This window comes from Barbatula barbatula (assembly GCF_947034865.1).
Source record: "Barbatula barbatula genome assembly, chromosome: 1".
Lineage (NCBI taxonomy): Eukaryota > Metazoa > Chordata > Actinopteri > Cypriniformes > Nemacheilidae > Barbatula > Barbatula barbatula.
The window spans coordinates 25,591,971-25,736,149 of NC_136766.1; the positions used below are offsets into that span (position 1 = coordinate 25,591,971).

The 144,179-nt window shown below is 38.8% G+C and overlaps 9 protein-coding genes across 15 annotated transcripts; 4 read left to right on the forward strand and 5 right to left on the reverse strand.

The window, feature by feature from the left end:
• Nucleotides 1-20,787: 20,787 nt before the first annotated feature.
• nlgn2a (neuroligin 2a) lies at nt 20,788-66,116 on the forward strand (the record flags this gene model as incomplete). The annotated part of the gene is made up of 9 exons (XM_079469419.1): nt 20,788-20,853; nt 21,331-21,426; nt 21,562-21,658; nt 29,747-29,896; nt 60,535-60,724; nt 61,611-61,902; nt 62,170-62,329; nt 63,243-63,609; nt 65,199-66,116. 9 exons carry the CDS (start codon nt 20,788-20,790, stop codon nt 66,028-66,030), a joined length of 2,250 nt encoding a protein of 749 aa, XP_079325545.1. The 3' UTR covers nt 66,031-66,116.
• Nucleotides 66,117-69,081: 2,965 nt separating this feature from the next.
• On the reverse strand, nt 69,082-84,931 carry LOC306895482 (interferon-induced very large GTPase 1). The gene is given in 6 exon segments (XM_079458746.1): nt 69,082-72,343; nt 72,346-74,270; nt 74,344-74,604; nt 74,688-74,945; nt 78,880-78,973; nt 84,657-84,931. Coding segments are annotated over 6 exon segments (5,304 nt in total). The 5' UTR covers nt 84,666-84,931; the 3' UTR covers nt 69,082-69,586.
• A 4,371-nt stretch (nt 84,932-89,302) lies between these two features.
• On the forward strand, nt 89,303-90,915 carry LOC306894391 (endonuclease domain-containing 1 protein). The gene is made up of 2 exons (XM_079456904.1): nt 89,303-89,688; nt 89,915-90,915. Exons 1-2 carry the CDS (start codon nt 89,380-89,382, stop codon nt 90,494-90,496), a joined length of 891 nt encoding a protein of 296 aa, XP_079313030.1. The 5' UTR covers nt 89,303-89,379; the 3' UTR covers nt 90,497-90,915.
• Nucleotides 90,916-90,928: 13 nt separating this feature from the next.
• On the reverse strand, nt 90,929-91,912 carry ufsp1 (UFM1-specific peptidase 1). Its single transcript, XM_079456918.1, has one exon. The coding sequence runs from the start codon at nt 91,788-91,790 to the stop codon at nt 91,038-91,040; it is 753 nt and encodes a 250-aa protein (XP_079313044.1). The 5' UTR covers nt 91,791-91,912; the 3' UTR covers nt 90,929-91,037.
• An 87-nt stretch (nt 91,913-91,999) lies between these two features.
• On the forward strand, nt 92,000-107,301 carry epoa (erythropoietin a). 4 transcript variants are annotated; one of them, XM_079456928.1, is made up of 6 exons: nt 92,000-92,248; nt 92,684-92,896; nt 104,373-104,503; nt 104,603-104,689; nt 105,001-105,165; nt 105,407-107,301. In XM_079456928.1, the coding sequence occupies exons 3-6, from the start codon at nt 104,393-104,395 to the stop codon at nt 105,557-105,559; spliced, it is 516 nt and encodes a 171-aa protein (XP_079313054.1). In that variant the 5' UTR covers nt 92,000-92,248; nt 92,684-92,896; nt 104,373-104,392; the 3' UTR covers nt 105,560-107,301. The 4 variants fall into 4 exon arrangements, with proteins under 4 accessions (XP_079313054.1, XP_079313056.1, XP_079313055.1 ...); XM_079456930.1 differs by having other exon boundaries at nt 92,036-92,248; nt 92,779-92,896; XM_079456929.1 differs by having other exon boundaries at nt 92,188-92,248; nt 92,708-92,896.
• On the reverse strand, nt 107,185-108,552 carry pop7 (POP7 homolog, ribonuclease P/MRP subunit). 3 transcript variants are annotated; one of them, XM_079456967.1, is made up of 3 exons: nt 108,408-108,525; nt 108,197-108,305; nt 107,185-108,067 (listed from the first exon to the last, which is right to left on the reverse strand). In XM_079456967.1, the coding sequence occupies exon 3, from the start codon at nt 108,055-108,057 to the stop codon at nt 107,611-107,613; it is 447 nt and encodes a 148-aa protein (XP_079313093.1). In that variant the 5' UTR covers nt 108,058-108,067; nt 108,197-108,305; nt 108,408-108,525; the 3' UTR covers nt 107,185-107,610. The 3 variants fall into 3 exon arrangements, with proteins under 3 accessions (XP_079313093.1, XP_079313091.1, XP_079313092.1); XM_079456965.1 differs by lacking the exon at nt 108,197-108,305 and having other exon boundaries at nt 108,408-108,552; XM_079456966.1 differs by lacking the exon at nt 108,197-108,305 and having other exon boundaries at nt 107,185-108,064; nt 108,408-108,528.
• A 53-nt stretch (nt 108,553-108,605) lies between these two features.
• Nucleotides 108,606-113,430, forward strand: mettl3 (methyltransferase like 3). Of its 2 annotated transcripts, none has more exons than XM_079456992.1 (11): nt 108,606-108,973; nt 109,306-109,496; nt 109,628-110,074; nt 110,165-110,340; nt 110,418-110,631; nt 110,771-110,958; nt 111,345-111,383; nt 111,464-111,572; nt 112,642-112,707; nt 112,780-112,892; nt 112,982-113,430. In XM_079456992.1, the coding sequence occupies exons 1-11, from the start codon at nt 108,871-108,873 to the stop codon at nt 113,091-113,093; spliced, it is 1,758 nt and encodes a 585-aa protein (XP_079313118.1). In that variant the 5' UTR covers nt 108,606-108,870; the 3' UTR covers nt 113,094-113,430. The 2 variants fall into 2 exon arrangements, with proteins under 2 accessions (XP_079313118.1, XP_079313119.1); XM_079456993.1 differs by having other exon boundaries at nt 108,751-108,973; nt 109,309-109,496; nt 112,982-113,363.
• On the reverse strand, nt 113,247-117,712 carry LOC306894452 (uncharacterized protein). The gene is made up of 3 exons (XM_079457017.1): nt 117,546-117,712; nt 114,887-114,982; nt 113,247-114,550 (listed from the first exon to the last, which is right to left on the reverse strand). The coding sequence occupies exons 2-3, from the start codon at nt 114,966-114,968 to the stop codon at nt 114,393-114,395; spliced, it is 240 nt and encodes a 79-aa protein (XP_079313143.1). The 5' UTR covers nt 114,969-114,982; nt 117,546-117,712; the 3' UTR covers nt 113,247-114,392.
• Nucleotides 117,713-123,087: 5,375 nt separating this feature from the next.
• On the reverse strand, nt 123,088-125,584 carry tm4sf5 (transmembrane 4 L six family member 5). The gene is made up of 5 exons (XM_079457029.1): nt 125,215-125,584; nt 124,497-124,577; nt 124,049-124,194; nt 123,587-123,776; nt 123,088-123,430 (listed from the first exon to the last, which is right to left on the reverse strand). Exons 1-5 carry the CDS (start codon nt 125,386-125,388, stop codon nt 123,413-123,415), a joined length of 609 nt encoding a protein of 202 aa, XP_079313155.1. The 5' UTR covers nt 125,389-125,584; the 3' UTR covers nt 123,088-123,412.
• Between the last annotated feature and the right edge of the window lie 18,595 nt (nt 125,585-144,179).

Consider the following 144,179-nt stretch of genomic DNA (forward strand, 5'->3'; position numbering starts at 1 on the left):
CGTCCGGCTCGTAAACTCGAAGTGCTTAGTGATGGATGGAATGCCTATACTTTGTCCAGTGGAGGAAGTAGGGAGGCTGGAGTAGTTTGTTACTCACCTGAAGAGGGTAGAAGGCGTTTTGCAAGCGTAAGCCCATCCGACCAACGATCTTACCTCAAGCCACGGTCCGATACCGATTCTACACGGAGGTTGTAAACCGTGCAAAAGTACTGGGCGTAGCAGATGTCTGCCAGAGATGCGCCCTGTGCCAGTGCCAAAGAGGGGCGCAACTGGCAGAACTTGATGTTCCTGCACAGTACCTGTGCGAGGAGGCTCACTGAGGGGAAGGCGTACTTCCGCTTATCCCGCGGCCAACTGTGCATATCCATGCTGAGGGGGACCTCGGTCAGGGAGTACCAAAGCGGGCAATGGGATATGTCCAGGGAGGCGAACAGGTCAACCTGTGCCTCTCGAACTGCTCCCAAATGAGCTGGACAGCGCAGGAAGGGAGTCTGCATTCTCCCAGATCGTGACCTGACGAGAGAGTGTGTTGGCTGTCTGATCGAGGTAGCCCGGGATATGAATGCTTACCCGAACTGCTCCCAAATGAGCTGGACGTGCGGGATGGAGTTGCTATTCTCCGTGGATCGTGTCCTGACGAGAGAGTGCGTTGGCTGTCTGATCGAGGTAGCCCGAGATATGAATGGCCCGCAGGGATGCCACACACTGCTGACTCCAGAGGAGAAGGCGAGTTGCAACATCTGCCTTATGTACGCCACCCTGACGGTTGACGTACGCCACGGCAGCTTACTGTCTGATCGTAGCAGCACATGCTTGCCCTGAATGAGGAAGGAACTGCTTCATCGCAAGCCAACCATCCAGCGCCCCGACACTGCCTGCACACTGCACCCCAGCCAGATAGGGATGCATCTGTCGCCACTATGACGAGCCTCACCACCTGCCTTAACGGGACTCTAGCCCAGAGAAAGGAGATGTCTGTCCAGGGGGTCCCCACCTTCAGCTCGTTTTATTCCTCCGTGTATGAGATTATCTTCTCATCTTTTCATGTCTTTTTGAAGGCACTTCTTGAAAACATTTGCAGGATAGAAAGGGTAGGTGAATGCCTTAGCTAATGCCTGGGAAACTGGAGTCAAGAGTCAGATAACCTGGAGTTTAATCAATGAACTGAAATTGGAAATGTTGGTCAGAGCTGCCCTACTACACTATAAAGCAACACAAAGAAGCATTGCCTGATATGAATTGTGCCTCGGACAAAAGCGAAGTCCAGCTGTCTGCAGAAAAACAAATTGATTATAAATGGAGGATACTGCCGTGGAGCAGTGTTGCTCCTCTCAATAGGAGAGGGTGTCCTGCTTAGATAATTAAAACTAAGTTCTTGGCCACCATTGACTAACACCATAGTCAAGTGCCCCAGAACTACATGCTTTCCTACATTCTTCAAAAATATTTTTGTGCCCTACAGAACAAAGAAATATACTTGGTTGTCAATGGTGGCCAAGAACTGTTTGGTTACAAGCATTCTTTTAAATATCTTTCTCTGTGTTCATCAGAACAAAGTATTTTAAACAGATTTAACAACTTAAGGTTGAGTAAATGAAGTATTTACATTTTTGGGAGAACTGTTACTTTACAAAAAAAGACACACAAACATCAAAACCTCAGTTCAGTACATTATGGTGAAGCAGCTGTCATGATCTTGGGGGTTTTGTTGCCTTAGTGCCTGCACAACTTCCTATCGTCAACAGAAAAAAAATCCAGGTTTATAGGGGCATTTTTTAGTATGATATAAGACCATCTTTCCACCAATTGAAGCTTTACAGAGGTCGGGTGATGCAGTTGGACAGCACTTATTAATTAAATCAAGAAACACATCAACAGAAGGAAGTATGCCTTCTGGATTGACTCCAGCTGAATCTGACTTAGATACTTTGACATGACCTCAGGAGAACCATTCACATAAGACATTGTAAAAATATCGCTGCACAGAAAGAGTTTTATAAAGAGGAATGGTGCAAAATTCCTCCTGGGTGTTGTGATGGTCTGAGCCGCAATTAAAGGAACCATTGGGTGAAGGTTGATCCTGCTAAAGTCCAAATGTTGAGAGACACTTCTTCCATTCAGCACTGTGAATGTGTACAAGAGACAGGTTGATTAATACATGAATGAGTGAACAAGGCCTGTCTCGAGGTTAATAAATACAATATCTGATGGTAATATATTGTAATAATATATTTTTAATATAGTAATAAGACATTTATAAGCCATAAAGATATTAAACAAAAATGGATGAAAAGAAAGTGACAAAAAGAATAAGGAAGAAAAAAAAATTAAAACACAAAACACAATGAGACAGGCAAAAAGTGATAGAGATGAGAGCAGATATGTATGGATAGAGAACGCTGACACAGAATGGGGGTTTGGCAGGGGAAGGGGTCGCCTTGGCAACTCTGCAGCTCTCCCTGCGTGTTGCTGTCAGGCAGCGCGTCAGAGCCGTGCAAGCGCGTGTGTGTTCTTGCGCGTTACCACTAGACTTTCAATGAAGGAATTAGCAAGAGCTCTGCCACACATCTATTTATAGCCACAGAAGAGAGTACCACTTGTGAGAAAGTTATTAGGTGTGTGTGTGAGTGTAAAGTCTTGAAGTATGGTGTCTTTGCACAGATGGTGCATTGTGCTCGGTCTTGGTTCTTTCTTCCCCCCGGTCTCTCTCCCTTTCACCCCTCTCTCTCCTCTTAGTTCCACACAGAAACTCCTCACTTCTGCTAACAAGCTAATTGATTTGACATCAGTTGTCGGCGGATGTGTTTGTACGGTTGCATCAATCGACGGAATGAGCCCACAGCTCACTAAAGTTCCCGCTGACTTCTGGGACTGCTAAAGGAAGTAGCGGTAGGAAATAAATGGACCCCATTAATAAACCTTTATAGATTGGGTATCTATAGATGCTGTTTTTTAGGACAGTGAAATGGCTAATGATCCAAAATCTTGGATGCTGCCTGTGCTAAAGGCTTAGGGGTGAAATCGCTGACGGTCCCTTTTGTGAGCCACTCGTGCATGCTGTGTCTACCAATCCAGCAGTACTAACAATATTGTTTAGCTAGCTATTTAATAAACTGAGCCGTGTTAAAATAAATATATATTTTTCATACCAAAATGTCCTTTTCATGTAAATTGGTTTTGTTAAAGAATGCCCCTTATCTCCAAAACTCATCACTGTTTGCTTCGATCATAGTAGAGTTCACAACCGCGAACATACAATCGAATGCAAGAAGGGAAACGAGCAGTTGCATTTGTGGTGTTCAAAAAATTATTTTACTGAATGAGTTTTAAAATAAGCCTATCGACCAAACCGATTACATTACCTTGTGTATCTTCACTAATGGTTTCACTAAAGGACATAGAAAGAGTTTCTTTGTCTGGTTTGGTAACAGAATGCAAAAATGCTTCCCTGTGTCTTTCCACCAACTCACAGAGCCACAAGGAAACATGTGCACCCACACGCAGAGCCATTGCCCTCTCATTCCACCCAAGATTTCACTTCATCCCCCTCTCTCTCTCTCTCTCTCTCTCTCTCTCTCTCTCTCCTGCTGCTGCTTTCTTTTCCACTTGTTTCTTCTTTCGCTTTCTCTCTCTCTCCGTGTAGCTCAAAGGGTCGTCTCTTCAGTGCCTGCTGCAGCTTAGGTGGCAAGTGGCTCTGAATGCAAATTAGATTCAAAAACAGACATACATGCTGGGCTTGTACCTCTTCTGGTGCTTTAGAAATGGATGAATGTGGAAGTAGAAAACGTGCGAGTCAGTAAAAGAGAAGAAAATGGTGAGAAAGATGGAATTAAATAGGATATGTTTTTTTATAGTGAATGAACAGTGAACTCTCCAGATAGCTTTTTTACACTGTACAGCGCATGATTTCTGTTGGTGTTCCTTGTGGTCAGGATGATTCAACCAATAATATTTGGGATTTTGTTGAATCTAGTTAGTTCCAATGTTACCACATGAACCACATATTCAGGTTAGCTGAAAAAAATTAAATCAAGCATCTTTATGACAAAACAGAGACCATATACTGACAGTAAACCCTCCTTATACCTTTCAAACGATGTATAGTTTGTGAATCTTGATAATATTTTTAAACTGTCATCTCATAGTCATTGTAAACCACGTTAAAGATCCTGACATCAATACTGCCCAAAAACTAGTGTGTCTCAAGAGTTTAAGGTACATTTATGACCAGCTAAACCAGCTGATAATGGAAATATGTCTTGCTGATAATCAAACCAACAGGGATCTAAATACTATGTAAACAGACAGATCAAGAGACATCAAAAGACAACACTGGAATGGTAGAACACGTGTGAGTGACACATTATAATTGGATCCAGGTCATTAGTAGCTGTGTTTTGTATGTTTTAACAGGATTACGTCAATGTCAGTGTGAAAATTATGGAAACAATTGTCTCTTAAATTGAGCTAGATTACCCTAAACCAGCAAGATTAGCCTGCATCTGTCATATGTGCGCTCACACACCAAATCTCTCGTATTTACAAACAGCCACACACATAGAAATTCAGTGAAAGAGAAGACAAGTTATTAATAGGCTTCATAATCAGATTTAATCCTAGCTGTCATGAAATATTTCTTGCACAGTTATGATGTTTCTCCTTGCCAAGATGCAATATGAATACATGACTGACATCAGAGCAGTGTTTTACTTCATCTGAAATTACTTTCTTTCTTTATTCCTAATTATTTTAAGGATAGATTGTATGATAAAAATGTATTGAGTGACTACATGGAATACTATACTACTAACTATTGATTTGTCACTTCGCAAGACAGTTCAATCTTAAAAGGGACTTGAAAATGTGCATACAAATTTAATTTGACCATGGTGACTGGTTTCAGTGCCTAAAATATACAGATTCAAAATTTTATTTTTCACATTATCTTCAAAAAGGGTCGATAATTGACATGAAAATCATACATGTTGGTAAATTGGCTTAATGGGGTACCCTTAAGTTCTTTGCATTTTATATATATTGAAAATATATATATATGCATATTTTTATTCCTTTGACAATAAATTAATTTTTTGTTGGCATCCTTTGGATATGTTGTAAATTCCACAGACACAAAACAGAAGACATTTCTTAAAATATTACCACAAAAGGTTTATTGTCATTCAAATAATGATGTTAGGATAAACAATCAGTTTCATGTCATGTAATGATTCGCATTTTGGCATATTGAGTTGTATAGAACTGTGTTACTCTTCCTTGAGTTTTAAGGCATTATGTTAAAATACGTAAGCATTACAAGCGTGCACAGGCTTGAAAACGCCTAATGTCAAGCTTATGACATCTCTCTACAGTCTTTATGACTGAACAGGCATGTTTCTCTAGAGACCCAGCTTTAATGCCGAGCGCTGGGGTTACCGGGGAAACAGCTTTAACCTTCATGATGTCTGTGTTTCTCCACCACACCTAAATGTCATCCATCCGACTCTGCTCTGTTCAAATACTTCTGTTTCACACATTCACTCAATCATCAGATACCTTTTCCTCTGTTTGTCCCATCATATCTTCCTTTCTACACCAAACCCTTCACTTACGTTCACTCTCTTTTTCTTTTGCGTTCTTTATCATTATGGCCTAACAAAATGATGAGATGGTATTGGATAAACAATGGTGCCAAATTAATACTAGATTTCTGGAAATTCCACATAAATAATACTATTTTATTTAAAAAAATACTTTTACCCTGTAGCAGACTTTATGTAAGGAATAATTGACGACAGGCCGCTCAATTATTGAAAGTTTGAAAGGTGTGAATTAACTTTAAATAATTGAACGGACCAGAGTCAATTATTCAGTTTATAGCACGGTTACCACATTACAAGTAATTTTTCAGATGTTTTATCTCAAGACATTTGTTATGTTTGCAGCACTTATAAGGCTTCTGTGAATGGGGGGACTATTTTCTTATCCGAAGCTGACTGTAATTCCAAGACGTCATTTTAAAGGCTTGAGAGAGAGAGAGCGCATGCACATATGATTGCAGTAATGGCAAAATACTGTGAACAAGTAGGCTTCTCAAAATGTATATATTACTTTGTTGGTTTTTTATAGTTATAAGCATGATGTAAAAAACGGAACAAGTATTCAATCTATGTTTATTTACTCATTTAGAATGTTTTCTTTACATGAGGTGATAAAAAGCAGAACAATGTTTAGTTAGGCTACAAATAAACTCATTTGGTATTTAATTATTCTGTTCATTCTGTTTTCTATTCGCAGGTGGTTGTTTAAAGCATTTGCCCCCTCTCTTTCTACCTTTTCAAAAGATGTATTTTTTTGTTTTAAGCCAAACGTTGAACACATTTACTGCCCAAGCTGTTGTCTTTTTGGTGTTTTCTTCGTGTTTTTCACCTTCAATCTTCAGTCTAGTTGTTCTTCAGTGACCGTTTTATGACGTTTGCTAATGCTGACTTCCCTTGATGTTTTCTTTCGCCCAATGTCGAAATTTTCATACTTTCCATAAATATTAAAAGTTATTTCTGAAAAATGTAAATCGACTTCCATGTTGGTTGTGGTGGACTAAGCTACAGTATAAATCCATTATAACGGTTAAACTTCGGTGGACAGATCTGGAACTACTTCATAGGTGTGCGTTTAACTGAAAAATAATGCACACCTGTGGAACCTTCGTCAGCCAATCAGAATCAAGCATTCCACAGCCCGTGGTTTAAACTGTATAAAGAAGACGCGTGTCTGCGCTGCTTGTGTTGTATAAAGAACACGCGCATAAGTTTATAACAGAAATGCTCGCACTGTGAAAATGACACACGCTTGACTTGATAACTGCCCAGCTCGCGCTGTATAAAGAATACATATCTCTGCGCAGCTCGCACTTAGACGTGCCTCACTTCATTGCGTTGCAGCTTGTTTAAAGAAGACAATGATGTCATCGTCCAGCGCAATGTTTCACTGTAGACATCGTCCGATGCCAACTTGGCAGACTTTGCCCAAACCTATTCACAACACCTGCAGGACTTCCGATTATTCGGCTTTGCACGTCCGGCTGGCCTAGAACATGGACGGGTATATGCACCGTTGGAGGCTTACATCCCGACTATAAAGTCACAGTTGGTGTTATGTTGGGATTGGCCTCTTTTTCAGTTTTCAGACCTCTTATTATTCATCTTTGCCTAGGTAAAGACATTTTATGGCACATTAATGTACAGCAATTCATTTTAGGAAACTATTGGGACACACTGGCAAGTAAACACCATGAACGTTTAGCGTCCAGCCATGGATGTCGTTTTCCTGTAACTCACCTGATGCCATAAGATCTTAAATTCGATCTCTTTTTTTCATTTTTATGGTAATATTTACCCTTAAAAGCTCTGTGGTATAACCATCTGATACATCACTGCCCCGCAGTGACCCCCGTACACGAAATCAACCTCAGAATACAAACTCAGAATGCATTAAAGATCCATGCTCGATTGTGGCATTACTCTGAATAATTCTGTTTAAGAGAAATGCCTCTAATTCTAATTTGCATCTCCCCATGTCGTATAATAGAAAGTCACTTCACACCAGGTTGGGCAGGCATCTTTAATGCTGTTAAATAGAGCTCATTTATATCCAGTCTATCAAAGTCACCTGGGTGTTCTCTTTCAATCTCTGCACTAATTTCTACCCACTTCCACTCAGGAGAAGCTGAAAGGCATGAAAACATCAGGTGGAAGCCATCTGGCTATCTTCGCTCCTCTTTCAAGCTGATTTTCTGAATCATATTTCTGTGAAGAAGGTGAGCCACAGGTAGCAGATTGGACTCATATCCCCCCATTTGGTTTATCAGAGGAGAGGAGATTCCTGCTAGAACATTCCGGTGCACAGACACCTGTGGTGTGCCTGATTATGAGCCCTGACATCTAACACTGAGGGAGTGTGTAATTCGACGGGCATCTGCTGATGAGGCCCGCTTGTGTTTGTTTGTGCGTGTGTGTATGAAGAGCTTATCCGTGTAAAACAGTGACCTTCTATAGCTCCCATCTACATCAGTCACGCGTACGCACAGTTTACGCATACATGCATTCACAAACGTTTGCAAAAGCTATTGCAGTCCTGTTTAAAACCCACTTTATGACATGATTTATACTGTAAACGTACCATAGACATCTAAAATTATCTTCTGCATCTCAGGACACAACATCTAGACAAGAACAGATAAATTGTCAACCACATTCACACGCAAAGATGTTAACTTCTTGCAGTAATAGCTGGTTGTTAATGTCAAGCCTTTTAAAAAGGAGTTTGAGACTCACATGCACTCTGCACTCTGCTGGTGTTAGTTGTCCTTTTGAAACCTGTAGGGCAGTACAAGGTCTATAACAGATTGCATAAGTACTTCACCTGTAAGTAAGAGGTTGTAGAAAAAGACGTTATAGCAAGAGGATTGATGAGGAGAGAATTGAACGACACACGTGAAGAAGAGGAGAGAGAATATATAAGATTGCTGGAAAAGACAGGAGGAGGATCAATTTGGGTGCAATATCTCCATCTAGGTAAAATACTGGCTAAGCAGAGAGAAATACGGAGAAACGACTGCTCTTGGTTTAGATGGAATCGATTTTCCAAGGTTGCACGGCCAACCTGAGAACAATAATTCATTTATAGAGTCATTATAATAATTTATAGTTGTAAAATAGGAGGGAAATGAAGTCTGAGAGAAGTACAGGACTATTACTGTTAACCTAAAACTTGCTTGTGTCTATTTTCTCTATAAATGGGAAGAATCTGGAAAAAAATAATTAAATAAATGTAATATTTTCAATATACACTCTTAAACATAAAGGTGCTTTGCGATGCCAAAGAAAAAATCAATTTTGCCCTATACTCTTAAAAATAAAGATGCTTAACAGGCTCTTCACAGCGATGCCATAGAAGAACCATTTTTGGTTCCACAAAGAACCATCTCTTACCTTTTTCTGCTAAAAAGCAGTTGTTCAGATGTTAAATGTTCTTTATGGGACCAAAATGTTCTTCTAAGGCATCGAAGCAATTTTTGAAATGGTTCCATCAAGAACCTTTAACATTCTAAGAACCTTTCTGTTTCACAGAAGGTTCTTTGTGGCAAAAAAGGTTCTTCAGATTATTAAAAGGTAGGCAAGAGAAGTTTTTTACAGAACCTTTAACTGAGTGGTTGTGGAACCAAAAAAGGGTTCCTCTATGTCATCGCTGTGAAGAACGTTTTAAGCACCTTTATTTTTAATAGTGTACTATATGATAAGTGGCAATCATTATGCAATATACTGTAATATAAACAATGTATTAGTCTATGTATTTTCAATTATATATGAAATGATTTAATGTTTTGACAGCTTATATTTAGGAAAATATTCTAATAAAGGTTATGCATATTTTCAGAAATATATCTCTACTTTTTGTCTTCTGCAATGTCCCTGTAGGATCCTATGATAGTAATTTAAACAGGCCTTGACTGAATTCAATTGAATCTTGCTGCGACATCCTGTCATCAGTTTACCTTCTGTTCCCTGATGCCAAGGGGCACTCACCTGTCATTGAAGGACATGTGATCGAGTATTGGGCTCAAGAATATGTTTTTAAACACACTGGCAGATGGCACCTCCTGTCTGGCCACTTCTCGCTTGTATGTGATTGACAGGATATTTTTCGCAGTCACCAAATACATAAATTGTTCCTTGATTTCACTGTAAGCCTCAGTTTTCTCCATCTCAAACCCAGTCTGAAATATCTCTCAGATTTCCATGAAATGGAAAGGACAGTTATGTCCAGACAGCGAGAGACCCCTTCATTCTTCTTCTAAATGTGTCTCTTTCTTTTAGTGTCTCTCCCGTTCTGACTGGCAATTTTCAGGTCAGTTCACAAAGAAAGAGGATATACAGTAAATGAAAAAAAATTCTTAAAAATATCTTCATGAAGTGTTCTCAATTTGAAACAATTTGTTTCAGGCGGTAACATTCAGTTCCACGCTCCCATTCTATTTCTTTCTTAAACTCTTTTTTTTAAGTTTCAGGACACTTCAAAGTTTAAAGTGTTTATATATTTATGAATAAACTCACAGACTTAAGTATCAACTGTGTGTGTGAGCAAAACACTCTCTGTTCATGTTTTCCTAGAGGATGTTTGCTGTGTGCGTGTTAGAGAGAGAAGAGACAGAACACGTGCCTGGTGCGTTCTGTCCTTCTTTCCTCAGGTCCTCTCTTTCTAACTCACATTTTCAAAGTGAGGCGTATGACAGCTTGACCAAAACACCAGGCAGAACGCTGGAGAAAATGGGTCGGGAATTCTTGTTTTTCATACCAAAGAGGTTCATTCCTGATTTTTACTCTATCCCCATATGCCAAACAAACAATGCATCGGTAAAGTATAAAGCTTGAGTTAAAAACGGGGCTACGAGCAGAGCAGAACAATGCGGAACGAGAACACAGTATTCACAGATCTAACAGCAAACCTCTTTGATCTTGTAGACAATCTGTGTCTTTCTTCTGATTCTGTGTTTATGATGGTTTTTTGTTGTTTGCATTTGCTTTTCTTTTCTTTTTTTGTCACCTTTTGAAAGAAATGAAAACAGTAACCTCTTGCTGATTTCTTGGTTTTTGCTCTTTCTTGTTTTCCTTTTTGATTTTTCTCTTACCACAGTAATCTTTTTTTGAATTTTCTCTTTTCTCTTTTTCCCTCCTTTTTGTCTGAACCCTAGGTCCACTCACAAAAAAACATGATGAATCAACACTGAACCGGCCTCGAGATGAAGGTATTTTTGTTGCATGTTTTTCCCTTTTTCTTGTCTTTTTTTAAACAGAGTTCTTTTTTTGGACAATAGAGAAACATTCTTTCTTTGGTAGATGAAGAGTATATGATCCACAAGTCTATATATATATATATGTGTGTATATGTCTGTGTGGAATGAGGTTAAAAAACTTTCTTGTTTGACTTTGAAGATCTTAGAGTCTCTTAAGTGCTAAATGTTTATAGCAACCTGTAAGAAATAAAACTACTGTATCTTCATTAACTGAGTGAAGAACAGTGCTTCTGAAATGTAATACCCACCATGTGCTGTCTGAAGAACAATTGTACAGCTTCTCGAAGAGCTTTTGAGGTGTTTTTCAAGACTTATCTCTGTATGTCTCACAAAGACAAAGAGGTGTTTCCACTATGTCTATAAATAGTCATCTGGATTAGCCTATAAATCTTCAGAATAAAACGTTACAGTTGACACAGAGAAATAGCTGCAAAACGCAGGCAGACACGTGGATTACACACATGTTGTGATCATCTATCTTGGACGTTCTTGATCCTTTGAAAAGTTTTGCTCCGATGTGTACCTTTTTCTTCTTCTCAGTTCTGCTGTTTTTCTTTGTATTTTGTAATGAGACTATGATGGCCTTCAGAAAGCCTTTCGAACTTATACGATACCTATAACGTTGGGCTTTTATGGCATTTATAATTTGCTGGTGGGATCCTCTCTAGGTAATTCACCTTGTGATATTTCATTATTCTATATGGGGAATATTCATATTATAAATATTACAAGTATTAGATGATCTGGAATAAATGTCAGAAAATTGGGTTTATGTATATGATTATTTGTAATAATGCTATATGTTTACACACCACATGTGTTTAGTTTTTATATTACACACTAACGGTCAAACATATTTAAAATGTACAGCTCTAGACTTACTTTCCTCTCCGCCCAGGCCCGGCTCCACAGGGGGGCCAGGGTGGGCTCACCTTTTCTGAAGCATTGCCCACCCTGACTCCACCCAGAGCCGTTGAGAGAGAGGAACTGCCGTTGCTGTGAAAAAACTGTTCCATTGTAGTGAACGGACCTGCCGCGACTTTCTCTCTCAGCGACTCTGCGTCAGATTCCTGCACGGGTCCTGTTTAATAACCCGCAGTAATTAAAAGAACACCTGAACCAACATCCGACAGCAGCACTAATTTAATTGCGTACCTGACCCTACCTGTTTGACAAAAATGCCGCGCCCCGAACCGCACCTGCATTACAGCTACATGATGTAGACAAAACCATTTCTTTTCTCACGCAACAAGTAACAAAATATTAGGAAGATGCTGGTTAATGCATGAGTTTCTGGAGAGACAACCGAGAGTGAATCCAATAAAATATTGTAAGCTAATATATGATATATTTTGTATTTGATCAATGATTTATGAAATGTGTTTTGATTTATGCGAAATTTGTTAAAATAGCCTATATTGTTCATGTGATATTAACGATAGTTTCTATATAAAGCCGCTAAAGCATAAGCTGCCATCAAGGCTAAATAAAGCTCAATGCAGAAAAGGGACTAGGAGCATGATGAGCTAAATGTTTATTTAAATTGTGATAATGTATTGAGTCCTGACTATAGCTGGCTGCTGTCCATCCACAGTTGCACACGATTGGCTAAAATGATCAACACTGCAAAGTGAGCTTCAATTAGAAACAAGCTCTACAGGAAGAGTTTGGACACAACTTAGCATTAGCTGAGGTGAGTCAAAAAAGTCTTGGCTACTGGATACGCGTTCTGCCCGCGCATATTATTTCCCGACCCGTACACCACATGACACATGATAATTATCACACCCATTACATCAAATATTAGCGGTTCTGAGAATGTCAAAATAAAATATACAATATTAATACGAGATCGTTATTTTGTAAATAGTTTGTTTATAGTAAATAGTTTGGGGCAAAACATATATATTTAGTTACCCCCCTCTGCCCACCGGGAAAATCACTTGGCCCACCTTTCATCCCATGTCTGGAGCCGAGCCTACCCCCGGCCCTCTGTCTAGTTCTAAACCTAATTCTATTTCTAGAAAGTCACTGCTTCAAGATCTGCCTGATGTATTGTCAGACTGATGTGTTGTCCACAGTGATTACTCAAATTATTTTGTGCAATTTTTTAGATTGACAACCTTCACACTATTCAACTACTTCCATAGAAAAAATCGATATCTTTAATATCTTAGTTGCTTCTAATAAATAGCAATCTGATTAAATGTCGTGCACATGGGGACTCGTGCTCATAATGTTGCTTTATACTGTATGTTTAATGCGTCTCCTCCAGTTTCATAAGACATCATAACAGTGTTTTAAATAGTGGTCAAATTGTCAAGATAAGTCTTTGATATAGACATTCTTTATTTCAGCATGACCCCTAACATTTCCCATCACATTTTTCAAAACCAAACTATCTGACCTATGCAATCCTCATAAATATTATAACTCTATCCTTACAGTATGTCTGTGTAAAATAAAGGCTTTATGAATTACAATAATTGTATTTATTACTGTTACAAGAAGTTTTTAATTTTAGAATTTGCTGTGTCTCATTTCAAATTTTTTGCTATAATTTATACAGTTTAATAGAGCCAAATGTTCTCAGCAAAAATCTTTTTTTTATCTTTATCGGATCATTAATGGTTATGGTTAACCTAACAGTTTACAGCAAATTTTTTACAAAAACGTGGTATTTGGTTGAAGCTGCTTGTGTTCTTCATTACCTACTTAACAAGTCTTTCATGGTTGGTTACCCTGATTTACAAAACAGATTAGCACAAGTGAACGACTGCAGCAAAAAACAATCAGCAGCTGATTGGTTGAGGGAATTTACATACTTCAATCAGACACCAGAGGCACTACTTTGTGTACCTCAGCCTAACAAAGACAGATTGTTGTGTCAGAACGCAACACAGCCTGCAGAAAATAACTCATTTTATTTTATTCTTAAACTGAAATAAGGCAGAAACTGCTGTGAATTAGCAGATTGAGAAAATGTAAGTAGAAAATTCCTCATATCATCCGAAGGACAACAATACTTAAAGGGATAGTTCACCCAAAATTAAAAATTCTGGCATCATTTACTTACCCTCTTGTCATTTCAAACCCCTATGACTTTCATTCTCCTGTAGAACACCAAAGGAGATATTTTGAAGAATGTTCTAAACTGGCCCCCATTCATTTGCATTGGTTTTGAGTCCACAAAAGAGATTAATGGGGGCCTGGCAGACAAGCACACAGACCAGACAAATTTTATTGAAACCATTTTTTTCTCCCCACACAGAATTATATACTTATTATCACTTCACGCGTGCACCAGTTCTGGATTTTCCCTCTCTTAGTAAGATAAACTGCACTGTATTTGAGGTAACATTGATATTCAGGTTTTGGGATGAAGCTGTCTCACTTCAGGCAAATTGACAATACACCTTTTTCTCTGCCTCCCACTGTGACGGAGGCGCCATGCTCTCTCACCACACCTCCACCACACCTCCAGAGTCCTGATCACCTGCACCTGCTGCTCACAACTCCGTTGATCAGCACCAGTATAAAGACACTCGCTCTTCACTCAGTCATTGTCTGGTCTCATTTGAATACAGACTCTAAAACCTGCCTTACTCACCTGATTACTTACATGGATTATCTTCTGTGTCAAGTATTCAGTCTGATCGTTTTCATCCATCTTCGTCTGAGTGTTTGTCAGTTTTGTCATCTGAAGTATATACCTGGTCCAGCCATCATCATTTACAGTCACCCTCTTTACTCCCGTATTCATCAGCCCTGCATTCACAATCTCATGCAACCATCAAGGACAGTATTAATATCAGTATTCTCATCTCATTATTACTCAGTATTACTTAACTTCTTTCTGATTGTGTGTCAAGTGTTGCAAAGTAACTTACCATCTGCCTTCGGAGTGTTCTATTACAGAAGACCAGGCCACTTCAAGGATGAGTGTGCCGGATCCCTTTCATGAGATCGTGGTCACACTCAAAAGGGCTTTTTCACAACCAACTTCTCCATTACAGAAACAGCACAATGTCAACAAAATATCTTCCCCAGCGATCGGCACCGGTCCCATGGTCTCACTAGTGCTGTCTCTGGTCTGGCAGAGGAGTGTAATGGTTTTGTCCTCCAGTGCAATCTCATCTCAATCTACAAAACCACTGCTATCTATTCCCCACTGAATCCACTTAAATTGCATACATTATATCTCTCCTCTCAGGAAAGGCTCTGCGATGATTGGAATCCCTGTGGTCTCAATCCGGTCCTTCAGTTCAGTTAGAGGATAGTTGCATGAAACACTTCCGTGAAGTCTTTAGTCAGTGCACTTGTGGTTCAACTCTATAAATTACAACATGGACATCTGTCAGTTAATAATTATGCTGTGAAGTTGAACAAAATCTTATTACAACCTACCGTTATGGCTTAAGTCAGAAACTTCAACTTCACACCGGCAGCAGTTGTGATTCTATTCTAAGTTCATCCAGCTCTCTGTTCAGCTGTCCAAACAAGGACATAGCCATCAACCTCGTCTGTCTCAAACCTGAAGCACTGGAAGAGGCCATGGAGTTGGACTGCACCCACTTTCCTCCCACTGAGCGACAGAGGAGAGTAACCCTGGGTCTGCACTCTATGGTGGGGCATCAGGGCATGTGTTATTGACGTACCCCATCCGTCCTCCTCGCCCCTTGGTCAGTAACATTCAGATTAGCTCTGTTACACAAACCCCTCTTCATGTTAATGTTTTGCTTTCTTCATCTGATGTCTCTCTCATCGTTAAAGCCCTCATCGACTCAGGGTTGGCTGGAAACTTAATCTCTGGCACCCTCTGCTGCCAGCTCAATCTCCCGAAAGAGAACCTTCCCATCCAATACGAAGTCCAGTCAATCCAAGGGCGCCCTCTAACTAGACCAAAAGTAAGCTAGAGAATAGGGGCGCTCTCCTTACAAGTGGGTGCCTTCCATCACAAAAACCTGGGGCAGGCTACCACTGAAATCATCCTGGGTCGCCCGTGGCTCATCCAACACCAACCAGAAATCTAGTGGATCTCTGGAAAATCCTCAAGTGGGGTCGTCACTGTAAAACTGTTTCCCATCTCTCATCAAGATACATACAATCTGGTGCATATTAGGAAGGGTGACGAGTGGCTTTTGTGACTCCTACCGCTCACTGAGTACCTTGCAATGCAGTATGGACTGGTTAATGCCCCTTCTGTATTCCAAGACTTTTTATACTCTACAATCTATTCCTCGAATCCCCACGTTCATCAGCGCCATGTTGTGGAGATCCTACAATGCCTACGAGAGAACCACCTCTACCTCAAGGCTGAGAAAATGGGAAAGTTTGGGACCACGCTCCCTATCACCTTCAGAGAGCCATTCGACATCAAAAGATCCAGGCTGATGCTAGACGGAAGGAGACCCTGCAGTTCCGACCTGGGCAGATGGTGTGGCATTCTACCAAGCACATCCGGCTCAAACTTCCATGCCGCAAGTTAAGTCCCAAATTCATTTGACCCTTCCCCATAACCTGGCAGATTAATCCGGTCACCTACCTCCTCAGGCTCCTTTATTTTCCCATTTCACGTGTCACTCCTAAAACCCTACCACTCGTAATTCTGATCTCTCCACAGAGCCTGGGCAGTCTGAAGAGCACCCCCCCACCACCCCTACAGCTGCACTTGGAGGATAGCAACATATTCCAAGTATCTGGCCGACTGGTAAAGCTGTGGACCAGAGGAATGCTCCTGGGTCCCGAGAGATGACATACTGGATATGGCTCTTCTCCCCAACTTCCACCACGCTCATCCCAGTCGACCCACACCGTGAGGCAGAGGCAGGACAACGTGACGGCGGGTCTTCGGCCCTCAGGAGCGGGGCGTGAAGGAGGGGTACTGTGATGGAGGCACCACGCTCACACTCTCCATAGTTCTGATCACCTGCCGTACATCAGCACCAGTATAAAGACACTCACTCTTCACTCCGTGGGAGATGCGAGACCGGGGCAACGCAAAGCTGACACTCATTATCAATTGCATCACCGGCCTTGGCTGTTCCCTCACAGGGCGGGGGGGTACCCACAAGACTGTGATCTACTCCCCCCCCCGAGGGTCAGTCTTGGGGGCCACGGCACCTGGGGGTATGAACAGATGAGACAAAAGAAAAGGAGCCGGAAGCACAAGGAGTGACAGAGACGAGAGTGGAAAAAGAAATTCTGGTCCTGTTCCCCGACACACTGTCGCTCAGTCCTCAGCCAGCCAAGAAGCTCTTCCTCACGGTGCTATGCGATGGTACTGGACGCTCGGTGGATGGCTCGATCGTCCTCCGCCACCTGCGGCCGGCGATTACTCCTCCGTTTGAGGGCAGCTGGCAGCTCCTCCCCTTTTACCTGCTCTTCCCTTCATGGCGGACGACAGCCGGCTCCGGCCCACGGCGAACGATGGTGACTCCTCCACTCCCTCTTGAACGGCAGCCATCCCACCTCGACCCAGGAGCACGGTAGCGAGGTCTCGGTCCCATCCAAATTCTTTATCCAGGGCCTCGGGAAGCCACTCACGGACCTCCTTCCCACACGGTCGGCTGCCGGCCATACAAACACACTTCAACACAACATAAAGTCTAGGTCTGATCCTCTCTCGTCGTACCCTCCTGTCGCTCTTCCTTTAATGCTCCCGAAGCTCCTCCAAGAGAGATGCGAGAACGGTGCAATGCGCAGCTGACACTCATTATCACTCACATCAACGGCCTTGGCCGTTCCCTCATGGTTCTCTTCCCGCCTTGCTCGTTACAGTCATCTAAAGAATCTACCTGATCCAGTCATCTTCACCCTCTTCACTCCCGGATTCACCAGCCCTGTGTTCACAATCTCCTGCAACCGTCAAGGACAGTATTAATATCAGTATTCTCATCTCTTTATACATTCAGTATTACTTACCTGCTTCCTGATTATGTGTGTCAATAAAGTGTTGCAAAGTTACTTACCATCTGCCTTCTGAGTGTTCTGTTACACCCACATCATCTGGTCTAGAGTACTACAAAAAAATGTAATGCCCAAATGCTGTAGTACTAAATATGAGCATTACTGGAACATCACTTTGTCAGTCAGATTAGTGAATATTCTGTATAATAAAATATTTAGGAATTAGTATTCATGTTAATGTAGCTTTCAATACAAATAAATGCAGTCCATGTTATCGCTATTTATGTTTCATTGAATATCATGAATGTTACATGACTCTTCAAGAGGAGACCAAATGTATCTTCTACAGTTTTTTTGACTTGCACATTCATCAGAACTGCCACACACATGTCTTTAAGCAATAGATTTGCTGTCGCCCTTAAAACACACACGCACTTCCTATTAGGTTTTGTGTGTTCGTACACTCAAGGTGTTTCTGATGGAGGTGCTGAGCCTGAATCGCAGAGAGAGTGATCCGTCATGTTCTCTTGCAGTTTGCCGATCACTCAGTCTGTCTCTCTCTCTTTTGGTCTCTTTGCTTCCTGTGGGTATGGTGTTTTGCCCTGTGGCCATTGATGTATGCTGATGCCTGACTATTCGTGTGCGCTCCTTCATTTGCATTAGTGCCTTACCTCCATGATCCTTCATCCACAGACGCTTAGTTCTACCTCTGAGCCTTACGGAGCCCCCTAGGGGCAAACAACTCACACATTACCCATACATCACACTGTAAAACAAGACCTACTGGTCTCCACTTTTGAAAGTAGATATTAAAACAGACAATATAAAACACTGCAACAGTGAAATTAGGAAGAGGTGGTCCAACAGGAATAGTAATGTATAAGAAAATAAGATAAGATGTTTACTTATTTGTGCAAATGTAAAAGTAGGAAAAGGTAGAGAATAAAAAAAGGTTTGTCCTACTTATGTCAGATCACTGTCTTATGGAGCAGGTTAGATGAGCTGGCAGGGAAAGATAGATAGAGAGAGCGGGGGAGAGATTATGAAGCAAATGTTGAACAAATCACAGTGACAGTAATAGAATAATGCAAGCTTGAATTCCACTGGTGAGTTTTTGAACAAACATTTTTAGAAACTCAAAGAGCACACATGTCACACAAGTTTAATTATGTCTTAAAAATGGCGGTCGCTAACAAGTTGACGTCATAACGCATACAAATTTCACAAAAATTTAACCTGGACACAAATCTCGGTCTCACTTTACAATATGGCCCAATTGTCTCTATTAACTAACTATTAACTATGACTTTTGCCTCAGTAATGTAGTTAGGTTTGGGAAGGATTATGCAGTGGTTCTCAAACTGTGGTAGGCCTACTTGAAAAAACCATGGTGAAATGGGATACAACAGAAAACTATATATTAATTTCAGGTCCGTAGCCAGCCAGTTGAAAGGGGAGGTTCTTTTTTTCAAAAAGTGGACCTTTTTGCAGTTTTTCTCCTCCTCTTGTATTAATTATGAGGTTCAAATACTTAATTTTGGGGACCTTTTATGCACTCATTTGTGCTGGATTAGCTTGTCTGCTGGTGTCTTAACCAGCACGCTTTTTGATGCACCTAAAATATTTATTGCATTGTTGTCAAATTGCTTCCTCATGTAACACTTTTGTCAGTCCATACACAGTTCATAAGTTTAAAGCCACACTAACAACAGAATAGATTTAATGAACTTTAATTGAAATATTAATAATATTTCTTCTAATCATAATTTCTTGACTCTCTGTCAATGCCTCTTTGCTATGTTTTATTATTATAATTACGCTACGTTTATATGGCTATTATATTGTAGACCAGGGATCCCCAAACTTTTTTCTGCAAGGGCCACATAATTCTCCCTGTCTTTAATGGGGGGCTGGGTCGGTTTGTAACAGAAAACTACACAGGCCGGAGGTACTACTTGAATTATTGTGGAGATTTAATTATGATTTGAAATGTATTTTTGATGCCTCCTAATGGTATACTAGTTTATTAATAGTTAATAGTTTAGTGCTACTCAAATTCAAAACATTTTCTTATGTATATTAATTAACCTTTCTCTTTCCAAACCACTTGGCCATTTTGTCGTCACATTGAAATTTTCCGATGGTTCGCTCGCAATGGTACGTTATGAATTTAACAAATTTTTAGGCTATGTGAGTAACTTAGAGAAATGTGGGTCTGAAAGCCAATATTCGGACGCTCGCTCACGGCCCTACTAGAGCAAGCTCCTGATTTGTTAACGCTGCGCGAATTTTCGCCAAAGTTCAAATTTTTCAACACATTCGCGCGAATCGCGCCGCAAGTAGGTCATCGCATCTTTGCATATTCATTGACTGATCATCTCTACTCCCCTCCTGCCTGGTCTCTGTTTTAGCTAATCTAATCATTGTCATTACTCATACCTGTTCCCCATTATCGGTTTCCTTATTTATGCCGTACAGTTCTCTCACTAGTTGTGGCGTTGTATTCTTTGCGCCTCACCCAGTCCGATTACGATCTGTTATTTGTTCCATATTCTCTACCAGGTTCACTGAAGCCAGTTTGTTGCTCTGGGAAGCCGGTTTGGATGTTTCTCTCCCATTTGGCTATTCCCTCCACCAGATGGACTCGGCGCATACTCGCCCCCTCTGGATTATATTGCTGTTTAGTTTTTTGTGTTTTCGGGGTCATGAGTACCCTGTGTTCTGGGTATCTTGTATACACCAGTATTTAAATAAACCTTTTTGTTGCCTTCATCTCCAGCATTTGAGTGCTTTCGCATTCCTGACAGTACAACGCCACCAAGAATGTACTCAGCGGGAGATCATGACATTCGTCTTACAGTCACCAAGCAGGGAGTGTTACTGGGTTGTCAGCAGCTGGAGGTAGCGGAGATTCAGAAGGGCGTCACTGCCATGTCCAAGCAACTTGCCGCCATTTCAAACCAAGGCTGACCAGCACCTTGATCAAACCAAGGCTGACCAGGCAGCTGCCTCAACCCGTGCAGCACCGAATGAGACGGAAAGACCACTCCTCTGCCGACCGAAGCCTCGCCTCATTCCTCCGGCTCCTTACGCTGGTGAGAATACTTCATGTCGCCCCATCTTGTCACAATGTTCCCTGACCTTCTCGTTGCAGCTTTCCTGTTTTTCCCCTGAGCAATCCAAGATGGCTTTTGTGATAATGCATTCGACTGGTGCCGCCAGGGAGTGGGGAACAGCTGAAGGGGACAGCAAAAACGTGTGTTGCAACTCATTCAAGGAATTCTCCAGGAAGCTTTGTGAGGTGTTTGATCGGTCTGCACTGGGCAAAGAGGCCACTCAGTCTTTGTCCCTAATGTGGCAAGGTAGCGGATCGGTTTCGGACTACTCCATTAGATTCCGCACCCTGGCCTCATCCTGTGGATGGAACGGTAAGGCGCTTTGAGATCGATTCCTCCATGGTTTAGCGGATCGCATCTTGGACGAGATCTACTCTCTTGAACTTCCCCCAACGCTGGACTTATGGGCCTTGCCATCCGGGTCGAATTCCGCTTGGGTCTCTCTGTACTTGACAGCGCTGGGGAGACAATCGGATGGAGGAATCTGGGGGCGTTCCTGTGGACAGATACATCTCACCTCCTCGACTATCTCTTTCTGAGGAGCCCATACAGGTCAGCTGAACTCTCCAGACAGGAACGCAATCGTTGCGTCAGCAACTGGTTGTCCCTGTACTGCGGCGAGCCTGGACATTCGGTGACCTTCTGTCCACTCAGCAGGCATCTCCCCAATGGCACGACTTCCTGTAGGGTAATGATTACCTCTTCCAGCATTTCCTCCCGGCTGTTATTCAGTGGAAGGGAGTGAGTCACTCAGTGCGGGCTCTCATCGACTCTGGAGCGGAGGGTGATTTCATTGACATTGAGAAGGTGGAAGATTATTTTCAACCCACTTACTCACTCCATCTCAGCCCAAACGCTCCGTGGAACCCCGCTCACCAACATCAAGTCTATCACTGGTCCTTTGGCCCTCACCACATCTGGAAATCATACAGAGGCAATACAGTTTTTCCTCATCCAGTCACCTTCTGCTCCAATCGTTCTGGGTCACACTTGGCTCTTTAAACACAACCCACACATTGACTGGAAGAGTAGTTTGGTTTCTGAATGGAGTGATTTTTGTTCTTCGAAACTGTTTATCTGCTGCCCAGTCTCCCTTAATATCTGTTCCTTTGTTAAGGGGTGAACCAGTTGGGCTCACTGGGGTACCCCCGGTTTATCACGATCTGAGAGCGGTTTTCAGCAAGTCTGTCTTAACAGGTGTTAACAGGTCTTAAGCTTTCAGCGAACGACCTATTACCCTGCACGTCTCCACGGAAGGGTCGTCTTTATTCTCTTTCTGGGCCCGAGAGGGAGGCTATGGAGAAGTACGTAGCAGGTTCCTTGTTATCTGGCATTATTCATCCTTCTTCCTCTCCGGCCGGGGCGGGGGTTTTCTTCATGGGGAAGAAGGATGGTTCCGTCCGTTCCTGCATTGATTATCGGGGTTGAACAACATCACGCTCAAGAATAGCCATGCTTTGCCCTTGATGTCGTCGGCCTTCGAACTCTTGCAGGACACAAACATGTTTACGAAGCTAGACCTGCGCAATGCTTACCACCTAGTCAGGATCAGAGAGGGGAACAAATGGAAAACATCGATTTTGTTTCCTCTGGCAATTCCGTGGTCCTCGCTGTGGTGGACAGGTTCTCGAAGGCGGTCCATTTTATTCACCTTCAAAACTCCGATCAGCTGAAGAGACAGTGGCTTTCATCTTTGATAACGTTTTTCGCATCCATGGCCTTCCCACGGAAGTGGTTTCTGACAGGGGCCCCCAGTTCGCCTTCAAATTTTGTGCTGAGTTCTGCCGACTCCTGGGGGCTACTGCCAGTTTGTCAACTGGTTACCATCCTCAAACCAACGGGCAGTCCGAAATAGCTAACCAAGACTGCGTCTGCGGAACCGCTGTTTTGTAGTTCCAGACTAGCCGTGGTCGAGTACCCTCACAATTCCCTTCCGCTTTTTCCCTTCCAGTACTGAGTAGGTTATCAGCACCAATTATTCCCCTCTCAAGAGCTTGATGCCTCAAATATAATTTGAGTGTATATTCATTTGATTTTCTATGGTGGTCATTAGGTAGTACTTGGAACAAATGCTTTTTCTTAAAGAGGTACTTGATCTGAAAAGTTTGACCACCACTAGATTAGGGATGTAGAATAAGGCAATGCAGAAAATGGCATTAATATGTGCTTTAAGCATACTAAAATACAACCATATTATGCATTTTAATAAGCAAGTAGTTACTGATACATTTTAGTAACTTAATATAGAGTGTAACCCATCTCTTTACAACCAAACATTAATTCTTGGAGTAATTACTTACCAGGGAACATGTTTTTAATAAAGTTTGAAAAACTGTCGGAGACTTGGTGGTGGTAACGTTGATATCGAGCGACTCTAGTGTAGTCTGTTTATAGCATCAAGCTTTTTACTTCTGCCGATTGTATTTTGGCCTCAAAAATAGCAAATATTGTATTAATATGTAAAGATTATCTTGATAGAAGATCACTGATCTTTAAAATGTCTATGTTTTGGTCTAGTGAAACAATAAAACAATTTTATTAAAGTGTTATAGCTACTCTTTGCCATAACTGCTCTTTTCCTAATGCGAGTATGGTTCAAACATTCCTGTCTTGCCATGGATGAGAAGCATTGTCATAATATGTTGCTTCTCGACGAGAACTGCTTCTTGCCTTTTATAGCGTGCATGATTCTCTTTATTCTGTCGCAGAATTTGTCGCAGCATTTGCTTAAGGAAACATCATAAAAGCAGAAGTATTGTCGCAATAGCTCCACACACATATCCTTTAGCGCATTATTCCACATAGCAGCACAAATATAATGGTTCCCTTTTTCATTTTCTTATGTTTGAAAGAGCATCTGTGGTTCTATTAGCTGAACCCGTTGTCAACGACAAAGACTGTCGGGACTCGACAACATGAAGCGTCACAGATGCGGTTGTCGTATACTACCTCTATAACAAACTATATGGGACGAAACAATAGATTCTTGTGTCCCGATGCCCTACATCGTTTGCAAATCACGTTACAACACACAAATTGTGTGAAAATTGGGCTGAATTTATGTAATCTAAGTCTCTCAATCAACTGCATGAGTTGCCACTTGATATGGTTTTCAAACAGAAGTTTTGAAGTTTTCCAATTCTGATATTTTCTTTTACTTGTCCAAAGCTTCCTATAATGTGTCGTGCACATTTTAATGGACCTTAAATTAAAGCCGAAACTCGTAATTTTACATCATAACAGTGATCAACATCTGTCCGTGTCTCCTGCGAGAATGGCAGTGTTATGTGAAAATCTCCTTGAATTGCCAATCTATAAACAAAATTAAGCTAATTTAACCAACGTCACATGCCGATACGTTTTTCTCTGAAACGATTTGCTTTATTGAGTTCATTTCTCAAAACATGTAGGTTCCAATCACAGCCCTGCTACACAATTCTGTTGTTTCTGCTTCACCAGTCAGCTATGCTTCAGTCTTGTCAACAGGCCAAACATCAGCGCTCTTCACAGCGTTTCTCTGTAATTTAAATGAGAAGAGGATAGAGATACCGTCGGTTTAATGAACCTCGCCCAGTGAAGCACCCCGCCATTTAGATTCCCCCAGAATTCACTGCCAATTAAATGGGCCTTGCTGAGGTGAAGGGAAGATTATGCAGAAGGGAAGACAGGACTTAACAAGGTTAAATTAGGACACAATATACACACACACACATATAAATTCTCACGACTGCCAGAAGAGTCCAGTCTATTATTGTTTGTCTTGCCTTTATCCTGAAATAAACAGGAGAATGTGTAGGAGGGAAAATCGGAAATCGGGGTTTGTGTGCTGAGATGGAATGAGAGAGAAATATAATGAGCAAGAAAGGGATTGACGAATAAAGCCTTCATAATTTTTTTTTTGGAACTCTTGTGGGGCTGATTTTAGGTGTCTGTTAATGTGCATGTTAATAAAAAAATAAAGACTTTAAAAATAAGAGAACAACAAATAAGATCGGCTCAAATGAGGAATTCTCTTTTGGAACCTTTAAGAAGAAGTCTTGGAGGGGAGGAGCAGGGTGGTGGATGCAGAATAGGAAAAGTAGTGGAGTCAGGAGCAAAATCCACTGAATTGAAAATGAGTTAAAATGGTTGGAAAAAATAATGAAAAAGTATACAGACAGAAGTAATGAAGTCCCATGAATGAGATGTTAGAGTTGGGGGCTTGGTTCTGAGAAGGCCAACAAGAATAGTTTTCTTGTTTCGGGGCGCTGTGATGACGCTATCAGAATAGTTAGATAAGGTTGTCTTTGTTTCACAGAAGACTTTCTTCACTCTCTCTTCTCAGTATTTGACCCCTCTCTTTTCAGTACAAGGAATGTGATGGGGATTTTTCTCTCTTGAATTAAAAAAAATTCACGGTCCACAGTAACACTCGCACAGACCATTAAATTGGCTGTCATGCTTAAATGAGCTTGAATGAATAGTTCTTCCAAAAGTTAAACTTCTTTCAGCCTTATGTCATTTTCTTCTACGGTTGGACACCAAAGGGGGTGCTTAGATGTATGTCCACAGTTTTCTTTTCCATAGATATAAAATAAACATTAATCACTAGCTCCAAAAGTTAGTTGTTTCAGATCACCTGAATACAATAGTATTGTATGAGCAACAGATGGCAATTGAAGTTATTGACTTAAAATCTTCAGGTCTTATCACTTTTGCTTATTCATGCTCTTTACATTGACCTTAAACATATGAACTAGTAAATAGACAGGGTGTGTGGTTTTAATTCATCCTTTTAAAAAATATGTTCTCAAATATGTCATTAATGCACCAAATGAGAACAGAAGGAAAGAATGGTTTCATTTATTTGAATAGCTCTGTCATTATTTACACATCACATACAGTATGTTGTTCTGTAGGTATCACGTTGGTATGTATTGGAGTCTGAAGTAATAACAGGCATGTACTCCAAAAATTATTCATTTACATTTAGTCATTTGGCAGACGCTTTTATCCAAAGGGATTTTTTTTACAGTGGCACATTACTGCAGAGCAATCAGGGGTAAGGTGCCTTGCTCAAGGGCACTTCAGTCATGACCTGCTGGCACTGAGATTAGAACCGGCAACCTTCTGATCACAAGCCCAACGCTCTAACCATTCTCCCTTATAATCCTTCATGCGTGAATTTTATTGCATTCTTTTTCAAAATTTCTATATGATCTTCCAAAAACCGTCCCTAGAACAGGAATTAAAATACATGGGGCTAAAGTGGTGTTCACATTATCACAATCAGTAACTAAGGTAGCAAACAAGAACAACTTACAAGAAAGTTGTAAAAGTGATTACTTAGTCTTTTAACAGAAAACATAAGTAGCGCCGATACATACACAAAAAACAAAAAACAAATACAGTAACACACTCTTGACAGTAGCACGTATGTCACATTTGTCAAGCTCTACAATGGACAAAAGAAAAATCTTTTTGTTTGTCACAAAAACATGGCTATGGAGTAAATACTGACAAAATGATCATTTGGGGTGAACTCTACCTTGCGACCTAATGGCGCTTTCCACTGCTACCGTCAGGTTAAGTACGACTCGGCTAGGTAGAGCTCATTTCACTTCGCCTCAGTTTACTTTCCACTGCAGTTTAGTACCGCTTCAAAGTGGGTGGGATTATAAACTTATAGTCATAGTTGCACCGCCTCTACTGCCGTAACATCATTGTAAACATGTCAAAAACAAACGCACAACACAGGAGTAATTGAGCATATTAATGGCGGAAATACGAGTTTGGGAAATCTTACAGCAAAGAGCAGACAACGATCATTTGGTTTACTCGACGGTGCACAAGGGTTTAGCATTGCGTTAAGGGTCTCAGTCTCTATTTTACAGTCACATAGCATATAACAAAATGCCAATATAAAGTATTAAAATGCGTATTCTTGTGTTGCAAATCCAATGACGCTGGTAATGGTTCTCTATGCCCAATTAGTGATCTGTGGGCAAACACGTCACATTTTGGTATCGGTGATTTACACTTGGAACCTCAACCAAAAGTGAGCTGTACCGCGCCGTACTGTGCAGTACTATGCAATGGAAAAGAGCCATCATTTACATGGTACCTTTATGGTTATTTTATGGTATTTCACAGCTTGCAGCCTCTTGACACAATCTGCTTTACAAAAAGAGAAAAGGATCTGATGGATAACAAAACTTTCTTGTTAGCTGCAGTATATCCCTTTAAAGGCATACGCATATGTGAGAGAGCAACTGTGCATACCTGTATGTACATATGAACGTTAGAAGATAACTGTATGAAATATTCATAACACCACAGCAGACTATCGTAAATGGGCATTAAAGCTAATGTTTTTGTCTGCCTTTCCCACTGAATGTGACTCTTTACCATATTGATGCATGTTTAAGAGCCTCTAAGTCTATCAAACACCTTGTTTCTTTTATCCTCTCAACCCCATTATTTATTTTGTGTTCTGTCTCCCTAGAATCTCTCTTCTTTTCTTCCTTATTCTTGTCATTGCTTGACTCATCAAACTTCATGTAATGATGTAACTCACAGAATAAACAAATTCTGTTCATTTACACAGCCGTATAAGCATGTTGTATGTTCCCTGCCCTTACCAAATTGTTTTAACATTTCATTGTCTCCACATAGAAAATAACTTACTTCACTGAAAAATACAAAAAGTCGCTGAATATATATATATATGGTATTAATCATTCAGTTGGCGTAACATAAAAATCTTATTAGAAATACAGTAGAAAATCCTAAATTCCGTAAAAATTCTAAATAGTAGACAAAAGAAGGTCTAAAGAGTTTCAGACATAAAAATACATTATTATCTTTTGTTTTTTTAATGAAGTAGCTAGTAACATTTTACATTGTTTTCCATGAAGCGACTTTGGAATGATTATTAACATGTTGTATGAGTGAAAGTGAACATCAGCTGTTAATAATATGGATAAAAACTTGTCCGTAAGCCACTGCAGTTTCATTCCGCTGTAAAATACAAGTACTGTTTGCAAATGAGACTCTAGTCGTTTTTGTAGTAGAGACGTATTTCCCTGAGACAGCTATTGATCCAACTAAAGCCAGAAGAACCTAAAGCCATTACAAGATTTTATGTTCCACAACTAGTTTAAGTTGACTTTAGTAAACGCCACATTTATTATGATGCCATTTGGTAACCAGCCTACCCGACCAAGGGTCCCAAGTGAGAAATACACTATTGTGTTTTAGCACCATTTTAATTGGATGAGGGTGACAGAAGAATAGAGAAAGCAATTGTGTATGTGGCTGTGTCTAATGGATTCAGAGCTAATTAAGTTCACACAAGAGATAGAGACTCCCCACCATCAGAGGGACATTATGGCAGAATGCGTATGTGGGCTCACACCCACACATGCGAGCAGGCTGAGCAGTAAACACAAGTTTGTTTCTAATCACACCATTGTCTCTGTTCTGCATGAGGGGATCAGAGGTGAGCCGCCAGCTCCTGTGGGCCTTTCTTTCTGTCTGCGAGTGTTTGTGCGCATTTGTTCTTTTGTTGTAGGTTTTTTTAACACTATTCTTCTTCCCACCCTGTCCTGCTCGTCCTCAGTATTATCCTTTGTTTCCTTCATTTTAATCTCAACGTTTTTCTTTCTCTCCCTCTGTTCTCCCATTATACTCACATCTATATATATATATATATGCATTTGCCAGATGCGTTAACCCAAATGAGATCCTTAGGAATCAAATCAGCGATCTTGGTGTTGCTAGCACCATGCTTTAACTTTTGTTGTATTTACAAAAGTCAATGTACCTAAAATGAGAGGGGTTTATGATTATTGGAGTATTTCATTTTTGACAATGAATTGATAGAATGAATGACAAGAGGTCTCATTCATCAAACATGTGAACTAGCATTCAAACATTTTTATCCGTAGGTCTCATTTTTTCCTATTATTTTATTTAGGATAAAATTAAGAACCAACTTCAAAAACGCAGTCTATCACTAAGTTATCAACTGAAATAAAGTGACCCTATGATTTTAAAGTAACAGTAAATAATAAGCATTATAAATCAGTTTGAGGTTCTGCTTAAAGGCATTTAGCGTAAATTGCTTCTATACAACCTCTCTTGGACATTTGTTTCTCTCTGGAGCCGATATAGAATTCCTAATGTCTTCCAAATATCTAGGATTGCAACACCGTGAATGTATCCTTGTGTATATTTATATATATATATATATATATATATATATGTATAGAGTATATACATATATTAGTTTATGTATTTTAAATGCCACTTGGATCAGTCCAGTTACACTAGATTACACCTTTGTGTGTGTTTATTTCATGGGTGCAAAGTTAGTGATGCACCCTGATTGACCGTCTGTTTGATTATCTTCTTGAGGAAGGCGTTGGATCAGTTTGTGTTTGTGCGAACTCTGTCTGAATCTTGGAGCATTTGACTTTATCAGTTATCTGCTTTAATGAAATCGACTGAGTTTCAGGTGGCAATTGAGGGTGTCAAGGGGTTCGAAAAGTGAAAGTATGTGTGTCTCTGTAATAGATCTCCATGGCAACAGTCAATGAGAATGAGTCACATTGATGGAATGGCCTCTGTTGGGTAGATGGGGAAATCAAATTGAGGCAGTTACTATAGCGACGCTCCATTGCTGCCCTGTCCGCATCTGTCTTGGTGTGTGAGTGTGTGTTATATCTTTAGAAAGTGATCTAACATCCAGCATCAAAAGTCCATTTCAAACCAAGGATCCAACCATCACGCTCATTTAATACCATGTACAGTGTCACTTATAACTTTCTGCTTCCTAGAGCCTTAACTTGTTATACAACAACCTCAATCTTCTCATTTTGACTATCCCCAGACATCCGTGACCGCAGGAAGAAACCTGTCATGCTGTTCATTCACGGTGGCTCTTACATGGAAGGAACTGGAAACATGTTTGATGCCAGCGTGCTTGCTGCGTACGGCAATGTCATTGTAGTCACCATGAACTACAGACTGGGAGTTCTGGGTAAGTCCACTAAAATTCTGTCTTCATAATTTCTACATGCAGCTCTGGAAACAACATATCAATTTTGGGGCTGGTCTGTAAAGAAGATCAGTGAATGTTGTTACAAACTCTGAGGGACTCGGGAGACTCCGCAGAGCCTGTGGGTTGTTACTCTTTTGAACTAAACATATTGGAGCATGTTTAGGTCATGCTTATAACTCCTACACAACACTTGTAGCAGTCTGGTAAAGAATGGTTCGCTAAAATTTGAAATCTGTCATTGTTTACTCATCCTTGTGTTGCTCTTGTTATTTATTCTGTTTAAACACCAAAAGTAGAAAGTCTCGAAGAATCCACTTGCAGTGATCACATCTGCCAGGCTCCAATATGGAACACCAACAAATTATTATTAAAAGTATGGTATAAGTAGTCAATGATAACTTTTCTGAAGCTGTGCCATAACTTCTTGTGTGGAAAGGACTGAAATACGGGATTCCGGTATAAGAATATCTGTCTAAAGAAGCTTCATTTGTCTTTAGACAAAGTTCTTTCATTATGGCTGTAAAGCTAAATGCTTGTGGATCAGAAGTGTGAGCAGTAAAGGAGAGTTTCTTAGGGGAGGTCCTGTGAGAGTGTTTTTGAATAACAAGCGCTAAATCCTTTTCATTCCCTCTATCTCTGACTATTTTATTCCTTTACAAGACTGAAATATTGAAGTGTGATATATTCATGCAGATCAGCTTTGCCTCTGACAGTTTTATTGGGCCGAGGCAGTTAGAAATATATTTTTCCATTTCTCACTTTAACTGCGGCACTGCCCAGAGCAGGGGTAAAGCTCCCTTTGGATTTGTACTTGATATATTAAAGGAAAAGGGAATAAAAAGAAATGCGTTTCAGACATTTAAAGCATTACCGCTTAACTGCAGAATTCTTGCCGTAGATTCGTATTCGTAATATGTTGTAATAAATAACACACACAAACGCTGTTGGAGAGATGCATACTGACTCAGATTGTTATGATGCCCTGGGTGAGCGGCCTCAGTGTTTTGAATTTCTTCTGCATCTCAAGGCATTATGTACTCGGCTCTGAGGCTTAGATATTTCAGCCTTTTAGCCTTGCAGAAGAGATTGCTTTTGTGTGTTTGTAAATGTCTTTCTCTAGTTAAGTCATACATTCAAGTCTAGCAGGCTGAATTAAATGCATATATACAGCCATGGAAACAATGGAGACCATTTCAAAATGTTCATTTCATTAGATGTATTGTAGACATTCAGTGTCATCCAACAGCAATGTAAAAGCATGACACGACACAAGAAAACTGTGATAAAAATCACATACAAATCTTTTTTTAACTTTTCCTAATACAAATATTACTGTTGTATTGCTTAAGAGTGAATATGAGCATATTTTCTGTTATTTTGACCCGTTTCTCCAGTTTTCATTTTCTGCAAATAAATACAAATATATACAATATTTCTATTTGAAATTTGGCAGAAATGTTTTTAGTCGTTCACAAAATTAGAATTTTACCTATAAATATCAGAAAAATAAAGATTTTTAAATGATCTCTTATTTTTTTGTATGTGTGTAGCCTACACTGTTGGAACCAAATGTCTCCATAACGTTATTAACATTGTAAAAATGCTGAATTTATGTCTGGTATGATAGACAAAGTGTGATTATTGGTGAAAAACTTTATTTAAATAAAAAGATAAATAAGATTGTCACAATGAATGTTCATGGGCCATGTAATACAAAATGGGGTGTGATGTCCTTGTCAAATAAGTGGAAGTGAAGGACGGGTTGGGGACAGGTCCAGAGGTGCTGGGCTATGAGGTCAGCATATAAGTGCCCATTCAACTGAGTCATGTCATACCGGGACCACAAGGACGGCTGGGACATTCTAGTCACCATGGAATGCTATATTAATGGCAGAAGTGACAGGACATGATTAACCTGTTGCCACACCCCTCGTTTTCTCATTAGATTCTATCATAGGCTGGATGGGACCAAATGAGCAGCAAGGCCACAGTGATTTAAGGAAGCGCAGAACCTTCATCATCTGACATAAGATTGAGGGTGACATGGCTCATACTATAATTTAGATAAAATCATCAGCATGGGCACAGTCTGCCACAGATGCTTTGCTCATTAGAGTTATGGATTTAATTTAGTCATACCACATCCAACTGTATTCAGATTCCATTGTCATTGATTGTTTTCCCTGCTTACTTTTACTTGTTTCACAGATGCTTATGCCCAAAGAGACTCACAAGCAGAAGCTATTATTGTTGTAGGGCAGTTTTTCTATGATTATTTGAATAAGGCAAAAGGTGCAAAAAGGTTAGTTAAATGGTTTAGAAGAGTCAGGTTATTTTATTAGATGTCATTTTATGTACAGTACATTATGACCATTGGAAGGCGTGTTTAACACATTGTACAGTAGCAGTGTTGCTTTTCAATTCTTTCCGTTGTGTAAGCTCCAGGTACAATTATCCTCTTCTATATCTTCATGTTCCCCAACACATACAGCCATGTGGCGTTTCCCCCACTACCATGCCGGGGGTTGCCGTGGCGGTGATTTAGGCTCATGGCTTGAACCGTGTCTGAACACGGTGTCGGGACCTCAGCCATCACACAGCAGTACCTACGGACTTCTGAGAAAGAGCTGATATTTTCTTCTGACTTTTACTCTTGTTGTTTGCTATAGTCCCTTGTGATCTAAGTGACTTAATCTGTATCTCTGCCCGTGTGCTTGCTGTCCTTTCAGCTGTGTCTTTCATTCCTATTTGTCTCTTTTTCTCTTTCATTACTGACTTTGGTGGTGAGTGTATTCTGGAGGGAATTCCTCACTCTCTCTTTCTCTGTTTGTTTCTTCTCTGTTAAATATGTGATGGTCGATACAGAAAGCATTTAGAACTTACCTTGACATTGAGACAGAGACTAAATAGAAAAAATAGGGAGAGAGATACCATGGTGTTATCAGTTTTAGAGGCCGTTTACGTGGGACCGTTTCAACAAAAAATAAAAAATGTTGTGTTAATAAATGTGTTTTGGCTGTCCGTTTACACGGAAATGGCGTTTTAGGGGACTGAAAACGCAAACCTTTGAAAACGGCGCTACATGTAACTAGAATGTAATTACAACAAACATCTAAATAGAACAAAAAAAAAGAATAAATCACAAAATCATCTTGCTCATATTTTACTCCAAAATATACATGCTGTGATACTGATGATATTTTTGGGGGGCGAGTGGACTTTTGCTTTTATCTTTAAAATGCAAACTAAGGTCAGAAATTGGTTTCATAAAGGTCATTTCAATCTGGCCGAAAAATGTTCTGGAAAAAAGAATCAAAAAAATTTAATGTTGCCTCAGAAACAACTGAAATAAGTTTAAGGCTCTAATATTGTATTATATAAAAAACAAAACTAAAATAAAAATAAATGTATCTTATAGATCAACATAAAAATTTACAAATAATAAAATAACAAAAAGCATATAACAAATTACTAGAAATTTTACTAATCGAATATCTAAAAACAATGGCATTTTTTAAATATTTATAAAAACTACTGTATGTACTGTATACTATTTGTAAAGTAAAGTAGGACCTTTCACCTAGCAAGGTGTCTTAAGGTAGAGACTTCATAATTACTGGGGAGGAGGGTCTTTGTGCTAACTTTGATCTAACAAGGTTGAGGGAAATATTAAGATGTGCACAAAAATCCAAATTCCAAATCCTGACTATCCAGACAGTTTCCATAGCAACCAGAGGCAGAGCAGTAAGCAGAGGCCTCTTCACTCTAAAGGTGTGAGTGAGGGAAAGAGACTTAAAATTAAAGATCAGGCAGGAGTAAAAATACAGAGATGACATTAATAAGTGATCTGATGGTGAAGCAACAAGCAGAACTACTGCATGCACTTTCACCGTATACAAACACATAAGTGATTATGCAGGAAAGATCCTGATAATTTCTCCAACACGTCTGTTTTGTTTTTTGTTTTCCTTTCCATTCCCTTCCAGTTTTGCCTAAATAACTATTACTTTGATTTCAGCTTCTTTAGCAAGATATTTTTAATTGAAAAGAACAGTTCGCCCAAAAATGTATATTGTTTCATCATTCTCAATCTTGAATGTTTGAAACCTGCCTTCTTCTACTGTTTTTTTCTGTACAGTGAAAATGAATGATGATCATGTCACTATCTGTCACGGTCATGTCATGTTTTGTCTTGGTTTAGTTCTGTGTTCCCTCATTTGTTTCCATAGTTATTAATTATTTCTCATCTGTTTCTGTTCTCCCTGATTACATTGACATTTAGTCATTTACAAATGCTTTTATCCAAAGCAACTTACAGATGAGGTAAACAATGGAAGCAATTGGAACAACATAAGGACAACAAAAAGCATAAGTGCGATAAGAAAACTGGTCTTATATAGCCTACTGCAGGAAACATAGCTACGTTTTTTTAAAGAGTAGATAGAAGTCAGAACTGATTGGTCAGGTGTTGACGGAAGAGATGTTTCCAGACAATTTTTAAAGATGGCTACAGAATCTGATAATCTTGTAGCAGCGGGCAGAGGAGAGACGTATGCTCTCTCCGCTTCATTGAAGACCACTCTTGCTGCTGCATTCTGGATTATCTGTAAAGGATTTGTTGTGCAAGCAGAAAGACTATCCAGTAGCTCATTGCAGTGGTCCAGTCTGGACAGAACAAGATCCTGGACTAGGATTTGTGTAGCTTGCTCGGATAGAAAAGGTCTTATTTTCCTAATATTGTAGAGGATGACAGGACCAGGGGCCTCATTTATAAAACTTTGCGTAGGATTTGTGTCAGAAATGGCGTACGAATGAAACATAGGACGTGCGTACGCACAGAAATATTCGGATTTATAAAACCGTGCGCACACACATCCTACGCAGTTTTCCCTTAATAAATCACAATCAATTCTAAATGTAGCGCAGCTTTTGCGGCTTCATGTCACGCCCATAGTTGCCCACAAATAGTCTGTGAAACGCACACAAGTTAATATTCATCGATTGCAAAATCGTGGCAAACACAGAGAGGAAATCAAAAAAACGTAACTTCACTCAATGTGAAGTAGAAGTTATCGTTGGCGAGGTGGAAAAGAGGAGAAAAAAGTTGTTTGGAGGGCACAGTGTGGCATTACTAATGCCAAAAAGGCACTTGAGTGGCAAAAGGTTGCCGAAGCCGTAAATACTGTTGCCTCACAACCTCGTCTAGCGCTCCATCGCCAGATAGTGTCAGCCACGGGTGGAGGAAAGGGGACACCGGAGCTGATGAAGACATTTTTACTATGAAAAGCACTTTCCCCAGTGGACAATTAATACATCTATCTATCTATTTATCTATCTGTCTATCTGCTCAGCCAGACGGACACATTGACGAGAATATCAGTTTTGTACATTATTTCGTTCTGTTTACCATATTATTTATGAGGATGAATTGCATAACATGCCAAGATTCTTGCAGTAAATTTTCTTTCTGCAAATATGTGTTAATTTGCATTTCTGTTTTAATTTTCGTTTGATTTTGTTTGTTTTACACTGCAGATCGATCTATCGGGTGTTTGTGTAGGCTGTTAATTGTAACACTTGCTTTGTGAAGTCTTCATGTTATTTATGAGAGGCAGTATTGCCATTTCTTTTACACAACGGTCTACAGTTTCACACACTTTCACATGTTTCTTCCATCTGCCGATGGTGTCGCCATTTCTCATTTCACCCGTTTTTGTGCGTACGCCTGGGTCAGAGCTTGCGTGAAGGACCGCACATTTTCCCGTTAAGTTTGCTTTTTATAAATACCAATTATTGCGTAGAGAGCGGCGTACACCTTCTTTTGTGCGTACGCAACGTTTATAAATGAGGCCCCAGTTGTTGCTGGCAACCTGGACTGTAAAGTTTAGCTGATCAGCGATCAGAAGATGTGATGGTTGATGAGCCCAGTTGAATGGAGAAGTTGTGATGAGTCTTTGTTTCGGCCGGGATTACAAGCAGTTCTGTTTGTGCAAGGTTCAGCTACAGGTGATGGTCCTTCATCCAGAGCGAAATATCGGCTAGGCATGCTGGAATGCTGCAGAAACAGTCAGATCATAAGGCTGAAATGACACGCAGAGTTTTGTATTGTCCGCATAGCAGTGATATGAAAAACCATGTTTCCGAGCCTAGGGACGTCATGTATACAGACAATAGCAAGAGACCAAGCACTGAGCCTTGTGGCACCCCTGTGTCGAGATGTTGGCACTCAGAGACCTCACCTCTCCAGGATACTCTAAATGACCTACCTTAGAGGTAAGACCTGAACCATTGTAGCTCTATTCCAGAGACATCCAAGAGTGGGTTTCTTCGGTAGTAGGGTAATAAAGGTCTCTTTGAAGACTGTGGGAAATGTACCAGTGGTGAGAGACGAGTTGATGTGGGACAGGAGAGTGACAAAGAGGGCAGCGAGCATGTGTCGGGGGTCTGGGCGTGATCAAGAGGCGGCGGTGCAGAGAACTGACTGCTGCGGACATCAGCGGTTAAGTCCGATGAAGATGAGGGGGTAGGCAGGCAAAGAAGAGCAGAGTTTTACAGAGAGTGCAGAGTTATTGATTTTAGCGTGGTAGTACTGATTTTTTGCAGAGGAGACATCAGCAGAGAGAGAAGAGAGGAGAGAATGATTTGCCATTGTGTATTTAAGCCCCGTGTTTTGCCCCGTTTGGTTGTCCAGTATTGTTTTTTTTTGTGCTGCTCCTGACTCTTCTGTTATTCTTTGTGGATTTATTAAAACAACTCTATTTTGGAATACCTCTCCTTGTCATGGACATTGTGCACCCGCTACACGTGACACTATCAGAAAGAAAGCCATATAGGCTCAAAATGGCATGAGATTGCATAATTTGTGACAAATGATGACAGACAGGAGAGAATTCATCTTATTAACTTTTGTGCTTATAGAGCAAGCATGTGCTGAAAAGTTGAGTTTTCCATCTACTTTAACCTTTGGGAATTACAGAAAGAGTGGGTAAAGCTATATTAGGATTTTCTAAATGTATTATAGAATAGATGTCCTGTCTGCTTTTCTTAGCTGAACACAATAAGAGTTATGGTAAATAATAGCTGGGCTGTTCCCAGCTTTGTAATGCCATTTAATGGGGTCATTGGTTTTGATTTTGGTGCGCTGGGCTGGAACACAAATATGGTACGATGCAGACTCACATCAATACCTTTGAATCTGGTTGGCTCATGGATGTACCAGCTTTTTGAAGCTTTAAAACGAATTGGCCAATTAAATGGCATAACAAAGCTAGGAAGAGCCAGGTTATCATTTAACAGAAAACGTATTGAATTATTGAATGAAGTATACACAGACAGTATACACCTACGTAAGATGGCGTGAGGGTAATACAAATTATGCACCAAAAACCAATATCCTGACACTTAAACATTGAATTCAGTTGCAGGAGATTTAGTTGTTTGGCACTTAAATGCATTGCTCTAGATATTTTCACGGAATTTTTTAAATGCCTTGATGGATTTATGTTATGAGATGTGGTAAAATATGAACTTTACTATTTAAATTAAACCTTCAAGTATGATTTATTCTTGATTTAGATTTGTATGATTTAGAAATTTTTCAAGATGTAAATTTCTCTATAACCTTGTGCCGCTGTAACCTCCGTCCATGTCCTCTGTAAGGTCATAACTATGGAGATCAGCTGCCCCTCCTTCTCCCATTTCCTACCAAGCAAATTAGACTCAAAACTGTTCCACAGAGTTAAAATTGATGCAGGTTAAACCCACATGCACAACATGATGACTGATGATAAATCGCATATGGTGAGAGAAAGTGGAGGTTTGATTCTGATTGTAGTTTGTGGTAATCAGGTGCGCACGTGCCATATTGCAGGCATTAAAGCATGCAAAGCTGCTTTCTCATGTGCCCTAGTGCACGTACACTTCGTTCACAATTTGCTCATGCTATATATGCTAATTAACTCATTAACCAATTAACTGGTGCATTCTGGGGAAGCAGCACATTTCCTGTCAGCCTGGTTTAACACAGGTCTGCCAGCCGCAGGGGAAGGTGATATCTCTGCCAGTCCTTTCATTGCATTGAGTGTTTAATAAACCTCCCACACACTGCTGAGCAGAGACAAAGACATGCAGCACTATTATTAGTGCTTGTTTATTCCTGCGATGCTGTTCCAAAGAAGGAATTAAGAAAATAGCAAACACGTTCAATCCCGACCATCCGCTCCGCTTCGATTTGCTGCGCTTAGTGAGGCGTACTTGCTTCACTCCTTTCTGAAGTATCTAACAGCAGTATGCTGCCACAAAATATGTGTTTTTGTACTTGATCGGCACCCGCCACGACTTTAAAACTAATGGAAGGCTTTGGCAGCTGGACACTTCTAGTGCTGAGCCAATCAGGTGTTCCGGGGCCCCATGTTGATGTGGGATTGGATGGAGTGGTGGTAGAATCACTGGTATGTGTTTGGAAATCATTGTGTGTTTGTTTTGCCCATCCTAAATGCAGACAGAGTAGCTTTTTTGGTAATGAATTCTAGCCTGCGGCTTCCGCATACAACAGTTTAGAGGAAGACAGACACTGGCTAGAATCCACAATGAGTTATTCCGTTTTAAAAGTCCTGTCCGTTTGGGAATTATTAAAAACTGCCTATTTATACAGAAAGTCGTTTGTTGTTTAAACAGATACTAATAAAAATATGAATCCACTTTACATAGAACTTATTCACTAAATAACGTTTAATGACCACCTAATGTTTAATAAAAATAACATACTGTAAAGAAAATTGGTTGACTCGATGTAGAGTAGGACTTGATACAAATTGTAAGTGTCAAGTGTGCCGTACATGTAATCTATTCACGGCGATGCTGTGCTGTGCGTCCGATGTGTGACCCCTTTAGTCAGAATTATTTTCCGTTATGTTATAAGATTATACTTTTTTACATGTTTTCCCTAACCTTAATTTTCATTTTCAACTTGAGTAGACATCTGAAGAGGTGACAGTGTATTTGATGATGCACTAGTGTCTCCTGTAGTGCTTAGTGTGCATTAAAACTCAAGCAAGCACAAAAATTGCTTTTTGATTGCTGTCCACTCTAGTGACCTCTATGAAACAGGTAAAGGTAAAAACTAACTATTAATTGTAATGAATTAATATTTATTTATGGTCGTGTGCCTCAAGCCAGTGACTCGTCCATCCTCAGATGCTCATTGTATCAACCTTTTAAACAGAGAAGTACATTCTGTTATGCCGTTAAATATAGAAATACATTCCTGGATATATTATGTCAGGTTAGCATTGTCCTGTAAACTATTCGTTTTTTTACTCATAGTGTACTAATAGCAACTGCAAAATAATTGACTTGGGTGTTGTTTTACCTCGATTAACACCAGTAGCTCTTATATCAAAAGAGAACCACCGGCTCACAGTTCTTTTATTTCACTCCTGAGCTCTTGTGGCCTTATTAGATTTATAATATCTTTAACATAATGTCATTCAGGTATTGTTTACTCACTGTATCATTAGCACTGAGTTTTTGACATTCTAATTTGACATACCACTCTGTGTACGCTGTGTAGCAGGAAAGACAATTAGCAAATACAGTTTGAAGTTTTTATTTTGTTTCGGTATTCAATGTATTCAAACATGTTACACATGCAAAATCAGTTGACATGCAGCAACTGGCTGCTTTAGTCTCACATTTTTCCTTCCACTGAGGTAACACACTGAGCTTGTTTACTCGCGAAAGGAAGTCATCATGTAATCACAGCCTTATTCACATAATCAACGCAATCAATGAGTTAAATTCTGCAATGAGAGCTTAATAACTCATGAAATGGCTGCCAAAGGCACAGTAGCCGTGAGGTCCGTGCACTTTGTCATTTAACCAGCGGATCTGGTTGCCAGGTGTTTGGTGCTGGGTTGATAACAGGGTAAACTACAGGGTATCTTCTGATCTGAAACCAGACACAGTGCTTCTTTTAAAGCTGATCCGGTATCATTAAAACAGGACATCGCTTGTTGCACCGTGTGGAAGGAAATACAGACTAGTTGGGCTGATCAAAGTTAATTTGTAATATCTGAGGCACAGAAATGACATGGAAAAGATTCAAATGTGTAACCTCTCAGATTTAAGACTTTATTAACCGAAGACATGGAGAGTCCTGGCTGGCTGACTGTGTGTTTGTGTGAGCCCAATTAAGATGCTCTTGCCAGCTGACAGTTTGGCTGCGTTCCCTTGATTGGAGGAGTCCTCCGCAGCGTCTTCTCATTCCCACCAGTTTTCTCTCGCATCACTTTCAGATTTACTCGTTTGATCATTCTGGATTTGCACCATATTTTCTTACTTCTTAGGGTGAAGCCAGTTTCGACGAAACAGTAGCAGATCAAAGTTCACTGGGCTAAAAATATGTAGTGCTAGAGCGGAGAGGAAAATGCAGAATTACTGGGTTGTGTCTTATTTGATGCATAACCTACAAAGACAGCACTAAGCACTGTGTTAAATAAAAAAGTCTATTTAGCTCATATCCCCCCTCTTGTCGCTCTCAATTATTCTATAGCTTTATGTGCTCACGTACATGATCAGTATTTCTGTGTGACCCAATCAAATATACAGACCTTTTTACTCCATTAAGCGTTTCGCTGTGTCACGCAGCATTTGTTTTTTAGCATACATTTGAAATATGGATATACTGTATTTATATGATGTATAATTCAAAATGGAGCTTTGATCTGGCACTTCCTTTCAACACTACTCATTTGAAGAAAATTACAGTGTGTCAGACCGAGAACTGCCGCTCTAAAGTAATGTTGTCATTTTCTAGGATTACCTTGTGTTGAACCTGAACGGGTACTGCTGACTCTTGCAGATAAAATGCACTGTTTGCACGTGTGTGATTCAAGTGCTCCCCGAAGGTGGTTCAGGTGGTTTTTTATCACACATATGGTTAAGTTAAATAACACCTGCTTAGATTTAATAGAGTGTAATGTTATCATGACTTCAGGATTGCTTTGTGAGCCACAACAGTGAGCTGTTCATACACAATACACTGTAACTTTTTGTCATGCTTTTTCTAAGAACCATTTACTTAGACAAATGCGAAGTGTCAGTAAGTGTGCTGACTTCTGTTTTACAAATTATTATTTTTTTAATATGCAGTCTTTTGAAATCTGATATTTTAAAACGTTTTGTAATTGAGAAAATCCTAGTTCGCAAAAGATTAAGATTAGTTCATTAAAAATCTCAGTTGATGTGTGTATATTGTGGATCAAAAGGACCTTTTTAATTCAATTCAATTCAATTTTATTTATATAGCGCTTTTCACAATTTGCATTGTTCCAAAGCAGCTTTACAGGGGAAAAACGAAAAACCCAAGAAAGGGTCAAACACACTACATGGTGTGTTATATAATAAATCCAATTATTCTAGTAAATAATATCTAATGTCAGCATCTCCTGGTGGTTTATTTAGCATATTTGCATTAAGTGAATGCTTGGCTGAAAAGATGCGTCTTTAATCTAGATTTAAATTGGGCGAGCGTGTCTGATCCTCGAATAATATCAGGAAGGCTATTCCAGAGTTTAGGTGCTACATATGAGAAAGCTCGACCCCCATAGTGCACTTTTATATTTGAATCTTTCACATTAAATATCTCATAAAATTCTGCCAAGTGTAGAAGGGCTAATGTAACCACATTACAGTTTGTGAGTCACAGCTCAGAATCCCATACCCTGCTAAGCTAAATTTGGTCAAACAACTCAACTATAATAATAATGAATGCAATAACAGGCTACAGTCTAACACACACTATGAAATTAGCTACTGTACTGTGTTTTAAGACATCTTAAAATGAACAGAAAGTCACAGAAGTCAATACAAGTTGTATATTAACCGTGCCTGTGAGCAATGGTGGCAGTTATCCCAGCTATTATAGACCTTCTTGACATACAACACATCAACACACAACCCGCTTTGCACCATGTATTAAATTAAATGGCATCGGAATATACATAAGGACGAGGTAATATCCTTTACAGCTTTTTCCTGTTTTGACTGATGACCCTTAAATTACCAATGCTTTATTAAAGATGGTAATCAAGATGGTAATTCGCTTTTTTTCAAGGATAGAAGATCTGTCCATAATGAAAACCTCACAGGATATTCTCTGAAGCTTAACAGCTGAACAGATTTTATGACAAGGGCAAACGTATCTACCGACCAGACAGAGCAAAGAACCATGTGGTCTCTGGATTTCATTCTCCTTCAGTCCTTCATCTCGCTGCACTCTGCCCTGCTGACAGGTCCAGGCCTGTCGCTGTTATGACAGTCTGTCAGAATACATTCGCAAAACTCTCTCTCCCTCCGTAGTTCTATCTCGCTCTCGCTCTCTTCCAGTGTCCCTCGCTAGGTAATCATGTTATTCACGCTAACTCCTCTTATGCTGTTGTACTTTTCCGTCCCGCTCCTCCTCCTCATCCATCATCTTCTCATCGTCTCCTTTACTTCCGTTTCCTTCGTCTCAAACATTAATAGCCGCCTCTCTATCATCATCACAACAGCAACATCTGTCTCCTCTCGCTGTCCGCCTGTGTCACCTGTTTATCATTTTCTTTTTCTGCTTTCGGTTCCTCAAGCCTCAATGTTTTAAGAGGCTATAAGTCCCCAAACCCCTGGATCATTTATCTATGTCTGTCTGTCGCTCTCAATTTATGGTTGTTTCCTCAACTATAGCCACTTTCGGCCCTGTGGGCTTCTAGAAACTAAAACACATTTTTCATAGTTTTACTAGTTAATTCGTCTACAAAGTCCAACAGTGAATATATATATGTCCCTCGCAGGTTTCGTTGTTTTGTTTTTATTCTCATATATAATATTTTTGAACATACAAATGTACTTTTCACAACAACTCATCTTCTGTGTTTTGTTTGATCACTCCCTGATTTGCTATAGTCGGTTTCATCGGACGCACGCGCCTGGCCCGAAGTTAACTTCCGATCTGTGTTTGCCGGCTAATAATATAACTATTTATATTTCATTTAATTTATATTAATATTAATTGATATGAATATTGTATTGTCTAATAATTGAATTACATACACAATTAGTAAACTTTTATTGTATGTTAATTGTATTAAATAATCAGTTGAATGCGTCATGAACTTTGTCGCATTTAAGGTTAGCCAAGCAACGGTTCTACTTGTAATCCAAAATAATACTGGCTAGACATACTTTAACTTGCAAGCTAATGTTATTTACTTGTTATTTCTTTTGCTTGTTATCGGAAACTTTCTACAGGGACTATTTTTTTGCGTATGTGTACCGGAAGTTAAGTTTGGGCCACAAAAGTGGGATTGCACAGTAACATTTGTTCATGTTGCGCTTTGAATCTCTTTATCTCATAGCTATAATGTTTTGTGAGCTATTAATGGACACAATTAAATATATTCAAGATAAAATAACAGCTTTTATAATGATACAATTAAAATGTTAATTTAATGTTACTTTTGTCTCACAATTCTAATTTTAAAACAATACAAATCACACAATATATAATAAAATAGGTTTCTTCACACTATGTTAAGATGAAAAAATATGTAATCATATAACATAAGAAAATGTTTTAATCTGTCATACAAATTTACTCTGAGGCAAAAGTGCCATCTCGTTCATATATGCTCTTTCATTCATGTCGCTCTTTTTTTACATTTACACAGTTTTCTAACACCTCTGACACTTACAACTCAGGGCTGAGCGCTGTGCCGGTTTAGACCTGCTGTAGATTCTCACCCTCTCAAACTGCTGGTATATCGAAATGACCATGTGCAAATTCTGCTGAATAAAGACACACTCCAAAAGTGAATGTGTGCGTGTTACTGGCCGGTTCAGACAGCAGTAAGCTTTCCCTCGTCAGCTTCTGTTAGCTTCTGTTCAGTGCTGGCCGTCATATTTGGTTAGAGTGAGTGACAGCAGGAGTGCGCACTCGGACGAACATGCACACTTTAAATCATGGGTCCTCTAGCCATTGTCCAACATTAACATATTCCTCATCTTTTTATTCCACACACATGGTAAAAGAAATGAACTGCTGATCCATTCATATCAGAGAACTTATAAGTATAATAAGAAAATTAGAAGAAAAGTAGTTCAAGAGAAAATTGCTTTATTGGCAAAGTTATGGCTTCATTTTATTTTTTCAGAACATGAATGCGCAGTAGCTTGAGTTCAGTTTGATGGGAAATGGGTTGTATTGCCAATATCTGCATGCTTGCCTTGAAAGCGGTATTGATGTAACTTTATTAAGCAGCATAAAGCTTAATGCGGCTACAGAGACTGTAATAACTCATTTCATACGTTCTGAAGATTATCAGTCAATTTGCTCTTCTTATCCAGTTTATAACTCACGTTCGTATGTTTGTTTTAATGTTTCTTTCTCAGAATGAACTCATAAAGTCTGATGGAGGACGAACCCTTTATCTTAGCATCCATGGTTATTTTTCTGGGGGTGATGAACTGAGAGAAAGAGATTAGGAAGAGACAGAATACAAGTTGAAAGGTCAGATGGTTTTGTTGTACTTGAACAAGGCTATTAAGTCATAGCGACCTGGTTGTGACCATGCATTAGATTCTTATCTCACCTGTGTCTCTCTTGGGATTGGACGTACACGCATGGAAAGAGAGAAAGAGAGCCGGGAGGTGATTGACGAAAGTGGATTGGACGGGTTTGGAAAGCATGGGGGTTGCCACTCACCACCTTATGATTGCCTTCACAGCCTCGCAGAAACCAATCGATTTGGAACACACGAGCGTATCTGTGTGTGTTCTGGTTAAAATACTGTCCAGCTTCACATTCGTATGTTACTACGCTGTCGATGATCGTTTGTGTGAATTAAACTGCTTTGGGGCCTCAAAACTGATTCTCTGAATTATTAAAAAAACAGTTTTTTGTATCACCTTTGTTCTTTGTACCATCTGTCAACTCCGGCTCTCACTAACCCGAGAATTACAGTAGCAAAAGCAGCGGGTACTAAATTATTCTCTTTAAAAGTGTGGCACATTCTTACACACACACACACACATAGAGAGAGAGAAAGAGAGGCAACTGTAACATTGGTCAGGAGCCATTAAAACAATAAAAAACCACTATTTCTCAAACAGTAGCACACCTGAAAGTGATAAGTTAATTGCTTTAATACTTATTAATATGTGTAAATATGTTTGCCCATGTTTGACTTTTCATTTAAAGTGCTTTCAACGCTATCATTATGAGTATGGGGAAATTATTTTATTAAAAGTTTAATAATTAATAAATAGGGTATTTTTTATATTATAAATATTTTATTTAAAATAAAGTTTATTCTTTATCCTTTTTATTTTTCTCAGGCAGTGAAAAGGGGATCATGGGTTGTCTGCTAATAAGTATCATTAATCCAGTTGGTTTATGATGAAATTTACAGCATTACAATTCGCAATGACACCCCCCATCCCCCCCCCCCCCTTTGATTTAGGAGAGTGGGGTTTTCTGTTTGTAACTTTTGATGCTATCACTGAAACAAAACAATATTTTATATGCACCTCAAACAGCACGGTCTGTTTCATTATCTGTTTATATACTCCATCGCTTCATTTTGTGCGTGAATGCACATAGCATGCCTCTTGAATTGTTCTATGTATTAAATTCATACACTCCAGTGGTTTAGATAAAGGGCAGCTCTTCTTATTTTTTTAGAATTTTAAAGATTTTATTGGCAGAAGGTTGAAGGTCAGTATGACCTGCTGAGATCTGGCATGAGAGCCCATTGAGCACAAGGACTTCATCAGCTGGTGGATGAAGTTAGAGAGGTGTACCTGAATTAAACTTTTAATGACAGGAAATAAGGAGGTTGAGAGTGAAGTGACAGTGAGAGAGAGAAAAGAGAGAGAGGGGGGGGTAGCTTATAAATAAGACAAAATTATGGTTATTTGAAAATGTACAAATGCAGGGGATACAAAGGGAGGCAGTATAAAAATCAACATGTCTATGGAAAGACCCCATAAAACATGGAAACCCAACATTAAGTAGTTTTTATATGTTTTTAATAATGTACCCTTAAAGATCTATGTGAGTATCTATTCATCTTTTTTATCGTATGTACTCATGGTGCTTGTGTGGTCATGTCTCCATGAATATGTGTGCTAGATCCATATTTAGAACTGGCAAGAAGTCTCGAGGCCGCACTCTTTTTCCCTTTTCCTCATTATTGCACACCCATTCCCTCTTTCCTGCTCTCCTTCTACAATTATAACGACCATTAATTATGAATCCTTCCACGGATGAGCAGAGCGGTAGAGACGGTGACCAGAGAGAGAGAGAGAGAGTGAGACAAACGCCCTTACATAGATTCACTCAATCTTAAACGGTTACCATGGCAAGAAAGCCTGTTCTGTGTTTGAATCTGTCTGTGCGCTTACGAAAGCGAGATTTCATTTTCTCTTAATTAATTCAGGTTGCAATCCAGTAGAGCGGGAGAGGTTCGAGGGCATGCTTTTCTTAATTATTTCCACATTATTGCTGCTAATAGTGCTAACACTGATAACAGGGAATTTGTTTGGCCCCTCAACCTATAATGCCAGAGCAGATTTCTGAATGTGGATTATGTGAACAACGCATGTCAGCAGAAAGTGACAGCAGATTCCAAGAGTTGTTCGGTGTCGACAGGCATGAAAATTTGATGTTTTTGCAAAGAGAAGTGGAGGATGAACTCGAAATTAGCTGATGGCTGAAAAAACGACTTCCTCGTGCAAATTTGCAAGAATATTTTTTAAGTACAATGTGCTGCTATAATTCAAGTACAACTTACTAACCAGAATAAAGTGAATTCTACTTATTAAATACATTTAGTAGTGTAAACATTACATAAAGTAAACAAAAAAAGATTACTTTGATGTGTAGTTAAACTTACTCAATAACAACACACTTCCTGACTAATATTGTGCCTCCCTCAGCCTAGGCACAAGCACCGCTCTTCTGAATAACGATAACCGCTAAGAAATAATACCAAAACTCTCCTAAATCTCAAAGATAAACAGCTTTTTACTGAAAAAAATATTCAAATGACAGTTAATCTGGAAAATGAATCTCCTAATGCAGTCACATGCCAAGCATGCTGGGAACTACAGATCAACTGCCAGGGCAGTTATATCTACAAAAATTGTAGTCTCAACACAAAATAAATAAGTAAACAATTAAAATGGGTTTAACATAATACAATTTTGATGGATTTCCTCATTTGTTCAATTAAAGTTACTCAAACAAAAAATTGTAAATCTTAACATTAGTATTAAATTGGTAGATTTTGTTCACAAGATCAATTTTTTTTGTTAAAAACAGGTACATAAGTATATTAAGTATATTTTAATAATTTATTTGCAAAAAGTCTACTGAGGGACATAATATCCTGACTCGTAGCCTGTCTTATGGAAATGAAAAAGCGCACATTTCTACCATTAAAGTGAAAAGATAGCATTGTATCTTCAGTTCATATTTAGAGATGTGACTTGGACGGAAAACAACAGCAAATCACGTTGTGCTATTTTATTGAGTTTGTTTACATGCGCCGTCTTACTCCAATTATTCTTAATAACTTGATGATTTTGAGGGTCATGTAAACAAATTAAACTGTGTTCTTCAATAGATAAAATAGAACCACAAATGGCACCAGCAAAACACAATCAGCAAATTACTCTGATTTCACCATGCATGTTTATGCCTTTATGGCTGTTCTGGTGGCTTAGTTTATGTTTATTTTCTGCACATATCTGTCAAATGTTTTGATGCCAAAACTGGGAAAATAATATTTAATCTCAAAATATCATGGTTTTCTTGCTTTAACAGGTTTTTGTAATAAACTGCATCAACAGTATTGATGTACAAGCATGTGCACTGCAGAAGTAGTCTGTAGTTCTGTAGAAATGTTACTTCTGTCATAGGCAGCTAGTCGGGATCATTTATCTTTCAACAACCATCCTGAACAACACTTTTGAGATATTTGTGCACAGCTGAATATAATTTAGATTCAAGTGACTTGTTAAGTCAAACTATTTGAACCTAAACATTTAAGGCAGCTTTTGGACCAAAGCTTTTTTTTAAAGAAGAATTATTTTACAGCGTGTCATCCACATCTCACCTCCTGTAACCAGAAAGAGCTCTTGCACATTGCCATGTGCACACGGGCTGTGCCAGTTTAATTACCCCCATCCCTTGCGAACACTTAGGGCATACTGCACTGACAAAATTACGTTTAAAAAATGGCTAAGAAATGTCAATCTGTACATGTATTATTTAGAGTCTCAGTGAGAGCGTGTCACTTCCAATACTTGTGAACACTGCCTTAGGGAGAAGAAGGTGCTTTGCTAGGGCCTAGAGTCAAACATTGGGAGCAGAACATGGGTTTTATTTCAAAGGTCTTAACCTTAACACAGTGGTGCCACTCTTTCTCTGTTCCTTCATTTCCACGACATTTAAGCAATTGAGATCCTTGTTCCAGGTCAAAGAGGAATCTTTTAATTGAATCAATAACAAATCCCTTTCAGGAAATTTTATTTCGATTTTAAACTGGCATTTCAGTAAAGAGAACATTGACATTCACATTAGAAGTCAAATATGGAATTGACCATTTCAGAGCATCGGAAAGACAATTTGTAACTGGAATGCATTTAACACATTGCAGCCGATGCACATGAGAACGGGTCGATCGGGTATGTGAGACTCGCTCACGTCAGAAGGTTGTGAGCTCAGCTGAACATAAGTCTTCATTTGAATCCGAGACATCTAGCTGCCCTTGTGATGGTGATATTAAACCTCTGATTTATTTACCGAAAGACTCCTGAAGGGCTGCAGCGTCAGGGCTAAAATATTACACATCAGCACCTATTTGATTCAAGCGCTTCCCCCCTAATGATTTGAGTTTGCGTGTGTTTGATATTTGTCGATTGCTTTGAAGTCTTTTTTAGGTCTAACTGCCACAGAGCAGCTCCATCCATAATAACTCTTCGTTCTTATACAGTATATGCCAGAAAAGGATGTTTTCACATCAGAAACGACATTGCCTCTGATCATCTGCATTTGCTTTGAGTTAACTCTAGCCGTGAAGTGAATTATGACGTGCCAGAATATTCCTCATTTCAATGACAAATGACCATCCCGGAGCTGAGCCCCTTCCACACATGGATAAATCAATTTCTGTCTTTTTCACATGTGGTGTGGTGCACACGTGGACCTGATAAGTCATTAACTTGGCCTGTTTCATCATTTTTTTTACATCTTTTCCCCATTTGCCTAATTTTTTCTCTTATTGTCATGCTCTACGTTTTTGTTTTAGTCTCTTTTGTTTCCATGTCCATTCCATTTCCCATCTCCCTATTGTTAAGGTCTTGTCACCTGGCGGCTGCTTTGTTCACATACACATATTACCCAGGACTGTGAACCTGTTAAGTCAGTTATTTAAGTCTGTGATAAATTAACACATGAAACAGAAATGTTACTGAAATGTAATGTCCGTGTTGATGGATGCTCTTGATGCTGCCATAAGGTCTTTCTATTGAGAGCTTTTTCTTTTAAGAGCATTGAGTTTTTGCTTATCACATGAGGAAAGATAACATAAGAGAAAGTCAAACAAGATTATCAAATAGCTGAAAATAAGTGGAAGAGAATAAGAGAGAGGTGGGGGGGGATCTTTTCAATCTAACTTCCATTATCGGCAGCTCTTAATGTGGTGACATCAGCAAGCTGGCAGGCAAGTAAGATTTAAAGAGAGATTGCAGTGGCTGTGCACACATATACACACACACACACCACCCACTCATCTTATCTAACTGCTTAAAAATCAGGATCGCAGTACTCTGCACCAAGTTTTAAAAATCTCACTGCCAAATGATTTAAAAAGTGACATTTGTTTACTAAATATAAATGGAGTTCCTGATGAATGTTTGGAAGGATCATTTGCAAGTCCTCCCACCCATCACAATGATTATACTGTCACTTAATCCATCTGTGAATTTCCCCAAAATTCTCCCATAACCGTCAACTCAATTCACCATTAACACCATAAACATAAATGTATGAAGTGCATTATTGTCTGATATTCAAAAAGGATGACCAAGAATGTGTTCATGTACTGTATCATCTGTAAGTAATTCTAGCTGGCCAGGCTAGAATCTTCACACGTATTAATCCACGTTGAAATCAGTTTATGATGATAGGACATGCTGTGTTTACATTTACATTTATTCATTTGTCAGACGCTTTTATCCTTAGCGACTTACAAATGAGGGAAACAATAGAAGCAATAAGATGGGTTTTCCCTGGCTGTGTAAGGCTGTTGATGCAGCATAGTAATTATGAAGCATGATAAGATGCTAGCTGCAAATCTTCAGCGATTCATCCACTATTTCGTTGGCTCAACACTGCGATATATATTCACAATTTTACAGCTACTTCTAATAATATTTCTGATAAAGTTTGTTTCGGAAAAAAGATTATGCACGACAAGGGATGAAGAAAGTGCCAATCTAACTCTCTTTGTGTCTCTGTCTCTCTCTCAAACACACAGACACATTGATTGGCTATTGAAGATATGAAGCCTTTTTTATCCCGACGTAATCAGTATCATCAGCATATTTAATGATCGTATTATAATTTTCTCATTATAATCAGAGGCTGATTTAATATTTGGGTGAAAATTAGATATTCTCAGTAGTACTACTAATTAGTGGGGTAATGGGTCCCTGGTTTCGTTATAAGATAGATGGAAAACTGTTGAATTTTTTCATTTTCATAAAGAAGAGATTGAAATAAAATCTGTTTTATAAAGCATGATGTAAGATCCATCATTTTGAAACGCAGTATTTGTCTGGGTGTGTTTATATCTGGTAAATGGGAGAAAGACTAGAGGATTTTCATACACGCACACACACATCTATAACCAACAACCAATATAATATTTCTATAGGGCACGTACGATCCTTCCGGAGGCCCTATATAACTATTGATGAGCATCTAGAGCACATACTACTACTAGAACCAGTGCCGTCGCAAGGGCTGTGCGAAGTGTGCGACTGCACAGGCCTTCACGCCTTGCCGGTTGATGGGTCAGATGAACCTCTCCTTTAAGAAACGACTTCAGTTTTTCTTTTTTTAACACAGGAAAGAATCAAAGTATATAACATGAGAAAAGAAGATATAACTTACATTGCATTATTCTATACATTTTACATAGGTATCTGCAATCCCCTGGGATCGAACCCACAACCTTCCATTATTAACACAATGCTCTTACCACAGCTACAGGCTGTAACTGGTAGCCAGTAGAGAGAGATGAACAAGGCGTGCTGCTGCATTTTGAACCAGCTGGAGTGGTTTGATAGCCTTTGCAGGAAGACCAGCAAGGAGAGCATTGCAGTAGCCAAACCTTGAGATTACCAGGGCCTGGACAAGGAGTTGTGTGAGATAGGGTCTAACCTTTCGGAGGTTGAATAAGGCATATCGGCATGACCGCGTTGTTATGCGGGAGAAAACGAGCTTGTGGTGAGGAGCTGGGGTAGTGGAGGGATGCTTGAAGACTGTAGAAAGACAGCATTGTCTATTGTTGTGGTTCTCTTTTGAGCTGATAGGGTAGACGCTGAGATTGCTGATAGCGAACCTGCTGGGTGGATTATCTGCTCAGGCTTCTTCCGAACTTTGTTAATTAAACATCATTCACTGAAGCACGTCGCGATCATGCACAGTGATCCTTCTTCCGTTCGCATTATTTCATCCGTCCAATGGGGTCTGCGTTACATTTTGCTAGTTATTTGGCGTGAGATTTGTTTAGTTGAGAAGTGAGAGAGCCTGAAAACATGTGCATGAGAGCTTAAAACCCCTGAGCTCGTGGTTGAGCTGATGCTAGGTGCTCTAGTCATAGGGGTGTGGCCATGCGTCATCGACCCCCCGTTTTAGCCCCACCCAAAAACTCCTGAACAGAGAATGGGTGAAGAACTGTTTAACGGTTTAACTCCACTGTCTTTGTAATGTGTTTCAGCAATACATTTCTGTTTCTATCTATGTGTTTAGAAACAATTCTCAGAATTCACTTTACAAGGACTTTGACATTCAATTTACATTAACATTTAGTCATTCAACATTATATTGTTTTATATTCAATATTAACAACCATGAGCGGTTAAAGTTTTTTTGTTTCAATTGACTTATTGCACTTTTTTTGAGAATCATTCTAAACCTCACACTTCATACTCGTCCCACTCTTGTGATGGCCCTGACTAGAAAACACTACTAATGCAATGATTTGCTCATCTGCTTCAAAGATCAAGCCCAGAGTACACACATGCACATAACATTTATACATCTTGACAAATCATAAAAAACAAGCATTAGTGAGATGAAGCCACAGTAAAACAGCAAGGTTAAGGGAATGTAGTCAAACAACTTTTTCTTCAAAAAATGTGGCAGTATATTCGCAAAAGACACATACATCTCTTGATTGTTTCTTCTAGGCAGTCTCTCAAACTTCGCTGAAAACATTCGTTGTTTCAAAACAGTGTCAAGCCATGGACACAATAAAATATTCAAAATATCCGAAACTGTAAACAACTCCATGCCATACTTGTGTCTGTTTTTCGTACTAAGGACTGCAAATTTTAATTCAACTAATTAATTAAATGAATATAATTGAGATCTCCACATGTCATGTACTATGATCAAGCAATATTTGAGCAATGCAATTTTTCTCTGGGCACACTCACAGAAAGATAAAGAATCAGTGAGAAAGGCAGAGACGCATGGAGACGACGAGAATTGTCTTGAGTCTCTTTGCAGCAGATTTGGAAGGTTGCCAAGCAACAGTGATCTGTGGCTGCCATTACTGGCCTTTCAGCGGCAGTAGAGCCCTGTACAGGTGCCTTGATAGTTGAGGTTATCGGAACATAGGCTTGCACAGACAGGCACCCATAAACACACATGTACGTATGCTTAGGCTGAGGGGTGGCATGGATTTATTCCCTCCACTAGCACACTTGCAACTAGGACAGAACTCTAAAAAAAAGCTACAGGCGTGTGTGCACTGTACGAGAAAGGATAAATGTTTTAGCTTTTTGTCTATCTGAGATTTCTTCTCCAACAGAGGAGAGTGCACTTTACACCTGCCACTAAAAGCTGCTGCTTCTTCAAATAAATATGAGGACATCTATTTTCTTTATTTCTGTCCATTTCTCGTTGTGTGCTCCTCTCTGTCATTCTTCCATTGTGCCTGTGCTTTTATCATCTCTTATTCATCCCTCTTTCCTCTGAAATATTCCAGTAATCGTGATCATTACGTCACTCTTATCATTATTGCACTATTGTCATTATACCACCATTATCATTACAACACTGGTATGTTTACAGAACTGCCACAGTCAATGGGGTTTCATGCATTCTGACTTCTTTACAGTGTCAAATGTGCTGTCTTCTCATGCTTGACATGGTCAACTTGTCAAAAAACAAGTTGGGCGTATTATGTAGTATTTCTGTGCTCGATACACTCCCCCAAGGTTCGTATAGGTTACGGAAAGTTTTTTTCGAACATGATAAACCGTTACGCAACAACCTTTCTTACACGGATATTTAAAGGGTACGATAATATTCTGTAAGTACTCAAGATTAACATGAGAGATGCAGAAACTGTCTGAGTTACGACACTTTAATACAACAGCACTCATGAAAGGCAGGGACATTACAAATCAGATTTTCCCACAATGTTTACACACAATAACACACACAATTTTCTGTGATAGTGGAGACTATGAGGTTTCTCTTCTGAGCTAATGAAATTTCCCCCCTACTCCTAATGCAAAATTCAATCTTTTTTCATAAAAAATGTATCCTATGTTTATTAAGTTGTTGTTCCCACAGGGATGTAGATATACAGTAAAGTGCAGATTGTAGACTGTAAATGTATTTGTTCGCGTTTGTCTGCATAAAATAGAAACAAGAAGTGTGCATGGTCGTCAGTTTTTTGGTTGCGCTGGTGCATTGCGCAGTTCCCTACACACAGTGGGTGAACATAAAACTCAAGCTAACTCCCAGGAACCAAACTGTATAACTCTTTTCTCCTCCAAACTTCACAAACTCCCATATATAATGTCATTTCTGAACTTAACCTCTGTGTTTTAACAGTCTAAATGAACCAGAATCTTCGCTATCTGTACAGAACAGTATATACTGTATTCTAATCACATTAGGTCTGGTGCTGTTATTCTCCCTCTCTTTCTTACCTTCTCTCTCTCTCATATGGTTAGACACACACTGTAAAATATTACAATTGAAATGTGAAACAATGGGGTGTGTAATCTGTATTCATGAGCCATTTGTGTATAGATTATCATTTATAAATGGCAGCCGGTTGCAAAATATTATGAAAGTTTTGTGAATTTCTAACATGCTCAACAGGAGTCAAGGCATTTTGTGTGTGAATACATCCTCCTCTCTTCGCACCCTCTCCTTCTCTTTCTCTGCTAAAATATTCCCAATAATGAAGAAAAACATTATGACATTAATTTATAATGTATTGTATTAATTTATTTATAGCAAGGGTGAGTTATGAATGCATGAGCCACATCACGATGCCACTGAATAATTCGACTGCCGGCTTTTTACAGACCAGTTGAAAAGAAAAATTACAATTTAAAGACGAACAAATAGACTTTTTATGTTGCGTTTAATTTTGTGTTGAGAACCATCATAAAAACATATTTAGTAATACTTTCACAGTTTTGAGAATTTGGGATTAAATATGATTGTGATATATATTTCCTATGATTTTGGGGTTGAAATATGACCCAGGAAAATGCATTGGCAGTCTCTCATTTTGACTTCCAGCCAGCTTCATGTAAATTAGATCCTTCCATCTTTCCACAAATCAGACGAGTATAATCCTCCACAGTAGCCCCATATTCTTGTCCCCTTTGTTTGGTGCTTATCAAGGCACACAGCTTGTTATCAGACACATTTATTCAAGTTTTCGCTACATTCGGCTCAAACTTCCACAATCTGTGTGATCGAATTGAACTGTACCTTATTTTATAATTTGGCATTTTTTATTACGCTGCAAGGCAAGATGGCATAAGAGTGAATGAGCAAAGTACGAAAGACTAAGTTGAGTATTTGAGCGTCTGTTGGCCTGAGCGGCGTAAAAAAGGAGGAAAATTTTCAGAGCTGTGGGAGGAAACACAGCATGGGATCACAGGAAGTCCTGCAGTCAGTGAAGCATGATTCAGCCCAGACGCTCTCAGGGAGGTTGTCACACGGGGTCAGTCTGTCGCATCGCTGCGCAAAATGTGACAGTAATGCACAAAAGTTCAGATGAGTTTTCGAAAGACAAGCTCCGTGATGTTAAGCGACGGTATTTATAGTTCAACCGCCATCTGTTAAACACAAAGAAGCATGTACGGTAATTGTTAATAATTAATTATCATCAATTCCAACCACAGAGTTCTGTGATCTCTAAAGAAATTGAATATTTCATTTAATGAGTCACAAATGTTGCTGTTTAAATACACCCCACATTTTTTCAAAAGACGACATACAAATGATGCAGAAAGAGTCTGTCTGACCTGTTCATTGCCATCTGAATTCATAAACGTTAACAAGAAGAGGTGTGAAAACGGGCTCAAGAGAGGCGCTGGGCACTAGCATGAGCTGAAGTACGTTAATTCGAGACAAACATGGGGAATGATACACAGATATACACACATCACTCTAACAACAAGCACATCTGTTCCTGAACTGCGCAACCCTGCCAGATTGCGTTTAATTAAGAGTTGTTTTTATCTGCGGTGCTTTGTGTGTGTTTAAATAAATGATGCCTTCACTTTGTTATAAAGCTCTGATACCACACAAAGACTATGGCTGCGCCACAGGCATTTAGAGCACCTGTGGAAGTATGTGTGTGTCGGCTCATGTGTGTTTCATCACGCAGTGCCGAGCTACAAATGCCCGCTGTCACCCCTATTTCACCCCCCATTACCCTAGGCAGGAGGGCCAGTAGACTGAGTGAGGGCACAGCAAATGAGAGTAAATAGAGAGAGGGAGGGAGGAGGGAGGGAGGAAGAAACAAAAGAACGAAACATAAAAGGACATAGAAGGAAAATGTCTTTAATTGTTATTTTGACGTTCCAATAGAACAATCATACAGATTTTGTCCAGTAAACAATTTCTTCGGCAGTCTCGTGCATGTAGCCTATCTTCTCCATCTGTGTCTGTGTGTACGGAAGGGTGACCACAACTGCCATTTTTCCCGGATGCGTCCTGGGCAGGTTTTTTTATGAGGTCGCATTTGTCAGGCGCATACGTCATCGAGGTTTATTATTTCAGGTTTTATTTCAGGAAAGGTACCGTTACATTTCAAGGTAAGAATGAAACTACAATCATTATGCCTTAAGGGAAATAAATGTTCATTTTATAATGTTAAATGAGACAACAGCGATGACGTATGCGGCCGACAAATACGACCTCTGGAGGACACAGCCTTCTAATTGATACGCAGCTATGGAAATCCTGGCCAGGACGCGTCGGGGATGGTCACCCTGGTCACCCTGGTACGATCACCAGTGTATGGGTTTGTGACTGTGTGGCTTTCAGTGGGAACCACAAAAGAAACCTTTAAACAACCAAACACACAAACAGACTAACACACAGAATATTTAAAATGTGGAAGTGCGTTACTAGCAAGATCAGAAATTCAGCAAGGCACCAATGGTGCCAAGAGTGTTGGCACAAAAATGCTCTGGCTTTTCTTCTTTTGAATCTATCGTGAAGAATTTGATACTTGATAATAGTACTTTGATACTATATTCTTCGTACTGTAGATACAGGTAGAAGATTAATACTTTTAATTGGTAAAGAAAAAATACATTACATTTTAGATAAAGTTTGTATTGTATTACTTGTATTGCCATTCCAGTCCAGTGTCTGGTGAATTTCAACTAAATCAAACCTCAGGAGTGATATAAAATCATCCAACAGCATTTTTTTTTATATATACATATATTGTACATGTCTTACTCGTGTATTGCTTAAAAGTAAATATGAACTTGTTTTCTTTGCAATACTTGCTACAGAGCATCTTTTCAGTTATTTTGACCCGTTTCTCCAGTTTTCATTTTCTGCAAATAAATGCAAAATTTTTATTTGGGATTTGGGAGAAATATTGATAGTAGTTTACAGAACTAAATAGAAATAATTTTACCTTAACACATACCTATAAATAGTATATTCACAAAAACTTAAAAAATTAATTATTTTTCCGCAGCTTATTTTTTTTGTTTTGTTCAGTTGTGTTCCTGTTCGGGTCATTTAGATGACTTGGGTTCATTAGTTCCTTTTCCATTTTCCTGTGTTACTTGTTGGTTCTTTAGTTCTTAGTCTTTATACACTTTTGTTAGCGTTAGTTCAGCTAAACGCACCGATGAAAATGGTCAGCCAAATCATGTGCAACACTGTTGGCAAACATGGTAGTGGGCAAAATAGCATCTGTTCGTAGAAAATCTTACACAGATTCCTTTTTATTTTTATTTCCGGCGCAGAATATCCCAGTAATTTAAATCCAGCCATGTAGAAATGGATTTTTGAATGTTGATTGTCAGAATGGTATCAGGTAACTGTAATAACTTCTAATCTTAAGTAATTGGTTCTGATGCATTGTGAATGCATATGATCTCTTTAAACCTTTTACAGAAAATGTCATCTTATGTCTTGAAAGCAGTTCAATAGACCCACAAAAACACAAGAAGGCAACACGGAAGGTAATCAGAGAAGTGGGCCCTGATGCTTATTTAATTTTCCTGTCTACATTTTGCTGAGGATTCTTTTAAAGCAATTTTATACACGTAAATAGTGATTGCAATGCCCCATTCACACACAGCAAAATTGCCAGTGTTAAAAAAGGTCAAATTAACTCTCACAGTGTATATATAATCCACACCTGAATAGTGATTTGACACACATCGTAAATACATCGTAAATCATTTGGCTATGAAAACAAATATAGTTAAGCGAGTCATTTTTGTTCGTTAGTAAATCGAAAACTCAAAAATAGGCCTACCTTGTGTCTGTGTCTAAATCATATGAATACATTAGTCCAAATTTAAGGTCAGATGCGACGCTTCTTTACGCTGTTTAAACTTGAAATTACTTCAAAACTATTAACACAAAAATACACCGCTTCAATAAACTTGCTTACCAACCTTTAAAACAGGGCTGTGTGCAGCTGCCGTGCCCGTGCTGCGGAGAAGCCTGTGTGTTTCTGTGCATACACTGTTAACAGACTCCACACTTCCACCCAAACATTTACGTGCTTGTTTTTCTCATCAAAAACATTGTAAACAATATAAGCATGACGATCATATACAGTACCAACCTAAGTGTTTATTTATGCTTTTTAATGCATTATGTGCAATGTGCTTTAGGTCATATTGACAGGTTTTTCATTTGACCTGCGTGATCTTATTGCTAAATGGCTACAAAATCGAAATGCCAAAAAACTTTTTAACAAATAAACTTATTTTTAAACTCACATTTTGTTCATCATATTACAAAAAATTATTATACTTTGCCTTTTGTATTGCGGTTAGGCAATGTTGCAAAAACACTGGCTAAGTTTTACTTCGCAGCATTCCATTATATTTTTTCATTAAATTTGTGTAAATTTGCACCAAACAAGCCTGAACAATTTACTTTTATTTGTTTTCATATGTCATTTTATATTTAGCTTATATTTAGCTTAATCTTGTTGGGCTATAGCCCACCTTGTGTTCTTGTGCCTCATTTCTCTTTATTGTTCTGCATTTACTAATACAAAATTGAAGAATTTTTTGAAATTGACGTCTTTGTCATTTGCAAAAGGCAAAAATATACTGTATGCTACAGAATAATAAAAAAATAGATTATTAAGGTCTATTTGACATTAAATAAAGGAAGGCAGTAATAATAACATATCATGCTATTTAGCCACCTTAAAACACTGCACGCACACACAGATTCCAGAGAATCACTGACAGTGTGAATAAACAAAATGTCATAATCCCAGGACAAATTCCGGGACACATTTTCCATGTATTTTCCAGGATCTCTGTGTGCTTTGCACCCACAGACCAATCGCCCCCCACCCCCCACACACACACACACACACACTTGGCCAGGATAATGTGGCTGACGGAGCCAAGAAATACCCATAATGGAGATAAATCTAAAGTTGATTTGGAGGTGAAATCTTAGTAATGACCGTGGCTGTTTTAATGGCTTTTCATACAAGACCAAAAGCCATTTACCTTTGTTAAGGTTCACATGAAGTCTTTAAGGCCAACATACATGTTTCAGCAGGAAATTCTAAAACATGCAGTCCAGCATTTATGTTGGATGCCACTTGAAACTGGTCCAATCTTTGTCAGAACCAGTTTGAGTTTTTGTTTAATGAGAATTTAAAGAGTGAAGTGAGGAGATTTTGGCCGGTCCTTAAAGGACATCAAAGACCCCTTTAAAGGGTTGTTTGAGGGTTAAACTTGTTTTTGGTACTGTAAATCCAGTGTAATTCAAACAGTGTCACCTCTATACCTTTTAAACACCAGTTTGTTTCCTTGTGGGACAGTAAGTGCACAGCCTGTGGGTGAACCACGGGCATGAGGCTGAGAACAGGGTGTTTACGGGGGTGTTCATTGTCATTTTATGCTCAGTAAAGGAGTATCATATGAAGTCACTGATGTCACACTGTCAGGTATGAACTTTATGACAGATAAATCCGTTGTGAACTGTCTCCCCACAGTAATTTCGACACGTCACACATTACTTCATATAAATGGCCTAATTTAGGCAGTGTCATGATGGGTTCCCGGTTAAGAAGAGAGAATGTTTCATGTTCTTATGCAGTTCTGAAAGTATATATGTGAAGAAGTTTGGGTTCAGGCATTTTATTTCCACAAGAGAATTTCTGCATCCTCTTTGGAGATGTTACTGTGTCTGTGTGTGTGTGTGCGTGCGTGCGTGCGTGTGTTTCTGATGACTTGGAGGCAGATGAAACACTTTTTTTTCCAAATTAGGGCACCCACTCTCTCACCCTCTCTATCTCTCTTCTCTGTAGTGTCTCATAAAAACTATAAACACCATTCTAACCCATTCTAACCATGCCGTTATAGTGTCAATTCTTCTATTTTTACAAAGCCAAACTAAATTATTTACTGTAATGAGTTTAGTGGTTATTCAAGCGCTTTCCTTAATGTGTTTGTATTTTATGGTCCTCTATATACCTTCTTCTTTAAAATGCTGACGGTCCTTCCTCAGCATCCAGCAATTCTCTTTAACCTCACAGTTTTAATGCATGATTTAATGCTTAGCATGCTAAACAGTTCCGGTTACTGTAGCTCAATCAATGGTGCATTGCATTACAAGATGTGGGGTTTGAATGGAGTGTACGTTGCTTTGGCTAAAGGCATCAAATAATGTAATCATTGCCAAATGCCATAGTGACACATCGTAATACAGTCTTCATTTGCAAATCTATCTGCAGTATTTCTTAACCAGTTTTGTTTTTTCTTTCTTCCATTTCTCTTCTTTTCCACCGCAGGTTTCCTCAGCACAGGAGATCAGTCTGCTAAAGGTAACTATGGCCTGTTGGATCAAATCCAGGCCCTGCGCTGGCTAAATGAGAATATTGGACACTTTGGCGGCGACCCTGAGCGGATCACTATCTTTGGCTCTGGTGCTGGAGCATCTTGTGTCAACCTGCTAATCCTGTCACACCACTCTGAGGGTAAGTGAGATGTGTGTGTGCAGGTTTGGCTTTACCTACTTAAGGTTTAAACATACATTTTATTTGCTTTTCACTTTGGAGTTTGGTTTACGGTTAGGCTATAATTATCATTAAGTTTATACGAAAACAATGTTTAAGAAATGTCCTCACTAATACAGTAAAATGAACCTGTATGTGTGTATTTGTGTGTGTATGTAGTTTATTACTGTCACAGACTGCGTCTGTCTTGTTAAAGTAACGGTGTATGTGTAATTACCTCACAAAGTGTCGTCCATAAGTGTCGTCTTAACTTTGTTCTTTGCATTCCCTGCCAAAAAAGTCCACCTTCACCCCCACCATCTTCATCATCATTGTCATCCTCACCTAACATCAGTCCTGCAGCCCTCGGCTGTCAGTCATGCAAGGTAAGCCATGACAACCACTACCCCTGGAGACACCAATCATGTCATCTCCTTGAGTCAGTTCCTTGTACGAAAATCCAACCTAACAACAACAGGAAGCGCTAAACCAATAAAGCAGATGAATATGGGTAAGAACATGAGGTTGCTGGTTTGTTAATAAAGTAATAAGGTAGAGTATCATTGATGCAAAAACTGAAGTTGATAGACAAAAATAGCTTCTTTAATACACCTGTCTGATATTCTTCTCTTGTTTGTTTTCATATTAATGCTTTGTGTGAGTTGGAACTGACATTCAATGCTTTCATTAATTCCATCCCTCTAACATCATAACTATCTTGTAAATATGAATGAATAACTATGTCTGTTATCTGTGTGGGCTACAAGTATGTTGAACATATTACATAGCCTACCATTAAAACCACTGCACCACGGTGTAGCACAGATACTGTACATGATATGTAATCATTTTTTATGCACTACAGTTAACAGCTTGCTGTTGCTCTCTTCCACCCCAGGGCTGTTTCAGAGAGCCATTGCTCAGAGTGGTTCAGCCATCTCTAGCTGGTCCATCAATTACCAGCCCTTGAAATACACCAAGATTCTGGCACGTAAAGTGGGATGCACTTATGGGGAGACCGCAGACCTGGTGGACTGTCTCCGCAGAAAAAACATCAGAGAACTGGTGGATCAAGACATCCAGCCAGCCCGCTATCATATTGCATTTGGACCTGTTGTGGATGGAGATGTTGTGCCAGATGACCCTGAGATCTTGATGCAGCAGGTGATGATGAAATTACAGTTAATAAAATCTGAATTTTGTCATGGTAAATCTTAAGAATTAGGGTTCAATGTCCAGTAAACCATCCTTTTTGTGTAGCAAACTAGTTTTTCATCACACATTTAGCATATATTTGCCTTATGGACTACATGAAAATGACACCATTACGAAGTAATACTCTTATATTAAAGATAGTCTATGCCAAACTGTTCATTGCATTTTTTGGGTCCAAAGATACAGCAGTAAATAAATCCATTATTTTACCACTAGGGGGAGTTCTTGAACTACGACCTTTTGATTGGTGTAAATCAAGGTGAGGGGCTCAAGTTTGTGGATGACGGGGGCACTGAGAGTGAGGAGGGAATTTCAGCCGCAGCCTTTGACTACACCATCTCCAACTTTGTAGACAACCTCTATGGATACCCTGAAGGTGAGGTCTACAATCCCAAGAAAGTGCTTTAAAATATCACCTGCCTGTAAATGTATTATTATTATATAAACACGCACATTTTTATATACAGTATGACAAAATGTCCTTTATATCCTTTATATTACAAATAATTTTCCACTGCTTTTTCAAGCTTTTTCGAATTAGATTATGATTTTCTGTTTAAGACAGAACGTTCCTAATTATTTTTGCTAGATTTTCTTTTGCCCAGGTAAAACTGAAGTGTGTCTGGAAGGACTCATTGACTCATTGACAATACCGAGTACTACAATGTCATTGTGATAGGTGCTATTTCTACATTTATCCACCAGAGGGCAATAAAAGACAAGTTATAACATTTTATACTGTATGTGCTCTTATAACTTATTCAAGCAACCACCTCTTTATCATCTGATGACCTTATATTTTAATGGATATAATTTAGTATTATTAACGTATTATTACCCTAAATATTATTACAGTAAGTCACTTTGTAAGCAGAATAAGTCAAGTTATTTACTTTCTTCTTCAGAACACACACAAACAAATTCAGTAACTTCAAGTTATCCATATAAATTAAAATCCCAAAAAACACAACTTTGTATACTGTACAGACAAATGGCAGCATTATAATACATAATACATTTTTAAGAAAGTAAATGCAAATGTAAATGTGGTTCTGATGTGTTATGTGACTGGACATCATAACATTACGATACAAGCAGAGTTAATTATAGTTATAGTATGATTTTAGTTATTAATGTTGGACCCCTTTAAATTCTATTGTACAGTGTGTATACTTTACATTTTTCATCATTTTATTTACTCCTTGCCAAAACCTTTTAATGATCCTTTCTCTTTCTCGGTTCCATCCACATACCTAAATCTTTTTCTTCACTCCTATTACTTTTTCTAGGCAAAGACATTCTGAGAGAGACTATTAAGTTCATGTACACGGACTGGGCAGACCGAGACAATGGCGATATGCGGCGCAAGACTCTTCTCGCACTATTCACTGATCATCAATGGGTGGCGCCAGCCGTCGCTACTGCCAAGCTTCATGCTGAGTACCAGTCTCCCGTCTACTTCTACACATTCTACCACCACTGCCAAACAGAGACAAGACCCGAATGGGCTGACGCGGCACACGGGGATGAGATTCCCTATGTGTTTGGGGTGCCCATGATCGGCGCTACAGATCTTTTCCCTTGCAACTTTTCCAAAAATGATGTCATGCTTAGTGCTGTGGTCATGACCTACTGGACCAACTTTGCCAAGACAGGGTGAGTGTGCATATATAGTATTATTATATACAATTTACATGTATAGGGGCGGACTTGGTGATTTGGGGGCCCTAGGCAATTTCAAGAATGGGGCACCAACAAACGTATCATGCACCCTTTAAAAACCTTATTTTGCTGTCTCTTTCTCAAAACAATCAATCTTTTTCTCTACATTTTTAAATAAACAGTATGTCACATCTAACTGTCTGTAAACAATTTATCTCAAAATGCAATAAAACTAACTCACAAATAAAAAACTAAAATCTATGTACACATATCCACCATCGACTTATCTTTTTAGTTTTGCTTATTAATGAAGTTGCTGCTTGTGAATCAACGTGAATCTGTGTGATGTTTGCGTGCTGATCTTGGGCTTGGGTGACAAAATTTGTTTAATGAAAACCGGGGACATTTTCATGTTAAGTGGTCAAAATATAATAGAAATCTAATTTGTTATAATTAACCAATTAATAAACGGGGACAAAACATTTTTGTCTTTTTTTTGCTGCACATAATTATTAATGTGTTTTTGTACCATTGAAATGAATTACAAATTGTTATACATTTTTAAAACCAGTAATACAAGGCAGGGTTCAAACACGGGTAAACAATACAAGGATAATATTACGCTCAGAAATGTAGCCGGGGCAAACAAGACTTCGCAATGTGTTCATGGGCAGGTAGAGTTTAAATAGTCTGGTGACTGCTGTTGATCAGGTGTCCAGTACTCAGTCCCAGCATGTGCCTTTTTGGGAAATGTAGTTCTTAGCCAGAGCTAATGCGCATGAGAGTGAGACCTCCGGTGGCCGACACTGGCATTCGTGACACCATTGCAAATGATCAGTTACATGCATTAACACAAAATTCAATAACAAATATGAAAACAAATGACAAATAATACTGTAGTTACCATATTTTAAATTCTCTAATTGTATTTCATATTTAAATGTTTACAAACTGTGTACAGTTATTACAACCAGTAATTAAAACTTTTACAATAACTTTCTATGTTTGTGCTTTTGGAAATGGACCTTTACATTACGCTTTTTATTTGCATTTAAGGCTCATTTTGTGCACAGATATGCTTTCTTTGAATGTAATAGTTGTCAATGTAATTGCTTGGATAAATACTTTTTTTGTTTTTATCGCTGCATACTTTCACCAACGTATGTGTGAGAATCACTAGATCAGTGGTGGGAATTCTGTGTTGTGACGACGGAACTTAATGGTAAAGATTATAATTGCTATGCAGCAAAAGCCCAAGTAATTAGTCAAGTAATTAAAATGATCACTACATGGTTGCTCTGGTACTCCGCAGGATATGGTGATCAGGCTTTTTCTGGTTGTTTTGGACGTGCTGTAAAATGGGGACATTTCCGGGGACAGGTGCAAAAAACCAGGACAGTCCCCAGAAAACAGGGACATCTGAAAAAATATGATTGAAAACGAATATGTTATACATGCTTTATATAAACTTCTGGGTATTTGTTGGGGAACCGCTTACCTCTCCTATTGGTTAAGTCCGACCCTCTATATGTATTAAATTGATAAAACATACATAAAATAACATAAAGATCTGTTTTCTCTAGGGATCCCAATTTACCTGTTCCTCAGGACACCAAATTCATTCACACCAAGCCCAATCGCTTTGAGGAAGTGATCTGGACCAAGTTCAACTCTAAAGACAAGCAGTATCTCCACATCGGCCTTAAACCTCGTATCCGTGACAACTACCGTGCAAACAAGGTTGCCTTCTGGCTGGAATTGGTTCCTCACCTCCACAATCTCCCCGATGAGCTCCTCAGCTCCACCACAACTCGGTTGCCTCCGGGAACCGCCCGTACTCCACACTGGAAGGGCCAAGGACCTCGTACGACACGCCATCCCTTTCCTACTTTGCCTTCAGAACCAGATCCAGATGGTTCAGAGGCCCCCAGATTCTCGCCCTTCCCAAGCGACATCCGGGACTACTCCACTGAATTGAGCGTGACGGTAGCTGTTGGTGCCTCTCTGCTCTTTCTCAACATCCTTGCATTCGCTGCACTTTACTACAAACGGGATAAACGACACGAGATGCGTCGGCACCGACTCTCCCCACAGCGCGGCATACCCTCTAATGATTTAGCACACAGCCAAGAAGAGGAGATCATGTCGCTGCAAATGAAGCATTCGGAGCATGACTCGCATCATGACATGGAGCCACTGCGACCGCATGATATTTTACGACCTGCGTGCCCACCTGACTACACGTTGGCCCTGAGACGGGCGCCCGACGACGTTCCGCTAATGACCCCCAATACCATTACCATGATTCCTAGTACCATCACCGGCATGCAATCCCTTCATGCTTTCAACACCTTCCCCACAACCACCGGCCACAACAACACCTTACCCCACCCTCACTCTACCACCCGTGTATAGTACAGCCCCCGAAACAATTGCAAATCCAGATTTCGCTATCTGTCCAAACTTTGAAAAAGCGTATTCTGTTCTCTGCCGTCGTCACAGACAAATATCAGAGGACTGCTATGCGTTGTGCACACTTGTAGAGGTGTGTTTGTTGACTCTACAGCGAGCAACAGCATCAGCCAGCAGTGACAAGTCATTTGTCTTTTCCTGGATTTGTTTTTCCACGATGTCCTGATGGGGAAGTTTCTGAAGGAGTGACTGCTAGTTGATTGACTAATAATCCGATAAAAGGGGAAATTCTACCTTTTTTCCCCACTTCTCTCACTGAACTGGCAGAGTGCAGATATCATGCCTCCATATACTTTCATTCGCTTTTATCCGTCTTTTTTATGCCATCACAGTGCTTTCCCTACCAAATCATGCGTCTCTCTCTCCTGTGAGCACTGTTTGAATGTGATCTGTAATCTTGAATCATGTCGTACATGAGTTGTAGGGGCATTCGCTAAAAACAAAATGTTGTGTTTACCTGCGGTCTTGTGTCAAGTATTAAATTATACCTTCTAACAACAGATACAGAGAATGAGAAAACCTGATAATTTTTGACAGGAGACAAAACAAAAGTGCCAACCTACTCTCTTTCTTTCTCTCTCTATCTCTCTTTCTCAGATGTTTTTATGACATTACATCACACGTATTTGATTTCCCTGTGTGTTATTTCTTAGGCTGATTTTTGTATGTACAGATATATAGACAAATATATAAAGAATGATATATATTTACATGGATTGCTCAGTGGGATCTATGCATGAAATATTTTTAAGCAACAAGTACACTGAGCTGAACAACCCTTACAGCACATTTTGTTTGCATATTTGTTTACATGTTTTAATTTGCTTGCTTACAACTGTTACAAAAAGGAGGTCAGCATCATTCAGGCTATAACCTCCTCATCACGACGATATTCTCTCTTTCATCCCAATTCAATATTGCTATTGGCAAAGTTCTTTCATAGGCTTTTTAATTGTCAAGTCGTTGGAGTTTGTGCCATACCATTGTGCTGTACAGTTAGTGCATAAGTGAAAGACCAGAGCTATCGGTGATGGTTTGTGTATGTAGACACATAAGAAAAATTTTCTAGCCACTGTCTCTTACCGTGTGCATTTGTGTGTGAAGTAAAGCTGTATATCAGCCGGTTTGCAGTGGTAACCAAAGGAGTGCATGTGACAGAGAGAGAGAGATAAACAATAGTTTGTTTAGAGAGAGATAGAAATACTTTCTCATAGTTTGAAAAACATCAAAAGGCTCCTAGTAAAAAGTCTGTCTGTTTCTTTCTCTCTCTCCCTCTTTGCCACCAAGCATCTACCCACCTTCACGCCAGGGTACATTCAAATTGTTTGTATCGTGTGAAGTACATTTATAAACAGCTCCTGTATGTTTGAAGGGTCTCACATCCATCTGCACTGCACACCTGACTTTCTTTGGTTACGACAAGCACAGCAAAAAGAGGGGATGTGAAGCAGCTTTACATATATTACATAAATCTTATATACACAAATGGTTTCTCTAAAATACATCTTCAGGATAAAGAGCCAATGGCTTAAGTCAGACCATGTCTTTTCATGCTTTGTTAGTCTAAGTTTTCTGTCACTGTTGTTTCATGGAGGATGAGGATTCATCACTGTTGGCTCAGCTGCCAGTATGTTGAGTCAGAGATGCCTGGGATATTTCTCTCTGCCATACACACGACCAACGTTTTGGAGCAAGAACTAGTGTCAGTATGCTGCACAAAACAATACAACATGATGAAACTCATCTTTGCTAAGAGATCCTTCTGGAGGTTCAGTACTGAATGACATTAAAAGCCCAGTGGAGGAAAATAATAACACAACAATAAATGGAGGAGACTGTAGTTAACTAGACACTACAGGAGATTATTTCTGGATGTCTAAGATTATAGATCTGACCTGTGGATACGTATCATCTGTGGACTTTTATGTGGTTGTAGGTATTACTGCTCCGTTTTAATCCAACTATAAGGAGTTAACTAGATCCGCGTACAAAACGACTTAATTCCAATAATCAATGGCGATTTACGGACAAGTTTAGAATGTTTTGTTATTTTTACAATAATCAATGCCGATTTACGGGACGAGTTTAGAATGTTTTGTTATTTTTCTGGTTTGTTTTTTGTATGCCCAGCCATTAGAGTGTTGTGATACATACAGAATAAAGACTCTTCATCCGTAATGAGCCATTCGTTGGATCTGCCGTTTGGGTTTACAGAGAGAGAATGAGAAATAGAAGTTAACTGTACAATTTAAATGTAAGAACAAACCAACCGAACTATTTGTAAATATTCAGTTACTTGTTTGTTTGCTGTTTTGTTCCCTTCTTTGTTTTTTATTCTGGTCAAATAAAATACGAAATACTTTGTGATCAGGACAACAGGTGCAAGTTCAAATTCAGCCACCAGCAAAACTGAATACCTCATTCACAGGAGGTTACATTTTATTTCTGCTGCTTCTTTTTATTTTTGGGATCTGTGGGTAGAGATTTATTGCTCTTGTATTTAAGCATAAAATGTTGTGTGTCATGTAACATATCAATGTCATTTGAATCATCACAGCGAGTCATGTTTCCAAATATTTACGATACTTAACCTGCCAGTTTACATTGGACAAAACTTTTACAATGGAGATGGACAGTAACTGGAGGCTATCAGATGTATGTGAACTCATTGCAGCATTAAATTCTTACCAAGAGACAGTAGAGAAAATAAAGAATAAGGAAAGGTATCCTTATAAGTGAAATAACGGCATAAAAAGTACATGTATGGCCATGATCTCGGTGTGTGAATTTTGATTATTTAAAAATGACTGAATAAATAAATGAAGCACATGTTATTATTAAAAATATAAAAACATTTTACTGGTTCCTAATTTACACCTGTTGCCCTGTTTACATACATATGTTCAGAAACAGAAAGCCACACTCAAGATGAATAATAAACGTGTTAATAATGGGTTTTAGAAAAGAAAGGATAAAAATCTATAAGGTGATGATTGTTCTCTTTATTTAGAGGTTATTAAATACTGTATGCTGTGACTCTGATCTGGGGAAAATTAAAGACATTGATAGCAGACATCAGACTTGGTTTCCTTTTAATGAAGCACCAAATGACTCATTTATTGATGATTTTATTGATAGTCATTTATTGCTGTTTGAATGTTAAAAACATCAAATAAGTAAACTCCGTTCACTGCAACATTATAGCAAAGCGCATGTAATGACATATGAGAAAACATAACATAATATTTGCATTTACATTTATTCATTTAGAAAGCAATTTAAACCAACTTTAACATTTGTAATAAACAAATACCAATCAAATGGCGAAAGAGGCATCATTTATTAGAGAATACATCAACCATCTACAAACTGGAGATAACAGCTTTTGTCGCATTTCAAGTAGATGATTCATAATCTTATTCATATGATTTTGTTTTCAATTTCAATTACATCATTTTCACTTTCATTAAGTGAATAGAATCATTAATGAAAAAGAAGCTTATTTGATGTTGAAAGACTCTTTCAGACTAGTCAATGCTTGATTCTTTGTGATACGTTTCCAGATGAAGGGTATATCAGCAGGTAGGGCATTGTATTGTTCAGCAAATTTGGTGTTGAATCGTGTCATCACATACTTCCAGTAATCTGACGCCTGTATGCTGGAATCAGCAGGGATGTGCCAGTCAGGAAAGATTTCTCTATATCTTTTGTAGGGATGGTCTTCATTATTGGTCTCAGGACAATTAAACTGTACTTCACTGTGGACATCTGTTGAACAGATGTTAGTTAACAATTGTTTACTGTGCTCATATCTGTACAGGCCGAGTCCCTGAGGTCTGTGTACTGAGGCACAGTGTTCAGTGTGAGCACCTCCACCCGCCTCACATGGAGATTTGCAGAATGGACACTGTTTTCCACATCCAAACACTCGCTTGAAGAGCTCATCCTGGGGTTTAATCTTGAGCTTTTGCAATTTGCTCTGTATGTTGCCTTCTTTGAGTTTTGTCTTCAGTGTCTGTTCCATTTTCTCTACAGATTTGATTAGCCAGCGGGCAAATGGCTCTTGAGAAGAATTATTTAGTGCCATCACGGTTCCTAGAGCATCTTTGGGAATGACAAGTTTTTGTCCAAGCTTCCTACATATGCTGGGTATGAATCCTTTGATGCCATTTTCATTTGTTTCATTCTGTGTCATTTTGATGGCTTCTAATATCTCCTTGGTGATTTCTTTAAGATGACCCTCCTCCAGCTCAGACAGTTCAGGTCCATTAGAAAACTGTTCTGTTACTTGACTTAATATCCATCTCTTAACAAAACGTTCATAGGTAACTATGTATTCCACATACTGTTCAAAACTGTCTTCATTTAGAAGATGCTTTAAGAGGGAGTACTGGAAAAATGCACGAGTGCTGAATTGAAATGCATTTTTACCCTGAAGCATTGCATCAACAATGTCTGGACCCAAGAAGCTGTAGATGAATGTTTCAACTGCAGGAATCAGGCACAGTTGAGTGAATTCTTCAGCCTTTCTCTGACACTGATCACGATCATGGAAAAGGTCTTTGAAATCATTGCTGTATTTGTCTTTAAATTGATCAAGGCACCTGCGTGCGTCATTCTTCATAATAAAGCACTCGTGCATGTGTTGAAATTCTCTTGCAGAGAACCCACAAATGTACAGTTTGAGGTATAGTTCAAATTCATCTGAATATCCCATATTCTTGTTTGACGCAAATCTTTCATCAATTGTATGTAAAATCTCCTGAATGTAGGTGTCATGATAATTTGATTGATTCACAGTCTTTTCCTGGACTAACTGAGAGCATCTGGAGATTAAATCATCTGCCATTACCTGTAGATCCATAGTAGAGTTATCACTGAATAAGCTGTTCAACCATCGTTTGAAAAAGTGTTCTTTTTTTACTTTAAATGTCCCATTGCCATAATCTTGCAGATTCACTCGAGTTAACTTCTCTGTCACAAAACCTCCCTTCTGTTTCATGTTCTCTCGGAGTTGGCGGTAAACACAATTAAATATGTTTCTTTCCTCCAAGCCAGCAAATGACAGCTCGTTGACAGTTTCTTGCCATATTTTATCAAAAGCACGGTCAAGATCCTTATCAGTTGTCTGTGCGTCACATCTTGAGCTGTTGCTTTTTCGCAATTCTTCAAGTAAAACCAGCACTTTTTTCTCCATTGTTTCAGTGAATGTTTTCTTGATGTTGTCCAGATTATTCATTCCTCTTCTGATATCTACTGTGGCTTCAAGATATGTCCACAGAGAGCTCTGATTTTCCCTCCTGAGAGATTTTACACTGCTCACAAAATCTTCTCTGTATTTTTCCACAAGGTAGACATGACCTTCTGTTTGCTCAAAGTATTTGGAAAGGTTTTCCATAGTGGTGTTTTCCAGTGTGTCTAGCTTTGTGACAGCTTCTTGTTTCAGTCTGCATAACATATCTTGAAGGTCTGACTTGTCTGATTTCAGTTTCATCATCTCAAAGTTTGACACCCTCGCTTCCGCTCCAGTTAACCAAGAGTGCATGTGCTTCTTGAACGACCATTCCCATTTATGGAATTCTGTACACAGTCTCATGTATGCATCCGCCACCAAGCTATTCCTGAAGCTAAATATGAAATTTTCATATTTCACTGAATTCCACAAGCTTTTCGTCCACTCCAAAAATTCAGTTATGTTGTATCTTGTGGTATGTGTTTTCTGTTTCTTAATCACAGCAATCATTTTCTTTTTAAGGTCATAGACAGCCTCAGAGTAGCCAGCATTCACTGGTGCCATTGGAGGATTACCATGCCAGAGTCCGGGTATGTACCAGTTGCAAGTTTCTGGATCATACTCCATTACATCAGTAAAGCTTTTATACTCATGCTTGTTCTCCATTTTAGCTGCTGCCTCTGTCATCTCATTCAGCTGCTCCAGAAGGATCTTTCGATCTCTCATGTTCTTATCGTGTGCTGATACATCGGCAACATTTTGGTGGACAAACTGACATTTCGGTTTTTTGCCTATTTCCTTCATCCTGAGGAAAGCATGGACAACAATCTGCAGAATATCCTTCATCTCTGTGCAGTTCTCCATGGCAATGTTGATTATTGTGATATCACTCAGACCAACAACAAGGGTGGCTAATTCATTGTCATGTTCATGACTTTCATCTAATTTTGCCAACTCAGGAGATTTCAGACCCTCAGTGTCAATTATGACTAAATAATCACAGTCAAGTTCTCCTTTGATGCCTTGATCAGTTGCATGAAAGCTCCTCTTGTGCATCTTCCACTGCTGACTGCAAACTGAACACCAAACATGGTGTTCAGCAAAGTGGACTTTCCGGTGCTCTGGACTCCTAAAACTGTCACCACCATTATTTTATTATTGGGCAGCGCCAAAGAGTTTAAATGCTGAAGCACGTCATTTACCCATCTGAGAGGAATATTTGATGCATCTCCATCTACCAGCTCCAAAGGGAAGCCATCCAACATCAGCTCAGCACATAATCTGGGTAAGTGAAGCATTTGTTTACGTGATTCTACATTTTCTGGAAGTGACACCGCAGCTTCATAAAGTTGTCCCATTTCCCGCAAAAAGTGCTCTGTTCCTAAGGAACTACTGGAGATTTGTTGGTCAAGCTGTTTAATTTCCTCTTTGTTTTCTGAAAATGTACTCTTTTCTTTGTATTGCTCTCGGAGACTAGAGAGGCTTTTACGTGACACGTTGTCAAGATTTATACGCATCCACTTCAGGAAAAAAGATCTCTCCAGGCTTGAGCTTGTTAGTGCAGAAACAAAGCAGGTCATTGCCTGTGAGATGTCATATTTACTCTGTTGTTTCCTGAGTTCAGTCTTTTTCATCTGGAGATCGCTCTTGTATGACTCTATGTTTTGTCCTCCTGCTTTACGAAGTCTGCATTCCTCTTTTTCCAATTTTGCCAAATCTTTCCAGATTTGACCTTGAAGGGGAAGTTGAACATTTTTGAAATGCAGCATGTCCTGTATGTTCTTGGTAATGCCATGTGCATTGTTTTTGGCGTTCTGGCATTCTTTGATGTCTTCATCAACTACAATCCCAAGTTCATGTGCAGTAGTGTCCATCTCCTCAAGACATACTTTGTTTTGGGGTTTATAAATAATGTTATTTATTGAAGAATGCAGCTGTTTGACAAAATTGGCATTGTTTTGATTGGTCTTCAGAATTATATTGTTTTTCTTCAGACTCATTTCAGAGGCTATGCTTTTCAGATGCTCCACATTAAGGGCTTTGCTCTGTCGGTTACCTACTAAAAAGAACTGTGCTTTAGCATATTGGTTGGTGAGAAACTTTAGGTTTGTATCCAGAGTGTCAAAAAACACAAAAATGGCAGTGGAGGTCTGACATAAGAAGCTGTACTGTGTTTCAAAGGTACTGATGTCACCTCTCAGGTTTGCAAAAGCAAGTGCCTCGGGAAAGACATCAATGTTTTTGTTTCCACAAGGCAGATACCAACTCATCTCAACCAAGCCATCTGATATCCTTCTCGAAATATCTCCACAATCCATGCCATGATGTACAAATGTATCGTGATACTGTTGGGGGTTGCTGAGTAGCATGTTTAGGATATGAGATTTAGAGATGCTGCAATCACCAAGTCTGACAAACGACACTAGGGGGAGCTCAGAGTGAACAATTCTCTCTTCCATGAAACCTCTTGGATCTGACAAGGAGTGGGGTCTAAATTTCTTCACAATATCTCTCATAGCCCAAAGCATAAATGTGCACTGTTGAGTGTCGCAGTTTGGAAGAAGCAACGGTACAGAGAACTGACACATTGACATTTTCGAGACCATTTCTTGCTGTAGGAAACAATCCGAACAAAGAAACAGTGCTGTCACTATGTCCAAAGGGTTCCTACTGCTGTTCTCATCATTAAGTAAATCCATTGGATCGTTGTAAATGTCTAAGCTTGACAAATCTTCACTTTCCTCAGATGTGAGAGAATATTTGACACTTCTTGCAGTCACGTTCACCATCATTAGTTTCTTCAGGAACAGCCATGGTAAACATGATATAGACTGAGCTGGCTCATCTGTTACTGACCTCTTGTCGATCTGTAGCACAGTGCTAAGTGAGAGTTTGTTGGGGTAATACTGCTCCAATCCCAAATCCTGTAAGAGGCTCTGAAGTTTGGTTTCTGTGAAAAATAGTGTTTGTTATTAATAATTAATTTGTAATTAATAAAATAGCTGTAGTAAGATTATACTTACTGGTTTGAGCATATGTCACTGCTTCTTTACTTTTGCCGCCAATTGAAAGCACTGTCGTAATGTGAAAAGAGTACTTATTTCCAGGATTCAGGTCACTAAAAACCACAGTGCCCAATTCTGTTGTCGTTTCCTGAATGATTCCTCGATTCTGGCAGCAGAGTAAACGAAACTTCTTCTTCATACAGCCTGCTGCATCCCAAATGAGAGTAACTGATGTGGTGCTCACATTCTCTACCTTGAAGTTTCCAGGTGGATCTGGCTCTGCAATGGAAAAAACTCTTAATGTCACAATGCTTCATTTTCCGTTAAGTAATCTTTTATACGGTAGAATGAAAGACTATTACTGGTGCATGCAGTCGTTTTAACCCCCACACTTCGCAAACCATTTTCTGATACTGAAACAAGGCTGAACGTGTACTCAGTCTCTGGACAAAGACCTTCCACTTCTGTAGTTTTGACATTTGAGATAGCAGAGGTGTTTGTGGTTGTGGCACTAGAGTACGTAAGTTCAAATGAAGATATGCTGTCTGGGGGATCCCAAACAAGAGTAAGAGAATTTGTGCCAATATACTCCACAGAAATTCCACCTGGTGCAGGGACAGCTGTGGAAACAGGGATCATTTTTGAAAATCTAAAAATAGTTTTCACAACATTTTACAACAGTTTTACAAGTTTATACAGTATTGATTGTACTCATTTATTCTGGTCTATATGAGGGGGGACATTAAGCAATCCTTTCTATTTGTTAGTTGTGCTCAAAATGAATCAACGCCTAGGTAAATATGAGCAAAGAAGGCAGTGAAAATAAATCTGCATCATTAAGCCTTCTGATCTTTCTTTTTTTAATTACAAAAATCTAAGCTTTCATTAGAGAATAAGAATGTAGAATGGGGTTGGACACAGCAGTGTATGTAACACATGTGGTACTTTTCTATCCCTGTGTACACCAAACCCATCTTGAGTGTATAAACATCTTTAATGTTTTGGGTCTTATTATCACTGAAGACAAGACCAAGCTTTTGCCATGGCCATTCCAGTTCCCCGACCTGAACCCAATAGATAATTAGTGGGGACAACTGAAGCACCAACATGGAGCTGGATATCTGAAGGGTCTGGATCAATTCTCTACAAAGGAATTGTCTGTTATCTCTTGTCAGATGTTCTCAAAGCAGGCATTAATAATTTTGAGAACAACTCAAGTTACTTATCTCTGTATACAGCGGGGAGATAAGTATTTGACACATCAGCATTTTTATCAGTAAGGGGATTTCTAAGTGGGCTATTGACACAATTTCCACCAGATGTAGCCATCAAGCCAAATATTGAATTCATACAAAGAAATCAGAACATTTAAGTATACAAGTTGAGTCATTCCCTGTGTCATTTCACTTTATTTATTAGAAATATTGAACACACTTTATATAATACTTTGTAGAAAAGCCTTTGTTGGTGATTACAGCTTCTAGATGCCTCTGGTATGGAGAGACCAGTCTTCTGCATTGCTCAGGAGTGATTCTGCCCCATTCTTCCACACAAACGGTCTTTAAATCTTGAAGGTTCCTTGGACCTCTTTTATGAACTTTGATCTTCAGTTCTCTCCGTAGATTTTCTATGGGATTTAGGTCAGGTGATTGACTGGGCCATTCAAGCAGCTTGATTTTCTTTCTTTGAAACCACTTCATTGTGTCCTTGGCCTTGTGTTTGGGATCATTGTCATGCTGAAATGTCCACCCTCTTTTGATTTTCAGCTTTCTGGTAGATGGCAGCAGATTTCTATCCAGAATGTCCCGGTACATTTCTCCATTCATCCTGCCTTCAATAATATGAAGTCAGCCAGTACCCCTTGCTGAAAAGCAGCCCCAAACCATGATGCTTCCACCCCCAAACTTAACTGTTGGTATGGAGGTCTTGGGGTGGTGGGCAGTGCCATTTCTTCTCCAAACATGGTGTGTAGAATGACTGCCAAAAAGTTCAATTTTGCTTTCATAATGCACAGGCTTCTCCAAATGCTCTTTCGCAAACTTTAACCGAGCCTCAACATGCTTTTTGTTCAGCAATGGAGTCTTGCGTGGTGAGTGTGCATGGATGCCATGGCGGTTCAGTGCATTGCTTATAGTTTTCTTTGAAACAACAGTACCTGCTGATGCAAGGTCTTCCTGAAGTTCTGCCCGAGTGGCCCCCACAGTACTCACAGGAACATTTAGCATTCTGGAAATGTGCCTATAACCATTCCCATCAAAATGCTTTTCAACGATAAGATTACGAAGATCTACAGCGAGTTCTTTGCTTTTACATCTTTGTATGACACAGGGAATGACTCAACTTGTATACTTAAATGTTCTGATTTCTTTGTATGAATTCAATATTTGGCTTGATGGCTACATCTGGTGGAAATTGTGTCAATAGCCCACTTAGAAATCCCCTTTCTGATAAAAATGCTGATGTGTCAAATACTTATTTTCCCGCTGTATCTGCACTTCAAACATTTTCAGTTCAGCAACCCTGTTGTTTATTTATTCTTTTTCTGTCCCTATTCAAGTATTGTGGCATCAGACTGTATCACATTGTTTCAAACAAAACAAACATATTCTGACTCACCTTTAGCCCTATACCTTTTATTTGCAACTAAATCTGTCATGAACGTGTTGCGGGACAGAGACAGAGGACCCAAGCGCAGACAGCGGATGAAGGGTTAACAAGGGATTTTAATAATAAGTAAAAAACAGGAACAAAACAAAAACCCACGAGGGAGTAAAACAAGAGAACAGCACAGGTACACAAGAACATAAACTGACTTCACTAAACTAACATACAACTTAAGACAATACACTAGACTTACATTATATGACAAGGCAGGAGACAAGTGCAACATCTGACACATAACAATGATCCGACACAAGACAGAAGAGACTATGGCATTAAATAGGGAAATAATCAAGATGGGGACAGGTGCAGGGCATCAACTAATTAACAAGCAATAAGGGGGAAACAAGAGGACGGGAACAGAGACGGGACCGGAGAGAGCCTATGGCAAACCAAAATAAACCATAATCGCCTCTCTCCACATTAAACATGAGGTTATGTCATGATCCTGCCACTAGACTAAGAGAAACATGACATGATGCGGCAGAATCATGACATAAGCCTCTCCTTTAGGAGCAGCAACCTGATGCTCCTCAAGGCACAAACAGGACAAGACAGACTGTGACACTGACAAACAAAGCTACATGATAACTGAAACCAAAACACTAGAGTCCAAGGAAGGGGAACATAAGTCCAACCAGCGAGAGTCCAAAACAGGACAAACACGAACTGGATCGCCGGCAGACACGAACTGGATCGCCGGCAGACACGAACTGGATAGCCGGCAGACACGGACGGGCATGCACCGGGCTGGAATGGCCGCATGCACCGGGCTGGAATGGCCGCATGCACCGGGCGGAAATGCCCGGCTCCGCCAGACGGGAATGCCCGGCTCCACCGGGCGGAAATTCCCGGCTGCATCGACCTGGAATGCCCGGCTGCATCGACCCGGAATGCCCGGCTGCATCGACCCGTAATGCCCGGCTGGGGATCTTTGGCGGCCACAGGATCCGGCGGCTTCGACCCTGGAGGGAAGACCGGCAGTCTCGACCCTGGAAGGCAGTCCGGCGGCCTCGGCCCTGAGTGGGAATCCGGCAGTCTCAACCCTGGAAGGGAGTCCGGCGGCCCCGACTCAGGAAGGGAGTCCGGCGTTCTTGACCCTGGAAGGGAGTCCGGCAGCCTCTAACCCTGGAGGGGAACCTGGCGGCGTTGACCGCTGCCGCAACGACCCCTCTGTCCGCTGGGTCCTAATCTTGGTCGGATCATTCTGTCATGAACGTGTTGCGGGACAGAGACAGAGGACCCAAGCGCAGACAGCGGATGAAGGGTTAACAAGGGATTTTAATAATAAGTAAAAAACAGGAACAAAACAAAAACCCACGAGGGAGTAAAACAAGAGAACAGCACAGGTACACAAGAACATAAACTGACTTCACTAAACTAACATACAACTTAAGACAATACACTAGACTTACATTATATGACAAGGCAGGAGACAAGTGCAACATCTGACACATAACAATGATCCGACACAAGACAGAAGAGACTATGGCATTAAATAGGGAAATAATCAAGATGGGGACAGGTGCAGGGCATCAACTAATTAACAAGCAATAAGGGGGAAACAAGAGGACGGGAACAGAGACGGGACCGGAGAGAGCCTATGGCAAACCAAAATAAACCATAATCGCCTCTCTCCACATTAAACATGAGGTTATGTCATGATCCTGCCACTAGACTAAGAGAAACATGACATGATGCGGCAGAATCATGACAAAATCAAGTATGGGACAGATTCATAATGTATTTATTCTTCAGATTTACTGTGGCTTAATACTTTTAATGTGTTTTATCTTTAATATTGTTGAGCCATTTTGAATGTTCTGAAAATATGTATTATCTTGTAGACATACAATATGAGCAGATCTCATGAAAACATTGGCAAAATAATACCTTTTAACTTGGCAACTTCCCCCAGATACGACTTAGATTGTGCTCCTGAAGTATTAGTCTGTTGATTGCCTTCCATGGATTTATCTTCGTATTCCTGTATTTTGAAAGTTTTTCATACATTAGTTACAAGCAATCATAGATCAGACTAAATGTTATTTACAACATTATAATTAGCAGTCCACATCCACAGGCAGTCTAAAACATGTCTTGTGCCCTTGAAAGTAACTGCACAAACTATGCTGTTTTTATTACTGAATTCATTATGTATGCTTTACAACAGCTATATTTACAAAACACAGCTGTTCATCTCCCTGGCAGACCTAGGGGTTCCGGCCCCAGTTGAAATCTTATTGGCCCTTGAAGTTCCCCAGACCTCTCAGAGAGCAGCCACAAAAGTGGTCTACTCCTTGCATGACATGATTTAAACTTTACTGGCTGAAGACCTAAAATATTGGTCATGAACACAAATAGCTGTGAGAGCATTGAAAAACAACTCAACTTTAGCGGAGCTAACTCATAACGTGCACCACTTACATAGGCTCTAAGATGATTGGATACCAAAATTCTGCTGCAGGATCCAATCAAAACACTCAGAACTCTGGGGAATACCTTACCACCATAATTCACAAGAACACCATGCCACTACACTGAGCAGGGTGGCAATAAACATAGCAGAATAAACAAAAAGTATACAGTGCATCCGGAAAGTATTCACAGTGCTTCACTTTTTCCACATTTTGTCATGTTACAGCCTTCTTCCAAAATAGATTCAATTATTTTTTTCCTCAATATTCTACAAACAATACCCCATAATTGCTCAATACTTTGTTGAAGCACCTTTGACACCAATTACAGCCTCAAGTCTTTTTGAGTATGATGCTACAAGCTTGTCACACCTATTTTTGGGGAGTTTCTCCCATTCATCTTTGCAAGATCTCTAGAACTCCATCAGGTTGGATGTGGAGCGTCGTCTCTCCAGAGATTTTCAATCAGGTTCAAGTCTGGGCTCTGGCTGGGCCACTCAAGGACATTCACAGAGTTTTCCTGTAGCCACTCCTTTGTCATCTTGGCTGTGTGCTTAGGGTCATTGTCATGTTGGAAGATGAACCTTCGCCCCATTTATATTTCCCTCGATCCTGACTAGTCTCCCAGTTCCTGCCGCTGAAAAACGGCAGGAAATGCCACCACCATGCTTCACTGTAGGGATGGTATTGGCCAGGTGATGAGCGGTGCCTGGTTTCCTCCAGACATGATGCTTGCCATTCAGGCCAAAGAGTTCAATCTTTGTTTCATCAGACCAAGGAATTTAGTTTCTCATGTCCTCCGGGTGCCTTTTGTCAAACTCTGAGCGGCTGTCATGTGCCTTTTATTGAGGAGTGGCTTCCGTCTGGCCACTCTGCCATACAGGCCTGATTGGTGGAGTGCTGCAGAGATGGTTGTTCTTCTGGAAGGTTCTCCTCTCTCCACAGAGACATCCTGGAGCTCTGTCAGAGTGACCATCGGGTTCTTGGTCAACTCGCTGACTAATGCCCTTCTCCCTCGATCGCTCAGTTTGGCCAGGCGGCCAGCTCTAGGAAGAGTCCTGATGGTTCCAAACTTCTTCCATTTACGGATGATGGAGGGCACTGTGCTCATTTGGGACCTTCAATGCTGCAGAAATGTTTCTGTACCTTTCCCCAGATCTGTGCCTTGATACAATCCTGTCTCGCGGTCTACGGACAACTCCTTGGATTCCATGGCTTGGTGCTCTGACATGCAATGTTAACTGGGGGGTCAGCTGTGGCCTGGTGGGCTTGTGATCAGAAGGTTGCTTGTTCGAATCTCAGTGCCAGCAGGTCATGACTGAAGTGCCCTTGAGCAAGGCACCTTACCCCTGATTTCTCTGCAGTAATGTGCCACTGTAAAAAACTACTTGTAAGTCGCTTTGGATAAAAGCGTCTGCCAAATGAATAAATGTAACTGTGGGACCTTATATAGACAGGTGTGTGCCTTTCCAAATCATGTCCAATCAGGTGGACTCTAATCAAGTTGTAGAAACATCTAAACATCTTACAGGCTGTAACATAACAAAATGTGGAAAAAGTGAAGCACTGTGAATACTTTCCGGATGCACTGTATAAACAGCAGGTACCAAGGCCGAGCAGGGCAATAACAAACCCTGTATACTAAGCGATTTCATGAAGCCAGCAATATAGAATAAATATCATAGGCCCGAGGCAACTGGTGTACATAGTAAGGCTATGTACCCAAGCAATAAGGACAATGACGGTGAAGGACATGGTCACATACTGTGTAAGGCACAGGCTAATGCAAGTCATAACCTGATCGGCAACGGTGACAGCAAACATGCAGTCATGTAAAGCACAGGCTTGTGCAAATGCTGGTGGGGGGAGGACCGCACCCTTGACTGCCTGTACGACCTAACTGAAACACACAGCATAGTCAAACAGCTTGACGCTGCAGCAGAGCACTGCACAACCTGCCCAAAGTGCTGCCTGCAAATCACACAAGCAAGCTGCTAAATAGTCAGCGTTGTGTGGAGCTGTCATGCAAGCCCAAAATATGATTGCACACATGCAAAATGACTAAATAAGGACAGCATAACTGTGCACACAAAGACAGAGGACTCTTGTCCTGTCTTGCTTGTTACAACAGATCCTTCAAATCCGTACAAAGTTATAGCACACATGAAAACCACATAACAATGTACTTTGGCAATAGGAAGTAATGTTTGAGACGGGAATCGAACCGGTGTCTCCCACGCAAAAGCGAGTGGCTCTAACCACCGTCCGGGTGCACCTCACAGATGCACGGAGCATGTGCATGAAAAGTCTCATCACCAATTGAAAGAATAATCACAACACGTGCTGACATGGCAGGCCGCCATTACAATGGAGGCCTACTCGCGTGTGACAATTAGCCAAAAATGCAGTTTATACAAGGCAAAACCTATGAAAAATGGTCTGCTCAGTGTCTTAGAAGCGGCAGAAATATGCTCGGTTTCATAGCAGGCCCGCTGCACTGGGGGCTGCTCATGTAAAAGTGCACACTGTGGCGTGATCTACACAAAGTTTAGTGGAGAAAAACACCCATAAAGTGGCTGTAATGTCCTCGTAGACTCTCGTCTCCCGACCAGTTGATGCGCCTACCGAGCCTCGATAGAGGAGCAGAACTCGGCTATCAGTGCTCACCACTCGTGCTGGGGCAGTGGCCCTCTGCCTGTAACCTGTAGCTCCTCTTCCCTTAACTATAATGCAATATTCTATATTCTGCAAGCCTTACAGGCTGATTTGCTGCGCGGCGTGAGCACTGACGGGGTAATTGACGAAACGGCTTTCGCAGAACTATGCCGTGCTCAAAAATGCGAATTGTTCGGTCATCTCCTGCCACGATTCAGGACGCCGAATGTCTGGCATCCCCCCAACTAGATGAGGTTTCAACATTGATACCCCTTTCAGAGAATATTTCAGCGTGGAAACTTCTGCCAGGTATCTCCGTGGGTGAAAAGGACTGTAGCCAAAGGCTACAGGATACAATTTGAATATCGCCCTCCACGTTTCAACGGCATGGTCTCCACTTCCGTGCAACCGGAGCGAGCACATCTGTTGACATAACAATCACAAGCTCTGCTGTACAAAGTGGCCATAGAACACATTCCTATCAGACAGAATGTCAGGCTACTACAGCTGGTATTTTATAGTTCCCAAGAAGGATGGGGGGGTTGCTTCCAAATTCTAGATATTCGCAGATTGAACTGCTACCTAAAGTTAAAAATGTTGAAAATCAAGATGATTGTGTCTCAAATTCAGTGTCAGGACTGGTTCGTGACGACCGATCTCAATATTGCATACTCTCACATAGAGATCTTGCTACAACACAGGAAATTCCTGAGGTTCGTTTTCGGGGCGAAGCTTCAGGTAGTAGCTTTTGATAGGGAACTTCTCGGGTTACTTGGCTGTAACCCGGTTTCCTGAAAAAGCGGGAACGAGATGCTGCGCCTCAATGCCGCACTGTAGGCGTGCCGGACGTCCTTTCAGACAAAGTTGGAACCTGAAGACGCGTTTGCGTCAAGCGTATTTATAACCTGCAGGTGCTGGTGTAATTAGCCACGTCACCTGCCGAGGTTATTTAAAGTATGTTGCCGTGTTTGACACGAAGACGTTCTCCCATAGCGTTTGAAACGCAGCATCTCGTTCCCGCTTTTTCAGGGAACTTGGTTACAGCCAAGTAACCCGAGACGTTGTGATTATTTATAATATGTGCTGCTTGTCATATTTTCTTCATTTGTTCTTATTTAATGACTGCGTAAAAACAGCTATGTCGACCCCTGATAACGGGAGCAAACCCGAAAGAAAGACATAGTTATTATTTACTGACTGTTTACTTATCTTTTATGACGTTTTAACTTTATATAAGGGTCAATTATTTTTGCTGTGGTAATGGATGGCATTTTATTTTATTTTGGTGTCAAATAGGTTTGCTAATTAGAATTGAAGATAACATAATGGGTCAAAAACAACAACTATTTTTGTTTTTTGTTGGCAGAGCAAGTAAAAATTTAAATTACTGCCTGGACCAGTCAAAAAGTCCTAAGAGTTGAGCCCTGCAGCTACAACAATAACTAGTTTATTAGCAAGTTTACCTTATTTGTTTAGCAGCAAATATAGGATTCACATATGAGTTAATATTCGCATAGTTCAGGGTAGTAAATCGTTCAGGGATGGATAATAGTGGCTGACACTTAAAACCCTAGTATTTGGTCATGACAAAAGTATATTTAGAAGCATATAAAACTTGTGTGTTGCGTTGGCTTATTTACTGACCTGTACTCATCTCTGTTTATCATTAATTAACCTGCATCATTCTCCAACTCATCTCCCGTTTTTTGTTCAGAAATCTGGTAGTCCCAGCAGCAATTGAAAAATAAAAAAGAATCGCTCACCACACTTAGCCCCCTTTGTAAATTGTTGCCCCCATGTGGCCCCTGCTTTTAAAAAATCATAGATCCGCTACTGGTCCCTCCTACCAGAGGATCTAAGTGCATGGGGCACATGGATGCGATTGGAATCCTGAAGGTGCGATTATAGCCATTTCTATTCAGTTTCTTGCACAAACCAATTGGTTCGCTTTATACGATGCCAGTTTAACGTCACAAAGAGCAGGGATTTATTTTATGCTAAATGTATTAGCGTTTTCGACTTTTCTTGATTTGACTTTAATTAATTCAACCAGATATCTTTATAAACATCTTGAAAAAACAATGCCACCCACATCTTTGTAGTACTGTGGGACTGGGGAGGAGAAGATGAACAGCTATTTCATTTGTGGGCCAACTATGGAGCAATATAAATTACAATTAAAAAGCGTATACCTTTGAATTAAATATCATGAAAAGGACTGAATGCAATATGTGTGTGCATGTTTTAATATATGACATATAAGAGCAACAAAAACAGTATAAAATAAACAAAATACAGTAAATAACAGAAAAACTAAATAACAGAAGGAATAAGGATACGGTGAAAAGAAACTATGTATCCTATTTATACTTTTGGACCGGGGAAACGCCTTTGCTGTACGCTTTCAGTTTCAGTCTCGTTTGTGCGAAGCAACTATCCTAAATCAAACCCTTTTTATGGCTTATTAAATAACGATCTGCATAACGGAAACTATTAAATTTTTCTATGAAAATCTCAAATAAATTATATATATTCTATTAACCATATTGGAAGCCCAACAACGATGTATGAAAGCAAGTTCACGTAAATGGTACTCACGTCATCCATGGATCAACCTCTGTGCAAATTGTCAGGTCAGATCAGATCCTGACTGAACAGACTGAACTATGTAGCCTAACTAATTCAAACCCGTCGCGATCGTCAGCTATACCCCTTTTTTGTTTAAGTGCACTAGATTTTCATTGCCTCAAAATTCATTAAAGATAATAGGCTACGTTTGTGCAAGCAAATACAAAATAAAAGACTGTTAGCAAATGGTTTGTTCCGAATCGTGTAAACGAAACTAGCAGAACGAAACTTAACCTTTCGGTAAGGAGGAGGTGTCTGGAAAAAATAACGTGGAACTGATTTAGTACACAGTGGACTAAAGGTCATGAAAATCAGCGTTTCTTCATGTTTTTTATTTACAGTCAGTGCATATTCAAACACATATTTCCCCGGTGTCACAGACAAGGCTTTAAGATAGTCCCAGACTTAAATGAATGTTTGAGCCGTCTTAAAATCGAACAAAAAATAACTTGCCCTAAAACATCTGGGGCCTCATTTATAAACGTTGCGTAGGCACAAAAGAAGGCGTACGTCGCTCTCTACGCAATAATTGGTATTTATAAAACTTCACATTGAGTGAAGTTACGTTTTTTTATTTCCTCTATGTGTTTGCCATGATTTTGCCATCTATGAATATTAACTTGTGGGCGTTTCGCGGACTATTTATGGGCAACTATGGGCGTGACAGAAGCCGCAAAAGCTGCTCTACATTTAGAATTGATTGTAATTTATTAAGAGAAAACTGCGTGCGCACGGTTTTATAAATCCGAATATTTCTGTGCGTACGCACGTCCTATGTTTCATCCGTACGCCACTTCGGACGCAAATCCTACGCAAAGTTTTACAAATGAGGCCCCTGAACACCATTTTTTACATTTTTTAAGAGAAATAGTAACTGACATTTCACCAAATTCATTTGCAAGCTGAATATCATACATTCTGTTTTCATAACCTCAAATTGTTCTGTTGGTCATATCGGCTCATTCTACAGAATTGAAACATCTTGACAATGTTTTTATTTTCCTGAATTGTTTTATGTATGCAAATTGTACAATATCAAATATACACATTTCTGGTAATTGTGCAGTTAATTTTCATATTCTATTTTCAGAACGTTTTGGAATAATCTTCCTCTCCCCAAATTGTGTCACTACAGAAACACAATAGGCCTAATATATAATTTTATAAGGTTGTGTTTAATTATGTTTACATATCAAGATTTTGTTTAAATCTACTTTTTTTTATAATTTCAAATGTAAATGCAGTTACAATTTTATCAATATTTCAGGAGTAATTGAGTATTTGTTGTATTTTGAATCGAATCTTTCATTGTAAAATACATAAAATTGATCTTTTTACAAAACACATATTTTCAGTAGTGATCGCTATGTTTTGGTAGTGATGACAACATTTAATTTGCACAGCTGAATCAGACTTTCAACATTTTATGTTAATACAAATAACTTACTATGTTTTTTCATAACTTTCTTTATTTCCCCAAATAAAGGATTAAATATCCCCTTTTCTCCCTACCGAAACTATTTTTTTCACTAGCCTACTGTATTTGAATAATTGGAGCCTAGCTCGAACATGATAATCGGGACATGGTTAATAAATCAAATCAGAACAGATGTACACACATAAAACCTCCAAGCCAAAAAAGTTGCTCAATTTCAGAAAAATAGATGTTTGGTAGTGACGTTCCTCAAATTTACACACAGATTTACATTTACTTCAAAATAATACGACAGATCTACTCACCATATGATGTTTAACTAACAAAGTTCGCCAGCCCCATATAGGGGATCTATAGTCTATAATCTGCAATCATCGCACAAACGCAATCAACCCTAGCTCGCTTATAAATAGGGAACCCGTTTTACCTTCTCTATCTTTTAAGATTAAGCATTCCTCCTCTACCCCGGCTTCTCTCCCAAACTCATTTTCCCCGCATTTCCCCACACTTTCGGTAGTGACCGGAACACATTTTTTACATAAAGTAAAAATTTACATATTAAAAATAAAATAAACATTTTGTATATAAAATATATTTTAAGAGACAACAATGGAAGAAAATGCAAAACATTTTTAAATACAATTTTCATAAACTGAAATTTAGGGGTTTGGGACACCCATCTCCCAATTGAAATGACCTGATAAATTATGATTTTATACATATTAAACTGACTGATATTATAAATATTATTGTGTGATTCAACAGATAATAGAAGGATCTTACTAAACAACTAAGCTTTGAATACTTGAATGCTTTTTAAGTGTGTTTTTTGATGTGGGACAGCAGTTTGTATGAATTCTGTAGAATGGCCCATGCACAAAATAAGGCAGGGTAATAGAGACGATGATTTGCATATGTTGGCTTTCAGTTTTTCAAGTTAGGCTATCAGTCTGACTCAGAACACCATGAAAGGAACAGCTAGATCATCCTAAAATTCTTCATTCCAAAATTTTACATTTTTTGTCACAGACACAACTAATTCCTTATAATTTTATTGATGGCTTCTTTTAAAAACTCTCTCTTTATACTTCTTCTATTGTCATGGTGGCATTTTGCAGACAGCGCAGTGTCTGACAGCTTCAAAGAATGTAGTGAGTTCTTCTATATGCATACAGCACCCATGGGTATTCGAGGCGGAAATCTGAGGAGGATATGCCAGCGCTACGGAGATAAACTACGTTATGCAACACTGTATGATAGCCGTCGCAGAATGGCACTTTACTCAGCTTATACCTTCAAAAAGTCAGATGGACAGAGGAGGATGGACACACCCTGGATGTTTGAACCACAGGTACATGCCATTTAATTGAATTGACTGGGTTTCATTTGTAGCATTGCAAATGAAGCCTATTTGAAATTCTTACAACATTATGTAGTTTTTACAAAGTTAATAGATGCTTGTTCTTGTACCTTCTCTTCCACAGCTGGTTACTGCTGATGAAAATGGGAACATGAGAGTGTTGCCCTCTAGTGGTGAAACAGACCAATTAATTGAAGAGAGCCAGGCTCTGCTTGCTGACTATATTGATGCAGTACAGTACGAGCGTGGGCAACTTAACCCTGATCAGCACCAGGCAGACGACCAAGACAAAGCGTCTACCTACACGCTCACAAATGTGGTGCCTCTAATCACAGATCTTTTGGAAGGCCCGTGGGGTGCATATACTGATATGTTGCGACGTCGACTGAATAACTTCTGCCATGGAGTTGCTTATGTGGTGACTGGGGTGACTGTTTCAGGGTTAACCATCCGAAGAGAAAGAGAGGACCGGATAGCTGTCCCAAAGCACCTATGGTCAGCTTACTGCTGTCCGCGATTTGACAGAAACTCACCCTTTGATGTACGGTACATGTTTCCCACCCATGCGGCATATGCTTTGAATGCCATAGTAGGATACAGTGTTACAGAAGTTCCTTTGAAGACTTTGGAGTCTTTTTTGAAGAACCAGACTGACATAGATAAAAGCGCCAGCATCTTTTTCAAACATTGTGTCTCAGAAAACATGCATAACTACAAGAAGAAAAGGAAATAGACTTTTGAGTTTTTTTAGCCTGCATGATGCTCTGTTGTGCTGTAACCTTATATAATGTAATCAAATACATAAACTGTGTGCATAAAAAGGCCTTTACATGAAGCGCTTCAATTTGGAATAAACACTGATGTTAGCCAGAACAAAGCTTCCTGAGAGTCCCCAATGAGCTGTGAATAAAGTCACCTATCAGATTATCTTCTACACTTTGTGGTTGATTTACATTCTTATCATGCTATACGGCAGAACAGACTATGGGACTTCATGAAACTGTCACACAAGAGAAAAATTATGCTCATAAATGACATCCATAAGACTACGTATATGTAAATCTAAAGATAATTTCTTCCATATATCATTGTAACCTATCCTGCTTCTCTCTGTTACTTGTGCCCTCATAAAAAAAAACATGTTGACAAAGAACCATCTTCAATTTTCAACATCACTTGTGCCACAACCCTCTCTCTGTCCCATACTTTTCTGTCAAGATCTATCCACTGTCCTGTTAAAAATAAAGGCATCAAAGCCCAGAAATATAACTAAACATAATTTTACCTTTTACAAAGAAAGATGGCTCTCTGTTGTTTGCCTTGTCTTTTGTTACAGTTTCCCAAGAGAGAAAGTTCTTAACTTAATGTTTTTTAAATATTGCTTACATTTTTATCTTTTAAATCTATGTGCATACATTTTGGGTTTTCGTGTTTATGTGCTGTATGTTATATTAAGCACTCAGAGACCAAAAAAAATGATGTAAATAAAGCTTATTATTTTGTCTTATAATGGTGACTATTTGAAGGTGCAAATATTTATTCGCATAATGAGAGAAAACTGTTTAAGGATAACATTCAAAATCTTCTAAGAACTTTCCACTGAAATATGACATATGGCGGTACTCTTTGGACATTATGTCGTTCATGGAGATTTTCAGTTAGATGGATAATCAGCCTAACCAAACACAGTTTTGCATGAACTGAAAACCCTGCATGAGCACTTCAATGGCTGGTTAATGAAGACCAATCTGATCCTCCTCCTACCAGTGACGTCTAAACAGTATCTGGGATGAAGGTATTTTAACTGGAGACAAACCAGACACAGAATAAGTAGTTGTTAACTAAAAGTTGTTTTAGCACAACCTGTAAATTACAGACAACCACTCAAAAGGGATAACATGAAGCTCACTGTGTATGACTCTTCTTTGCTTCAAGCCTTGCTGACGTATTTGATATTGAAATCACAAGCAGCAGTGGTGGAGGACTTCAACCATGTAGGACGCTGTAAGGATTTCCTTTACATGGGCACTCCACCACGAGCTTACCTCAGTTCTTCAATAAAAAAGATCTGTCAGCAATATATGGACAAGCCCCGCTTCATCACCTTCTATGACCCCCAAAAACACATCCCGATATACTCAGCTTACACCTTCGAGAAATCAGACGGGGACAAGAGAGTAGATGTACCCTGGATGTTTGAACCCCAGGTGAGTGTATCCTAAATTTCTATTATTTATTTTTGATATAAATATGGTAACCTGACCAGTCTAAATTTCTTTTGAACTTCCTGAAAAAGAAAAAAATTACTGAATAGAACTTTTTAATGTCCTAATTGTGCTCTAATCCTCTTAACAATGCAGTTATTCCACATCTTCTCTTTTCTCTACACGTTTAAATATTTAACCCTAAACTGCGTCATCTCATTTTGTACAGCTGGCAACTGAGAAGGGTAGTAGTAACATGGAACCCTTTCCCCAGTCCTCCTTAATGCACAAAAACTTTGAAGACACACAGGCTGTGCTGGATGACTATGCTGATGTAATCCAATATGAACGTGGCCAATTGAACCCAGATGAGCATCAGGCGGACCCAATGGACAAGGCTGCCACCTATACCTTAACAAATGTGATTCCTCTGATAAGGGAGTTTAGTTTTGGGCCCTGGAGCACACAAGTAGAGCTTATCCGCAAACGACTTAACAACTATTGTCACGGAAAAGCTTATGTGATAACTGGGGTGACAACATCGGGTAACATGATCCGACGTGATAACCTAAATCGAGTGGCCATTCCAGAGTACATTTGGACAGCCTATTGCTGCACAGATTTCGATCACAATGCGCCTTATTCGGAGCGCTATAAGTTTCCTGTATTTGGGGCTTATGGCCTTAATGATCGTGTGAACAACCATATAGTGGAAGTTCCAATTAAAAATCTTGAGAAGTTTCTTAAAGGCAAAATGGATGTGGATAAGAGCTTCCAGATCTTTTACAGTGACTGTGTGCCAGACATGTAAGGTATCACAAACGAATCTGCATGGTTCATCACATTACATTGAAATCCAAACTGTATAGTAATTGTATGCAATTGTTGTTAAAAACGTTATCATTTAAAAGAAATTCATAAGATTGCAATGCTTTCATAAGATTGATTGTGTTACATAAATGTACACCAGCTCACATACTAACCAAGATGCTGTTAACATAGAATTAAAACTATTCCAAAACAGGTGTCTTCTGCTGAGTCAGACATTTATATTGTCATAGTTTCATATTCAGATGATGGTACAGAATATCTGTGTTTTTTTACTTTCTTTGATTACCAGGCAAGGAATCAATAGGTGTGTGTGAACATAACTTTATTTAACTTGTTTATGTATGACTGGATACACAGGCAGAAGAGCAAATAAACAGACTTCATCATGAGTTTACATGCAAAGAAAGACAGTTCAACTTTATACAGTGTCAAGAGGCAAATGTAGCCATTCGCAATAAAAATTTGACTTTACAGTTGAAAAATTATGATAGTTAACACTTACATTATTAATGTAAATTCTTTCACTTCCTAAGAGTAAGAGGCAGACAAAGATTGTAGAAAGAGCACTGATCCAGGGAACCAACTGGTTTCCAAGAAACCCAACCATGCTTTTGCAACAAGTTTTTATCTAAGGGACAGCCAAAGTAATGAGGGTCCATTACAAGCAGATAGCTCCCCTTTGGTCCTGTGCACACACCTAAGATACCTTTAGAGGAATTGTCCCTGTCTCCTCCCATCATAACAGGCGACCCATGAGTACAGAAGTGGTTATGGAGATCCTCTACAGCTTGCACAAGCTCCTCGCCATGCCGCACATGAACTATGCGGCAGGGAATATCGTAAAGCTGGTCAAGAACAAGTCCTGCCTCAAACGTGCCTATCCACTCTCTGGAACCCCGGAACGAAATAGGTTTGTCCCCTATTTGTACCAAAATTTGTTGTATTTCAGAAAGATTAGGTGGGTGTCTGGGGCTCACACTGGTAGACTGTAGCCACAGCCACGAAGCAATGGTCTGAAGGGTTCTGTATCCACAGCCCCAACCTCTGTCATCCTTTCCATCACAACCATAATGGTAATAGAGACACTCTCCTGTTATTATTGAGCATCTATCACAGTCTGGTGATGGCAGATTCAGTCCGTCATGGGCATTCTTTACTAATGCATCACTCCAGGAGTCCTTGTGGACCACCGTTCGAGTCTGTCGAGAAACCTGTCCACCCCAGTCTATGCCCTCGGTTTTATGACTGAGCTCCCTTTGCTTGGTATCGTCCATAATAATACATAAATATTAGCGATGTTGACGTACAAACATATGAGATAAAAATATTTCAAACGATTAATAGACGCCGTTTACATATCAAACTAGTGACCGTGGAAAGTTTACTGTCAAGAATAAACAACGTCCAACCACGAAACCCTTCCCTGTAGAATAGGGGCTCGGAACAAAGAGTTCCGCTTCATATTCCTCTCAGGGTTGTTGCTAGAACGGAATGGATACAGAAAAGGGCCGGAACTGGTGCCGAATCCGCCATATAATTACAATAAAGTACATTATCTAACACCTACCCCAACCCTAAGCCAAACCTTACAATAATAACAATATATGAATCAACTGTTTTCAGAGCGACAAAAATTATGCCTTATGGAAGTGCGCATGCCCAGCGGAGGTTGTTGTATCTCTTCTAGACAGTAGACACAAACTCCTCTCAGTTCCGCTCGAATCTCTTCTTGGTACGTACACTTAAACAGTGATAAGTAACATTATTGAAGCAAAAAAAAAGGTTACCACAGCATTTATTGCCATAATATCTAGAAGTGTGCTACCTCTATGTGCACGTAACGTTATATAAAGACATTTAATAAAGTTTGAAGAGACCGTACAAGCTTTTGCAAATGTACTGCAGCCTATATTGAATTAAATTTCTTCTCAAAGCTTGTTAGAGTTAATAAATAATAATACATACATAATAAAACTTCTGCTCGATATTTCTATTACCAAAAACTCCCATTTTCCATATGTGGTGTTTTAGAATGTACTGTGACGTCAAACGACTTTGATGAGCAGCTAACGTTAGCCCGTAAACAAATAATGTTTACAAATATCGCCAGGAAAACGGTGTTTTAGCTTTGTGTTTATGCTTTTGCCAAGTCTGCTGTTTTTCGTAGGTTTATGCAAATCGTGTGTGTTAGTTTTCTGTAAGTACTACAAGCTGGAAAAGTCTGATACTAGTTTATTGGTATGACGGAGACATAATCTTCAGTTATCTGGAGATCTGCTGTCAGTGGACCAGCAGGGGGAGCCAAGTCTTTTGGAAGCATAGCACCCATTCAACTCTGCGGGATGAGGTCCCAGCTACATCTGATTCAAGCTATTGCAAGGTAAGCATGAATTTAGTTACAACAAATTAAACGTTTTGTTTTGAAATTAATATAAATCTGAGAATGAATATCTCAAAAGCAAAAATCAAAGCATCACTTTGTTAAATATTCCTTAAATATTCGGTGTATTGCATCTGCTTTTGTTGTTTAGATGTAGATGCTATTGTCAAAGAAAATGAAACAAATGGTTTCAGCCCATGCATATTGCCGTGTGTGGCATAACATCACTTGTGATATAGGAATTGTATGATGTAGTTTCTAAAAATAGCTTCTGCCAATTCATATATGAGCCTTTGGAAGGGAATGGGACAGAAAACGTTTCTAAAACATAGACATGACAGGTAGATAAAAGCAACACTGAAAAACACCAGTGTGCATAAAAACAAACCACAAGGTCAAAGAATAGACCACAATAAACATCGCATGATAAGGGATATATGAACGCTGGCAAAATTTTAGTGTTTTGACTGAAGATGAACAATTCAGATCAGGCATAAATCTGGAAAGGGAAGGCATTCCAAAGCTAAGTAAAAGTCAAGTCCCCAAATGCAACAGAGAACTGTGGCCAGAATGGAAGAATATCCAATTTAAAGAGGTCAAGCTGTTTGTAGATGGTTATGGTTCAACCTGTACCAATAACTGTAGGTAAGTGGAAGTGGGCAATATCATACAGTGCTAAATGTGCAATTTAAATAGAGATTGTGTCAGACTCTTTCTTTCTGATGCTTTTTTACATTTCATTTACAAATATGTACAGTGGTAAAATAACTAAAAATAGCATGTGGTTCAGAACTATCAACAATATTCAGAAATTACTATATGGTAGAGGGATGCCACCAATATGTAGGACTGAATGGCATCGTAAACTTTTAGTCTTTTATTTCTTATGTGCTGGATAGATGTTGAATGAATGTGGCTGCTTATGCTGTAACAATTTCAATTTCCTGCGAAGGATCAATAAAGTATTTAAAAGTAATAATAACTGACCTTTTAGTTGATCCAGTTATTTCCAAATCGTGGCCTGAAAATGTGGTTGCCAAAATCGAACCAAGCTTATCGGTGTAACATTTTTGTTTTTGTGAATTACGAACATTTATTTAATATTATTTGAGGTGGCTTGTCTGTTAGCTTTAATCTTTGTTTAGGTACTGTTAATTTAGGAAATGACACCAGGATTTTATTTTTGACGACTGGCTAAATGTCATTCATTCTCGGAATGGTTGAACTGTGAATTTGGCTTAGTGGCATGATCATATTTACATTGTTTCATTTAGCGGACTCTTTTATCCAAAGCGACTTGCAGAGAGTTCAGGGAGCAATAAAGAGATATGTCATTCAGGACCAATAATACAATTGGTGCTTATATAAAGTTACTGGTTTCCATAAAATCTAGAGCACTACCTGTTGAGAGAAGGAGAGAGTTATTTTTTTCTCATTTGTCTGTCAAATATTCACAAAAGTATTTTTAATGTTGTGAGAGATGTGGTTGACACAGAGTTAGGAAGAATGTTTCACCAGGAAGGAGTGGTGAAGGAGAATGAGCATTCTGAACCGGCTGGAGTGGTTTGATAGCCTTTGCAGGAAGACCAGCAGGGAGAGCATTGCAGTAGTCCAGCCTTGAGATTACCAAGGCCTGGGTAGGGTCTAACCTTTCTAATGTTGAATAAGGCATATCGGCATGACCGCGTTGTCTTTGCAATGTGAACATTGAAGGACAGCTGTTCATCAAATATGACTTGGTTCCTGGCTGTTTCGGAAGGAGTGTTTGTTGTATTGCCAAGTTGGATGGTGAGATCGTGTTTCACCGTGGGGTGTGCCGGAAATACGAGAAGTTGTGTCTTGGCAGGGTTCAGCTGGAGGGGATGCTCTTTCATCGAAGCTGAGATGTCTTCTAGGCAGGCTGTAATGCGAGCTGCTACAGAGGTATTGTCTAGGTGAAATGAGATGTAAATCTCAAACGTCATTTTAACAGTGATAGGAGAACCTGTGCCCGTATAATGTGTCTCAAGGATGTCGTGTGATTAGCATGCATCTGCTATTTAAGTTTGTGAAACAGCCAGAACAAGCAGTTCTAATTTAATAGTAATTATTATATTACAAACAAGTCCATCTACCAGTGTTTGTTGGTAAAAAACTTATACTGTAACTTTATGATCAGTGTTATTGTCTAATTCTCTTATTTACAAGCTCTGAGAAATATGTAGCATCACTACATTTCTAGTTTTGTGGTACTACTTCAAAGATTTCGCTAATTATTTATGCATCAGAGAAAGAAAATCATTAAGATAACGGAGGATGTGCCGGTTGTGGAATTAAATGTAAGTACAGAATGCACGTACAATTACTTCAATTAAATGTTTCTCCTCCCGAAACTGCATACACTTGTGCCAAATAGGATTTCTGTTTGTTTCCTGGCTGTTGAGGAAAGCAAGAGTCAAAGCTAGAAAATATCTTTCCAGTCTATTAAAAACCCCACACCTCCCGAAGAGCTGTGTTATATTTATCGCTGAAGATAAAGTGGTGGGCAGCAGGGTTCAGAGAGCAAGAGGTCTCCCTGAAACAATCAGTCAGACATTGAGTTGTTTAAAGCAAAAGAGCCACCAGCAGGTTAGGAGAAGCCTGTCAAAAAATCTCGTGAAGCTGAATGTTTCCTCTTTTGGTCAGCGGACTCATCACAAAGCGCCGTGTATAATGTCAAACTTTAGGCTTCTTTGAGATTAGCAAAATCTGCGCAGAACCGATCACCGCGAGCTGCATGCCGGTTAGAAAAGTGTCCGAGTTACGTCCGCCTTGTCTGACGTGTGCCAAAAAACTCGCGACGGCGAGGCGGCTGTGTCGGATTGAGCAGTAGAGCGCAGTTGCTCTCCTCCGACTGCGCTATTCAAAAGCATGATGGGAAACGACTGAGTGACGACACAGCTTCATGCTCATTGGCTGAGAATGTCAACTGATACATTTTCTCTTTATTCTAAGAATTAGATTACGCATCTGTTTATTTATATTTACATGCAAACTAAACAAAAACAAAACACGCCCAGTGAAGTTCAGAATTAGGACATGTGTTTATTTTATATTTCTCTTCATTAGAATTCTTCCTTGTTGTAATTTTCACTTTATTCTATTGTATGTTTGTGTGAATTAATAAATCAATCCATTAAAAATATACATGCACACATGCATCTAAATGGACTGTTTAGTCATTACGCCTCATCTTTGTGTGGTTTCATCTGAGAAGTGTCAGGGTCTTAAAACAAGGGAAGAAATTCTGAAGAATGTTTGCTACAATGCAGCTTTGACTTGCATGGTATGGAAAAATACTATGGACGTGAGATGGTGACAGAAACCTGATGTTATTAAATATGACAAACATTTGTTATGACCTCTGTCTCACAAAAGCAACTTGCTATTTACTTCATTTACCATTTGTTTATACAATCCTTGAAAATGTCTTACATGTTGTTGTGCAAACTGTTTATTTGGACATTATTTGACAGTACATTCAGTGATTATTATTGTAATCATCTTCATCTAAAACAGTGGTATTTCGATTACATCCACTTCGTCAGCGATAAAAAACGCAAACGCGATCTCCTTCGTTGCTCACGTTTGCAGGTGACTAAACAGCGAGATTTAGAAAGTGTCCGACTTCAAAGGTCTTTTTTGACCCCTCCCCTTACTGCAGCCGCCTACTCTCGCCTACATTTCAGGCGAGGCAAGGCGCATCTCAAACAAGCCTATTCTATAGAGGGTATGCATTGACGTCACTTTCCCACGTGAACATACCGGGACACGCCCCCCTTGAGCGCCAGGACACGTTCATCAGTGTTAAAAAACGCAGCAAAATGGCTGATGAGAATTGGAGAAACCTGGAATAAAACACGTAACTATTTGCTGCAATTACAAGCGTCCGGACTCGACGGTGATCCTTACGACTTACAAAAGAAATCAGGTGTGCCTGGACACTGAAATGTTGCACGGAATTGCGTTTCCTGATATTGTAAGCAGTAAACAGCATTTTGCTGAATGATCTGGCGTGCTCACGTGTCCATGCCCTCTATTATAGCATTACTGTTAATGGAAACGCGCGAATACGAGGAATAAATAAGGATATTATCACTGGCCTTTCTGCCACATTGTTGCAAGTACGCGGTCTCTCGCTCACTGACTTACTCGCACAAGCACACATACACACCGCGTACTAGTCCCAGTGGTTCAAGCCTCCGAGTCCGTTCGCTTTAACTGACGATGAAATTAGATGCGCAAGAAAGTAGTTCTACCATCAACAGCATTCTAAAGACGCTAACATGACAAATGTTGAAATTAAGCATTTTACATCATGTCGTGTGGTAACCCGGAATAATTGACGACGGGCCCTTCAACTATTCGAAGGTTAATGCACACCCCGAGGTGGTAGTGCGGCCACGAGGCGAAGCAGAAATTACCTAATGTATTGTCAGCCCTTGCATAAGAATGTGTTGCACAGTTTATGGTCATTGAGCACTATATGCAGATAAAATACTACAGTAAAAAATAATCAAGCAAAAAAGTCCAGGTATAATCAGACCTCTTACTGCAGAGTTTGTCTTAACAAAGAAATATCTATACCCAAAGATCCTGTGTTTATTAATTCTGGATGCCTCTTATTCTAAAACAATAACTTCCAACAGGCCACCTTAGTGTCTCCGACTTCCCCGTCCCCCATTCTTTCAAATAAGTTTCCTGTGTTGTGGCGCGCCACTGAAGCTGAAACAAGGAGGCTAATCTGGCTCTTTTCCCATTCAGGAATGAAGACAGTGGACGTATAGTCATTCTCTATTTACTATTCAGGTCTTCCTCTTATTCTCACTCACTCCTCCTCACTCTCTTTCTATGCATCACCAACTCCTGGCTGTCTTTGTTTATTGTAAGAGGTGGTGGGTGTCCTTGGGTCTCACTCATAACCCCCCTCTCTTTTTGGATCATCCCGAATTTCAGTGACAGGGTCCAAGCTTCGGAGTCACTATGCCGAGACGCCCCCGCCCTTGCCCCCTTCCCAGCCATGACACATGTTCCACAGCACGTACCTTGTCTCTCCCTGCTCTCAATTTGGCTCAGGCAGAGAGCAAACAGTAGTTTGATCAAACAAGACAACAAAAGATTCGGATAGGCTTAAAGTCATAAAAACAAACATGGTGAATGTAGGCAATACAAAGCTTGTCTATGTGTGTGCAAACACAGAATTATTCCCATGTTTACTAAAACAGAGGAAATAATATACAGGCATATCTAAATTGCTTTTGTAGTTCTGTGAACTACAAGCAATACAATTTTAATATACCACCGGGACATGCAAACATTTGGAAATCCATCGAAATATATATTGTACAACTGTTGCCCAAACTAATATTTTTCCTTCTGTCATGTGTGCCTATAGATCAATAGAGATTTCAAAGAGGCATTTCCTGATTATCTTTCTTTAAAGATCTTTAAAATCAAGTTTCTTCAGAATCACACTTATTGGTCTTGAAACTTACTTATTTTTCTCTCAATATTTATTGCACCATATTGCTTTGTGTATTGAGACATGAAATTATTCACCACAATATAATAATAATAATTTATATTCTGGTAAAATCAATAGCCTAAATAATTTTAGCACTTACTTCGTAGAGAAATTCTTAGAGAATTATTTAAAATTACTTCTAGATGGATATATAGATATTCTTTATTGATCCATGGGGGTAAAATGATAAATCTAGGAGCTTTGAACTCTGCAAATGTTTTACCTCTGCTCTTGTTTTACCAGTAACCAGTAAATTGTCCTGGATAAACTCACAGAATCTTGGTGGATTACATTCTTTGATGACAACATTTTAAGCATGATATAGTAGTTCTATTTATATATTTGCCTTCCTTTTTCCCCTTATTTTGTATTACACAAAACTGTTTCCATTTGTATACAAAAAAACAGAATAAAAAGCCTTACTATGGTGATCTATTTTTGTTAACTTCAAGCACCATCTATAACAACATCCAAAGACTTTTAACTTCAGGCTTGAGTGAGCTTCAGTAAAATATCAGTCTATGCACAAGTTTTCTATTTTAAAATAGACAAATAAACATGCATAAAGGTCACAGTTTTTGGGGAGACGACAAAGTTTGTTGGATTTCTGTGAATTAAAACGCACAAACTTAAAGCAATTTAACCCCAAAAATGAAGAAGAGATGGCTCTTCACAGATATAGTTACTTTATTTTAATTTTCATGTGTCCATATATGAGGAATATGTACCGTTATGCATGTGACACTCCTGAAAATGGAGCTCATTCTGACTGTGAAAAATCGCTAATTTAAAAAAAAATGCTTAAATTTTTTTAAGAGAGACCTCACATGGGTATTTGAACCACCAATGTTACCTTTGGTTAAAATGGTGATGTTGACATTTTCACGTAATTGCCCAGCTGCTTATATGTCATTGTGCTCTAATTGTCAGTATAAGATCAACAATATCTTCTCTAACTTTTGTTTAGCACTCCATTACAAAATCATCTTAATCTTTTACTTAATTTGAGGCTTTTTCATTTTGTTGTAAGTTTAATTTCTGTAAACCCAGCTTTCATGGAACATGAAGTTTTCAATCTGTTATTCTGTTTCATTCTTGGCATTAAAACACCACAAGCTACTCCAATGTATCGAATGGCACCAGTATAATGTTAAAGTAATAGTTCACCCAAAAATTTACATTCTGTCATCATTTACAAACCCTCTTGTCATTTAAAACATGTACGAACACAAAACAAGATATTTTGGAGAAAGTTGGTATGAACAGCGCTAGAACCTAATCTCTTATTGTATGAATACAAAACCAATGCAAGTAAATGTCTGCCATTCTTTAAAATGTCTTCAAATACCCATGTGAGATCTCCAAAATGTGTAAAGCATTTGTTTTATTTTTAGTGCATGATTTCTTTATAGTCAGGTAAATGCCATTTTCAGGATTGTCACATCCATAACGCATATTCCTCATAAATCAACACATGAAAATTTGAATAAAGTAAATATTTTATGTTCTATAAATAGAATCCCTTCTCCATTCATCTTGGTATTACTGCTTCAGGATTGTGCATTTTATTTCACAACTTTGTCGTCTCTCAAAAAACGTGTCCTTTTTGGTCAGATCCATAACCCTTTTTTAAAATAGAAAATTTGTTCATAGACTGTCATTTTCTGATGTTTAGACTCTATCAACAAGGGTTTGGTAAAATATAAACAGAAGGTTAAATATATTCGTAACAAATTCATTCTCTGAGCACTTTTATGTCACGAAATGTCACATCCATAACGTTGGACCCTTTTGTGTTCTGCAGAAAAAGAAAGTCACAAAGCTGTGAAATGACAAGAGTAAATGATGACAGAATTTTCATTTCTGGGGAACTACTCTAAATATTTAGATTTTACTATGTTTAAATGTACTGTTTAAATGTGGACATGACCCAGTTCTTGTTACCATAAAAATCTAGTTGGCGAGCATAAAGAATTGTGTCACTGTATCCTAAATAAAAGTAACACGTTTTGGAGTACAAACAAGTATTAATTGACATGTAAGTATTATTTAATTGCATTATATTAATATTTGGAAGTAGGCCTATGCCATGCAAAAATGCACTTTAATTTGTAGAACAGTTACTTTAAGAGAAAAATGAACCCTTTTCAGGAAACTGTAGGCTACTTCTGTGGGCTACATGGAGAGATTATGTGAGTAACAATGAAAGACTAAATCCTTCCAAAACAGGAAGTTGATCAGATAACTATCACTGTTATATTTAATTTTTCAAAGTCATGGATTGTGAAAATAAATAAGTATACGGAACCAAGGAGTGTGTTGACAAAACCTTAAAAAGCTTCGGTTGCAATTAATTGACCATAGACGTCAAAACGGAGAGGATCCTGTAAGAGACTGGATTCTGAGATGCAGATACCCAGTGAGTAAATGAAATGACCTCGGGCTGTTTTCACGTGGGTGATGTCTCATTGATAAAAGGTCTACCCTCCACCTCTCACATGATATTAGAGAGAGCGTTCCAGCTTTTCTGCTTAAATTGCGATATCGCTTTCGTGGACTGAGAGTACAATAAGCCTACATTCATAGAAAGCTTGCCAATAGGGGGATGCAAAGACTGGTGGGTCGCTGTACGTGCCTCCTAGTTTACAAGGTCTTTAGGACGATGTCATTGTATTTGGCCGCGTGCGAGTCTCACTGAGAGCACTTGGGAGCAGCGCGCCGTTCTGGATGCGTCTGTGTTTCAGTCTATCGATGTCTTTTCTACAATCAGCTGAGCTGTATTTGCACGTTATTTGTCATTTTTAATCATGTGTTTGAAAAATGCCAAGCTGTTTTGCGAATGTTTCACAGTTCAGGTAAGATTTCTTTAGAATTTGCTTATTTTATTGAGTTTGTAACATTTCATTAAAAGCGCTATTACTCTATGAAATAGTTTTACTACACACAATAAAGTTTTTACCAGTGCTAATGCGCGCTTTTTTATATAGGTTGTTACTTTATCATTGCTTAAGTTAAAAGCTAAACTTTAGGATAAACCCTTTAGAATTCTACTTTTCAGTAGACTTCCGTTGTTTTACAAATTAATTTGTTTGTTTACTGGTAGGCTAATATTCTTTTGACATTGAGAAAGTTAGCACGAGGCACGCGAAACGAGGGTACCTGTCTTGCATTGATGAAGACGGAGCATTAAATCAAACATATCGTTCTTGCACATATCATTTTGCGTAAAAGAGAGAAAAAAACAAGTGAAAAACGGCGATGAACCCTTCAATGAGTCATTCAATTAATGCATATGTTTGATTGGAAAACAGAAAACGTTTCCCTTTTAAAAGTGAACATTATTGATATTTGATTCATTTGTTTAGGGCTTTCTCACACAGGATCTGGCAGCTTTGAAAGCATGAGCTTGTACATTATAAGGGGAGCTGACTCACATAATATAAAAATTGCTGCATCATGAAAAGTTACAACAGAGCTGCAAATTGTTTCTGAAAGCATGACAGTGACTTTGCAGAAAGAACTCTGCTGACTATAAATAGCCTCTGAAGAAAGAATGATATATTACTCTAATTTACCTTCCCACATCAAAGAAGAAAGTAATAGTGGGATTGTACTGTAAGTGATCAAATTTGATCTGGAATCTATTTTATAAATCATCTTTGTTTTGGTAAATTTTTTATTTATTTTCAAAGTCCATGTTACAAACGAACAAAAAACAATTGTACATGCTGTAGTGGATTTTTGTAGGTGTTGAAATACATAATAACATAAGGTCAAGGTCCTTTGTTTAACCAAGGGTAAGATTTACTATTGTGTCAGTGCCCTCTTTTGCAAGGCAGAAAATAGACTCTAGTTGCTGGCATTTAGTTTTGGCACTTTCCCTGTTACCTTTAACATTGGCTAAGATCCTAACTTCAAGTCCTTAAAATTCAAGCCGAGCATGTGGTTGACTGTGCCCTCTGCTTAACAGTGAGGTTGGTCTTTTCGCCTCTTGCTGTTTCAACTTTCTCATCCAGTGACAGGGTCAAGTGTGTTATAGAGTTAGCACATTCTTCAAATGGATTTATTTTTCAAATGGATTTTTTGAAATTAACCCCTTTGTATCCAACTGTATTCTTGAACTAAGGAGCGGTTTCCCATGACTTAGAAATTAAATTAGGACATTGAATTAGCTTTTATAAACATGCTTAAAAATTACCGATCTGTATTTTAAGACAAAACGATTGCAGCTCAAATGTGCATTTTAGTCTGGTCTAGGCTTAAACCTTGTCTGAGAAACTGGGTGAAATACAAATGAGATACAGTATCCAGGAGCTGGCAAAAGAAAACAAAGCACTGTTTATAGAGATAATAAAGATCCATATGTTTAGGTCCAGGAGTCCATACTTTCATATAACTGCCTGCATTAAATTATGTAAGCGTCAGATGCAGGGGACTCGGTCACACAAAATATAAGCCAGGTTCCAGGAAAAGCTGCAAGGGGTTTACTCATTACATGGCGGACGTGCATTTTGTAGCATTCAAACACACTCTGTGTCTCTGTAGCAGTTGTTGGTTTTTGGATGGGTCACAGTGTCAACAGAACTTGCCTTCATTACAAGGCGCCATTGTCTGCCAAGATCAGCAGTTAAGTGATTTGTGAAACTAGGGTCATCTAAAAGACAAAGACCTCTATCCACTCTTGTCTCAGAGGGTTGTAAAATACATTTTCACCCAACCTTGTAATCCTTGATTATGCTCATCATCACTCAATGTGTAGTGATGCTCAGCCAGGGCTGTATTCACTGTAGACTTAGAGTTGCTCGAATATTTGCTGCACTCCACAACCCTGTATCTTGTTAGGATGGCGAAAAATATGGTTTGCCTCAGCAGTCTCCCAGTGCTTGTTAAGTCAAACATGACTCTAAAATCACCAAATCAAATCAAAGAAGGTGGGATTTACTGTTAAAAGAAGTCAAGTGTCTCAGAAGCTAAACCTTAATTTTTATCAACATTTACATTTAGGCATTTGGCAGTCACTTTGATCCAAAGCGACTTACATTGCATTATCCAATAAATTTTACATAGGTATCTGCAATCCCTGGGATTGAACCCACAACCTTGCATAGTTAACAGAGCTTGAGAATAAAAACAGTTGTGCACTCAACAATTTTCAAGACATGGTTACAGCCTTGTGCTCAGGATTACCTTAGGACAAGGAGAGCACATGTACAGCCTGGGTACTGGGCATTTCCAGAGGGCGTACTTTGGTTTAATTTCTGCGTCATAGTCTGCTTCTGCTGAAAGAGTTCATTCAGAGTTTTTCTACAAAGAATTAAATACTAGATGTTCACATGACTATAGCTACATATACAAATATGACAATATTGATGTTGAACCCCATCACTTAAGCACAGCAGGATAATAAGAAAGTACCATTTACATTTACGCATTTGGCAGACCTTTTTTTATCCAAAGTGACTTACATTGCATTGATGTATACATGTGTTCTATGTCCAATCCCTGGGATCGAACCCATGACCTTGGCATTGCTAGTGCCATGCTCTAACCACTGAGTAGCATGCATGTGATAGTGGATGAGAGATTGCAGGCCAGACGTACACAAACACTTTCTTTGTGTAATCTGTTTGTTCATTACAGGTAGACAGAGTATCCACTGTTTGGAAAGTTCTGTTCTTATTGTTTGCTTGTCACGCATTATGTTTCTTTTTGCATGACAAACATGTTGCTGTTGGAAAATCTTTTATGTATTTTCTCATGCAAATCATAACTTTTGACAGATCTTAAAATTTGTTATTTGATCAAGTTTACCGTAAAAGAAAATTATTTATTCGTCCTTTTTCTTCTGCAGAACACATATGAAGTTATGTAAAATCACAAATATAAGCCTAACATTTGAAGAAATATTTATTTTATATGGTCTGTTTATTTCAGGACTCTTTGTCTTACTGCTGATGGTGCTGGAGTGGACCCATCCAGGCCTATCCTCCCCATTACGCCCCATCTGTGACCTTCGCGTCCTGGACCATTTTATCAAGGAGGCCTGGGATGCAGAGGCTGCCATTGTGAGATATGCACACATTGACTATAGTGTATACCCTCTAAATACATACGCACTTATTATAGAATCCTTACCTTGTCTTCTTTCTGTCTCTTTATCTCAGAGAGCTTGTAACGATGACTGCACCATTGCAACAAACCTCACTGTTCCTCTGACACGAGTTGATTTTGAGGTGTGGGAAGCAATGAATGTAAGTTTTTCTATGCGTGATCTAAAGTAAAATGTTGAATGCAAATGGTGCCAAATAATTTAAAGATTTTATTGCAAGAATTAGAATTGAATAGAACTCTGTGCTCTTGGGGGTCATGAAATTAATTCAACTAATCGACCCAATCTGATGCTTTTTATGAAACTTAAAGGACAGATTAAAATCACATGCCCATGCTGCCTAATATTAAAGCAAATCATAGCAAATGTAACTGATTAAATAAGGCGCTGTTAACAGTCTATTTTGTGTATAACATAAAGTGCATTTTTATTTATACTTGTCTGTCACTTCAGATACAGGAGCAAGCTCAGGAAGTCCAGTCAGGCCTGCGTGTGCTGAATGAGGCCATCAGCTCACTAAAGGCATACAACCAAACTGACGTAATACACTCCCACATAGATTCCAGTGTTACTAACATTGCCAGCATCAGACAGGTGTTGGGAAGTCTCAGCATACTGGTAAGTCATCCATTAAGCATATAAGAAACTGGAACAGGACCTATGCATGTTGTGCTAAAATGCAGTGTAATGTCTTATCCATAGCTTAAGGAATATAGTTGTTTAAAAAATAGAAAGCAGTGGCGAATGCGACTTAGATATATGTGTGTTATAGAATGTGATTAATGATTTGTTTTGTATAGTAATAACATATAAACAGTAGGAGCATTGAAACAAGCCTCGCCTTCTCTCTGTATCTCAGGAATATGTGCCTTCAAGCAGTGAAGATGAGGGCCAGGAGATGCAAAAAGTTTCCTCAATTTCAGAGCTGTTTCAGGTCCACATTAATTTTCTACGAGGGAAAGTGCGCCTTCTGCTTGCCAGTGCACCTGTCTGTCATCAGGGTGTTAGCTGATAGAAACTCGAGGACATGGGCCAAAGCACTTGGAGCTCCTCATTTGGACATGGACTATTACAGAGATGTTTTTTTGCAGAAGAACAGAGTGACAAAGGATATGTTGTCAAGAGTTTGCAGAAATGACCAGGACTTGTAGCGCTTTGTGAAAAGAGATTTTTTTAAAGTAAAGGAAAAGGGAAGGAGACAACCTACTTACTCATCCCACACCACATCCCCAGAATGCCTTATGATTAAGGCGGTCTGCTCTATGTGTGTTGAGCATTCACATGCCCACCTGCATTAACTGAAAAAATCAAACGAAAGGAATCAAACACTTGCCAGAAATCACTCCTCTTTACCCATATGACTGATGGCACTTGTCACCCACTTCAACTAAGAAGATGTATCACGGATATATTATTATATGACATATGTCTTAGAGCTGAAATTCTTCTCTGAAGACATTCCGGTGAAGACAATTTTTTTCCATGTACTGCTGCCTCAAGCACCTCCAAACATTGAACTGTTCATAGAGAAGACTATTTATCAATATTAATATGCACTGTGGGTTTTATAATAATGTCAGTGTATGAAATGTATGTGTGTGGTTCTTTTAAGAATGCTGCTGGGAATGTTTAAAGGGTGGGAAGTTGTAAAACGGGGAATTGTTACAGGTCATTTGGGGTGAAAAGGAGGAAGGACTGAATTGCTGCTTTTGTTGGGAATGGGAAGATTTCGTGAGAGCTGATGGGGTTCTGCGTTAGTTATCGCTGCTCACGTCTGAATTAAGCTGAGGAGCACGCTCTTCTGCAGATAACGCCGCTGCCAGGAAAAATATTGATTGGTGTGTGACGTACATCCTTCCTCACTTCCACTTGACTCACTAGGCTGCATATTTGCCTTTGGGTAATGATTGTAGGTTTATATTTTTGTTAGTACGACTTGTTTGTGTGTTAACCTGTTTGTTTTACAAAAAACCCTGTTTTTTTACATCTGTCAGTCACTGCCTGGATGCAACTAAGTATGTTTGTAGCTGTTTTTTCCTGTTGCGTGGTTCTTTAATCACAATGTTATTTGCTGTTTAACTACAAAGTATTCATAGTTCAGATTAACATCAAGGAAAGAGGAAGTTTGTCTTTTTATACGAAGCATCTCTCGTGACAATTTAATTCACTGCTCACGATTTTGTAGTATACATCGGAGTTCAATTTTGAAGAACCTGTTGTCAAGGACCTTTGCAGGTAGGGGGAATATATTATGCCAAAGCTGTAAATGGAGTTTTAAAAAAGATGCACAGATTTTGTCATGAGATATGTCCCGCTTCTTAACATTTCTGACAAAAACCTATCATATAAACCACCAAAGTTCACCAATATGTACTTTTACTCTCATTATGAGCATCTTTAATAAATTATTCACCCCATGACATTGTAATAATCTAATCTATTCCAAAGCTAATATAATAAAGACAGTTCAACCTTACAGCCGATGAGCCAAGGTAAAACTAAAGTTACATTTATAAAAACATACCTTTATTTATGCTATTGTTCCTTAGTGCAGCGGAGATATTCTAGGTTTTTTATTATGCGTTTATAGGAATGACTTCATACAAAAAAAAATTAATTCTCTGACAAGACAGGATCCTCTTGTATCACTGACATATATTTACTGGATAACTCATCTTCAAGTCTCTCCAACACCTTATGGATGACACCAGCCACAGCCTTAATATTTTATACAGAATAAAATATATTGTAGACATTCCATTTGTATTTGTCTCGAAAAAAATCTTGCAGTTAAAAATGAATTGCCACACCACAAAATGGAAGATATATCAGTCCATTTCCACTTAAGTTGTATTTTGACAGTTATTTTACAAGCACAAATAAGGAAAATAAACAAAAATATACAAACTTCACGGCTATATGTATGGCACATTTTCAATTTCTCTGTACATAAAAAGTCCTCTGAACCAGAACCTTAATAATATCAACATGCATGCACTAAACAAGACTACTAAACACCATTAAGTGTTTGTTCCAGTTATCTTGTTGAAAATGATGCCGGCCTTATGAACTTGGATAAAACACTTTGATGTGGATGGCTGAGTTATTGCGGGTGCGTGTAAGCGGCTCTCCTGCCTCATCCGGATCCTCTGGGTCTAGATCGTCGATCAGCTCTACGGTGGAGGTGTTGGCCGACAGCTCCAGCGCACCCTGACTAGACGTCTGAAGCTGTAGGGCTATGTTGATGGCCCGGTTTATAGCCAGTCCCAGACCGTGTATACAGATTTCCCTATGGGCGTCCAAAAGCTTCTGACACCTCGCCAGCTGGGCCTTGAAGTCTGTTTTCATATTGACATAGACGTCGTTCCGTCGTTTGGGTAGTTTACGGGGCAGACGCTTGCGTAGCGTGTACTCCATCGGATCCATCTCTAGAGTCGAGCCCTCGGGGGTCGGCATAGAGATCGGAATGTGGGATACAGCTGCAGACACCGGGCTGCGTGGCTCGGCCATTTCAATACTGCTGGAAAAACACCGTTAAGCAAGGTTTAATAAGTATCTGGTTAATAATACAGCTGTTATAATTGCAGACGTCTCTACAGAGATCTATAGATGCTGACACTGCCACCTACACCTAATGCTCTACACTTACATCCCGTCTAGTTAATCTGTGTCCTCTTGTCTTTTTACAGTGAATATGATACACGGCAAAAAATGTCAGATCAGTTCAGTGCAACTGTGGATTGAGAGTTCGTCTTGATCTGAGATTCAATTACATTAGATATGTATGACGTTATGGCATTATATAATGAAATGATAGCGGAGCGACAACTACAACATTGCTTTTGTTTTTTTTTCAGTACCTTGAATTGGAGAGGTTGCCTTAAAATCGTATGATAAAGACACAGAAAAACAACTATTCTCTCTACGCGTGTTTGCGCTGCAGATCTGGTTTCATCTTCCGGAAATGTTCGCGTGAGCCCCGGAAATGCTTCCTAAAGCGCTTCTGTTTTGCTTCATTGTAAAATCTATATTTATCAATGTACTCACAAATAGATATCATACGTGTATATTGATAACGTTTCATACAAAATATTTTCTATATTTAATAGAACCATTATAAAGTTGATATCGTGACATTTTTATTTGCAGTGGCACCAGTCTTTTATTTTGAAATACCGCTCGTTTGGCGGTATGTGTAACAACACCACCACCACCAACACAGTCTCTCGACAGTTATTAACTCTGTGTAAACTCTCATTTACGTAAATTCATATTTGTTTGTAAGTTCTTCTGGCGTATTTTTTGTGTGGTTGTGATTAAGCGATGTCGGACACATGGAGTCACATCCAGGCGCACAAAAGGAAGCTCGATTCCCTACGGGAGAGGCTGCAGAGGAGAAGAAAAGACCCCACTCAGCTGGGAATCGGTATGTTGGCATGCTACAAAACTACCAACTGTGTCTTAAATTGTATTCTATTAACTTGCTAAATAAGATCTGTTTACTATGTAAAGTAACGCGAAATAACCAGTACACATTGTTACAACGTGTCACAAAGCTTGCTAACTTGGTAAATACAATATTTTGTCACAAATGTGCAATTTTAAAATTGCAATGAAAACTGAAACGTTTCCTTTTTTGAAACGTTCAATGTATCCAAAACCTCGTTTTTGTCATAATACTGTAGAATTATAAACTACACATTTATGATGCCACTTACTGTATTTTCCAACATTAAAATCCTTTTCCTATGTTTGTAGCAGAAACTGGAGGTGTTGAGGGAGCATCTGCAAGGAGTGATAGCCCTGGACCAGCCCTCCAGAGTCCACCGCAGGTGGAAGTTGAGCAGCCTCCAGACCCAGAACTAGAGAGGAGGCTGCTGGGATACCTTTCTGAACTAAGCCTTTCGCTGCCGACAGATTCCCTTGCAATCACCAACCAGCTTAACAGAGTAAGAGCTATATTCAAATACACATACACATGGATGTAGTTTTTATGAATTCTCCAGAAACATTCTAAGTATATATTCATTCTTTTTTCCCTTACTTATTTCCTCTCATCTTTCTTACATCCCTAATGCAGTCCGATTCTCCAGTTTCCCACCCTTGCATACAAAGTCTCCTACTTAAATTTTCTGCCCAAGAGCTAATTGGGGTTCGGCAGCCGTCCGCCATAGCTTCCTCATCCTCCACCCTTGTCACTTCTGTCGACCATACCAAACTATGGGCCATGATCGGAAGTGCAGCACAGTCACAGAAAACTGCCATTAAAAGAAAAGGAGATGACATCGTTCATCAAAAAAGAGCTCCAGGCTCTTCTCCCTTGCTTCAAGCCCAATCCTCCCCTTCTAGGAAATCTTCTGCCTCGCAGGTTCCTGCCTCAAACTCGCATCTTACTGGATCGTCTGGAGGAGGTGGGGGTGGGTCTGAGAAAAAAGGACGGAGCAATAAGGTGCAAGCATCTCACCTGGACATGGAGATTGAGAGCCTACTGAGTCAGCAGTCCACTAAGGAACAGCAGAGCAAAAAGGTACATTGATCATTTAAGAAGCAGCTAGTCAACGGAATCTTCACAATGTTTCTGAAATTGTGTATTTATATGTGGGGTCTTGTCTGTCAGGTGAGCCAAGAGATCCTAGAGCTGTTGAACACCAGTTCAGCCAAGGAGCAGTCGATTGTGGAGAAGTTTCGCTCTCGAGGCCGAGCTCAAGTGCAGGAGTTCTGTGATCACGGGACTAAAGAAGAGTGTGTGCAGTCAGGGGACACACCTCAGCCGTGCACCAAGCTGCACTTTCGGTCTGCTCCCTATCACGTACCATGTATTTGTGGCTGCTTATGTTGATGAGTATATATAACTGTTTATCTATTTTTAGGCGAATAATCAACAAACACACAGATGAAAGCCTTGGCGACTGCTCCTTTCTAAACACTTGTTTCCACATGGACACTTGTAAATATGTGCACTATGAGATTGACAGCCCTCCAGAGGCAGAGGGTGACACACAGGGGCCACAAGCAGGGGCCATTGAGCTAGGACTGCACTCCACTGATGGAGACAGCAATGTGGGCAAGCTGTTTCCTTCTCAGGTATTAAATGCACCGACCTGCTCCACACCATTTCATCTCATTCCATCTAAATTCAGCAGTAAAAGCATATTCATTATAGGTTCAGTAGTTAATGCTGGTAGATGTTCAAATATCACCTCTGACCTTTTCCCGAACTCAGTGGATTTGCTGTGATATCCGTTTTCTGGATGTGTCCATCCTGGGGAAGTTTGCAGTGGTGATGGCCGACCCACCATGGGACATCCACATGGAGCTTCCATACGGAACGCTCACAGATGACGAGATGAGGAAACTCAACATTCCAATTCTGCAGGATGACGGTTTCCTTTTCCTCTGGGTGACAGGAAGGTAGAGGCTCTGGGGAATTGCAGCACACAACACTTATCTTTAAACATTCTAGTCTTACTGTAGTCATAGATCTTGCCGTCAGACTTTTACTCCATAGCTACTGGAAATGTAAACTTAAATGCGTCACAAAATATGACTTTGTTGTTCAATAATCATATATCATGTTATTTTTAATTTAGCAGAATTACATCTTACTTCGCTCTTAACACTCAACACATTTTGTATGCATACTCAACCTCCGCATACATGTATTTGTATACATAGTGCCTCTGTTACGCGCATGGTGTGATGATAAATGGTCTGATTACGATAAAAGGAGATGATGTAATGTAGCTTGGCAACAATCCATGTTTATGTTAACAATTTTTCAACTTCTGTTTTTGCAGAGCTATGGAACTAGGCAGAGAGTGTTTAAACTTATGGGGGTAAGTGCTAAATGGAGTAAAAAGGCAAATGGAGATACCTGTTTAAATATTAGTGAAGTAATTTATTTTCACTCAATTAGCTATGAGCGGGTAGATGAGATTATCTGGGTGAAGACCAATCAGCTTCAGAGAATCATTCGCACTGGAAGGACAGGACACTGGCTGAATCATGGCAAGGAGCATTGTTTGGTATGTTTTAACACTAGAAAAGTTGTTATCTTACACTCTTAAAGATTGTGTATCACATGCAGTTTCTGCCAATCTCATATTTATCTTGAGGTCCTAAACGGTTCACTAGTATTGCACACATCGTATTTTCGAAGAGTATTTAGTTTGATCAAATGTATAAAAAAAAGAGATACAGTTGTACGATTATTTCTGGAAAAACATGAGGTGCTGGACTAGTGGGGAGAGTGGAATGTAACTACAGCACTAGCAAGCAACACCTCATCACCTCATCCCTTCGTGTTTTGTACAATTGCCACAAAACACAGAAATATGACTTAGTTTGATTTACCGCGTACAACTCATGTCCGGCATCTTTTAGCACTGGGACCGTGTCATCTATCAGTTTCAAGCGATCTCCAAATCCAGCGTTATATCCTCCATTTATATAACATCCAAAACTGAAATGCCGTGAACAAACATGCACAGCCCATCTTGATGCAGCGTAGATAATCTTGATGAATAATCTCGCTCGTGGGCGGGCTCTTTCTTTCGCCTTGCCTTGCTTTTCTGGGAGAATGGTCAGTAAAAGGAATAGGATCCCAATGACACAACAGGGATCCGGAATTATAAAAAACTTTCCAAAAGAAGTTGGAGTGTTGGGGGAGTATATCATGTACAGAAATACTACGTCATATGTCCAACTAATTTTTTAACAAGTTGACCATGTTAAGCATGAGAACCCAGCATTTTTTAACAGTATAAATTTCATTTTTTCTAAATTGGCTATTTATTGTTTGTGTTTAAGTATAATTATTATTTTATCCCCCAAACTTTAAATAAAAATGTTTTTATTTGCAGAAAATTGAAACCGGTTCAAAATGAACAAAAATGTTTGCAAATCTTTAATACTAAAAGAAAACAAGTTCATTTTCACATAAAAAACTGATGTTTTGATATTCCCTCAAATAGAACATGCCACTGACTATAAGTAACTTGGCAACTTATTCTTCTAACCCAATACCCAACTCTAACCTTAACTCATCAGTCTAGATTGACTAGTCTTTACTTGTATATTTTCTCTGTTGTCTAGGTGGGAGTAAAAGGAAACCCACAAGGTTTTAACAGAGGGCTTGATTGTGATGTCATAGTGGCAGAGGTAAGCCATAACCAATGATCATTAAACAGGCTGTATTCTAGTTAATAAACTGTACTTCTGTCAACATAAAAGGTCCGCTCCACAAGTCACAAACCTGATGAAATATATGGAATGATTGAACGTTTGTCACCTGGCACAAGAAAGATTGAGATGTTTGGCAGACCACACAATGTGCAGCCTAATTGGTAAATCAGGTTTTTAATTTACATACAGAACAACACAGATTTTTCCGGCATTCATTCATTTATCTTACTCTCCCAATATTCCTTTCCAGGGTAACTCTTGGTAATCAGTTGGACGGTATTCACCTTCTTGACCCTGAAGTTGTTGCACGTTTTAAGAAGCGCTACCCTGATGGAGTAATCTCCAAACCTAAAAACATGTGACGACTGGACTGACAGGTGTACATTCAGATGTACAGGTTATTGGTTGGGATCTGCCAAAGGTCTAGATTAAGAGATGATTTCAAGTATAGTATCAGGCTTTTGTACCACTTTGCTTTTTTAAATAAAAACACTGACCCATGTTTCTTTACTACATAGATTAATTTATCTATTGTAAACGGGTAATTCTTAAAAATTCAAGACACTTCTAAGATGTCTTTTTCAGCTGACAATTAAACAAGGGTTCATATGTTGTTTCACTTTATTATTCTTTATCATTGTTATTTTATGAAAATTGGATTTACACACCTTATCTTATACAAAACATACAAAAATACCTTCTTCAGAAATCGTTTACAACAGTATTAATTAATTGCCCATTCAGGGGTGTAACAGAATTCTCTGAAGTCAATTATGGGTTAAGGAACAGAAAGAAGCATATTTCACTTATTAAATCCCTTTACATACACACGACAAACAAAGTAAACAAAGTTATATGCACAAACATTCGTGGCAAAAGAAATAAATGAATCTTGACCAACACCTCACTTTGTATGCGCAATACAAAAAAAACCGTATAAAGAATTACAATCTTGGCCATCTGCATATTAATACTGCATATTTAAAGTTCTTAGAGCCTTGTATCTTGAAATTATATTAAACTTAGTAAGTCTTGGTGTGAAACACTAGTATAGGTTAAATGGCACTTGTAAGGAAAGCCACGTAAGCTTTAAAAACCTTTCAATTTATGTTAAAGAAGAAAACTTCAATTCGCTCTTACAGTGTACACTCAATTTATGATCAGTTATGCAAAGCATTGTTCATTTTAACTGGTGAAATAAGTTGACACTCATTGTACCCAAGTAGTTGGATCCTTAAAAACAAACAAACAAAAACCAATACGTACCCAGCTTAAAATCAGACAGATACTGTAGATGCATGTGTAGAAAAGAAGGCAAGTGCTACACAAAGCCTGTGTTGGTGATCATGTAAACATCACTCATTCAAGTTTTTGTACCATTTCCTCTTTTACCAATTTATACTCAGCTGTACCATTATGTAGAGGACTCTAAACACTGATCTTTACATTGTTGCAGTATAACCGACATCGTGTCTGCCTGTGAGCATGCTCAGTGGTACAGAAAATGTCAGCACTATAGCTTTCATGCTGGTTGTTCCATCCTCTCAACACCTCGTCCTCCGGTTTCCCTCAAAAGCTCGCAGTGTAGAGATGTAAACTGAATGAGACTGAAACAGAAGTTCACATTCAAGGATTCTCTATAGGCCGCTTACAGTAATGAGTTAGTATGTCGCGTCCACGGCGTTGATGTTGCTGTCCATCTGATGTCGGAGAGAGAGCCGGGCCTTGTGGGAAAAATAGGCCTGCGGGCAGCTGCTGTCTCCTTCACTGCCCCAGGAGGTAGTGGATGACAGTCGAGTTTTCACATCTTCTCTTACTACTGTTGAAAAAATACAGTTATAAGGGAAAAATGTTTTTAGAACGTTAGAATTAGTCAAGTTGGCTGATATAATAGATTCATTATGTGTGACGATCAACATTTCATTGTAATTGGTAATTTAACAACTATTTTGAGCATCTTTACGGTAAATACATTCGTACAGGAATAAAAGCAACATAGAAATAAAGAAAAGTAAAACAAAACAGTAGCCTAAAATTACAAAATAGTTTTTTCATAAGATGTGCATACTGTCCATAATATTAAAATAGTGATCTTATGTCAAGAACACCACGTATTCTATAATTTAATATATTATTTTTTTTATTAACTTGTTACCTGTGTCTGGTGGACATTGTGTTTTGCACCTTTCTTTGCAGCGTCGGTAGAAAGGGAAGCACTTAAGCATTTTCATCCCCATATCAGCAGGGAACGCTAAAGGACAAGAAAAGCAGCAGTCAGAAAATCTTGCCCAGCCTTCGAGTCGTTCTGACTGTGATGTCATATGCCGATCAGTCGGCGCAGCTCTTTTCTCTCCTGTGCTAATCCCATACACCGAGGAAACATCCGACCCAGTAAATCCATGATCGGTATTACACGACAAATCGGATTATCTGACAGCGAGACAGACAGTTTAGCCATGTTAAGTGATGAGATAACCTGCAGCGTTTTCCTGACTTTAAATTCTGTCTGCAAGTTTAATGAAAATAAGGCCTGCCACCCACAATCCATTTCCTATGTTTTACTCTTATAAGGTAAATATCAATTATATATTTTTATGTTCTCATTCAAAAGAAACCAACGCAATAAGGTTTTTAGTGACAGGCTGCATGTTTTGTGAGAGTATTGTGCATGCAATAGGGAGATGTAAATACATAACTTTGTTATAGTAAAAGTGCATGTTTTTGGGAGATTGATTACAAATATCAGGGTTAACCTGTGGTTACTATAAGTAGACCTAAACCATGAGAAAGTTAAATATCAAGAAGCTTTTTGTAATTGGTATTAGAACATTTGGTGGGCTGGTATTGCAAGGCATAACAGTCATTTAAAATATGTCAACTACTTCCTATTAAACCACGTTTCTCACACACATACAGTATAATCAACAGAAAAAAAGCATTTGCTGTAACATGATCATGTCAAGACATGCCAAACAATTCGGAATTCTTGACATTTTTACACATAATATTTCCTCCCTATTCTCAGTGATATACTCAATGTATTTTATTTGTTTATTAGCTTGTCTAAAAAGGCAAACATCAGAGTTTGTTGTTTTTGAAAGTAGAATAACATTCTCACAGCTGCAGTAAATGGGATGTATGAGCTGCAATAACTGTTGGTTGAATGGAATAACTCTGCAGCTTTTTGTGTTGTAAATTTAATAGTAGCCTATGCTGTCTGCCTGTACTCATGCATAATATGAGCATTTGAGTTGTCAACCACAAGAAGTGGCTCCCTGCTCAACAGGTAAAACTTGTAACAACACCAAGCTCATGGTTTAAAGCTCATGGAACAAAACTCTATTAGCATTCCGAAGAGCATAGATCATCAAAGATCATAAATAAATCTTGTCATTGAGTTAATAGAGTGAACACTGTAAAACTAAATCACAAGAGCAACAATTTCTTTTTTATACTTTTGTCTTGGTAGTAAATACATTCACATTTTCTGCTTACAGTCTTGGACACACTAGATGTTTCACAAATAAATGATTAGGTTTAGAAGGTTGGTGAATTTCTAAAGCCTTTTTTAAGAGTTATTTGCTAGTAAAGTGCTCGTGTATTTATAAATATTTACAATGCTCCTAGATACAAACGATTATACACACGCAGAAAAACTCCTTATAGGGTCTGTAACCCACAATTTACTACACATTTTGTATATATGCAAGGCTAGTCATAAACAATATTACTGTTAAATGTGCTGGTACTTTCCTGCCAGTACTTTATTCATAAATTTTACGGACATTAATGCTAAAAGTGCAAAATGTAAAATACAGGTCAAACAACCAAATTATTACAGAAATATATTTCATATTAATACAGAGTTCATATGAATACAGTATTTTACAGGTTTCAAACAGTGTATGCCTCAATGGCGATGTGAACAAGTCAAAGACTGAGACAAAACATGTTGAGTAATCAGTTTCATTACAACACTTTATTCCACCTTAACCCCTCCCAGACACTTTTCTGAGAATAAGTCACTTAAGTCACACACCGTCAGAAATAAGCCAAAGCTTCCACTATCCAATCTATCAGATTTAGAGCATTACAGTATTTCTCAGAATCGCAGAGACTATTTCAGGATTTTCTGTGAAAGTTTGCGTATTGGAATGAAATATGCTGGAAGTCTTTGAAGTTATTCTTGCTAAAACTCCTGCCACAGATACGCCCTGAGATTTCACAGAAACAGAAACTGTAAGAGAACGTGGCCAATTTATCAATTACTTTTAATAAATGAACCCATCCCCCAGCCTGTTTTGCGCTCGCGTACACGCTCTTGCCCATTGACTCGTGATGCGTATGTGTGGTACGTGACGCTCTGTAGAGGGGCGACTGGGGGTCTATGTGCAGGCGAATGTATATAAATATTTAAGTCTGAAGTAATTCCCTGTGCTGACTTAGTGGCATTTTTCGTACGTTACATAAAATCTCAAGAGATCCGCGCGAGTTCAGAAGGAAAGTAAATCTCATGCAACAAGACACTAACGTGCACGTAATAAGTTACCAAAAACGAGGCTAAAATTGTGTTAGTATTCTTCTTTAATGAATAGGAGCCTTGTCAAGGTGGATTGATAGCCTTAATTTCACACTCAACGGTGTTATCGTTTTAAAGTTTACCTTACGTGTGAGACACTCCCACTTTGACACACCTCCAGTGTGTTTACCAACCTTTTAACAAACTCACGTTATCTCACCGCATTATTTTAAAATAATAACAGTAAATAATACACGATATAATATATGCATAATCCATCTGTAATCAGACTCACCAGTGGGTCTCCTAACGCACGGATCTTGCGCAGAGCTCCTCAAATTCACCGCGATTTGCGATGGTTTACACGTTCTGCAGTTTACACGGACAGTTCACTGGTGATGGACAGAATGTCCGCACGCAGCGTCCCATTCAGTCTTGACAGCTTGGAGAGCTTCAGGTCTCAGCGGTCCTGTTCAGTTTTAAATAGATTATCCGAGTATCACGCCCAACTCCTCCTCCTCCTCCTCCTCCTCCCATTTTTACCCAGTAGCATTAGTGTTCTGCCAGGGCTTCAGAACGCATCGGGTAAACATTCTTCATGCAGAGACAATTTACCAAACTATTAAGAAATCTGACAGTTTAACAGTTACAGTTTAATCTCGAAAGTTTGCTTGGGTGTTTGTGTTATTGGTAAAATACACATGCTAGATTTATGTTTCTACACAACCGCACAACATGATTAATGTCATTTTAATTACATTAGAGAAAAATAGAGAAATGGGATTATAGAATTTTTAATCCTTTCCAAAGGAGTGACGATTCACACAGTTAAGCGTTCTGCTACACTTTGTATGCAAAATTAAAAAAAAACGCTTATTGCTCCCCGAACTCTTTGTAAGTCGCTTAGGATACAAGCGTCTGCTGAATGACTAAATGTAAATGTAAAACGAAAATCTCCACCTGACAGTCCCCTGACAAACCAAAACGAATATTCCGGAAAATATTTTAAATAATGCACGCATATTTGAACCAAGTGTTTATGTTTTTCAATATATGATAGGCTGATGTATTATTCAATATTATAATAACAATTTTATGTTTTCAAATATAAACTTTTGTTGGGAAAACATTTTGAAGTTGGGCAGCGCTGGCTTTTGATGCACCAGCTGTTGAAGTGTTTTTTTACAGTGCATCATATGAAAGGTTGTCATAACTAAAATGTTCAAAGTACTTTGAATGGACCATGTTTTATTCTTATTGAAGTTATCGCGTTTCAAGATAAATATAATCATTTTAGTGCCCTCCAAAAACAAGCAGCAACACGACACTTCTTCATCGTGATTATTTTTTGACTGTTGCCAGTTCATTTTCACCAGTGGAAACTTACAGAGGCGAATTCCAAAGGAGAAACAGATTAGAATTCTGAACAGCAAGCCTGCTGCAAAATCTGGGTTACAGGCCATGGCCCCCCATTGCTGTTAATTCCTATTGTGTGAGTGCATTGGTACCAATAGAATAACTTCTCTTGGCACTGATCTGTCCTTGTTTTGAAGGACTTCAGAACTTGTGTTTGGAAGCTGGTCTACTAACAATGTAAAAATATGAATAAATCATATTCTTGTAGCTTGTGCTTCGTTTTTATATTTCTCTCTCTTTCCTTGTCTCACCGGTCTCTCCTGTTTAGCGCCTCCCAACCTTCTTTCTAATTTTGGCATGTATGATAATCTGATGAAGTAGAAATTTGCTTTTCTGAACTGGGGCACCATCAGTGAGTGACACACATAAGCAAATCAACCAAAGTCTGAACTGTATAACGAACTGATCTCAGGTCTGCAATAAAGATTATTTTTCAAAAACAGTGGAGAAAACAGGCAATAGTTCTGTCTTGGAAATTTCTAAAACTAATATTTCTGTTTTGAATGTGCATTCTAACCTTTTGAAACACGAGGATGAATTCATCATTAAACATCAATTTCTCGTTTCACAAGATCAATCAGGTAAACAATCAAATGAGCAAATTTGCATTTAACTAAGCATTTGGCCTTTTCATCTTAAACCTCGTTACCCCATGTAAGGATAAGAATGTTTGCTCATGTGATACTATCAGATAGAAGAGCCTCAAGTGCATGATATGCTTGGCTCAATAAACAGGGCACATCCCACCAGCTTCTCACGGGCCTTATTGGTTAGATGCCTCCATACTGCAATTCATTGGCTGTTATAAACCAATCCAGTGCACGAATACTGACCGTTCTGTGACATTTGAGCCTCTGTCAGTTTAATGAAGTGGTGTTGTTGAGGTAAACGCAAATCATTCTGTAACGTGTTACAGAATGTATGATTGGTTTTTAAAATGCAATACAGAAAAAATTGCATTTTAAAAACCAATCATTCATTTTTGTGGTTTTGGAGCTGAAGGGTAAATGAGAGATTGTATAAAGAGAATGACAAAAGCTATTGCAGATATCAAGAAACAATAAGCCTGCATGGCAGCTCTGTTGGAGTTGTTACATTTGCACACTCTTAGAGGAAGCTGAGTGATTCATTTACTTTCCCGTGAACACTAAAGTCACAGAGAAGTTTCACATGCATCTGCATTAGTGCACAGAATATCTGCCCTAGTCTGGTTTGATTCGCTTTATACCAGTTTTTCTGCCACGTTACCCCAAAATATCCCCTCCCTGAAAATCTAAGCACCCCGTCTTCATTCTTGTCAACAACCTCCCACACATACACTCACTTTCCCCATGTCATAGGGGATAGTGAGTGTATGTGTGGGTGGGGGTTGGCGGTTAAATTCAAACAATTTGACGCTGACTTGTATAAACCTCATAGGCCACATGAGGTTTATACAAGTCAGCGTCAAATTCCAACATTGACATATTCAATTCAAAGTAGCCCCTATGATATTATTTATCATTACAGAGGTAATGAGTCACTCTAAGAAAAACATGCAGTGGCTTGAAGCAGTTTGCTGTAATCATAATATGTTTGGTAGGAAAAATGGAGGCTTTTGACAGGAAATTAAATATTTATGGAATACTACACTGTTAGACTTTTCTGTCATTTTTACAGTTGCTTACTTTTTTTACTGTTAATTACTGTAATATGCATCACATTGTGGGTATTTTTATTTCATTTCGTTTATTTATTTAGCACAAATAAACACAACTAACGTGTGCTGTACATGTCAGGACTTGTGTTTGACATTCCTCTCTCTTGTTTGTTGTATAACTCATAACTCATCACTTTTGGGTCTGTCCTCTATAACTGAGAGTGGGTGAAAAAAAAATGATGAAGTACAAGTAACAGAATACAACCATGATAAAAAAAGTAATTGCATAACAACATTTGTTAAAAATAAGGTCTTAAGTTATAATGAATTAAAAGCATGGAGAAACATACCTTAACTTGGATTTGAAATCATGGACAGAGGATGCAGATCTCACAGATAAAGGAAGATTGTTCCTTAATCTAGGACCGGCCACTGCAAACGCACGGTCGGCTTGGATAAATTGGTGTAATACTATTTGCAGATCGCAAGCATCTAGTCGACCTATTCACATTTACAAGATCATACAAATGAGAGGGACAGACCTTTCAATGACTTAAAAACAAATCATACATTTTTTATTCAGTTTTATATTCCTCTGGCAGCAAGTTTAAAGACATTAAAATCTGAGCAATGTGTTCTCGTTTTCGAACCCTTGAACCTTGAAGCCTTAACAGGGAGGATTTGGGAAGACCAAAATACAGGGAGTTACTGTGTTTGTAGACTGACTTTTATCAGTGAAGATATTAAAAGGTGTCCCTTAAAACTGTTGAAGAAACAGGAAAAGAAAAACCAAAGCATGCGAGCCTGAAGAAAATATGTGGTGTTCATTTGTGAAGATTATCTTGATAGACAAAGCAAACACTAACATGTATAAACCTTTGTTAATCACAGATCACATTTTTTTGCAATCTTTCAAATGTCTATGGAAAAAAATCTTTGGCTATCGTTCGAGGGAACCAGTTCGGCACTAACTAAAAAAAACATAATCCCTGTGAGATTCTACTATGCACACATAATTATTTTTATTAGGTTCATGTGAAATGGTAAAAAATATGAACTGAACATGATTTTGTCTGATTTAAAGAAGAAGAAGTTTGGCTCATATTCCAACTAATTGTATGAACTGTATAAAGTTGTGGTTTTAATCAAACAAAATAAGATTTTGATTGTTTGTAGCCTACCTGTTCATCGACAGTTTAAATGAGAGAAAATCCATGACCATTTCTCACTCTTTAGATAATCTGTCAATGTACCGGTGCCAGTTCAACGCCAGAACAGAGACAAGGCTTGTGCCTATAGGCTCATTAACATCATCCTGGTGTGTTTTGTTATAATAGATTTTGACCAAAATATTGGCAAAATACAGTCTTTAACCTTTTGTTAGATTAATCTTACAGATACTGTTATATTGATATGATTTAATCAGTTGTTATCAGGCACTGGTTTATCACATTGTTCAAACGTAATGGATGTAACTAATAATAATGTTCTGAATAAAAATATAACTGTTGTTCAAAGGACTTAAATTACATGGATTTATCAAAATGCAGTATTCATGTAAACTTTGAGACTTTGTACTGCTAATGGGACATATACAATAATATGAAATACAATTATTGTAAAATTATTATGAAGGAATGCATTTTATCAAGGTTAAGCAAAATTTTAGCAAAGTTACTTTAGAGTTATAATACGGCGAAGCACCAGCACAGAAACCAATGACTTTGCACAAAAATTCACGGTGTCCTTGTGCAAAGATAGAGAATATGCACAATAAAGTAAACGCTTGAATGCGCTTTGATCACTTCCAGTGGCACTGCGACAGCGTGACTATTGTATTTGGGTTCTACAAATAAACATTATATGGAATTCTTCTCTGGGGTCTCTGTACATTTCGGAAGTTGTTGTGTGCACAAGTATGTTGTGTTTTTGTAGTATAAAGTTTCCCACATGAAAAACCCTTTTTGATTCTCCAAAGAACCGCTTTGTCAAAGTTTCATTTCACACTGAGTGTTTGGTCTCCTTCTAAAAGCGATCATGTCTGTGTAGTGGTGGATGATCAAAGAATATGTCTTTTTTTAAATATATAATTCGAATATTTATTAGAATTAATAATAATATAATTACTTTGGGAATAATAGATTATAGATAATTATTATAGGTAATTGATATTTTACATTTTATAAAATTGTAACGTTCTTATCGCAGATTGCACAATTATTTCACCCCACCCAAATAGCTCCAAACATCATATCCTATTGTGTAATGAGAACAGAACATCCATTCCTGCTTATTACACCGTGTCTGGTAAAACAAGAAATAAGGCTGTATACTGCGAATTGGGCTTTCCCTTTTCCCCTTTATAGCTGCATGCAGCATGTTTTGAAGTATTTTTGGTCATATATGCAGGATTTGGTGAGAGTGTTCCAAAACAAAAACGATGGGGTTAGCCTGAGCACAAGGTCTATATTTATTAAATATGTTAAGTTTGATTGTTGATCTATGAGTCTGTGAACTGCAGTAGAATTTAGTGATGGCCCTCGGCCTTAAAACACTCCTTAATTTCACTGCATGAATGTTTTAACAGCTGCAAGTTTGCCGTATGGTTGTTCTGTTCTGCTAAATCCAGTTTGGTCCAACATCAGTAATGTAGTGATAAAGGTAAAAAAAACATAATAGTGATTGACACAGCTGTCAAGCTGGTTGGGGCTATGGTTTAACACTCAAAAACACTTCCTTCTGTCAATGAAATAGCAGAAAAAGAAAACAGACCACACTAGCCTTTAAACAATCGGAACTATAGGCATTTTAATTTAATAATTCCTAACCTTGATGTTAAGCAGTGATTAAATTACATTTAGGTTAGCAAAAACAAATGTTAGCAAATTATGTTTAGTGTAATATGACTTAATTTAAGATAAAAAGGCATTGATTTACAAACATTTGCTTAAACTTTTTCAAAGACAAAAGTTTCAATGAATATATTTCATTGATGGGATTTGTGTACTATATGCCCAAGGTTCGGAGTCTGTTCCTCAAGCTCTGGCTGTCTTGCAAGAATTCCAGTGTTTAGTAAAATCTGCGTTTTTTTTTCTCCCCAGCAGATCTCAGAGACCTCCATCATCCTGTTAAATATAAAACATAGATTGTTTTCATTAAGTCACTATAAAAAATAACTAACATTACAGTTCATATTCTTTTATTTCAATGTGTTTACACACATCTCAATTACCAAGCCCATGTTTTCTTTTAAACTGTAATGTAAATTTATTTCAATGTACCTCTTTTTTGTCACGACAGTCTCCACAGACACAGCCTAGGCATCCATTCAAAACCTGAATGCCACAGAGAATCATCTGGAGCAGACCCAGACCTAAAACTATGGAGAACAGTACGATGTGCCAGAGAACTACATTCTCAGGAAAAACACAGAGTGACCAGAGTTTCTTGTCCACCAGATAGCTGCTGTTCCTGTTAGTGAAAGTTATTGCAAGAGGAAGAAAAAAGTGAAGATTAAGGTATAGTTTAATTCGAAGTGCAGGATAAGTGGTTAATCTAGTGGTCATACAAAGAACTGCAACTTTGTTTACATTTATCCAAAGCAATTCATGCTTTCTGTTTGTATGATGTTGGCAGCCAGTATGTGTTTGCAAATGTGTATTACAAAATGTAATTTTCTTTCTTTTTCCTTTAATTTTGTTGCATTAATGTCATATTTTTACATCAGATGTCGGTGTTCTTACCCTTCTGATAATTTCTCAAAGGGATATTCCCAAACTCCTCTCTCAATTTTGCATTTTGGACCAACAGCCAGTCCTGCTGAGGCAACAGAGGCACAGTAGAGAGCCCCAATAATCCCAAATACGGATGATAACACTGAATTCAGCATCTGCCCGAAAAAAGAGCACCACAATAACTCCATATTTTCCAGCTGTTTGTGAACATCTGGTTGTGAATTACGATTCTTTGTAACTGTTTGTTTCTTTGTGTTAGATAATTTTACTGTTGATTATACTGCACAAAATCTATTTTATCAGCTTTGAGCTGTAAGAAATATAATACACTGGACATTGTGCATCAAATAAGTCATGTTTGATGGACTACCGAGCTGATTTTCAGATTTATTGAGGAAACAAACATCATATACAACATCATATAACAATATTTTATACTCTGAGACAGGATACCTACCCGGCAACGGTTTCCACAGCAACCTGCCCCACAGCAGCCCTTGCCCCCAGCTCTGATGGCTGAGCAGCTTGGGCACATCATCTGACAAAAGAATATGTGAAATTCACTTCTCATTTGCTTTAATGCCTAAGGAGAATATTTGCTAAAGCATGTTAAATAATGTTATTAATTTTAACCAATGGCTCTGAAATGATCATTTTAAGTGCTTTTATCTAAATGATGCACTTCCTGTTACATCACATTCACCCTTTTTTTTGCTTTTACTGTTTTTACTTATTAATCGTACATCCTGGTGACAGCAGGATGTTCTAAAGTACGAAGTAACTGACATACTTTTCAGGCTGTGAAGAGGGAAGGTGGGCAAAATTATGAACCGTTTCTCAGGGTCTGTTTTGTAATACTTTCCCACAAGCTAAAAAAATTAAATTCACTCATAGAAACACATGTTCAAAAGTATGCTTTAGTGGTGTCATTTTTGTTCAGTTTTATAACACTGCATTGATAATATTGCTAATTCCCTATCCTGCCATATCCAGAAATAAGGAAATAAGACCCACGGTGGCAGTAATTTTCCTAGCTGATGTACAATACATTTGAAAATGTCAAGCTTATTGATTTGAGTCTGTGTTCAGCGTCAAAAAACAGCACAGTCACATTTGTACTCTCATAAGAGCCAATTTCAGAACATGTGAAAGACAAAGTTGCATGGAATACTCACAAACAGTCCTCCACCGAGAAATCCTCCCATTAGCCAGACCTGCAGGGAAATCTGACTAGTCTCCAACTTCTCTCCATTAGGAAAAAATAATAGTAAATTAGCTATCATACACAAAAAAGCAGAGGGTAAAAGAATTAACCCAACTAATCTTGCACACTTTCCTGTACAACACATTATGATGAATTTGTAAACCTTAGAAAACAAGTGAAAATTTGAGGGTTATTGTTTTCTCTGCGCACAGCACAAACTCTGACTGATAACACAAAATGCCCTTTGAGACTTGACAATATTTACAATGCTTTTATCAGAGCCATTTATGGTGTGTTAACACAAGAGTGGGCAGTGGGGACAGTTTCTGCCTGTGATTATTACTGTAAAGTGCGTGTAACGATAACTGGCAGATGTCTGCTTGATTAGCTCAAGGTGTGTCTTAGAACAAGAGTTAGTAACAAAGCCAATTGTAATTTACATTTCTGTAAATCTTTTTACTCTTAATTTGTACGTGGTCTACATCATAATAATAACATTTTTAAAATAATACCTATTAGATTTACAATGTTATAGAATTGTTTTTTAATACTTTGATCTCCAAGTATAGTGGTAAAATCAGTAAATCTCTTGCACCTCAGTGCTGTCTCCTTCCTCCTGACATGGAGATCAGATCACTGTGATCAGAAAGCAATACACAACAAGGTGATTTTAGAATGTTTTTATTTAATGTTAAAGTGAAAAATAAGCCAAGTTGCCAATACTTGAGAAGAAATTTCTAATGACATCATTTTAGGTAACTATAGGTCAGCAACGCTGATCATAAATCATTAAAATCGTCTGAAAAAATGTAAACATTTTGGTGCTTTTGATACAAAAGAATAAATTGCGGCGATTTACCGGTAAAAGTAGGTGGTCTTGCCTAGTCCCACATGGCACTCTAGATGGTTTTAGCAGACACATGCGGCAGGCCGGATCTAGATGGTTATATTAAAAAACTATTATATACTTATATATAATTAAATATAATTTTCTTATTGTTAATTGATATAAATATTTAATTGAATATTAATATTATTATTGTCAATTATTTGCGGAGGTCTACCCGTTAAGTTCAGGTCACATGGCATACGTTTTTTGGGCGTCATAATTTGTACGTTCGACTTCATTCAGCGGCGCAAATTCAAGAACCGACAGAGGGATGACATCACATTGCCGCGAGAGAGAATCGAGAGCCGACTGCTCCATACGTTTTTGAATCCCTCTCGCGGAAATGTGATGTCATCCCTTGTCGGTTCTTGCGGCGACTCATGAAGTCGAACAATCCTAGAAGATTTGCATATGGCCGCCTTAATTACGCCTTCTTTACCTGGTCGCTTTCCGTAGCCCATCAAGAAGCTATGCACATTGAACACCGGAGAGGTCGCGTGCAAGATATATTAATTGCTAACGTTATAGCATAAGTTTACAGCAACTTTTATTAGATAGCACAAAGATTGTGGTGTTCGAGAAGATGACGAAGCATCGTGTTTTACTGCAGATTTATTGCCTTAATGCGCGAACTGTAATCCAGGCGTTTGTAAAAAACCGCGGTGTCAGCAAGGTGTTTTGGAATCGACAGCCAGTCATGTAAGTAAACCGTTTTAAAATGCTTTATTGTGGCTGTTGTTGACTGTTTCTGGATAAAGTAGCAAAAGGCATACCTGCCTTTATATAAAGAAAGTTATAGAAAGTGTACATTTATTTGACTAACGCGGATACGAATGGGCCTTACGGGTTTTGACACGCAGGGGCATCGAGTACAACGCCACGATGCATAATTTATTAAGCATTTGTCGTGTAATATTGATTTAATGTGATTATAACACAATTATAACTTAATAAACTGGTTTAATAGTACTTTATTACAATTATTGCGCTTGAGTTTAATTGGCTCTATGCATGCGTGGCTTCCGTTTTTCACGGTCAGCAGTTTCCGGTTGGGTAGACTTAAAGCAGAGAGAAAGGAAAAGGAGAAGATTGTTACATTTAGTGGATGATGTACATTACGGCACGCAGTAGTGATATCACAGCAAATACTTTGGGCAGAAAAGGTCGACCTACAGCTCACTGCTGGACCTGTGAAATGCGGGGCACGTATGTGTGGGTGTTGGAACACTGGGGGAAGTTTGACCATCTTAAATCGAGATCGATCTTGAAGGCGTCTTCAATCCACTTTTCAACGAAATCGCGAGGATCTTTTCTGTCGTCTAAAACAAGAGGCGTGTTCGACAACATTCAGCGCTGCACAGGTCCATTAGCGTATGACATTGAAGCATCGCGAGAGCACAGAGATTTACGTGCTTCCGGGTCACTCTCGTCGAGCTGCGAGGTCTCACACGTGGGATACAGTTTTGCAAATGCATTTGACAGGGAGGCTTCTTTGTTTGTGACGTTAGTCGCTGGTGCACAGCTTATTTACTTTGTATTAGTCTATTTTGCGATTGAAACTTGTTTCCCGGCGGCATGGAGTTCATATAGCCTAGAGCCCCTGTGGTTTCTGTGTTGCGGACGCGGAATTCTGCTATTAAAATATGTCATCTGCCGGTTGAACGAGTGAATGTGTTGCACAGTTTAACGCTCATGGAGTTGCCCTGAGAGTTTATTTCAGGTGCATTTAACTGTTTGAAAGAATAACTATCGTCACTGAACTTCTACACTGAAAGTCAAGTGTCTATTGTAGGAGTGTCTTCACGACGATCGGTCAAAATAAAACACAGATTAACCTAAACGCTCGTTTGAAAAAAAATACTGTAGTGTTCTAAAGTATTTGATATAGCAAATTCTGGTATTCCTGTTGTAAATTGATGAACTGTAGTAATAGAAGTATACTTTAATATTTACTATAGTAAGGTTCAAACACTATAATATCTAGGAATTTACTGCAGTTTACTATAGGCCTTGCAAATACTATAGGCTTCAACAGTATTTTTATGTGGACAAACATTAATGTCCTTTGTTGTTATCCAGTCTATTTATGTGATAATCTGTGTATTTATGTTTTTTAAAGATGATAACTTGATGATAATTATACTTGTGCTAACTGTACATCTGTTTGGCCTGTGCCACAAAACTTCAAACCTCTGTAGCACCAGTGCTTTGTGCAAAAAAACCTTAATGAACAGCCCTGTATTTCAATTTAGATCGTGGATCGAGATTCTTTATGATCGTGATATGATTTTTTGGGAAGATCGCCCAGCCCTACTGTAGGCACACTGACAAAGAGTGGGGAAAGTGGTACTACATAATACTTGCAGAATACCACAATATTACTATTGATGCATATGCGGAACATCTGCTCTAAACTGAGTAATACAGTAATAAACTGAGGGTCACTTTTTTAAAAACATTTATTTACAGCCCAAAACAATAACAATTACATTATTAGTAAAAAATGAGATGTATCGAGATTTGTTTTATTTCAGAAGTGAAGTTCTACCATATTTGAATGTTAAAAGGAAATGTTAACTCATGAAAGAATAATTTCAAATACGGTAGAAAACTTCGACATACCAGTGCTGTGTGCTGCAACGTACAGCATTTGCTAAATTGAACTATTTTCACATTTTTCCATTTCTCTCTGCTTTAAGTTACCCCAACCGGAAACTACCTAGGGTTCTACCTTAGAAATGCGGTAGTCACGCAAAATAGGGCCGTGCAATTCATTGAAAATTTATCGTAATCGTAAAATTTGGCCTTCATAAATTATAAAAACAAAATAATCGGGAGTAAAACAATTATTGTTCCGCATTCCATTTTGCATGGATCCTCTCTTTTCTTGTGGTATAAATCCACAGTGGCCACTTTCGTTTACAATGGGTTAGCTGTGTTATTTCTGAACATGTATTTTTCAGTTGAATTCACAGTTTAAAAGCCAAGTTAACATTTTTCTATGTCGTTTTAATGTTTGCGAGTAATCGTGTTAAATAAAATAATCTGGATCTCAATATTGGGCAAAATAATCGGGATAATTTTTGTCACAATCAAGTAGCTCTAACTGAAAACATTCGGCCAAAGATAGCATAGGCCGAATACATTTTACTGAACATGATGTGGACTATGATTAAGCAGCAACCGGCGCAGAGAGAGTGCGAGAGAGATGCTGTCTTTAATGCGTTATAAATTGTCCATGCATGTATAAGACATGTAAAATTGCAACAATTTGTGTCGGAACGAAAGAAGCATTCTATCTTAAAGCGAATGCTCACACAGACCTGCCTAAAACGCCCCGTGTTACCACACAGCCTCAAATCTACGACAGTTTGTGGTAAGATTTGATTCAGACAGCCCAAACGTATACGCAAGTAAGGTGGGCGTACCTATCAGTACAATTGCTTTGGAACCTGATGATCCAAATATGGTAAGAATCGTAGCATTACCGTCACACGCTTGCAGTATTCGACCAATAACTACGCACCGGTTAACTGACCAATCATAGCACACTTGATATAGTTAGTTTATAAAAAAATCTGTGCATTTCAGAGAGGTGGGGCAAAGAGGAGATACCAAAAAAGAATACGCTAAATGCTAAATAACGCTTAAGAGGTTTCTTAAATCAATGTGGCGTACACAATTGTATAATGTTTTAAGCTGAGTTGACTTGTTGAATCAGAGTTATACTGTACACAGCGAGTTGGCCAGTTAAACGCACATTGGCTGAAAAGGATGAAAAGCTTTATTTGATTTAAAAACTTTTATATTAGGTTTATTAAAAGTAATGTTTTGTATAACTTGATAATTGTAATTTTCATCTAATTCTTATGTTTTAATATGTAAAGTGTTTGGTTAAGCCACTTAAAAGGCCTACATGTGTATGAGTGTGTGTTTGTGTGTACAAGATAAGGATGGCACCACCTAAGTCTCATTTTGAGCCAGGAATAACCCTGCTAATTCCTGTGTGGTTACGCAAACAAGTTCTTTTTTAATCTAGACTAATTTAATCACCCAACAAAAGCATTAAATAATCATGCTTTATCATAATGATCATAATATTAAACCATAAATCGAATAATCAAATTATCCCTTTAAATATCTTCTTGTCTTGCATCCCAGAATTTTTTAAATAAAATATATACTGCATATAAAAGCTAATGTTAGTACTTGAAGTATTCCTAGGCCAAAAACAATACGCAAAATTTAGATTATATTTGCATCATATGGCAATACGTAATGTCTTGACATCATTGAAACTGATGTTTCCTAAAGTCAGTCCCCTTCGTAGTCTGTGTACAACTCATACTTACCTGGCAGGGGAGACACCATGATCATGAAGGTGGTTCACCCAGGGCGAGGCTCAACCATTGCACTTCGGTTGTGCTGACCCCTGCGAATTCCCCAAATGTGGGAATCTCGACTGCATAATTTGTGGTAGTGGGGGACTGCGTTCGCGCTCTCCCCTGATTTTGATGGTGAAAAGTAGAACTGCATGTAGTCTTGTGTTTAAGATGAAGTCGTTCCAGTTTAGAAAGTAAGAAATGTTTTATTTTGTAATTTAACACGGCTTAAGCAGTGATTATTCAGTTTTTAGCGTAGAAAGTAATACTGTTAATTCTATTCTTTGAGATAGAAATGCTATATTGTTAGCCTTGTGAAGCCATTTCTGTTATTTTCAAAGCATACGCGTTCCATATAGTTGCCTTTTAAGTGTAGTTAACGTTTATAAATGTCCGTTTTGTCTGATGTAAAATCAAAATTTACAACTATGTTTGAGTTTAGGCTCAAACTCTATGGTAAGACACTGATTAGTAACGAAAATAGCAATAAAGTCTGTAGCTTGACAGACAAAGACAAATAGAAAGAAACTCTGAAATTTGTCACAGAATATAAAAATCATTAACAAAGGAGTGTGAAAATATAACTTAAGGTAATCTAATAACAAAAATAACATTTTAAAAACATTTTGTTAATTTCAGTAGAACACATTTTGGCCAGTCACTATGTTTTAGAATGTGGAAGTAGTTATATTCTACAAAACATTGCTTTTGGTATCAGTTGTAAACCTCAGCCCTGTTTCATTGTCTGTTTTATTTTAATTTGTTGAATGGTTTGTAGGGGCATTGTGTGACCTTATGTGATAGGAAATATGTTTTATTGCAATACTTTATTTGTCCACTGGATGGCAAACGGCCACGTTTTTAACCTTTTTTAACATTATTAATTTGCTTGACTTGTTGCATTGTTTTGCTGTCCTGTCATTATTGCTTTTTGTAACATTCCCTTTTGAAATGTTTTGTGATAACAGTATATTTGTTGTGTAATACTGAGAGAATTGTGTCGGAGTTTCTGATTGGTGAAGCCCGTAGCTCATTATCATATCCTCTCTTCCTCTCTTTGTGTTTGTTGAAGAAAGTCATTCTATTTTACCATTCACTCATATCATACAGATGCTTATAAAAAGTATATTGTTGTTTGCATTCGTTTCAAGAAACATTTGAGATGACAATTCTAAAAATATATATTTTTACCGTCATTCTATTCATTGTTTGAAGGAATGTGTTCCCTGCTTCTGACCCTTTGTGGGTATCGCTTCTCGGCCTTTTGGCTAAGATCAAGTGTAGTATCTGTTCTTATCAGTTTAATATCTGATACGTCCCCTATCCGGGGACCATATATTAAATTGATTTTTGGAACAGGGAGATGGAATAGGGGCTTGCTCCGTCCACTCCACGCATCGACCCGGTATTGCAGTACTTCCGGGAACGGTGCACCCCCTCTATGATAGTGAAAGAAAGATATTTGATGGCAGTATAGCAGTGATATTGATGTATAAGTCTCACATTGTTATAGGTTTAAACTAGTGTCATTGTACTCTTTTGGTTAGATTGATCTCTTATCAGAACATGCAACATAAAAACAAAGATACGTAACGACTAACAAAAACAGACATAGATTTACGTATATTTTGTTACTATATGGCCCCCACCAAAATGGCTAAAATTACAGTTGAATAAAAATAATTTAATTACATTGTATTTGTCCAGCTTTACATTTGATCTATATTGGTGTACATTTTAAGCAGCAGCATGTGAAAAGGGTTAGAATTTAAAGGTTCTTATTGTCATAATTGTGTAAACTCGCATTCTAAAACACAGAAACAACAAACAATAAGGTGGAATTTAAATAAGGTGCTAAGTAAAGGCTAAAATGGAAAACATACATTTGTAAAATGTTAATAATTAATTTAAACAAGGGCTGTAAATTAGCTTTGTTTGCGCATAGCACTGGTGCAACAGAGGTTTAAAGTTTTGTTCCACAGACCAAACAGCAAAAAAACAAGTACAGATCATCACACGAATAGACAGGTAACTGACAAAGGATATAAATGGTACATATATTAAGAAAAAATGGTCGTCCCTGAAGGAAATAGGGTTGCTGTCTTAATCTGGATTTAAAACAAAGGTATAGAAAGAATTCTGGAAAAGGGTTGATCTTCTGCTTCCGCCATGTTCTTCCTTCTTGTGCCTGCTGGAAATTGATACATCATCTAAAACATTTCGCCCTCTGCTGGAATAAATGAGTAACTTCTCTCCAGCAACCCTTTAAGGAAAATAAAACAATTAAATATAAATGGTTCTGGGATAAAACAATCGTTTCTTACATTGTTTTAAAAAGAATCGCAATAGTTATGTGAATCAATTTTCCTCCACCCCTTATTAGTTGTGTAGGGATGTGTGTCCAAGCAAGTCGGCGCATTTGCTGTACATTTGTGTCTTTGCTTACATGATCTTTCCCTGTAAAGTGAGCAAACATAATTTAGGAAACAATTTGCCCATCAAATTTGGGTAGTGATTTTACAGATTGACCCACTACAGTTGAATTTTACCCACATTTGGTGGTTGATGATTTCAAACCCTGGAGGAAACTGATGTTCCCTGCAGTGAGTCGCCTTCGTAGACTGTGTACAACTCATACTTACCTGGCAGGGGAGACACCATGATCATGAAGGTGGTTCACCCAGGGCGAGGCTCAACCATTGCACTTCGGTTGTGCTGACCCCTGCGAATTCCCCAAATGTGGGAATCTCGACTGCATAATTTGTGGTAGTGGGGGACTGCGTTCGCGCTCTCCCCTGATTTTACTGGTTAAAAATAGATTATTTATATATCTAACAAGCAATCTTATCTTGGGAAGTGAAATTTGCTGCATCTGACAACTTTAACTAAATGTAACTTGCCAGATTTAATATGTTACTAAATGTAAGGGCTTCCCACTCTCATGCATTCGGCTAATAAGGAGTTACTGTTTGTGTTTACAGAAACTAATTTATTCCGCCATCCCATTCATCATCCCCCACCACTAACACTGCTCCAAATCCTCCACAACCCCCATCCACCCATCCCCCAGGCAAAAAAATCTCTCCAGATGGTCTAAAAAGTTGGAAGCCCTGTGAAGTGTTTAGCTAGAATTTCTTTGGCTTGTCACATGACTGCTTCACTGTATTATTGATTGATGTGTGTGAAATAGAAGCTGATTTGCTGTTGTGCCAAATGATGTATTACTATTAGTATTTATTATGTAATAAGTTGTAAAGCGATCTCAGATCCACAAAAGCAAATCTCTCTTAAAATCCGAACTGTGTCAGAATATTACAGTCATTTACAAAGTGTTGAGGTATAAAGGTAGCTTAAAACAATCAGTGTTATTTGGAGTTAATCGGATGGTATATAAAGCAAAGCAATGCAAAGTTTCAAAACCTGGGTATTTAAACATTGTTAAAACAAGTTGATGGAAAGCATGTTTTATTGCAGTACCTTATTTGTCCACTGGGGAAACCCACATTTAAACCAACATTTTAACATTTTAATAATACATAGCCTACAACACCATAGCATATGTAAAATCTTAGGTGGTTTTCTTTTCATTCTTATCTGAAATGCTTTGTTTGTAATGAAATACCTTTATTGTGTAATACTTGGAAACTGTTTTCAGTTTCTGATTTGAGAAGCTGTATCTCATTTGATCTACTCATGCTTTTCAAACTTTTGAAAATAAATTCAAGTTTGTTAAAACTCTGCTACCAATGTTCTTAACGTGTACTATTGGTTACATTTTCATTCAAAATCACACAAGATCATTCCAAAGGATATGTTTTACCATCTTTCTATTCATTGTTTCAAGGAATGTGGTTCCTTCTTCTGACCCTTTGTGGGTATCGCTTCTCGGCCTTTTGGCTAAGATCAAGTGTAGTATCTGTTCTTATCAGTTTAATATCTGATACGTCCCCTATCCGGGGACCATATATTAAATTGATTTTTGGAACAGGGAGATGGAATAGGGGCTTGCTCCGTCCACTCCACGCATCGACCCGGTATTGCAGTACTTCCGGGAACGGTGCACCCCCTCTATGATAGTGAAAGAAAGATAATAGATGGCAATATAGTAGTGATATTGATGAATAAGTCCTCACATTGTTATAGGTTTAAACTAGTGTCATTGTACTCTTTTGGTAAGATTGCTCTCTTATCAGAACATGCAACATATAAACAAAGATATGTAATAACTAACAAAAACTGATATATATTTACGTATATTTTTTTACTATACGTTTCCCACCCAAATTGCTAAAATTACATTTGTTTAAAAATAATTTAATTACATTGTATTTGTCCAGCTTTACATTTGATCTATATTGGTGTACATTTTAAGCAGCAGTATGTGGAAAGGGTTAGAATTTAAAGGTTCTTATTGTCATAATTGTGTAAACTCGCATTCTAAAACACAGAAACAACAAACAATAAGGTGGAATTTAAATAAGGTGCTAAGTAAAGGCTAAATGGAAAACATACATTTGTAAAATGTTAATAATTAATTTAAACAAGGGCTTTGTTTGCGCATAGCACTGGTGCAACAGAGGTTTAAAGTTTTGTTCCACAGACCAAACAGCAAAAAAACACAAGTACAGATCATCACATGAATAGACAGGTAACTGACAAAGGATATAAATGGTACATATATTAAGAAAAAATTGTCGTCCCTGAAAGAAATAGGGTTGCTGTCTTAATCTGGATTTAAAACAAAGGTATAGAAAGAATTCTGGAAAAGGGTTGATCTTCTGCTTCCGCCATGTTCTTCCTTCTTGTGCCTGCTGGAAATTGATACATCATCTAAAACATTTCGCCCTCTGCTGGAATAAATGAGTAACTTCTCTCCAGCAACCCTTTAAGGAAAAAGGAAAACAATTAAATATAAATGGTTCTGGGATAAAACAATCTTTTCTTACATTGTTTTGAAAAGAATCACAATAGTTAGGTGAATCAATTTTCCTCCACCCCTTTTTAGTTGTGTAGGGATGTGTGTCCAAACAAGTCAGCGCAATTTGCTGTACATTTGTGTCTTTGTTTACATGATCTTACATTACAAAGTGTGCGACCATAGTTTATGAAACAATTTGCCCATCAAATTTGGGTAGTGATTTTACAGATTGACCCACTACAGTTGAATTTTACCCACATTTGGTGGTTGATGATTTCAAACCCTGGTAGAAACTGATGTTCCCTGCAGTGAGTCGCCTTCGTAGTCTGTGTACAACTCATACTTACCTGGCAGGGGAGACACCATGATCATGAAGGTGGTTCACCCAGGGCGAGGCTCAACCATTGCACTTCGGTTGTGCTGACCCCTGCGAATTCCCCAAATGTGGGAATCTCGACTGCATAATTTGTGGTAGTGGGGGACTGCGTTCGCGCTCTCCCCTGATTTTACTGGTTAAAAAATAGTTTATCTCTAGTTCAGTCTTTGCAAGTGAAATTTGATGCATTAAGTAACTTGAACAATATTTTAATTGGAAGATTAAAGAATTTAAGAAGTGGCAGGGCTGCCCACTTATGCATTGAGTTTATAAGGAGTTACTGTTCTCAAAAACTATTTTTATTCCGCCATCCCATTCATCATCCCCCACCAGTAACACAACCCCCTTCCACCCATCCCCCAGGCGAAAAAACTCACTCAAGCTGATCTCATGTGTACTTTCTGCTAAACCAACAAATGTATTGACCTATTTACTGTTATAGATAAGCAAGCATTGCATTATTATCCTGTTTTGTTAGTCATAAAACCGCAATGCTCAATGCTCACGTTTTTTACACTTGGCTCAATGCTCACGTTTTTTTTACACTTGGTTATGCGTTAATTGTTTTACAGGTTATGCATGCGAAATAAAGGTTAAATAAATTGATAATGAAAACAATATTTAATAGAGTAATCTATTATTCATAAAAGTAAAAACCTAATGCAGGCTAAGCCAAGAGCTTGCAAACTGAAACTGAGATAGGAGAATGTGGCATTGTCTGCATGTAAATGCAGACTTAGTTGAAAATTACTTTAATCAAAATAATAATGAAAATACAACGCGTATTAATCGCTGGATCGAAGATCGCTTAGCCATGTTTTAAATAAAGCTGTATGTTTTTCTGTTCCCATTACACACGCGCACACAGCGTAAACAATATATTTTGTTTTCTATTGACAATTTATACTTAGCTGAAGATGCCTATCCTTTTCATGAAGGAAAACGTTTAATTTAAATTGCACCGCATCATTAAAAGCCCTTTGAAGCTGCACTTAAACTTTAATTTTGACCTTCAACCGTTTGGAGTCCATTGAAGTCCATTATATGGATGTATGTTGAAATTATTTTAAGGGTGCAAATATTGTACCATGGTGAACCAAGGTTTTTGTCATGAATCTTTTTTTACTTCATAGGTGCGACAGTTTTTAATGTTTTCAAGAAAATAGTGCCTATGTTGCTGATCATCGAGTGATTCTGTATTTATCTGTATGGTTATTAAAAAGTCAGATCAGGCCAGTTCTTTGCGAAACTATCTTTAGTCGACGAGATAATTGTTTTACCCTGTCGATAACAAGTTGTATGGCTGATTTCTGCAGTGCACACTGTACATGTTATAAGATGGTGATCGGTGACATCGTCACTTTGAGGTATAAAATCTATATTGGTTAGATCGGCTCAGTGAGATCTAATCAAGTCTAGTGTATGATTAAATTGCGTTCTGTAACGACCACCGGCCGTAGTGCACATCCACTGTGACAATAATAAGTGTAATAAAATGTTGCATAAGAATTGCTATTTGTAGCCTTTCAGTTGTGGATGGTTTTATTTAAAATATGTTATATTAACATGACTTTCTGACTTTTTTCGAAATTGTTATTTGGTTTTATTATTCGGGGGACAGACACAGTCTGTTAACACAGGAAGCAGTACAATTTTTAACAGTTCAGACAGAAGATTCACTCTGATGCTGCTGGGGTGCAGGCCGTCGGGGGCAGAAATGCCTTGGTCGCTCCCAGAAAGGATCGAAATTATTAACAAAGAGGTTTTGTTCAATACACCATGACATTAACCATTGATAAGTAGTATTAAATCAACAGAACCACTCATCAATTTAATCATACACTAGACTTGATTAGATCTCACTGATCCGATCCAACCAATACAGATTTTATACCAAAAAGTCTACTGAACCTTTCATTCTCTTGTCGGTAGCAGGGCTACACGATTAATTGAAAATAAATCGCATGCAATGTGGCTGTTGGCTGCAATGTTTTATGTGCAATTTGTCAGTGAAATACCGTTAAATGCAGCTGCATCCGAAAGCCAGAGGGCGCTTTTGTACAGAACCTCCAATGCTCCATAGAAAGAAGTACCACCAGACGTATAAACAGGAAATGCTGTCTTATCTGTATTTGGCATCTTTCAAGCCTCCTCAGGTATTTTCATGATAATAAAGTATATTTCCAATGATGATGTTTGGGTGTTGCTTTTATAAATGCATGTTTTAAGCGACTCGAACCTGCAGCGCTTTCAGATGAAGCAGTATTTCCCACATATCACAGTTCTTGTTCTTTACGAACAAGCTGCGCATAAAACGATATCAGCCTTTACGATGTCACATCGTGATTGCCAAATCCATTCAATCGCGATTTGAATGGGAATCACGATTTATCGTGCAGCAAGTAGGCCCTGATACGATGATTCTTGCTGTGGGCAATACGTTGCGTACAATCTTGATCAGACTCCTGAAGTCCTTCTTCAGGATCTCCGACTGCCGCATCCTGAAGTCGTTCACCACCGCATGCAGCACGACAGCTACGACGTTAGCGTCGTCCTGCAGGATTGCAGTTACCTACAGTGGGGCAGAAAAGTATTTAGTCAGCCACCAATTGTGCAAGTTCTTCCACTTAAAAAGATGAGAGAGGCCTCTAATTTTCATCATAGGTAAACTTCAACTATGAGCGACAAAATGAGAAAAATCACATTTTCTGATTTTTAAAGAATTTATTTGCAAAGTATGGTGGAACATAAGTATTTGGTCACCTACAAAAAAATAAAGAATTCTGGCTCTCACAGACCTGTAACCTCTTCTTTAAGAGGCTCCTCTGTCCTCCAATTGGTACCTGTAATAATGGCACCTGTTTGAAATTGTTATCAATATAAAAGACACCTGTCCACAATCTCAAACAGTCAGACTCCAAACTCCAAAGAGCAAAGACCAAAATTGTAGACCTGCACCAGGCTGGGAAGACTGAATCTGCATTAGCTAAGCAGCTTGGTGTGAAGAAATCAACTGTGGGAGAAATTATTAGAAAATGGAAGACATACAAGACCACTGATAATCTCCCTCGATCTGGGGCTCCATGCAAGATCTCACCCCGTGGTGTCAAAATGATCACTAGAACGTTGAGAAAAAATCCTAGAACCACACGGGGGACCTAGTGAATGACCTGCAGAGAGCTGGGACCGAATTAACGAAGGCTACCGTCAGTAACGCATTACGCCTCCAGGGACTCAAACCTGAAGTGCCAGAGGTGTTTCACTGCTTAAGCCAGTACATGTCCAGGAAGATGAAACATGAATGGGTCTTTCAGCATGACAACGGTCCAAAACACACCGCCCGGGCAACGAAGGAGTGGCTTCGTAAGAAGCATTTCAAGGTCCTGGAGTGGCCTAGCCAGTCTCCAGATCTCAACCCCATAGAAAATCTTTGGAGGGAGTTGAAAATCCGTGTTGCCCAGCGACAGCCCCAAAACATTACTGCTCTAGAGGAGATCTGCATTAAGGAATGGGCCAAACTACCAGCAACAGTGTGTAAAAACCTTGTGGAGACTTAAGAAAACGTTTGACACCTGTTTATTTGTTTATTTGTTTATTTAAAACCTGTCATTACCAACAAAGAGTATATAACAAGGTATTGAGATGAACTTTTGTTATTGAGCAAATACTTATTTTCCACCATAATTTGCAAATAAAAAAACCAGACAATGTGATTTGCTGGAATTTTTTTCTCATTCTGTCTCTCATAGTTAAAGTGTAGCTATGATGAAAATTACAGGCCTCTCTCATCTTTTTAAGTGGGAGAACTTGCACAATTGGTGGCTGACTAAATACTTTTTTGCTTCACTGCATGTAGAGACATCAAGAACACGGCGCCAGGAAATCAGTGAGTGCCTACCTTACCTTGATTGGAAGAAGCACCTATGTTCTGGACGATTTAGTCCAATGACCACAGCATTGCATTCCGTTTCGCAGAGGGAGGCGAAGCGGTTCCTGGTCGGGATCTCGAATACCAATGGCGGTGGTAGGGAAAGGTCATTGCTCCGGTCTTGGCTTACGCCTTTTGGCGTGGGTGTGCAGGAGTGAAGTAAGTGTTTTCGAAGCCTGGGCTCTGTGCATTGAAACATGCGGAGTAGAAGTGGTAGGAGTATTACAATCATGTCAAAAACTTACTGCGGATTTGCAAGCGTCAGCCAGGGATTGTTTCCAGCTCCATTTTATGTTGAAGGAGCTCCGGCTCAAACCACGCGCTCCAGCACATAGGAAGTGACGCCAAAACTAAGAGAAGCCTGTTAGAAAACTGATGAATTTTACCCACATTTGGCGGATGTTGACTAGAAACCCTGGTGGAAACTGATGTTCCCTGCAGCGAGTCTCCTTTGTAGTCTGTGTACAACTCATACTTACCTGGTAGGGGAGACACCATGATCATGAAGGTGGTTCACCCAGGGCGAGGCTCAACCATTGCACTTCGGTTGTGCTGACCCTTGCGAATTCCCCAAATGTGGGAATCTCGACTGCATAATTTGTGGTAGTGGGGGACTGCGTTCGCGCTCTCCCCTGATTATACTGGTTAAAAATAGATTATCTTTAGATTTGATAAGTAATCTGATCTTTGGAAGTGAAATTTGCTGCATCTGGTAACTTAAACTCAATTTTAATTACAAGATTTAAGAATTTAAGAAGTGGCAGGGCCGCCCACTCATGCATTCATCTTATCAGGAGTTACTGTTCACAGAAACTATTGTTATTCCGCCATCCCATTCATCACCCCCACCAGTAACACAGCCCCAATCCCTCCACAACCCCCATCCACCCATCCCCCAGGCGAAAAAACTCACTCAAGCTGATCTCAAAAGTTGGAAGCCCTGTGAAGTGTTTAGCTAGAATTTCTTTGGCTTGTCACATGACTGTTTCACTGTATTATTGATTGATGTGTGTGAAATAGAAGCTGATTTGCTGTTGTGCCAAATGATGTATTACTATTAGTATTTATTATGTAATAAGTTTGTAAAGCGATCTCAGATCCACAAAAGCAAATCTCTCTTAAAATCCGAACTGTGTCAGAATATTACAGTCATTTACAAAGTGTTGAGGTATAAAGGTAGCTTAAAACAATCAGTGTTATTTGGAGTTAATCGGATGGTATATAAAGCAAAGCAATGCAAAGTTTCAAAACCTGGGTATTTAAACATTGTTAAAACAAGTTGATGGAAAGCATGTTTTATTGCAGTACCTTATTTGTCCACTGGGGAAACCCACATTTAAACCAACATTTTAACATTTTAATAATACATAGCCTACAACACCATAGCATATGTAAAATCTTAGGTGGTTTTCTTTTCATTCTTATCTGAAATGCTTTGTTTGTAATGAAATACCTTTATTGTGTAATACTTGGAAACTGTTTTCAGTTTCTGATTTGAGAAGCTGTATCTCATTTGATCTACTCATGCTTTTCAAACTTTTGAAAATAAATTCAAGTTTGTTAAAACTCTGCTACCAATGTTCTTAACGTGTACTATTGGTTACATTTTCATTCAAAATCACACAAGATCATTCCAAAGGATATGTTTTACCATCTTTCTATTCATTGTTTCAAGGAATGTGGTTCCTTCTTCTGACCCTTTGTGGGTATCGCTTCTCGGCCTTTTGGCTAAGATCAAGTGTAGTATCTGTTCTTATCAGTTTAATATCTGATACGTCCCCTATCCGGGGACCATATATTAAATTGATTTTTGGAATAGGGAGATGGAATAGGGGCTTGCTCCGTCCACTCCACGCATCGACCCGGTATTGCAGTATTTCCGGGAACGGTGCACCCCCTCTATGTTTGTGAAAGAAAGATCTTTGATGGCAACATAGCAATGAACTTGATGTATAAGTGTTACATTGTTATTGGTTATTAGTCAGTTTCATTGTCGACTTTGGTTAGATTTTTATGTTAAATGCATATTTCAACTAAATTATTGCCAAAATCAATATGTTTTATGATGATTTTATGTTTATGACAATTCATGAAAGTGGCAGCCGTATAACATGTGGCACCAATGAATCGTGTTTATTTACTATTATACACTTGTTTTAATGTCTGACAACAGAATATTTTAATGAGAATGGCTTTATTGGGCACTCCGTTGTATTAAAATACAATATGTGACTGTTCAAATACTAGAAGCGAAAGGCCCAACACTAGTCTGACTCTGAGCACAAATGCAACGTAATGACGTTTTCTGTATGTTAATTAGTACGTCAAGAATCAATTCTGAATCGAATTGTGACCCTGAGAATTGAAATTGAATCGATTCGTGACAGACCAAAATATTCCCACCCCTTACAGGTTCACTAGCTTGGTAAACGTATCCAAATAAATGAGGGATGTGCCCTACGACTAATTTAAATGTGTTTCACGTTCCTTACGTTATGATCAATAATATTTCTGCATTTGTTGATGAGCCAACCCTGACTGGATCGTTTAGCGGCAGCAATAAGTGATGTTATGAGCATTTTTCAGTGACGACTAGCAGGAGCTGTACCGTTTAAACTAATTTAAAAAAATGTTTGTGTGTTCTCAGACTGTGCCCATAAATCAACATGTCAATTGTGATGAAAATATCTAATTTTGTTTAGACGTTAGAAAAGCGAAAAAAATTACACGAGCCAAACTTAGCCAGTTACCATGTAAATTTTGACATTTGGCTTGTGACAAAGTAAACTACTAAATGTTCTATGTTTCATACGCTGGAGTAGCGTTTGCAAAGTTATTTGCGATAGTTCTTTTTGCGCTAAATAACAGGCCGAACCGTAAGGTGAAACCTGGCATGTTTGGTATCGTGAGACTCTAAGTATGGGATGAATTTCGACTCAAAATGATTAACAAATGCACGCACAGTCATCCGTGAACGTGATACACGTTTCATTTGTATTTTACGATTCACAAACAAATGCCTTATGATTTGATTCTTTGAAATTTAGATTTGAATAAACACGAAGCGATTTGTACAAATAGAGGCAGATTTGTGATTGCAATGTTTTATTTTTCATGTATATTGATTTTGCGCATACCAATGAGAAGTTGTGCATTTGTGGATCCTGTGACGCGCGTCCATTTATCCTGTTCGGTTCATTTGGATTTTGAGACTTTCTTTACGCGGTTTTGCATTGGACAATCCACACACACGCAACTCCAGATCCATGCGCAACCGTGCAGAAAATAAGAACTACCACTAGATGGCAGCCTTACGGAAACCATAGGTGCAGGTCATATCATTAGAATATCATCAAAAAGTTGATGCATTTCACGATTTCCATTAAAAAAGTGAAACTTGTAAATTATATTAATTCATTACACGCAGACTGATATATTTCAAATGTTTATTTATTTTAATTGTGATGATTATAACTGACAACTAATTAAAATACCAAATTGATAAGGTGTTTTAATCTCAAAGACAAAGCATTTTCTCATAAAGTTAATAGATGCAGTTATTAAAGTTACAGTGCAGTAGATGAGTTAATAAATGGACATTCAGATGGCGGTTAGACTCGAGACCCATCACCGCTTTCCTCACTGATCGCACTCGCAGCAGAATCCGGGTCGTAGGTTGAAGATTAGCTGTGTACATTAGCGAGAGCCGGCAGTGAAGAAATGTTCTGGCTAGCTGAGCTGTCCTCGTTGACAGATGGTGCCTTAACAGACTAGTTGCTAATGTTTACTAGCGTAAAGAAATTGCCTATTTTCGGTATATATTTTAAATTTTCTGCCTTCCTGATATCCTTCTCCCTTTTAAATTTCCGATTAGCGCTCCCACTAAGCTACTCCATGTTTGCATTTTTTGAGTTGTGTCGTAGCGCTTGCCGTCACGCGACCGGCTCAGTGCACGTTGATTGGTGTTACCGCCCGTGGGGCCCTTTAGAGGTCGGGGGCCCCTGGGCAATTGCCCATATGGTTAATCCGGCCCTGACATGAACACAAAATAAAACATTGCAATCACAAATCTGCCTCTATTTGTACAAATCGCTTCGTGTTTATTCAAATCTAAATTTCACAGAATCAAATCATAAGGCATTTGTTTGTGAATCGTAAAATACAAATGAAACGTGTATCACGTTCACGGATGACTGTGCCTGCATTTGTTAATCATTTTGAGTCGAAATTCATCCCATATGTAAGGATTCAGAAATCTAAGGACATGGCTCCCACAAAAATTTTCGAAAATCAACAAAATAACGTAACAAGCCCTTTCGTTCTGCTTTAAGCTCAATAAACAATAACATGTATAAATGTTCTCACGGTATAATATATAAATATGGTAACATGTACATGATTTCAGAGTAATTTGGTTTGGTGTATTCATAGTTTAAACCGTTG

Coding starts and splice junctions, on each gene's coding strand:
- epoa (XM_079456927.1), top strand. Junction 104,690..105,000: donor AGGTGTGGGAAGCAATGAAT/GTAAGTTTTTCT, acceptor CTGTCACTTCAG/ATACAGGAGCAAGCTCAGGA. Junction 105,166..105,406: donor TGGGAAGTCTCAGCATACTG/GTAAGTCATCCA, acceptor TCTGTATCTCAG/GAATATGTGCCTTCAAGCAG.
- LOC306894452 (XM_079457017.1), bottom strand. CDS start 114,968: ATGGGGATGAAAATGCTTAAGTGCTTCCCTTTCTACCGACGCTGCAAA. Junction 114,551..114,886: donor ACAATGTCCACCAGACACAG/GTAACAAGTTAA, acceptor TTTTTTCAACAG/TAGTAAGAGAAGATGTGAAA.
- ufsp1 (XM_079456918.1), bottom strand. CDS start 91,790: ATGGACGATACCAAGCAAAGGGAGCTCAGTCATAAAACCGAGGGCATA.
- LOC306894391 (XM_079456904.1), top strand. CDS start 89,380: ATGAAGCTCACTGTGTATGACTCTTCTTTGCTTCAAGCCTTGCTGACG. Junction 89,689..89,914: donor CCTGGATGTTTGAACCCCAG/GTGAGTGTATCC, acceptor CATTTTGTACAG/CTGGCAACTGAGAAGGGTAG.
- pop7 (XM_079456965.1), bottom strand. CDS start 108,057: ATGGCCGAGCCACGCAGCCCGGTGTCTGCAGCTGTATCCCACATTCCG.
- mettl3 (XM_079456992.1), top strand. CDS start 108,871: ATGTCGGACACATGGAGTCACATCCAGGCGCACAAAAGGAAGCTCGAT. Junction 110,341..110,417: donor TGCACCAAGCTGCACTTTCG/GTCTGCTCCCTA, acceptor ATCTATTTTTAG/GCGAATAATCAACAAACACA. Junction 112,708..112,779: donor GTGATGTCATAGTGGCAGAG/GTAAGCCATAAC, acceptor TCAACATAAAAG/GTCCGCTCCACAAGTCACAA.
- tm4sf5 (XM_079457029.1), bottom strand. CDS start 125,388: ATGTGTTGTACAGGAAAGTGTGCAAGATTAGTTGGGTTAATTCTTTTA. Junction 124,578..125,214: donor TTCTCGGTGGAGGACTGTTT/GTGAGTATTCCA, acceptor TTCTTTTGTCAG/ATGATGTGCCCAAGCTGCTC. Junction 124,195..124,496: donor GCTGTGGAAACCGTTGCCGG/GTAGGTATCCTG, acceptor TTTTTCGGGCAG/ATGCTGAATTCAGTGTTATC.